Genomic DNA, 139,404 nt, shown 5'->3' on the forward strand with positions numbered 1-139,404 from the left:
ATTGCAAATTGGCAATGGAAAAGACCGAGCCAATTATGAAGATTGGTTCTTTCTTAGCCTAGGGTGAACATTTGGAGTATATGGACGGAAGGTTGGGATCCAATCACTCTTTTTGTAGTCCCTCGTAAGTGAGTCACCATCTATAGAACTACTCAACCCCGACCATGTAATGTGAAACATCGTTGGTCGACAATGAACTATGAAACATGCATTGGTCGATAATGAGCTCGAGGGTTGGGACCACGACTTGGAGAGGGACCTTTCAAAGAGGTTGGACTACTAAAGCATGGTAAGTGATACATACTGGATAATTTCTTCTAGGAAAGAGCCGATCTCTTATAGCCTTTTGGCTAGGATTGGCTACACTAACATTTTTTTTTTCATATCTTGATTAGTTGTCTACCCTCCATGAGTGGTCGACATTAAAGTTAGCGTAAGAGTTTTGAACTTACTCATGATCACACTTGAAACTATCGTCTTCATATTGTAGTTTTGTTTGCTTCCTTTAATCGCACGATTCTTTTTGGTGCATGAGGAAGTGCTTTGATTCTGTAGTTACTTCGCCCGACAACTATACATGTATATGTTTCTTCAATTTTCGGAGACGACGGTCGACTTGAGTTATTAGATCTGCAATATGAATACTCACTCTCCCGGTCGCGAGATGGTGAGAACCATCGGACTTGGAAGGGAATTCTCATTCGGCCGAAGTTAAGTGTTGAACTTGAGCGGCAAGAGGAGAGCCTTCACAGTTGTTTGTTCTTTGTGAAGCTATTGACGCAACTTTTTTGTGGTTGAGAGTATCCCCACAGACGGCGCCAAATATGTTTCAGCAAGATTTGCCAAAACACACCAGTTGAGGGTTGGAAGTAATGTTTTTTGGAGATGGTGATTGGGGAAAGATGAGACTGGACTTCGGTTTTGAAGTTGCCTACGTACCCAAAGATATTGCTTGGGATCAAGTCTCGATTGCGTAGTTCTGGAAAAATGACGAAGGTTGGATTTTATAGGTAGCATTGGTGATAGTTACTTCCTCGTTCTCCAATATTCCAATCGTGGGAAGAAGTTGGAGAACTGGGCGGAGAATCGGCCCAATCATGGGATGAAGTTGGAGGTATTTGTCGGCTCGTGGGATGAACCGCTTCGCGGGACATATGGGATGAAGTTGGAGAACTCGGGGGAGATATGTCATTTCGTGGAATGAAGTCGAGAACTAAGCGTGGGATGGGAGAACTGTCCCGGGACATCTGTCGGAATTTCGTGGAATGAAGTTGAGGCGGGGGGAATCTATTTCGTGGGATGAAGTTGAGAATGGCGGGACATCTGTCGGCTCGTGGGATGAAGTTGGAGAACCTGGCGGAGAACGCCCAATCATGGGATGAAGTTGGAGAGGCATGGCGGGGGATGAAGTGTCAGTCTTCGTGGGATGTCATTTCGTGGAATAGATCTTGGAGGGACATAGAGAATTTCGTGGAATGAAGTTCGAGAACTGGCGGGAGAACTGGTCATTTCGTGGGATGAAGTTGGAGAATCGGGCGGGAGAATATGTCGCCCAATCGTGGGATGAAGTTGGAGAACTCGGCTCGGGATGGGATGAAGTCAACTCGCGGGAATGTAGGCTTTGGAATGAAGTTGGGGCTTTTCATAGATAAGCTCGTGGGATGAATGGGCTCTGGCGTGGAACTTTTGTTTATAGGATGAAGTTGGAGAACTCGGACATCCACCAACTCGTGGAATGTAGGCTTCGGCATGGGCTTTTATAGATAAGCTCGAGCATGGAATATGGCGTGGGCTTGTTTATAGTTGGGCTCGGCGTGGGCTTGTTTATAGTTAAGCTCTGAACATGGGCTCTGAGCGTGGGCTTGTTTATAGTTGGGCTCTGAGCGTGGGCTTGTTTATAGTTGGGCTCTGAGCGTGGACTTGTTTATAGTTGGGCTCTGAGCATGGGCTTGTATTGAATTGGGCTTTTATTGGACCACATTTGTGGGAGCCGGAACAGTATTCTCCGAATATGCGTGATGAACCAGGTTATATCAATTAGACTTAAATGTCTTAAATGAGGTTTGGTTATGAATGCAAAATTTGATTGACAGAGATAAATCATTTTATTGTGATGTCTAACTCTGTTTTGCAGGAGGGTAAGATCTATTAATCTTTTCTGCAGGGACGTAAATATCCTACTCTAAGACGACGTGTTGGCTTAAAGGTAAGGTATACCAAACTTATATTTAATTAGGTTATCATATGTGCATTTAATAAATGGAATGTAAGTGATATTTATGTTGTGAGTTATTTTGAAAAGTGGGAATGATGAGTACTGTTATATGAGATTCTTGAAATTTGCATATTGGGGGTGAAATCTTACTTGGGAAGAAACTACACGCCGTTTTGGAAAACGGAACTATATTGTCTTCCAAGTTGAAATGGTTGGTAATGTTATATTTATTAATTTGAAAGATTATTATATATATTTTTGTTGTTAGTATCTTTCATACCAAAGAAATTCAATTTTTGACGACCAATGTTTGTTTTGTTTTTGGCGTGGGTGTTCTTAAAACATAGATGGTGAATCATGATGGATAAGGACACGTGATTCGGGAAGGAATGCGGTTTTGTTTTGAGGCATATGTAATAAAGTTAGTTAGTTTCTTTGTAGTTTAATAATGTGATTTAAGAATTGTTCCTTTTAGTTTTCTTTTGATTTCAGTTTTGTATATATCGTGCTTGATAACGGGGTTTTGGGTTTTGTTTCACTTCGAGTTTTCAGATAATTAAATATAATATAATTGTTTTAAATACTGTTTGGAAATTTGGAGGGTGACAATACTTCTATTGGAAACCTCACCAAATTGTACTTGCTCACACTGCAACAAAATAACTTACAAGGACGCATTCCTTCCAAATTGTCAAGAATTGCAAACGCTGGACCTTTCACAGAACAAGCTTAGTGGAAATATAAGTGAACATGTTACTAGTCTTTTATCCTATTGAATCTTGACTTGTCTCGAAACCCCTTCACTGATTCCACCCCGAGTCGTGCTAGCGTGACAGCTACTGTGTTGAATATATAGGACAGCCCAATAGTATGTTGCCACGTTACACATGGAAAACTGGATACTTTTCAAACTAGTTTTTGCTTTTTACTGGAAATTTCGAAAAACTAAAAATAATTAAACAAAAATAAACAATAAAAAGGGAACTTGGTTTCCTGTTTATTCTTCTCCCCTAAAAGTATAGAATCCATGGATGAGTTTTGTAACTTGACGTAAAACACAAGTACTCACAAAAAAAAAAAATCATCAAAGAAGATTAAGAGAAATTAGTTCCTTGTAGTAGTAAAAAATTATAAATCGTGAAATTTATTCATTTCTTTGTGTTTTAAATCTTTTTTCTCTTGAGTCTAAATATTTTTGCATTCAATTTTAATTTTCAAAGAGTAGAAAGGGTGTTTTTGCTTGGAGAGAGGAAGAAGGGATGTGGGAGAAGAGAATGAAGTGAATTTAAAACTTCTTTTATGTCATCGGTTTTTTTTTTTTTCCCTTTTACAAATTGAGTCAATCGGTTTCCAAAATATCCAGTTTCAACCTGGCAATACACCATTGGGCTGTCATCTATGTACAGCACAGTAACTGTCACGCTAGCATTTTTGTTCCACCCCACTTGAAGTTGGTAACATGAGAAATCTTGAGTTACTAGATGTCTCTAATAACAACTTATCTGGTGGAATTCCAACAACTCTTGGTAACTGTTTGAGCTTGGAATACCTTTCCATGTAAAATAACTCCCTTCAAGGAGAAATTCCTAGGTCTTTAGATACTTTGAAGGTGCTTAAAGTTCTAAATCTTTCGTGCAATAAGTTGAACGGAGGGATTCCACAATATCTAGTACAACTTCCCTATTTAGAAAGCTTAAATTTGTCATTTAATGAGCTTGAGGGGGAAGTCCCACTAGAGGGGATCTTCAAAAATGCAAGTGAGGTTTCAGTAGTTAGAAATACAAAAGTTTGTGGTGGCATGCATACCTGAATTGAAGCTCGGCCAGTGTAAGCGAAATAGAAAGACTATTTCAATCAAAGTCGTAGTTCCAGTGACTGGCGATCCTTTGCATAATTTTGTTGTCAAGTCTCTATGTTAAGCGTCACTGGAAAAATATTTCAAGAAGGAAACCTCTACGTCTCCACATGATCATCACTATCTGAGAGTTTCTTATGCAGAACTCCACAAAATTACTAATGGATTTTCTGAAGACAATTTGATCGGTGTTGGAAATTATGGATCCGTGTACGAGGGAATTCTAGATGAAAAAAAGGTTGTAGCAGTGAAGGTACTGAAGTTAGAACGCCGAGGGGCTACAAAAAGTTTCATGTCTGAATGCAATGCCTTGAGGAAGGTCCGACATAGAAAACTTGTAAAGATCTTGACGTCCTGTTCTAGTCTAGTCTAGATAAAACCGAGTACATAGTTTTATCCTTTTTGAGATAAAACTAGTCTAGACAGCAGAGGCAAGGATAACCAATATATAACCGAGTCGCCGCGTCTGAGCAGAGGAATTCTAAGATAGCATTATCAGTTACCACTTTTATGAGGTTTTCAATCTGGTTGTGTCATGCTACAGAAGCCTCACTACATAACCCAATAGTTAGGCTTTCTATCAAGATGAAATCAGATCTCAAATAACTGAGTCTATAATGGTGAGACCCTAATCTGGCATTGCGATCTTTTGCATTATACCAAGGAGCGCGAAGAAGCATAGTTATGTGTGTTAATGGATAATAACGTACATAAATATATTTCCCTGTTTACCTTCTAAAGCATTGTACATATTTCTGCAGAGTATGGCATGGGTGGCGAGGTCACCACCCTTGGCGACGTATACAGTTATGGGATACTTGTCCTAGGAATGTTCACAGGAAAAAGACCGCCGACTCATGACATGTTTAGCAATGGTTTTAGTCTTCATAGCTATGTTAAGATGGCCTTGCCAGATCAGGTGATGGAGATCATAGACAAAAGAATGCTAGTACAAAATGGGAATAATGAAGTTATCAACAATATAAGCGATAGAATAAGGGAAAACCTTATTTTAGTGCTGAGAATTGGTGTTGCCTGTTCGATGGAATTGCCTAATGCTCGAATGAAGATTGAGGATGTTGTCAAGGAATTGCATATAATCATGGAGGCTTATTAGGGATGGTGAAGAAACACGGAACTTTTGAGTCAAAGTTTACTTCAGGTGAAAATTTCATTGTTACTAACTGTCGTGGGCAAATATCGCTAGCTGATATTTCAGCCCATATGTTTAGTTAAATATTGAGATTTCGACATATGGGTCGATATTTCTCAATAAGTTGAATGTTGCATGTATGAGCAGGAAAAAAAAGTGGAGAAGAAGATGATGGACATATGTATAGAGCGGCTCTGAGATTGTGGAGGCCCTAGACGAACTTTTTCATTGGGTCTATAGACATTGCCATAACAAAAAAAACACATTTTTTTTTCTGGACCATTTTATATATCTTGTGATATATATAATTTTCGAAAATCATAACATAAGAATTGTGTGGTGTAGTGGTTGTGTATTCAGTTTTGGTGGTTGTAATGAGAGTTTCAGTCATTGAATCAATGTTTTCAAAAGAATTATTATGCATTTTATTGTCAAAAATTGATTTTGGGCCTAACTAAAAGCAAACTGACCAAGCCCATACAAAACAAAATCATACTAGTTGTGGTCTGGATGGGGATCCTTTAGTTGGGCTGAAGCTTGGAGGCCTTAGACTGTCGCCTAGTTGGCTCGAGAGAGAAATTAGAGAGAGTTGTAACCACCATTAATGAAATAAAATTACTTTCTTTAAGCTTTCATCTCAAACTTCAATTCATCATAAATCTTTAGAGAATCTTCCTTGATCACTACACTAACTGCAATCCCTGTCACTAGTTAAAATCAGTGAATAAGAATACAAAATGTCAATTCATAGCGGATATATGTAATCAGATCGATTGAGTTCGTATGAAAGTTAGATGGTACCATTAGAAATTGAAATTGTAGAGTACTAGACATGTAATTGTGGGAATAAATCGTAGATTAGTTAAATATCATCACTTCCAAATTTTCTTTAGGATTTGGATTGAGATGCCATGAATAAAGTTATTCCAGGACAATCAAGCACATTTATTATATACCGAATAACGACATACTACCATATATATATATATATATATATATATATATATATAATGCTAAATACACTTTATAAATAAGAAATTACTTCAACAGCAGTCTTTCATCGTTCTCCCATCCACAATTGGTCTAGACAACAATCTTCCTAATCCACTAAGTTTTTGGTACCTTGGCGGCAACAAGTTAATTGGAAGGAGCAATAACCAAGACACTTTAGAATCATTGTTTCAATCATCATGCACATTGTATACTTAGTCAGGATTAGCAATAAAAACATACAAATAAAAACCTTCAAGATAGTGTTATTTATCGATCTATTGGTGTTATTTATTTGTGTTATTATGTTTGGTTATAACTTAGAAAAATATAAACAAAAATTGGTTGAAAAATAACATAACTAATAGGAACAATACTAAAAGCAGAGGGAAGAGAACAACCTATCGATCTCCTACAAAAATGCTCTAAGAGGTTACAATCTATCAAATCTAGATATAATTGCCTCTAGAAGTTGGGACATCTCTTATAAAATTCTCTCTAGACAAGCATCACTCTGTACACCATGTGCGACTGTTACACAAAGAAAAGTAAATATTAAATAGATTAAAAAATAAACAAATAAATAACTAATATACACTAGATTTTTTTTTAAATAAATAATCCTTACAGGATAGTGGGTACCATGGACAAAGTAGTGCCTCGCCATTATCAGACTATCAATAAATCCTGTTTTCTGCAAACAGAGTGCTTGTTGTGCAACATTGAACACATCTCCAATAAAATCAGTTCGATCTATATACTTGAAGAGTTCCCCTTTCTCACCAAGTTTGTCATTAATTGTTGCAACGAAACTCTCCTACATCCTTTGGATCATTAACTTTTTATATTGTCTAGACATTAAAAAATAATGGGTTTTTACAACCACATCGTTCTTCCTATAACATTGTATCGAATAAATGAAATTAAAAGCAATATAATCCTAATTCAACTTGAAACCTTCAACATTGTTGAATGTCTGGCCATGTTAGATGATAAGAATGCTACCTATTATAGGTTCATTCAGTGACATAGTAACATACTTGTTGATGTACTTTATCCTTATTCTTTTTTTCCTCTTAGTAACGGTGCCACGTGATCATAAAGTATGTTGGTGCCACATTTTTGTTGGTGCCGCATTTTTATGCATGCCCATGTTTTATAGGTTAAAAACCTTGTATATCATGTTTGTGGCATGTGTGTATATATATATAGGGAGGGATATAACTACATTTATTATATCCACATTTACAACATACAGATGAGTTACGACCAAAGTTTTTGTTAATACAATTTTCCTACATTGAAGATCATTCTAACAAATATGTTTAATTAGCCTTGTAAAACATTCAATTTTTAACTTTTATCTAACTATCTAGAATTTTTTTATATTCATAACAACTTTTGGTAATGTTAGACTTTTTTGAACGAGTTGAATTTTGTGGGCATGTTCGATCTCCATGATGGGGAGATCATATATATCTTAAAGAAATAGCCATTTATTCAACTTTTAAGTCCCCATTTTCTTAATTTTCATCATTGATTAAAAAATAAAGATGAACAAAACTTTCTACCCCGAGAGAAAATGAGTATCATTTGTCAATTTATTTTCTTAGGCTAAGTCCAATGGTTTCGGGTGCCATCGCACCAAACCACAATAGAACAGTGTATAAGGTTAGTGGGATACCGTTTGAAGACCGAATGGTTTTCTCCAATGGCGTAAAAAAAAACAAAAGAAACCACAATCACACCTCCCTAGCAAAAAAAAAACTCTAGCCACCACTCTCAAAGGCGTATGGGAAATAAAATTTTCTTTCCTTCCCATTTTGTCCTTTCTCTTTAGTGTATAAATACAAAATAATAGGGATACAAAAGTAATTCACCAAAATTAAAGATTTTGAAAGTAAATTTGGTCAAACAAATTTTCTAGCCGCGGTTTCTACTAGCGTGCAGACCATACACTATGTCGTTAAAACTGGTAGTATAGATAGGTAAACTTATACCGATAGTATTGGCATGTTAGCGTTTTGACGCAACATTGTATTACAATTTCCGTCATATATTTGCCGCACCATTTGAGTTAGTACTTGCATTATTTTTTTTGCTGTAGACCAGAGAGAACGTCCCATATTTGATTGTCCCTCTTCTTTTTCTAACACTAGTTTAGTTGTGCAACACACACACACTTTGAGAAACAGAAGTACACTTTCTATCTCTCCCCTCAATTGAAGTCGAAGAATCATCATCTGAATTACCAGTCCCATCAGAAACAGGAACGTCAATTTCTCCTTCGGCAAAGAAAAGAGTTTGTATTCGTATTCTTGATTTTTATTCTTTATATTGATTGAATTTTTAGAATTTGGATTAGTTTGAAGTTAAAGATTGTTCCTTTATTGTGTTTTTAGGTTTATATGGTTTATGCCTATAGAGTTAAAGTTTGAATTAGAAGCTAATATCCTTCTTAGAATGCACATCTTTCACCTTATTGTACATTCGTGCATGTGGAATGTGGGTGGGGTCCCCTGTTACTAAGATATTTGGAGCTTCAAATTGACTATTTTCTAGATGTTTCATTTTCTGAGGCATCTATCCCTTATTGCATAGCTTTTGCAGCCTTAATATGATTATAAACTAAAAACAAAAGGAAAACCCGAAAAGTGTTTTTAGATTTAGTAATATGATGGTTGTAGTGTTGTACCAAACTGTTGTCTTTTGAATAAAAATGGCCTTGCACACGTTGGTTTCCATTAGCTAGAATTATGCTTAAGGGAAAGAGAAGAATAAAGCCACAGGTAGGGGGTAGAAGTTATAAGTAGGAAGCCAACTAGGATTTAAGAGGAAAATGTGCATCCTTCAACAACATTGTTGCTTAATATGGTTGTCGAGAGGTAGCATTGAAGTAAGTAATGTACCTTTAGTAAGACTACTAATAACTCTGTTTTAGCTCTTTGACAGTTTTTATTTAATGTTTCACTTGGTCTGACATCACCTATTTAAACTCATACCATTTGGATCATACATAACTACACAACTACTAACACCCATGTCTTGATATTAAAATGGTGGCCTAGTATAAATTTGGGGGGTTCAATTAGGGATGGGCCAAATGATTTGTCTATAGGGCTTATGGTTGTGAATTTTGGAGTGGCATTTGAAAGGGCCTGGAGCTTGTCAGGCATATGAAATATAGTTTCTGGAGGAGAGGATTAAAGTTTGGGAAGATAAGTAAGCTAGATGCCTATATGAAAGAACATGTACTTGCTTTTCATAAGATTACATGCCATCTCCGTGTTTGGAATGGTAATTGTGCTTTCATGAAGATAGATACTGGTAACCTGGATTGTGATGTGGGCAACTATAATTTATTTTCAGGAGGTATACTGCGAGTCTTGCTGCACTCACAGTAGGATTGGAGACAATTTGCTTTCGGATGCCTCGTTGAAATAGTGTAAGTATTGACTATTGGTCAGAATGAGAGATTTTCGTCCTTGGCCTATGCTATTTATAACCGTCTCCTAAAAGCCTCATCATATTAGTTTACGAAAAGCTATATTTCAATTATTAAGGTGTCTTTTATCATTTGGTGGAATGTGCAAGGACCGCTAAAAATTAATTAGGAATATAAAGCTGATCGTGAGTTTGTGTCTTCTATGTATGTCAGCTGGGGAGTCATTCTGTCATACTCGCAATAGTTCTCCATGTTTCTGGTAGGTTTTGGTGTTTTCTTTCCCAGCATTCAAGGTGGTTTGGGTCCATTTGGTGAAGTATGCCCAAGCCTCCTGATTCTAGAGAGGAGGAGGTTGTGGAGCCTTGTGTCATTTGCCATCATTTGGGTTTTTTGGTTGGAGAGGAACATGAGAGAATTTTGTGTTTGGAGGAGATTCTCATTTCATTAAAAATCTTCCTTGTGGTTGAAACGTTGGGAGGAATTGATGACACGTTTGAGGTATTATGTGTTCAGATAGGAAATTTTGATTGTCAGCCATTGGGGCTTAGACCTATATCTGCACGAGAGGTGGTTTGTGGTTGTATATTAGGTTTCTTTCTTTTCTTAGGAAATCTTGTCCTACAACCATTTTGTTTGGTTATTTAGTATTGTTTTATGTTGTCTGAGGCTAGACATGGCGACTAGTATCCCAAGTGTATTTGTATTGTCGTATCTTAAAACATTCCCTAGGTCGCCTTCGCAATGCATTTGACCACAACCTCCAACAATTTCCCTGAAGATCACCATGGCCGGTCGGCACCGTTGGCTTTGAGTGCTTAGTTTGTTGGTTGGCAAGGACTAAAAGCATATTGGTTAGGACTAATTAAGAGTTGGTTGATGTGTTAAGACTCATATGATGTTGTGTTTGAACTTAGATGCCATGATGGAACGGATCAACAAAATGAATGTGTCCGAAATAAGTGATTGCCACTGGGTTTGTGGGTTAGTTCAATGAACAAAGGAAGGTGTATACACTGGCGATTGTTGACAATAGTCAGAAATTGACTATTTACTATGGAATACACAATGTCTATGTAAGAGACTTTCTCTGTCTTACTGTTTCATTAATATTCGTTTGTGACCGGTGGAGCTTATGGAAAAGGGGAATGGGGAGTCTTGAGAGGTTTTCTTATTGGCAATTGAGGTTCCTTTGTACTTGTAGTCTGGGTCGAATATGTAACCTTTAGATGGGGCCAACGGGGATATTATTTTTGTTAGGCAAGTGCTATCCTGGGGATTGTTTTGTCTTTTTGTCTTTTTTTTTGGAATAAATTATCATGTCGCGCATTTAGCCTTTCATTTTGTAACTGTATCACACCTGATTTTTCAATTTTGGATTAAAGACTTCGTTTGATTGAGGTTAAAACTGAATCTAGGGCTTATGATTCTTCACTTTGGTAATGCACATTTTATATTACTGAGCCTAAGGTATACGAAACTATTTCTCAGTGTGGCTATTTTGTCATTTCTGGATAGGACTGACCTTGGAGGTCAGGACTAGTTAAGTTCAGGCAGCAGGCCTGTTTACAACGCTTGACTTGATCCATTAGCTTTTCAATAATCTTGCCATGGTGAAGGATTAGATGCATTGTTTTATAGTAGAAGAGTGATTAGTTATCCTTCCAATTGTTACAGTTTATTGATCGTTGGTGGCTCTTGTGCCTTGATTATTCCTGGTTTTGATATCTGGAAAAGAAGAGCCGGAGGCACAAATATCCCTTGCAATGAATGCTGTCTTAAGAGAATTCAAGCGTATCATTGGTCTGTCCAAGACTGAAGGTGAGGATACTGGTTCTTCAGCTACTACCTGCTCAATTCAGTTATTGCTGGCTTCATCACAAGCCATTAACTTAATTGGAAAGCAGGGATCTCAGATTAAAGCTATACAAGAGACCTCTGGTGCTTCTGTTAGAGTTCTTTCTGGAGGTACGCTTCATTCTGATGTGTATGCTGTTTTTTATAAACATAGTCATACATAATGGTTAATGATAGCCCTGTATATATTCTTGGATGTTACTTGACTATCGCTGTTGAATTATGTTAAATTACTAACCCACTTCTTGTTTACTGTGTGATCTCAAACATGTTAATATACATGCGTGTTACTAATAAGTCGTACATATTAGTATGTTTCAGTTCTTGACTATGATTTGATGTTGAAAAAGAATGTTTAACTCTCGAACTCTGTCAAATTTAATAGTTGGATCGAGTACCCAACAATTGCAATGTGTGATATCAAACCTAAAGAAACAATTGCACAAAGTGTGCACTCGATTTTACTTCTATCAAGTATCTCTGAATCCATTTTTGTAGATCTCCATCTTTCTTCCGCCTTAAAATGTTATAGACTATGCTTCTTCTTTTGTTTTTTTGATAGTTACTTGGTTACAACCTAAGTTATGTTGACATGGATATGTGTGCGTATCCGACACGGATTCGGAGTGTCTGACACAACGGAATATAAAAATTGAGGTATATCGCATATGTGTCCGACATGGACATGTGGAATACATATCCAACACGGATTGTTTTTAAAATATGCCGTGTCCATGCAACATACTTAGAACTTTTTCCCATGATCCTTTAAATTCCCCTTTGTAGGTAAGAATCGAACTAAAGACCTTGGGCCCAACCACCCAAGTCTTGACCAATATATTCTTTTGTTGTCCGTCTGTGTGTGTTTGATATGTCATGAGAAAATAAATCGGCATTGACAAGAAATCCTACACTGACAAATATCTTTAAGGTTGCCCCAAATTTGTGTTTGTATTCCTTAGTCGACAATGGATAAATCAACCATACCATATTCTCTCCGTGTAATAAAGATCATCGTAACAAATAAGTGCAAAACAAATCCGACTGTAAATTCCCTCCCCTTTAAAAGTTTTACTGAAAACTGAAAAGTATAGACTGGATTTGGATGGTCACTTTCATCTGAACTTCAAATTGTTGGGAGTTCCAGATTGAATTCATTTTCAGTGAGCATAATCTTACCGACATGGAGAAAATATTGTACAGTTGGATTTACCAAATAAACTTCACGGGATCCTACTATAGGGATAGAATAGGGATATTCATATTATCAAACCTCACAATGCACTCGCACAAATTGAGTGCTCTTGAAACTGTTAACGCCTGTAACTAACAATTGTGACAGCCCTTGTTGTAATTAGGATTTCCTTTAAGATGTAAGGTTTGTGTATACCCGTGTTGGATATGATACACAGACATACTGAAGGTTATATACCTCTATGTTTTGGTATTTCACTGTGTCGGATACCGATACACCTAACTTTGTCGATGCCACCTAGCATAACAGATATAATCACTATATATGATATGTAAGTTTTTTTTCTACATATTGAACCTTTTTCATGTGTTGTTCTGCTTGTTTATAAGATACTTTTATTTGTCAGACAAAAATATCCATCTAAACTCTAACAAAACCAATTTTCATGAGATATAAGAAGGAAGCATATCAAATGAGATGACAGAATCCAACATTACCACTTACTTAAAATTTAATTGGGACATTGCGCAAACTTTGAAAACTGAAAAGAAGAAGCAATGTAAACTAATCAAACCTCACCATGATACAATTTGATAAGTTCGGGAACCTCGTCTCCATACTTTTCAACGAATTTCTCCATGAATTTTTCATCACTTATAAGTAATGAGGTAACAACATGTACGTCTTTCTCAATCAAGCTTTTTGATATCAGAAATTCAATGACTGTCAATCTTGGAATAACCCTCTTCTTCAGGCTAAGAGAAAGTACATTTGGTGCTTTGGCAAGCTAGCTGTAGGTGCAGGTTCCCAATTCTTTATGTTCATGAAGAAGTTCAATCCAGTCCTCAGCTTTTCCTCCGATATATCTAGGCAAGTGGGTTGATTTCTGATCGCCAAATGAATTTGATCATCCAACCAACCAAAACTCCAAATTTCTTTCTTAGCCTTACTCATTCCCGACAGTATACAAAGTGCATATGCAAACATATTTTTTGAAGGGTCAAAACCCCTTCCAAGAACTTCCTTAACTGTCTCCTTAAACCAAGTGTTATCAAGAGCAAACCCTCGAAATCCATAGAAAAACAAATTGGAGATATTTGGCTCCGGTGCACCAACATCTTGCAAGAATTTAATCTTGGGTATCAAAAACTTTTCAGGGTTCCAACCTAGAATGCATATACAAAAGCAATTTTTTATTGCTAAATGGACATTCTCATCGGTCTTGAGAAAATGTAAACATGGGATGATTTTGTCTTGTAAACTAATACGGACATAGAAAGGGTCATGCAAAAGGAGTTTACCTATTTCCTGTCCCGAAAAACCAACTTGTTTGAGAATTTGAAGCTTGGGTTCAAGGGTTTTGTGTGGATTGGAGAATATGAGATTAGGCCGTTTAATGATGAGATTTGTGATTTGGGTTTTGGTGAATCCATAATCATGAAAAAGCTTCAAAACTGAGTCAGGCCTAGATGTGCTCTTGAAATGGAGTCTCTTTGCTGCTTTAGTAACTGCTTCATGGGAAAGACCACATGAGTCTACAAGGTAAGAAAGTGTGTTGAGTTGTGAACTAGACGATTCTTTTGTTGAGTTAGTGAATGAGTTTTGAAGTAAAATGAAATGGGTACTGAGATTTCTACGACTTGTACTGCCTTGAAACAGTAGTTTCTTACAATGAGCAAGATAAGACATTGCATAATAATAGGTAAGAACAAACAAACAAAGAAACTACTAAGGGTTTAAGGAAAACACATGAGGGTTTATATATGTCTAGCTACTCAAGTAGAGTCTTAAAAGAAAGTAGAACGTTGCATCCAAAATAAAAAAGTACATAAAATTGTATACTGGACGGACTATCATAAGGAGGTTGTGAGAAATTGCAAATCATAAGGAGCTCCCCATGTCTGCTGAATGCCTGAATTACAATTTTTTTGAGTGATATACAGAAAAACTTAGCTGCAAATACTCGCACTTTGGTGTCAACGTGTCTTTGAGTCTGTTTGAATCGAGAATGAAAATATGAAATGCAAATATTTGGCTTCGTAACATGCTAGAATGGGTGTGTTAGCGTGTACGTGTACGTGTACGGTGTACCCCTTCGTTTTCCCGTGATCTGGTGGGTTCGTAACCAAGTAAAGTGCACGTGACACAGGAGTTGACCAAAACGAGCAGAATAATTCTGAAAACTTCTGCATTCCATGTATAACAGGAATTATGAATGACTAAAAAAATTTTGTAAGAATTTTTGGTCAAGGCTTTTCAGTGGGGGAGTGTTGAATCGAAAGAAACCCTTGCAATATTTCAGAAATATGCACATCTAATTACTATTATTGCAGTTGCACCATCTCTCGTTATAGGTGTAAATTTTTGGAAATCCAACTAAACTTAAGTCAGGAAGTCCATGTCGGGGCCATCTTGTTAGGAGACAGACAAACTGGACTTTTCATCTGTCACTCAGTTGCAGTCCATCCCTTCCATGTACACCTAGGCTATATATATGGTAACATGGAGACCCCTCAATTCACAATATACGCCTGACATCTTAAAAATTCTCTGCTGCTATACATACGGAGACTCCTATATCTTGTTGTTTTTAGTAGCGTTTTTCCATGTTAGTTAAAATGCTTTCTCCAACTTTGGGTTCAGCGCAGTTTTGAGCCATGTTGTGTTTGCAGATTTCTTATGTGATCCGGGGAATAACAACCACCTGAACACATATTTCTTCATCGTTTTGTGCATTACCCATCCGGAAACCTTGTTGGAGATGCTCTGAGATGCTTATGCATATAGTAATTGTAATTCTTGTTCATTTTGCACACAGGACTCAAGTACTCGGTTACTGCATGTTGTGTTTGAGGGCGAGCAAATGGTTCAGTGTTATGTTCACCTGTAAGTTTGTTATGTCCTAAGCGAACCGGGTAGTTCTCCTGGGATCCTTTTCACGCAACTGAAGCTGCATAGCTAAAATTATTGCTAAGGATGCATTTGACGGTATGATACAGAGCGTGTGAAGCTGCGGCTTATTCAAGTCTAGTACAATAAAAGCCATTGGCGTTGGACCCAGGATTTAATTTCATCGTGGGTGGCCATACATGTTATGTAATAATGACTTGGACGATTCTACAAGATCTTCTAAGGACAATTCTACAATTCTAAGGGCATGTCGGCATCTCTAGAGGGTTGCAAGTTGCAACCCATACCCTTCTTTACTTGTTTGTGCCAAGTTGTCAATGATCAATTAAATGATTGGTTGATGAATAATTATATTGATAACTAGAAATGCCGTGCCTTAAAAGTCATTCATATGTGGCATCCTGTAAGTAATACTGTACGTGGCAGAATTGTTGAGGTGTGTCATGTTAAGTCTTCAACCTTGGGATCTCGTGTTTGAAGCTGCAACCACATTCAGGCAACCAGGAAACCGGAATCTCTAATGGTCGAGAGCTTATTGACCATATCTAACACCCAACTAGAGGGGTGAAACTCGATCACAGATGGTCTTTGTCTCAGTTCACGTGTTCAATTCATGTATTTGTTGGAGCTCTCAAAATGCACTCTCTATCTCTCCTCTCTCTCTAGGTCTAGCCTCTCTAGTTTTGCCAAAAAGCCCTCTTTCTCTCTCTCCCACTGTTCTTTTTATATACCCTAGTCTCCTATCGTAGTCATCCACCTGTCCTCCCATTCTTCGCTCTCCTTTCTTCCACGTGTAGGGTTACTGCCGGGTACATATGTGACTGTGGACTGATACTATGCACCTAAGTTCTCCGTATATCTTGCCTCGGGCCTATCTTAATGTCGATCTCCTACTCTTTGGCTTGCACTCCCATAGCTTGCTTCGGGTCGCATCACCCTTCATCCCCTATACCGCAAATCCTACCACTACAGATGTCCCTTCTCGATTCCGCAGACCTATATGGGCCGGGGTCGAATAATAGTTATTTCAAAATGTGACACCCCACCCACCCCTTTCCTCGACCCTTCATCGATATGTGTGCATTGCAGTGAGTAATCATCACGCGCGTCTTTTCACTGACCCTTCGAGCTCTGCGCCTCTACGTGCCACCCATCTGCTGGATTGTCTACCGACTCTTCGGTTTCTTCACCCCAAGGATTTTACCTTCCTACCCTTCCCCCTTTTAAAATCCCGCTTGTTCCTTTTCGTTCCCTCACTTCACTTCATTTTTCTTCAAACACCCACACTTCTCTCACCAGCAACTCCTCCTCTTCCCACTCACTCCAAACTGCTTGTTCCGTCGGTATTTGCTTCGGTCTGGCTTTTATATTATGGGATTCCGATTTAGGTGTATTTTCTTGGTCCTTCTTCCCTTTATCTTATCGATTTTCTTTGCCTCTTTCTTTCCCTTTGCATAGCAACTGTTGGTGTCTTCTTCTTCCTTCAAATCTGTTCATCTTCCCCTCTCGATATCAACAATGGCCTCCAAGAACTCCTCCTCTTCCCGATCTACTGAGGTGGCCTCTCCACCTCCTGTGGCTGCTGCTGCGGCCCTGTCCATATCCGGACGATTCATTCCTCCTCTGCCGCCCCCATCCCGCTATCGTAGACCTAATTTGGATGCGATTAGGGCTGCATATGGTATCCCCTATAATATTATTTTAGAGCACGTGCCATCGGTCACCCACTACCTACACCTAGTTTCCCTGCGGCCGGGGTATTTGGTAGTTTCTGTAGGTCAGATTGTTGTCGGACTGCGGCTTGCGCTCACCGTATTAGACGTTGAAGTGTGTAATCACTTCAATATCCCTCCATGCCAAGGTATTGAAAATTTCTGGAGGCTGATGTATGCCGCGAACTACTATAATAGATCCGGTAGTCCCAAATTGACATACCGCGATATTGTCTCCCACTACTTCATAAAGACGAGTACCAAGGATGTCAGTGTGAGGCCAATCCTTTTGTGTCTGCCCTAAAAAGAAATCCTTTGTACTTCGCATCACCACCTCTGATAAACAATGACATCACTATCCGCTGTATGTACCTGGGAATTTTTTGACTGCGGACCTCCCATCCGGTTTGACACTTAACCACCTTGCCTTTCAATCCAGCGGTGAGTCTCACTATAACCTATTTTCTTTAGCATTTAATGCGCAATACTAACATTTTCTTGGTTGTCTTTCCTTGCAAGTTGGTAGCCCGATTCAAAATCTCGCCTATACTCAGAGACCGTTTGTCCCGTTTTCGACAGACTCCGCACTCTCGGTTCAGCTCAAGCTAACCATCTGAACCTCCATCCCACCACAGGCACACCTCTGTTAGAGGCTCTGTCCCTCCACACTTCCGCGGGCTTTTCCTCTCCCTTTTATTGTCCTCCTCCCCCCAAGGAAAGAAAACCTCGAGCTTCGTCTCCTTCCCGGAAACGTTCCAGACACCATACCTCCCATCGCCGTTCACGCCGCAGCTCCTCTCATTCCCACACCACCCTCGCATCCAGTGAAGCCCCTTTCCCCAGTGCTCCAGAAGACCCTCCCTCCTACAAGTCCATTTCCACCTGGGAAGACCAGTATACCCTTCCCATCTCTCCCTATGCAAATATGGATGTCACCAAAATGAAGCTGTTTGACAGTGATGATGAAGTAATGGAGATTTCTCCCACCGTGATGGGCAATCCGATCGATGGGCCGCCTAGTAAGCGGCCGAGGACCAATGTGTCCAAGGAACCCGCTCCCATTGTCAGGGTCACTGCACCTGAGGTCCCCATTGAGCTTGCCCGTCGACCATGCAAGGAAACGACACTCCCCGCTGACCAAGATATTGCCCCCGCTGTGTTTGCCCCAACTTTTAAGGTGCGCAACCGTCAAGTAAATGTCGCAGACTCGTCTCTCTACAACCATGTTGTGGCTTCCTCTCTCTTCTACGGTTCCCATTTGCCGAAAGATATGGCCCATGCGGAAGGCGACACCTTTGATCTCCACAGCACTTCGCTGTACACTAACTGGGAGAAGGTACCCTCCTTTACCCCCGCCCTTGTTCCTTCCTCTTTCCTTCCTGATATGTTATCCTTATTGCTTTTAGGTGAGCCTCGACATCTCCTACATGATCCGCGGTCTCTTCAGTGCTTGGGACAAGGTGGATTCTCTTGAGAAAGAATCCGGCGGCCCTCATGGTTTGCGAGCCACTTGTGCCTGACTTCAGCAGGAGTTAGAAGCTTCGGACCTAGCCAAAACCCAGGCCCAGGACGAACTGAGGACTATGGAGGTCAACCATCAGTCATACATGGATAAGGTCAATGAACGCTTAAGTCACCAGCGCACCACTCTACTCCAGCAACACCAGTCTGCACTGGACGCTCTTGCTCTGCAGCATCAGGCCAATACGACAGCCCTTTTAGAGCAACACACAACAGATATGGTCACTCTCCAAAGCCGCTTCAAAGCTCTGGCCGACAAGCGTGGTTTGGTGGTAACTCTCACCGCGGTCCCTCTGGTGACCCGGTTGGGAGCAACATCTAGCCCTTAAGCTTGTTTTGGACTCGTGGTCTGCGAAGGGCTCCCGCCTATATCTCTTTGAGGCTAATGAGCCCGTTGTGGAGCAACTATCTTTACCCCTAAGTTTGATTCAGACCTTCTGTCCGCGAAGGGCTCCTTCCCCCCGTTGTCTCTCTGAGGCCGATGAGCCTACTGGGGCAGCACCTTGCCCCCAAGTTTGATTCGGACCCTCGGTCCGTGAAGGGCTCCTCCCCCACGCTATCTCTCTGAGGCTGTTGAGCCTGCCGGGGCAGCACTTTGCCCCTAAGTTTGATTTGCCTTGTTAATTTCTCAAAAGTACCATTGTATTATATATATGCAAACAACCCCAGTCCTTTGCCCTGGACCGGTGTTACATTTAAACATAAAACTTTTTTAACATTCTTATATTCCAAGGCCTCTCTATCAGCTTCCCTTCCATGGTTCACAACTTGTATGTGCCCGCCCCTCCGACATCCACCACCGTGTAGGGTCCCTCCCAATTTGGTCCCAGCTTTCCGTCGTTTACTTTCTTGGTGCTTGGAGTCACTCTGCGGAGTACCAGGTCTCCCACTTGAAATTGTCGCGGCTTCAACCTTTTGTTGTACTGCCTTTTGTAAGAACCGGTGATACTCCTCTAATATGACACGCGCTATGTCCCTCCTTTCCTCAGCCAAGTTCAAATCTCTAGACAGTATGCCCCAGTTCAATCCCCTTTCCATAGTCTTAGTGCGGGTTGTGGATGCCACCATCTCTGATGGGATCACTGCCTCCATGCCGTATGCTAACGAGAATGAAATCTCTCTAGTTGAGGTTCGCGGTGTAGTCCGATAAGCCCAGAGCACATGACTCAGTTCATCGGCCCAAGCCCCCTTTCTATCTTCTAAATTTCGTTTGAGATTGTTCATTATGGTCTTGTTAGATGACTCGGCCTGTCCATTCCCCTCAGGGTTGTAGGGAGCCAAGAATCCCTGTTTCACATTATAAGCATGCAGGAACCCTGGTACTTTTAACCCCGTGAACTGTGTTCTATTGTTTGCTATGATGGAGTGCGGTAATCCAAACCTACATATGATGTTTTCCCATAGAAACTTGATCACTTGCTCCTCCTTGACATGTTGCAAGGCCACTACCTCTATCCATTTGGTAAAATAGTCTGTAGCGGCTAGCATGAATCTTATCTTTCCGCTGGCCATATGTAATGGTCCTACAATGTCCATGGCCCATATAGCGAACGACCACGGACTTGACACATTGTGCAGCAGCTCCGTTGGTGCAAATATTAACTGAGAAAACCTCTGACACTTTCACACTTCTTAGCAAATTCCACTGCGTCCCTTTTCATATGAGGCCAGAAATATCCTTGCGTTAGCAGCTGATGTGCCGTAGTTCTTCCTGCAGAGTGACTCCCACAGTCTCCCACATGCAATTCCGCCAGTACCTCCTGTGCCAGGTCTGGTCCCAAGCATCTCAACAGCGGTCCATCGAAATTCTTTCGGTACAACTCCCCTTCTATCATCGTGTACCTCCGCGAAGTCTGCTCCAATCTTCTCCTTTCTTTCTTATCAACCATTTCTCCTCCAGATAGAAAATGTTTGATTGAATTCATCCATCCCCCCGCCCCCTCCGTGGTCTGGCTTATATCTTCCCCCTTCTCGATACTCGATTTCTCTAGCCTCCTTACCCTTATGGTTCTCTCTTCTGACCCCGGTATTGCGGCCGCCGCATAAGCCAGGGCATCGGCGTGTCTGTTCTCACCACGACCCAAATGAATGAACCTGATCTTTTCGAACTTCGCCGCTCTGCTGTGTACAATTTCCAAATATCTCGACATTCGCGCACATCTAGCAACAAAACCTCCGTTTACCTGGCACACCACCAAATTTGAATATGAGTATACCGTCAATTTGTGCACCCCCAAATCCACTGCCATTCCTAACCCCGCTATCACCACCTCATATTCTGATTCATTGTTGGTTGCCGCAAACCCTAGCTACATTGACAACTCAATCCTGTCGTTATCGGGAGTGACCACTACTACGCTGCATGCGTCGGTGTCCGAACCGTCTGCGAATACTCTCCATCCATTCCGCTTATCCCAGGGATCTAACAAGTCTGGCTCCCCCTCACACTCAGGCTCCATGACCATCTCCTCTCCCCACGTAGGATCCTCTGCTAGGAACTCTACCAAAAACTCAGCCACTGCTTGTACTTTCTCCGCAGTCCTTATTTGATATTGCACTTCATAAAAACTTAGCATCATTGCCCATTTTAGTATTCTTCCGGACTTCTTTGTTTTCAGCGCCTGTTTGAGGGGTAGATTTGTCACCACCACTATCGAATGCGCTTCAAAGTAAGGTTTTAACTTTAATGCTAAGAATAACAATGCCAACTCGTACTTTTCCACTCTACTATACTAGGTCTCCGCATCCAACAAGGTTTTACTCTTGAAATATACGGGGTTTTTCAACTTTATCCACCACTCGGACTAGGACTGAACTTACCGCGTACTTTGTAACCCCTAAGTATAGGTACAACCTCTCTCCCTGTTTTGGCCGCGATAGTAAAAGTGCCTTGCCTAAATAATCTTTCAAATCTTGAAACGCTTCCTCACATTCTGTGGTCCAGACAAAGTCCGGCATACTCCTTAATAGTCGATAAAGCGGTCTACACTTATCTGAAGACTTAGAAATGGTTCAGTTGAAGCGACTCGTCCCGGCCTTAGTCCGTTAATTTCTTTTTGACATTTTGCGGCAATGACATCTCTATCAGCGCTCGTATTTGCTCGGGATTGGCTTCTATTCCTCGATGATTCACTATGTATCCCAGAAACTTCTCTGTGGTTATCCCAAACGCGCACTTATCTGGATTGAGCTTTAAATTGTGTGCTCGAAGTATGCTAAATGTCTACCTCAGGCCTTCCAGGTGCTCTTCCTCCGACATACTCTTTTCCACTATGTCATCTATATATATTTCGATTTCCTTCTGGATCTTGCTCTCGAACATTTTCTCTCCTCAGCCGCTGAAAAGTGGCCCCAACATTCTTCAAGCCGAACGACATCCTGGTATAACAATAGGTACCTCCTTCCACTAGTTATGAATGACGTCTTCTCCTGATCCGGCCCATACATCGCGACCTGGTTATACCCCATCGATGCATCCATGAATGAGAATATTTTGAACACCGCCATTCGATCCACTAGCTCGTCCACCCGCGGCATGGGATAACAGTCTTTAGGGCACTCTGAGTTGACATCCATGTAATCGACACACATACGCACCTTGCCATTCTTTTTTGGTACCGCGACTATGTTTGACAACCAATCCATGAACTCCACTTCCCGTATTATTCCTCCTCCTTTTAACCTAGCTTGCAACCTCCTCGCGGATTCCCTCTGCGTACTTCGGTCTCACGCCTCTCAATTTTTGTCTTACTAGCTTCGCATCTTCTCTCATGTGCAAACGATGACATGCAAAATCTGGATCCAGCCTGGTGACATCCTCTATTGTCCAAGCAAAGACCTCCTTGTTGTCAGAGAGGAATTGTATCAGTTTGTTCTTCCACTCCTCGAGTAAACTGGTCCCTAATGAAGTAAACTTCTCTTCCTCCCCCACCCCCAAATTCACTATCTCAACCTCATCAAGAGTTTTCGGTGTTGCCATCGTCTCCGCCTCCCCCTCCGCAGAGGCACACTGTAATAGCTATGTCTGCCTCTTCCTAGGGTTCGATGTCTCTCCCTCATCCCCTCGGATCAACCTCTTCATTGTCCCCTGATGACTATTTCTCGCCATCACTTGATCACCGCGAACCTCGTACATCCCCATCGGGGTGGGAAATCGGATCACCTGGTAGTAAGTGGATGTTACTGCTTTCATATCGTGAATCTACCGCCTCCCTAGTATGGCATTGTATTGCGAATTGGCATCCACCACTTTGAATCGAGAGAACACTGTCACTGGGAGCAAGAGTTCTCCTAGCGGTTCAGTCATGCTTCCATTGAAACCGTACAAATTAGTCTGCGATGGTCTCAACTGCTTTCTGTCGATCTTCATCTCCTCCATTGTCCCCCTGAACAACAAATCCATAGCGCTGCCACAATCCACTAACACCCTTTTCACCATGTAGTTACCCATTGCCACTGTGATTACCAACGCGTCCTCGTGCGGGGAGTCCACCGCCTTTAGGTCCGCCTCAGTAAACACTATGCTCCCCCTTTCCACCGTAGACCATGGGGCTGGCCGCGAATGTCTTGATGTTTCATGAACTTGCTGTATGCTCGCCGTTCGTCTTATCCTATCTCGATGGGTGTTGTGACTCAATATCTCCCCACTGAAAATGACATTGATTGTTCCCAGTATCCCTCCCTGATCGGGTACCTGCTCCTCTTTCCCTTTCCCTGTGGTAAACTCCTTCAGCAACCCCTTCCCTATCATCCTCTGCACTAACCACTTAAGCGCGTAGTATTCATTCGTCTTATGGTTCTGTATCTGATGGTAAGCACAATAAGGCTTACCTAGTATTTCCTCTAGTTTGTTCTGCCGCCCTTCATAGCCCTGCACCCTCTGAATCAACGACAGTATTTTACTCAGTGGCCGGTTCAGCGGTGTCTATTCCGTTTCCGGATAAGGTTTCCTCTCCCTATACTCTTTCCTAACTTCGCTTCTCCCCCTCTCAGGACGGGAAGGGTATCCTCGATACCCACTGCTTCCCTTGTCTGATGCTTCATATCTTTCGTGATCCTCACCCATTTCCAATGACAACACGGCCTTCCCCGACCTCTTCCCCTCTTTCTACATAGTATCCTCATACCTTATATATTTCTCCACCTTGGGATACAAATCTTGTAACGTCACGATCTCATTCTTAGCCATGGACTCCTGTACCCTAATCCTTGGGCGCAACCCTCTTTCGAACGCAATCACCGTGGTTCTTTCATCCAATTTTCCACCTTCAGTGTCTCCGCCTTGAATCTACATAAGAAGTCTCTCACCGATTTATCGGATCTCTATCTCACGTTGAACAGAGCCGCGATGTCATCTACCCTCTTTTATATGAAATGGTCCACAAAGGCTTGCTCTAACTCTTGAAAATTGCTTAAAATACTCTTCGACGGCAACCGGTAATATCAGTCGGAAGCTCCCCCTTTAAACTTGCGGGGAACATCATACACCGCAGTCCATCATATCTAGGTTCTTGCCACAGTGGCATCTGTTGTCGAAAGTGGTGGATATGATCTGCTGGATCTCCCTTCCCATCATACCTCTCAAATTTGGGCTGGTTGAACCGCTTTGGAACCTCAGACTTCCAGATTGCGTCCGCAAATGGGTTGCGGTTCAGCCCTGCCACCACCTGGTTCACCGCTCCACTTATACCCTTAGCTTGCCCCAGATTTGCTTTCAGGTCACTGGCTATCATTTCCTTCACTTGCTCCCTTGTGAGTCCCGGCAACACGTTGTCCGCCAAGTTGGGCCTCCCCTCCTCCTTTTCCGATTCAAATGCCTCTCCCTCCGACTCTTCTATGTTTTCTTTCTCCCTTCGGAGCCCTTCGTTTTCTTCCCTCAACCTCGCTATTTCCTCGTGTAACAGTCGTGTTCCCTCCAACACGGACGCGGTGATCTCCTCTCTGCCTTGCTCTCCCCTTTTGTTCCTCACTGATTCCACCTCCTCCTCTGCAACCGCCACCTTCCTTGGCCTTCCTACTCCTCTCTTCACTCTTGTAGCCATTTCTCCAGTTTGTTTAGATCTCGGTCCTCACAAACGGCGCCAAATGTTGGAGCTTTCAAAATGCATTCCCTATCTCTCATCTCTCTCTAGGTCTAACCTCTCTAGTTTTGCCAAAAAGCCCCCTTTCTGTCTCTCCCACTGTTCTTTTTATACACGGCATAGTCTCCCATCCCAGTCGTCCACCTGTCCCCCATCCCTCGTTCCCCCTTCTTCTACGTGTAGGGTTACTGCCGGGTACATACGTGACCGCGGACTGATATTGTGCACCTAAATTCTCCGCATATCTTGCCTCTGGCCCATCTCAATATCGATCCCCTACTCCTTGGCTCGCACTCCCCTAGCTTGCTTCGGGTCGCATCACCCTTCATCCCATACCGCAAATCCTACCACTACAGTATTAATTTGCTCTTTACTACCAGAAAAAGAAACGTACGTATCTTGTTTATATACATTTATAGTGCAGTTAAGTGTATCTTGATAATCGCATTATTGCGTCACTGTTGTTCTGCGTACAGCCATGCCCAATATAATTCACAGTGGATATAAATACCTGACACCTCTGAGCAAACTTCTCTATCTGCTGCATATGGATATCTTTTTGCTGTTATTTATGTTTGTTACAATGCCTTCTCCAACTTTGGGTTCATCGCAAATTCCAGCCATGTTTGTGTTTGGAGACTCTTTAGTTGATCCAGGGAATAACAACCAACTCAAGACTCTTGCAAAGGCAAACTACCCTCCTAACGGTATTGATTTTCCACTTGGTGCAACAGGGAGGTTCTGTAATGGTGCAACCATAGCAGACCATTTAGGTATACTTTTGTTTTTTTTCCTTTTGTTTCTTCAGATAATTCAGTAAACACACTTTATATCCATCATGTTGATTTGTCTTTGAGTTCTTTCACGCAATTCCCATGTTGTTGGTCTCACAAACATCAATATACGTCCAAAATCTGCAGGTAACCTCCTTGGGCTTGACTTAATTCCTGCATTTAACAATCCAAGCACAATAGGGTCAAATATAATGCAAGGAGTAAATTTTGCTTCTTCTTCAGCTGGAATACTCAATGACACCGGTAATCATATTGTGAGTGATCATTGTTCAGTAGTTTTGGCTTAAGTTTCCCCGATATATATAATTTATTTATGACTACACATATTGACATATTAATGGCAGTGCCAGCAATTAGATCACGGTTTAACAATAATTTAATAAAAATGAGTTACTACCACAGAACAGAACACCAATGCGTTTCGTTAAACACGTTGTAGTTTCTTGACACCAAAATATGGCCCACCTTGCTTTCAGTGACCATGGAATTCTCTCTGTCTCGCCATCAAATCAGTTCCAATCCATTGTCCCTGGAGTGCTACTTGTGCTGAAAATGATAATCCTGAGTTCGTGACACCTGTTGTTATTATTATTAGTGTTTATGCTTTGTATTTTCGCTAGTGATAATTTGGTTGTTTGAATTTGTTCAGGGACAGAATTTTCCATTGTTTCAACAAGTACAGAATTTCGGCGAAAATATACTACCAGAATTGAAGTCACCAACATTGAATAGTGATACCACATTTAAGGATTACTTAGCTGAATCTCTCTTTTTTTCCAACATTGGCAACAATGACTTCCTCAACAGACATTTACTTCCCCCTAATTATCCACTAAACAGGGATATTCCACCAGAATTTTACGATATGCTCGTCAATGAATACAGCATCCTACTCGAGGTACTGTATCTTTTCTTTTCAACCGCTGTTATGGTGCATTACAAAACTGTACTTATATTGAAAGGACTAGTATTTTAGTCCTTCGTTCCTTCTGTTGTTGAGTGCAGAAGCTATATAGTTATGGGGCGAGGAAGTTTCTAGTGACTGGATTAGCACCTCTAGGTTGCCTACCGATTGTTATAGCACTCTACAGTAAAGATACAAATCAGTGCTACGAGCATCATAACGAAGTTTCACGAAAGTTCAGTGCCATGATCAATATTATGGTTCAACATTTAAACCAAGATCTTCCGGGAGCTTCTTTATTATACTGGGACATATATACTGCTACGAGGCAAATTATCGACAACCCTTCACAATATGGTAGAGAAGCTAATGTTAAATTTGCTAAAGTTTAAGTTGGTTAACACTTAACAGTACATGCAACAGCAATTTACCATTATGCAACCAAATTTATGTCGAGTGGTAGAATCTGCTTAGGCTGCACGCACATTTTTCTTTATCATTGTATTCATCACCATTGCACTAGCCCGGATTCATCCATGGCTTGAAAATCAGCTAACCCTGTGCGAGATGCACTAAGATGCACACAGTACATGCATTTGTAGTAATTCTGGTTCATTTGCACACAGGATTCAAGTATATGCACACTGCATGTTGTGGAGGAGGGCGAGCAAACGGCCTAGATTTATGTCAACCTCTAAGTATCTTATGTCAAGATCGATCCGAGTATATCTTTTGGGATGCTTTTCACCCATCAGGTGCTACAAATGAAATTTGTGCTAAGCAAGCATACGAAGGTATGATACAGAGCATGTGAAGCAGCTTCTTCAACTCTAGTACACTACAGCCGCTAGCATTGCAATTTGCGCCCTGTCTTGATCCAGGAACAACAAAAACTGCATAACATTTGCAAAGGCCAATCGTCTTCCAACTAGAATCGGATAAAAAAACATGTGCATTGTCTTCAAACACAAAATCGGCAGGAAGTTGAACCTGAGGTTGTAGTTAGCAACTTAGCACTTTAACTAAGGCCCATTGGTGTTACTGCAATTCTAAAGGTTTCTTTTCTTAGATTTCGTAGCTTTATTGAATTTTAATTCTTGTATATTTGCATCTTTATCAAAAGAGATATTCGGAGGTACTTGATTGCAACTTCGTTCCACGAGATTTCAGTGGAGGTCCACCTAGCAATACAGTGTATAGATTTACCCTAAAATTGTTTTGCAGTTCTCATTTCTTGTGTTGAAATAACGTGGTGTTTAATAATCTTAGAAAATTGTAAATTTAAAAGAGCAATTGAAATCCTAGAATAATTTGTTGAATTTCATATGGATATAGGAATGCATTAGGGGGACTTGTTTATCAGGGAAATGGCTGGGCAGGTAAACCATTTCCTCATTAAATTGAACATATAACGACTAGTTGCCCAAGATTTAGGTCTTGCAAATCGTACATTGAACTTTGATTGCTTTTTGGTGCTATGTGGTAATCAATTAGCATTTCGGAATTTTTTAATAAATAAACTGTTGTTGTACTATGATGTTAGTACAAAAGCTCCTACATGTCAGGCACTAGAGCTTTTCTGCCTAGGAGGATTATTAGGCAGAGCATTTCGATCAGTTACAATTGCTTTTGAATTTTGCAATCATGGACTTATTTATAAAGCCTCCAAGGTATTCAAGGAAGGGGACTAGAATGTCTGCAAACCAAATGTGATAACTCATCGCCATTTCGCATGAAGCGGGATTAAAGGATGAATCCTTGATGACATGAGAGTTGGGGATGGTACAGACAATTACAACAATTGTTGATCTGCACAATTGCTAGAATCGACTCTCATAGTAGTTGAATTGTTTGCAAATTACGAGTGATGTGGACTTGTGGAGCATGTGAAGAACATGTTTCTGAGCTCAAGCAAGCGAGCTGGTATGCTAGGGTAGACCATCAATGCATAAGACCTTGATAAAGCTCATGCCAAGGCCAGAGCTCTTGAAGAAAATTGTACTGGGAGGAGTCAGGTCATTTGCTGAGACTTACATTCTCATGTAACTTGCAGAGAATGTCGACTTGACTTTTGTTTTGGGATTTACAAAAATCGGGTTTCCGACATGCCCACGATAGAGATTGAAAAAGCCTAGCAAGGCATGAAAATTGAATATATTAGTTTTCTGTAATTTGTTGCACATTGTCCCTGATTTTAACATGCTTTTTCAAGCATTATATGATTCCAGGGTCACCGTATGATGAACCTGAGGGACACATTTTAACGGTTGGCTTCATGTAGACCAAGTATCTCCAAGTGATTTGAAGATGTTGTGACCATCTTCTGTTTAGTAGATCTCTAAGAGATTGTTGACCATAAGTGATATACCTTGTTTGTGGACATGAAAGATATCCAGCATCTATATAACGAACCGACTAATTGTGGAAAGCCTATATCTGATGAGTAGGGTAAAATAATCCCATATCAATAGTTCCTTGGAGATATCTAAGCACATGCTTGATTCCCTTCCAGTGGTGCTCAGTAGCCAACAAGTCAACTGCGAATGATATGTCTAGTGGGTGCAGTTTGTAGGTACATTAATTAGAGCACCAATTGCACTATGGTATATATGGTACTTCAAGACCAAGAACCTCTTCATCATTTTCACTAGAACTAGGTACATTAATTAGAGCACCATTTTCATCATTCCGACATTAGTACTGCTTTCTTTGGGAGTTTTTTTTAGGCTAGAAGATGTTGTACTTGATTTTATAAATTCAAATGCCAATTGGATCTTGGTCGTGTCACTGTACTCATATAAGCAGTACATTTCTTGAGGAATTTTCAATACATCCGTCGCTCTTATTAGAAAACCATATTAGAGACAACATTGTAACTTACGATCAACATGCCTTGAACCCTGACACGCTTATGAGAATTATATTGATGGGGGGTTTTATCTTTGTTGCTAAAGATGTAGTACTAAATTGAAATGTTATTTATATACTCACGTTGTGTGCAGGGTAATGGGCGAAAATCCATCTTTATACCAATTTTAAAGGAAGTTCAGTTCTTGATGGAGGAGACGAGCTACTGCAATCCTTACAAACATTGCTTCCTTCCTCACAAAGGTCAATGTCAAGGACATAGAGATGTGTCGTCAGAAGTTTCTTTCTTGGCAATTGTCTCCAAGGGCCAAAGTAGATGTGTTTCAGCACTCGAGGGATCAGAGTTTATTGCATCCAACACACTCTACGCTATGCTGCGCCGTTTGTCTACTAAACAGAAACTTACAGCATTGAGTTCATAGATGATAGTCAGTTTCCCATGGTTATATCAGGACAGGCCTCTTAAACGGACTGTCCGTTTACGGACATGTTAATAGTTACTTGAGAAGTTTATATAGTGTCTTGCACATCCCGTAAATTAAAAAATTGTTTAAGACACTATATAAGCTGTTCAAGACACTATACAGAGAAAGAGAGAAAGATTGATGGTTATACACCAATAAGAAACAACATACTGTAATAAGTCTGTAAACGTACTTAAGTTACAAATGTCATGGCAAATGATAGACGACATCCAAATGATAATACAAAATTCTTTGATCATTACCAGCCTTCATTAAATAGTAATTCCATTTCCAATTGCAACTTAGCGCGTGTTTGATTTAAGAAATGCTAGAGATACTTTTTATATTTAATTAAGTTTAAGGATTGCATGACAAGGATAAAGGAAGGTGGCAAGCATGAAGGAACGCCGCCAAAAGGACATTATCATTCAGGTTGCTTTTGATTTAAGGAAAATGAGACACCAGAAATTCAAGGTCACCAAGTTTAACAAATTCAACGACTCTTAAGAGTGTTCATTTAACTTAAACAAGTGTGCTAGGTGAGTAACTTTGTACTCTCCCCCTTCCTCTTCTTCCCTCTTCTTGCTCATTTTCCAGTCCTGGAATCAAACACAGACTTCAATGCTTTCTACCACTGTATTGATGCCAGAATTGTTGGAACAATAGGCATCAGAGATAGAATTTACTTTGCCACAGATAGTCTAATCCTACGTATCAGCGTGACCATAGCGCACATAAGAAATTTTCGTAGGTATTGACTATTTTGTAATGCCAAAGATCAGTTTCAGGAATCACACACATTCCCTTGGTCTCACAGATAAATTGGATTCTGACTTCTGATCAACACTGAAGTCAGCAATAAAAAAACCTATTCATTTAAACTCTAGTTAGATTAACGGCTGACCTTATGCAAACTCCATAACTGATCAATCAGACTCAGTAGGGTTCTCAAATAGAAGAATGCTGGTCTCTACAGTACAAAACCAAAACATAAGGCCATGAAGTCATGAACCAACCAAGTATAATCATAACAGAATTGTGCAAGCAACGAACAAGCAGTTCACAATTCACGATCCAACCAACAGTTAGCCTAGAGTGGAACATAGGGAAACTACCCATATTCTTGAAAGTTGAAACCACTCAAGATACACATTTGAATTCTAAAAAGAACACACAAGCTTAGGTCAACTACTACATGAAAGGGTATCCACACTTCAAAGCATCAGGAACGAAACTAGAGCTCAAGATAGATTTTAGACAAACACTGTATACTAGCAATCTAGCATATAAAATTGTCAGAGTAGCAAAATAACCATCCAAAAAAACCTAGAACCGACATGATGAAACAACTTCAGTCACTAAGCAGACCATCCAAAATCACTGCCATTGAGACTATTGTTTCAACACTCCAACAGAAAGAAAAAAAACTACCAAATACCCAAAATATACTAAATGTCAAGTACAAGAATGAGATAGGTGAAGACTTAATCAACTTCCTCCATCTTGCTTCCCTCGGCATCAACATCCTCCAATGGTGGCATGTCAGTGTCAGCTTCAGCATCAGCGCTGTCCTCGTCAATGCTCAGACCCAACTTAAGCATCCTGTGAATCCGGTTGCCGAAAGTATTGGGCTCATCAAGACTGAACCCAGAAGTGAGAAGGGCAGTTTCAAACAGCAACAGAACCAAATCTTTAACTGACTTGTCATTCTTATCAGCATCAGCCCTCTTCCTCAGCTCTTCCATGATAGAGTTTTCAGGGTTGATCTCCATGGTCTTCTTACTAGACATGTAGCCAGCCATGCTTGAATCCCTGAGTGCCTGAGCCTTCATGATCCTCTCCATGTTAGCTGTCCAGCCATACTCACCAGTGACCAAACAGCAGGGAGAATCCACAACACGGTCAGAGACAATCACCTTCTCGACCTTGTCACCTAGAACATCCTTGATCACCTTGCAGAGACCCTCAAACTTTTCCTTCAGTTCCTCTTTCTTCTTTTTCTCGTCCTCACTCTCATCTAGCTTCAGACCCTCCTTTGTGGCAGAGACAAGCTTTTTGCCTTCAAATTCCTTCAACTGACCCACAGCATACTCATCAATAGCATCAACCATGTACAAGACCTCAATACCCTTCTTCTTGAGCTTCTCAAGGAAAGGAGAGTTCTCCACAGCCTTCTTGGTTTCACCAGTGATGTAATAGATGTCATTCTGGCCTTCCTTCATCCTAGTCACATAATCCTTCAAACTAGTCAACTCATCACCACTCTTGGTCGAGTGATACCTGAGCAATTCAGCAAGCTTGGTTCTGTTCTGGGAGTCCTCATGGATGCCAAGTTTCAGGTTCTTGGAGAAAGCCTCATAGAACTTGTTGTAGTCCTCCTTGTTCTCAGCAATCTCAAAGAAGAGCTCAACGCACTTCTTCACCAGGTTCTTGCGAACAACCTTAAGAATCTTGTTTTGCTGCAACGTCTCCCTGGAAATGTTGAGGGGAAGATCCTCAGAATCAACAATACCCTTGACAAAGCTAAGGTATTCAGGAATCAACTCCTCACAGTTATCCATGATAAAGACACGTCGGACATAGAGCTTGATGTTGTTAGGCTTCTTCTTGGTGTCAAAGAGATCAAAGGGTGCTCTCTTGGGCACAAAAAGAACAGCCTTGAATTCGAGCTGTCCTTCGACAGAGAAATGCTTCACAGCAAGGTGTTCTTCCCAGTCATTAGTCAAACTCTTGTAGAAAGCAGCATATTCTTCCTTGGTAATCTCTTCTGGCTTCCTCATCCAGATTGGCTTTTGTTTGTTAACAACAGCCCACTCATGTGACACTTGCTTGATTTTCTTCTTTTTCTTCTCTTCCTTTTCTTTCTCCTCGTCAACTTCTTCTACCTTACCTTCCTCATCTTCCTCATCCTCGTCATCAGAAACTTCCTTCTCAGTGGTTTTTTCAGTCCACAGAGAAATTGGGTAGCTAATGAATTCAGAGTGCTTCTTAACCAAATCCTTGAGCCTTCTCTCCTCCAAGTATTCCAACTGGTCTTCCTTAAGATAGAGAGTGATCTTTGTACCCCTTCCAATGCTCTCACCAGAATCTCTAGTGATTGTGAACGAACCACCAGCTTGGGATTCCCAGATGTATTGTTCATCATCGTTGTGTTTTGAGACAACAATCACCTTCTCGGCAACAAGGTAGGCAGAGTAAAACCCAACACCAAACTGTCCAATCATACTCACATCAGCACCAGCAGCTAAGGCTTCCATGAACTCCTTGGTACCAGACCTTGCAATGGTACCCAAATTGTTTACCAAATCTGTAAACGCCAGTTAGCAATGCAGCTTAACGAGTAACTAACAACCAAAATGAAGATACTACTCACCAGACTTGGTCATGCCAACACCACTATCAATGATGGAAAGGGTATTGTTGGTCTTGTCAGGGACAATGTGGATGAAGAGCTCAGGTTGAGATTCAAGCTTGCTTTTGTCAGTCAAGCTCTCGAATCTGATCTTGTCCAATGCCTTTAAACATAAAACCACATAAGTATATTGATGCAAAGATTACAATCTAAAAATACAAGAAAACTTACATCGGAAGAGTTACTGATGAGTTCACGAAGAAAGATCTCCTTATTAGAGTAGAAAGTATTGATAATCAAACTCAAAAGCTGGTTGATCTCTGCTTGGAACGCAAACGTCTCTGTATCCGCCATCGCTATTGACGTTTTTTGAGTATTAAGAATGAGAGCTGTGTGTTATATATAGGACAAGGTCACAAGTGTTTCTAGATCCTTCTTCTAGTGAAGACTCTAGAAGGCATTCGATGCATATCAACCGTTGATTTTCTACGGTCGTGATGCGTTTATTAATTTTGTTCACTTAGTTGCAGTCAAAGCCCAACTAAGTTTTCTATATTTCTAGATCCAGCCCGAGATTAAGCCGAGGATGTCAACATATGTGAATATATGCTATGTTCCTATGTTATTTTAACTTAAAAGTATGAAATTATGGTGTAACTCATAAAATTATGAGTAGTAGTTGTAACTCATGAAATTATGGTGTCTAGTTAGAAATTGCTACGTCTATTTTTCCACTTCATTCGTGATATGTAGTGGGGCTTGGGCTAGTCTTTATAGGTGGCTTTATGAAAGAGCAAAAGTGATTTCAAAACCGTTGTGGTTCTTTGTCATTTGCTATATATACGTAACATTTTTAATGCCCGGAAGAAATGGCTAGCTTATATTTGTTTGTTAGTTTAATCTTTTGTATTTTTAGTTTCTTCCATCATGTTAATGGAAAAAGATTTTTTGCATTTTTAATCTAATTAGCGTTGCTATGGGTTTGTTTGATATTTGTTTGCTTTATAAACATTTAAGTGGGATTGAATTATTAATTGAAGATATTTTGTTTGTTTATTTGATTGGATTTATAAGAGATGAATTATTCAAAATAAATAAATCATTAAATCAAGCAATGAAGTTATGAACTTATTGTCTCTCTTGTTGATATTACTAGATTTTTATTTGAGGCCATATCGACTCGAGTACTGCTTGCTTTCCTTAGCACAGAGAAAGAAAAGAAACTGTTCTAAGTTGTTGGCGTCTTTGAAACTATACTACTTATATAGCTCTGTTTCAGGTAATTGTTCTATCTTTCTATTTTTTTTTATATATATAATGTTATGTTTGATTCAATTCTTTTGAATTCTAGACACCCATTTTGTACATACAAATCATAGTAGGAGTGTGACGCTTAACTAAACTAATTAAGGTCCCGACTACCTACCGTCCTACCCTGGTATTCTCATGCATGGTCGTAAGGCTTCTTTCCAGCTAAGAATTTGCCATGAAGATCATGCAAGTACAAAAGATTAAAAGTTTTTGACATTTTAGTTTATGTTGGACGTCCCAAACTAGCAAGAGAGACGCCAAAATTCATTAATGTGTATCGCCGACACTGTACTTGCCTCAAACTCAAGACCACGTGGCTGCATTTAACTTGCATCTATGCCATATGCTCGAATCCAACTTAATAACTGATAACAATTTTTCTATAATGCCTTCTGCTATATATATATGTGCAAAGTAGATGCATTCGACTCTACAATTTTCTCTGGCTTCTTGATCTTGATGTGCTATGTATACAACTGTGACTTTAATAGCTTCTACACTCGGTTCATATTCATTAGTTTTTAGTTAGAGACTTAAGATCGAGTATCGACAGTTGTTCCCCTTTGATGTTGGTCTTTCTTCGTTCCTTCACTCGTGAGATTATGGCCCTTTCATTTTCCCCATTGAGCTTCAGCTCTTATATTGTCTTTCTCTTATGCCGCGTCGACTATTTTCGTTTTACAAATGTGCTTCTTTTTTCGATGTTCATTATCTCCATGGCGGCTTTAAAGTTTTATATGAGTCGTTCTCGCAAAGTTTTCCTAGTTGATTTCGCATGCTACAAACCTAGAGATGCATTGAAATGTAGCTACGAGACCTTCATGAATCAATTAAAACTGTTTGGGGTATTTTCAGAAGAAAGTTTGCGGTTTAAGAAGAATATCTTGAATAAATCTGGGTTGGGATAGTCAACATACTTACCTTAGGCATTCATGAGGTCACCACCAAATCCATATCCATGCATGGAGGAGGCAAGAAAAGAAGCAAAAACTGTTTTATTTGGAGTCATAGATGATATTTTGACAAAAACAAGAGTGAAGGCTAGCGAAATTGGGATTCTAGTAGTGAATAGCAGCCTATTTACTCCTACTCCTTCCCTGTGTTCTATGATAATAAATCACTACAATTTTAGGATTAATGTTTTGAGCTATAATCTTGGTGGGATGGGCTGTAGTACTGCTCTTATATCTGTAGTAGACCTTGCCAAGAATCTCCTAAAAGTAGGTTCCCTTTGAAATTTTCTTTTTGTTTAAGAATTCCTCTTAATCGTGAAGCCATCATCATGCATGCATGCATGAGAGGGATATTGTTGTCACAGTTGTGCTTCCATGCTTGGTGCCGGCTTACCGGCTATATGAAATTATGGAACAAATAAGTATAGTGAACAAACACTTATATTGGTTGAATTAGATTGGGTTTTTTTTTCTTAGTGTGTGGAGGGGGGATTTAATAGAGGAGTATAGTTTGCCTAGATAGCATGCACACCTTAGATATAGATTGGCATGCACACCGCCTTATTTCGTTCTTTGTTTTTTCACGTTGGTATTGCAACAATTTGAATTAGTTGAATGTCTTATTTTTAACTCCTATTTATTTTGTAGCAATGCCTCGAACAAAGAATGTGAATGTGAAGAATGTAGCAAGAAGTGTTTTCACAGGTGCTAAGAAGTTGTTAGGTGGGGGGAGTAGTAGTTCGGGTCGCAAGGAGCCTGAGAAAAAGAGAGAAAGGGCAACAACCACCTCGGCATCAGTCCATAGAGGGGATCGGAAAGCGGATGATCCTAGTAATGTAGTAAGTGGTGTAGAGTTAGGAAATCAAAATAGAAGAAAGCGGACAGTTCTGAGTGATGTAGATGTAGATGTAGATGTAGATGTAGATGTAGATGTAGATTTATTTAGATTTAGATTTAGATGAAGATGTTGATGTTGATGTAGATGTAGATGATGTAAATATGGATTGTGGAAAGAGTGTAGCTGCAGGTGATGGTGAAGAAGATGATAGTGAAGAAGATGACAAAGAGGGTGTTGATGATGCAGAAGAGGAAGACGCGGAGGATGAGGAGGAGGAGGATGACGAGGAAGTCCCTCTACCTGTACCTCCAGTGAATATTGTGAGAAAGTCCAACAATGACTTGGAGTTTCAGAGAGGTGTTTATAGAGGTGGCCCTCGTGTGTCACATCTATTGTATGACTATGCGGTGCACGTGTCTCGCGATATTTGGGAGGGGCAGGTAATATTATTATATATTGTCTATTAGTATTTAAATTTTTTATTACAAAACCTTGTGCATACATTAATACTGAGTTTTTGTTGTTTTAGGCGGAGCGAGGGGTGTTGAAGTGTCATGGGCACCTAAACAAGTTGGTACAATGGGATATCGTCGGAGAGTGTTCAGACTGTTCTAATTTTCATGTGGAGCTTCAAAGGACCGGCTTATGTGCTTTGGTCTTGGGTGTATATAGGCATCAGGATCCTGTGTTGGTCTCTGCGTTTGTGGAGAGGTGGCATCCAGAGACCAACACGTTTCATATGCCGTGGGGCGAGATGACAATCACGTTGGACGATGTTTCCCAACTCTTAGGAGTTCGATCGAGGCAAAGCGGTGATCGGGGACACCGATTGACCACGAACGAACAAAAAGACTCCTCCACCAAGGTCTTGGCATACCCATGGACAAGATATATGCGGAGATGAAATCCAATAAGTTCACTTCCAAAGTTATGATGCATTTCTTGATGAAGCAGTTTGCTGGGAAGGTAACGGATGAAGATTTCTGGGATGAAAATGGGGTTGTTGTGAAGAAGGCGTCAACCTAAAAAGAGTTGTGGTTTTCTTTGTGAGAGCTTATTTGTTGTTTTTTTCTTTGGATGTACGCCTTCACCGACACGCGCCACGGAACTGCAGTTCCGTTTGTTATCCGAGGCGCTTATGAAATTTGCCGAGATCGAGACTACTGGCGTGGGGTGCGACCTTTACCGGCTTACTTGTATGGGGTCTTGGGACTGCCACAAGTGCCAAGGTGAAGGGTGTTTCGGGCTATTTCACTCTCCTACAGGTATTAGTTTTTGTTTTTCTTTTCAATGTCAATTTTATCTATCTATTACAATATTAGCGGGTGTCTATATTAATCTAGGCATGGATTTATGAGTACTTCCCGATGTTCAGGCCATTCCCAAACGAGGACTATTAGTTGAGCATGTCGGCGTAGTCATATGTACTCGCCATTCTTTCGATCTTTTTATGCTAGCAACAAATGCATTGAAGCATACCGGCGATGATTGATAATATGTCTTGTACCGATGTAAGCATTTTTGTATGTAAATAGTTTTATTTATTAATTGATATTATTAGTATGTGGTTAATGATTAATTTTCTCGATCATATGCTATTTGACAGGTTGAATGGTATCCCTATGCTAAAGTCCGAGCTATACGGGCGGTGGATGAAATAGCATTTTTCGAGGGATTTATATGCTTTCTTGATAATGTCGAGCAGTACAATGTTTCAAGGGTTGTGCGTCAGTTGGGTCATATGCAGTTTGTAACTTCAGATCCTCCAAGACCAAAGACCTCGACGCGAACTACTTCCGGACGCGGGTACGATGTGAAATTTAATATTGTGTCTTCCTACTAGAGTAAATGGCAGAATCACTTGATACAACTTGAACATCGAGGACCCATTCCGTCTTATCCATGGGAGTGTGTTAGTAGATACATGAGTTGGTACGAAAACAATAGTCATATTAGAATGATAAACCCTAATCATCTTAATCACTACTCCCTACAGAGTCTTCCATATCATAATCTGGTGAGTTATACTTTACAACTTAACGTTAGTTAGTTTTTTTTTTTTTTTTTTGGTATTTTATAAATGTAAATGTATATACTAATGTAGTTTTTCATTTTAATTTTGATAGCACCCCGTCGTCGATGAAATTTCTCATTTGCTCAATCAAGGCCTGCAATTGGGTGGGACTGCGATTCCAGACGATGCATGGAACGAGTTCATGGAGGCATACAATTTGACCCGGTGCAAGTTCATTGGCGGATGATATCGTTAAGGAGCATTGGATTTAGCAATGTTGAGTTTGGTTAGTTTAGGGTTTAGTGTGTTGAGCATTGGCAGTCTTGTTGGAAGTCTTGTTGGAAATATGTTATAGAGCCAATCTTTTATATTCTGTAGCTTACCTCCTTTTATCTTGTGTTGGAAGAGAATGATGTAACTTACTCTTGCTGGTTATGTTAAACTAAGTTCTAATTATTTACTGGTTATTTATGTGAATGGTTTGTTTGTCAGTTCTCAATCTTATGTGTGCATGCTAGTGTTTAGTTTTCTCATAGAGTTCTGAAAACTTCTTCAAGGATGGTAGTGATTTGTTCATCACTGAATTGAACTCTTGGGTTTACAGAGATTACCAGAGATGACATTTCTTTTGTGTTGAGTCCTCCGTCTTTGTTCTTGTCAAACTTTTGGAATATCTTCTTCACTTTCTCCACTCTCATTTCTCTTATGCCATGTATACAACATTGATAAATTGCCAAAACACGAAACATCTGTTTTTTTGCCAAAACACGAAACATCTGTTTTTTTGCCAAAACAAGAAACATCTGTTTTTTTTACCTCTTGAACGTTCAAGAGGCAAAAAAACAGAGAAGTCATTTTTTCCAAGTTTTAGTCTCAAACGACATGGCCACACCGTTCAAGACCTAGTCCAAACGATGTGGCCATGTCGTTTGAGACTAAGTCCAAACGGTGTGGTCACACCGTTCAAGTGGCAAAAAAACAGACAAATCTTTTTTCCAAGTTCAAATCTCAAACGACATGTCCACACCGTTTGGGACCTAGTCCAAACGGTGTGGCCATGTCGTTTCAGATTAACTCCAAACGGTGTGGCCACACCGTTCAAGTGGCAAAAAAGCAGACAAGTCATTTTTTCCAAGTTCAAATCCCAAATGACATGGCCACACCGTTCAAGTGGCAAAAAAACAGACAAGTCGTTTTTTCCAAGTTCAAATCCCAAAAGTCATTTTTTCCAAAATCAAAAAACAAACATACATATATCCATACAATTAATTTGACAAAAAAATACCATCAAATTTAAGAAAATTGTATCAAAAACCAAATTACAATTCCAACCACATGAACATTAATTACATAGACTTATTCCTAGTCAACATCTATTATTGCTATTTCGAACTCATCATTAGTGTGTTCGTCTTCCAATACTAAATTGGGAATGTTCAATGCCATAAATTGCGTTTGTCTTGCTTGTAATGCAGTATCCCAACTATCTGCAATTAAGTGTCGAGCTTTACGCCATCTTCGCATCGGTTTTGGAACCGGACAATCATCAACAAGTTCAACATGGACAAAATGACATCCCTGTACGTAAGCGGTACCCAACACTTTCTTTACTCTCTCAGGATTTGTTTGGGTTCTCAGTGGCAAAATAAGATGGAAGTACATACTTCCTAAATGTACGAGGACGACATTAAATCTCGAAGCAAATAGATATCCAGCAAAGGGCATGCTCATCCACTTACCAGAGGGTGCCCAACAGCATTCATGGGAAATTGTAGGTTTCACGTACCTAATCTCACTGTGAGTGTACAATCTACAGTATAGGGGGAGGTTGTCATTAAGTTCTTGTAACAATTCATTTCTCATCCACGACCACTCTTCTTGACTTCTTCCTAGTGCAATGCACATTGCTCTATATATACCCGCAATTTCCATCACCCACAGGGTCATCCACTTTAACAATATATTTGTGCAGTTCTTTTGGAATGTCTAAACCGTAATGTCTTGGCCCCCTCAGGATGCCAATGTCTAACTTTTGAGGTGATTTTTAAGAAGAGTTATTCCGTGGTGTGGTTTTTTTTTTGTGGCAAAGGTGGTTTCGGAGAAGACTTCTCTGCAGGTGGGTTTGGAGTAGCGTATTTTGATGGTGTGGGTGTTTTATGAGAAGGCTTGGAATTTGGCATACATTCCGATTGTTGCGACGAGACCCACTCTTCATGCTCACGTTGGGAATGTTCAAAACCAGATGAATCTCGCTTTGAAGAGTTCTCATCCTCAGTTGGAAGCTTTCTTTTGCAGCTACCCTTAGGCCGACCTTTGGTTTTCGCCTCTTCATGAGGTGGTTCTAGCCATGTACTTTCTGGCACAGCAATCTCCATAAGTTTTCTAACCATAACCCTCTGCTCTTCTTCAGAAGCCATTTCATACCTTTTCATAACATATCCATCGAAGGTCTACATAATCGGGACTAACACACCACCCGACACATTTGGAAAAAGCATGTGAGTTTTCCAAAAGGGATCGATAGCACTCAAAGATATAGAAACGTTCTTGCTTTTGAAGTTCAATGATTTCGTGAGCACATGACAATCCATGGAGTGCGCCAAATAACACCCACAAATGAACTTCGAGTCCTTAGCAAAGACGGCTTACACGGGTATCTAGTTCTTCATAAAGCAAGTCCAAACATTTTCTTGAGACCGGGTTTTCGAAGTTCACAAAATAAAGGAATCGGTGGTGGTCTTTGAGTTACAATTATACTCTTCTCGAGCGTACCTCTAATCTCGGGCAATTTGGATCTCTAAAATCGGTGGATCAAGTAAAACATACTTAGAAAATAATGTCCATTTGTGTTTCCTAGAACATGTTTCACCGAGCATGAGACCGCTTCGACTCTATTGGTCGTTGTACTCCCAAAGTGAATGTGTTGATCGTCCAACAACATACGAATCGATCCTTGTAAGGCAACCAAGTCTCGCAGATAACTAATAAAATTGGAGTACTCAACCTTATAGTGTTTTTCCAAAGCAACAATTCTATGGTTGAAGATATCCTCGGCCCCTCGATTTCACTTCTGTTGTTCCACGAGGCGGCCTTTATCTACAAGTTACGTGGTAGGAAAAAAATCATTGCATTTCGAAGGGGCGACATAGAGATATGCCATCTAGAGATGCTTTGCGGCGTCAAGAAACACAATATCGCACTCATCAAGGCCAAGTCCCTGTGAGACACGATTACAGATGACCTTTCTTCACCCAGCAAACCGTTAAACTGACGCAAAGCCCACTCATAGTCTATCGCTGTTTCGGACTGGAGCAACACTTGACAGACCGTGAAAGACTTCCAGGTTGAAGTCACCCCCCACAAACTGTACAAAAGGCCACCGATACTTATTGGTTTTATAGGTTGTGTCTATGATGAAAACTTTTGGAAAAGTCCGAGCCATTTTAACACCGTCCGGATGGGCCCATAACAATCCCGTTATGTCATCCATATTCATATCCTCTCTCACCTCCTCGAAATAATGGTTTTCTGCTAACAACTCACGCAATCTCTGCATTTGCGAGCGATCGTTCATATCCAATGTCCTCACTTTGTGCCTGTCATTGTAGACTTGATATATGCTACATAGGTTATCAGGAAACCTATGTCTGATGGACTTCAAAACTTCTTTAGGCTTAACTCCATTTTGAGTCATCTCTGACAAGAACTCGAATTGTGGAACAATCAGTCGAGTAGCAAATGCATGTCCTTCAAGGATCTTCGCCAATAGATGGTTGTGAACACCATTAAGAATGATAATTTTCCAACTATCGACAGTGCTGCGTTAGAAAATACATCTTAACTTAAATAGACATCCACGTTTCTTGGTTCCCGTATTTCTCTTATTAGCTTTCTCTGCTTTTTTGTGTGAACGATACAAGCCCGAACTCTCGCAATCTAAATCCAGCCTTGGTACTTGGTTCCCGTTAGCATTCTGCAACTTCCCAATTACTACAACCACATTACATTGTTTTCCCCGAGCAATTGCCTAACCAATTATGTCACTACCTGTATGAAATACCTAAAGATATGAAAGAAAACAACAATCAATAAACTAATATAATTTCATTTAGAAAATAAAAAACAAGTGAAAACAATGCATACTATGTACCTCTTCCGTAGTAAATATTTCTGTTGTATCCATTGAAAGCGGTTGAACATCATCCACGTCATTCGAGTTTCCAGAGTTCTCGAAACACACCGAGGATCCTAAATAAAAAACAATTGTTAATTGATGTTTGGCTTAAGTACCAAATGCCATAAACACACCGTTTACCACTGTTTGTGTTTTTCTATGTTCAAATCCTAAAACAACATGGCCACACCGTTAGAGATTCCAAAAAACAGAACTTCATATTTTTTCCAAGTTCAAATCCCAAATGACATGGCCACACCATTTGGGACTAAGTCCAAACGGTGTGGCCACACCGTTCAAGTGGCAAAAAAATAGATAAATCTTTTTTCCAAGTTCAAATCTCAAACGACATGGCCACACCGTTTGGGACCTAGTCCAAACGGTGTGGCCACACCATTCAAATGGCAAAAAAACAGACAAGTCATTTTTTCAAATCCCAAACGACATGGTCACACCGTTTGGGACCTAGTCTAAACGGTGTGGTCATGCCGCCATTTGGGACTAAGTTCAAACGGTGTGGACACACCGGCAAGTTTTTTTTAGTCCATATGCCAAACGATATGGCCACATCGTTTTGGACACAATCCAGACGGTGTGACCAGACCGTTTGGTGTGAAATACAAACGACCTAGCCGGGTCGTTTAATTACTACATGCATAATTATTACATGTATAATTACTACATGCATAATTATTACATGTATAATTACTGTACACATCAATAATTACTACATGCATAATTATTACATGTATAATTACTACATGCATAATTACGTTTAATTTAGATTTATCTTATTCTTATTAAATGCATCATCATCCATTCATCTATTTTCTTCACTTTGAACTTGTTCTACATTTTCTTCTTGAATGGGGTCACTTGGAACTTGTTCTATATTTTCTTCTTGAATGGGGTCATGATGCATTACATTTTCTTCGTCATCTTCATGTTCTAAAATGGGGTTGGGCTCTTCCATTAGTGTTTAGTGTTAGGGTTTAAAGGTTTAAGGGTTTATGGTTTTTGATGGTGGAAGAGAAGAGAATAGAAGAGAAGGCCTGAAAAGGTTGCAACAAGTCAAATTCACTTTGGTTTGGGGTCTGCCCAACACAAAACAACTTTTGGGACCAATGACACATTTGTAATAAGTGTTTTAGTTTTTGGAGTCTGCCCAACACAATATGGGGTCCGGCAGTAACAAACACCAATAAATTTGATAGGTTTTATTATGTTGGAGAGTATATATAAAGAGGAGGTTGGTATACTAATATTCTAGTACTAGAGGCTAAAATGAGGAAAATACTATAGAGAGCGACTCTAGAGACGAGGACAAATGGGCCAAAAAAAACTCTAGAGGACACCTTTTTCTTTTAATCACTCACAAGGACTGGGTGGTTGAAAGTTTAAGTTTACCCTTGACGCGAAATAACAACGGCTCGGGTAGATGAAAGGTCAAGTATACCCATGAAGAAAAAAAATAAACGGCCCGACCCAATCGAAACAATCCGGTTATGAACATTGATTGTTCATACCTACCCATGTTGAACATCAACTATGAATATTGATTGTGGCTATGAAAATATAAACCTAAAATCATTGTTTATCCAATTATGAACATTAGCTATGAACAATGAGTGTTCATACATATTAAATTATGAATAAAACAGATATGAACAATAAATATTCATACCCAAAACAGATATAGACATTAATTGTTTGTACCTTCTTTAGGTATGAACAATCCGTGTTCATATCCAAAAAAAAACATAAACCCAAAATAGATATAAACATTGATTGTTCATACTTACTTTAGGTATGAACAATACGTGTTCATACCAACAAAAAAACATAAACCCAAAGCAGATATGAACAATAAATGTTTATACCCAAAATAGATATGAATAATATGTATTCATACTTAAATATAATGTATGATCAATAAGAACACTTATTGGAGTATGAACAATAATTGTTCATATATGAAAAATAATTGATTGTTCATACATCAACATGAGCTATGAACAATCATTGTTCATACATATATTAGGGTATGAACACAATCAATGTTCATATGAACAATTATTGTTCATACCTATTTGGGGTATGAACAATTAATGTTCATACCTAAATATAATGTATGATCCATAAGAACACTTATTGAAGTATGAACAATCAATGTTTATACCTCAACATAATGTATGATCAGTAAGAATACCTATTGAAGTATGAACAATCACTGTTTATACCTCAGCATGATCTATGAATAATCATTGTTCATACATTAATATATTGTATGAGGTATGTTCACCTATTTGGGTATGAGCAATCATTGTTCATAGTAAAATGACAAAAATGGTAAAATCGAAAAATATTTATTTCAAATCCAGGTCATTTGTCCTTCAGGATTATTTTCACGCGGAAATTGGTTTTCAGGGTTATTTTCACCCGGAATTTATTATTGTAAGTGATTATATAAAAAAACTTTGTCTTCTAGAGTTGTTTTGAATTGAAATTGGGCTTTGGGACCAATGTCTTGAAAACACTATGGGTTAAGTCACGACACATTGTTACTTGGAATGGGTGGTATCGGAAAAGTTTTCGTTTGTCATGCGTACGAGTACCCTCGAGATATGCTAAATGAATAGTTTTAGTACGATGAACACATCTCTAGTCACGTAAAGACATCAAGGTTATAATATTGGCTGGGTTCTGCATCACTCAAAGATGCACTGAATCTCACCAACCATGAACTCAAAGATTGTAACTCCAAAGTAAGTACACTTATTGTAAATGGATCTGTCCAAATACCAAGTAACTTTCGGGCCTTGATAACCACTCTTTGGACTCACAACCGATGGCATTCTAAAATGGAACGATGGTGATAGAGACACACTTATTTGGTGCCCCGACCTCAAAGGGAAATTCAGTGTTGCCTCGGCATTTCAAGAAATCCGCAGGAAAAGAAATGTGAATAGTTGGCACAAGCATATTTGGAACTCACACACTCATCCTAGAATCGCATCTATAGCATGGAGAATTTGTCAAAGGGGCATATCAACTGATGAAGCAGTCAAAAGAAGGGGCATCAAGCTAGTTTCTTACTGCTGACTTTGTGGAAATAATGAAGAAACAAATTCTCACCTTATATGGGAATGTTCCTTCTCATTACAAATATGGAGGTGGCTCAGACAAAAGTTTAAGATGAAGGAAATTTCAACAAGTTAAATGATGCCATCAAACTCTCTCAGTTCAGAAGTCCATTAATCAAACAACTATGGACCTTGGCAGTGGTGGGCACTATGACCATCATTTGGAAACATAGGAACATGGTTGTGTTTGAAGACAAGAAGCCAGACATCTTAAAATGCCTTAGACAAGTCAGAAGACAAATTCATTGTTCTTCTCACTTATCCAAGGCATCATGTACTCGAAGACACTCAAATTCTCGATTGATTGGGGCATTCAAGGGAAACTAATAACTGCTCCCCGAATAGAGAGTGTTAAATGGGTTGCACCAAATGCTCCAACCATCAAAGTCAACACCGATGGGGCATCTAGGGGTAATCCGGGACTTCTTAGGGATTGGATCTACTTTTCGGAGATCATAACGGAGATTTTCTCTTAACTTACTGCAGAGGCGTGGGAGTGACTACGAAGTTCTTGCCGAAAGTGTTTGGCAATCATTGAAGCCCTTGAACTGGGCACCACTAAGGGATGGTCCGACATTTGGGTTGAACAGCACTCTGAAATGCTAAGCAACAGATCCGGGCTTTTGGATCGTCCAAACTGCCATGGGCCTTGATGCCTGAGATGGAAACATGTCCAAAATATGCTACAAAAGTTTGTCATCACTTCAATTTGGAGAGAAGCAAACTTCTCTGGCGATCTTCTTTGCCGAGGAAAGGGAGTCACACTTACAGACAACATGGGCAGAACATATCTTGGTAGACCTTCATGGATTACAAGATGGGAGCATCCTGCGAGTACCTACTATAGATTTAGATAGTGCTTTGCACTTTTTTGAATCTTTGTAAAGACCTAGTGTTGATTCTGAGTGAGATGTGAACTTGTCACAATCCACTCACACCATTCTTTTGTTCTTTTTTCCTTTTAATACAATCGAACGAGCTTACCCAGCAAAAAAAAAGGTTATAATATCGTAAGTCATAATGAAGTAGGGATGATGAATGGGTGTTGTAGGATTGTACATGTAATAAGTTGTATTCCTAGGATGGTACCTAACCATAAAAAACAATCCTAATATTGCCCAAGGGTTTGGGATAAAAATGGTGGAACTGCCTCGATCTACCCAATTGTCCAAATTATGATTCTCTTAAAGATCAACTGGATATGGATCACAGATTTTGACTAGGTGCACTATTCCCTTCATAAAGAATAAGTGCCATTCCCAGGAAGAGAGTTGTGTTCGCATGTTATCAGCTGTTGGCATTGGCATTATTTGAGCTGTAATTGGATTACCAATATAAATTAGTACACTGAAATACTTCAAAGGAATGGTGCCCACTCTCACATCAAGAACAGAGATAATTGAGTCTTTACGATGCCAAGCTGCTTTACCCATGAACACTTGGCATTTTTTGTCACTAAGGATTTGCCCAGATTCATCTCCATATAGTTGAAATTTGAAAAAGATTCATAAAATCTTTTAAGAGTAGAACAATTCCCATACCAAATACTAACACAACATTCACATAGAGCCTTTGAGTAGGAGAATTAGCACCAGGTGAATATTTTATTTGAGTAATAAGTGGGTCTTTGATTCTTGAGTGAGTCTGGAAATTCCTTTACGGGAACAAAACATAAAAGAAGCGAAGGTAAAGGGTCACTACGGTTGAATCCAAGGAACAAAAGTATCACATAACTCAAAAGCTAGTAGTGTCCTGATAAAAAAAAGACCAATCCGAAGTACCAAAAGCTTTACGAATGTGGAAGTTTATAGTTTATACCTATATTACCTCCATAAGAATTCTGATTTAAAGCGTCAATGCAGCACACAAAACTTGTCTAACTGTTCCGACACCTTCAGCTAGAAACATATTCATATTCTCAGAAACATAACATTTCCCTTTAATTCACAAAACTTCCAAACCGAATCTAAAACAACACCCCCATTTAAATTCTTACAAATTTTCCAGCACTTTCCATCAAATAAAACCGGGAGTCCACAGTTATAGGTCAATGCAAAATCGCCTAGAATCATATTTCTTCTCATCATTTTGATCTTTAGAAACAAGTTTAAGTAAACCACCCACCCCATTTGTTTCTAGCAATACCAATTCCATTATTCACAGAAAAACTGGCATATGAATCTGCCAAAGTTAAAGCATATGATGATTTACCTTTGCTGACTAGTTCAATTGATGGTGTTATCATTCCACTAGTTGTATTTTGGTGCTTTTTCTGAGTGGACTCGGTGAATAGTAAACTAAAAATGAACAATAAAATTAAAAACGAATGCATAGCCTAATCTCTGTTTCACTGAAAACTAGAGCATGAGTTCTTAACTATTTTCTCCTTAGCTTTCTCTATCATTTTTTCATTACATATAGCAATTGCTTTCTCTCTCTTCTACAACCTGATGATATCTAGGCCATAGACGTGCATCTAGTATCACCTAACTCTACAAAGACTGAAATACTAAACTACTCTCGTACATTTAAACTAACACACACATAACCTTTGCCATGTCTTGGGAGTTGGTACATGACAGATTGTTTGTGTGGTTAATCTTGAGAGTAAGCCATTGGCTTCGATTGGGTTTTGTAAGAATGGGAAATGGTTGGGTATTGCGAAGGAGTTTTATGCTGGTATTTTCCAGTGGGAGAGAGAGAATGGGAGTCTGCTATATTTCCACATGTTTTGTTAAAGAATGTTGTGGTTGAGATGCAGTTTGGTGTTGAAGATGGTTTGGGACTGTGCATTTGAGCATGGGAATGCTGTTATGGGACCTGCTTTTGGCAATACTAAGGATTGCGAATTGATGATGATGGTCGGATTGCCGGCTTCTGGAAAGACGATGTGGGCTGAGAAATGGGTGAAGGAGCATCCTGAAAAGCAGCATCTTTTACTTGGAACGAACCTTGCTCTTGATCAAATGAAGGTACGCAGTATACATTTATTGCTTAAAAGTAAATAACAAAACTTAAGTGGACATGTGGCAGATATTAGTATTTCGTGTAACACTACTGAATGATTGGTGGTGCTTAATGCAGGTACAAGGGCTCCTAAGAAAGCAGAACTATGGTGAACGTTTTGACCGTTTAATGGACCGAGCAACAGAGATTTTCAATGCGCTGTTAGCTAGGGTTGCTAAGATACCACGAAATAGCATTATTGATCAAACGAATGTTTACAAGAGTGCCCATAAACGTAAGCTGAGACCATTTTTTCAATATCGCAAGGTAGCTTTACTGCTTTAATAGTTCCTTTATAACCGAATTAAATGAAGAAGTCTCTGCTAATTGTTTATATTGTTATATGGAAAAAATTAGATTGCAGTTGTCGTATTTCCAAGACCAGATGTGGTGAAGCTCCGTGCTGAAATCGGTTTAAAGAAATGGGGAAGGAGGTACCTGCAGAAGCAGTAAATGAAATGTTAGGTATTTATCAACCACAAACATCATTTGAAGTAGTGTAGTAATTGCCTATTGTGATGTCTCTGATTTTAGATGATTACTAATGGTTGTTTCCTGTCCCTTTTTTTGTCATTGCCAGCCAATTATGTCTTGCCTACAAGCAAGGACATGCCTGCGTCAGATGAATTTTTCGACCAGGTAGTAACATTGGAGAGGCCTCGAATTTTATTATTGTATTATAGCAGTTAGTGATGTCCATATCTGTCATTTTCAAGGTGTGGTTTCCCGAGCTGAACAGGGAAGACTCACAGAGGTATTTGGAGGAGATGAAGCTCACACTACAGTCTGCATCTAGTTTGCCTTATTCTAGCAAAAGTTCTGTCCAGTCATTTGCCAGCCCTTTAATACAAAAAGGTGAGGCTTCCCATATTTAGCTACTAGGCTGTGTTAAAAGTTGTTTAGAGGATATATAAGTGATGCTTAGTCCTTGTATGACCTTGCTACAGTCCGTGCATATTTATATTCTGATAGTATTGTCCTCCTCATGTTACAGCCAATGTTGGACTGCAGCAGAATCCTAATTCACCTGCTCTGCAAGCGGCCTATGGTTATTTGAGACCACAACTTGTAAGTGTTATTTGAGCTCATCTTATCTTTTCACCAGTATCATTAGGATGAGCTAGGTACGTTGTTTGCTTCGTATACTTGCTCCCTTTATAGCATTTTCAAGTGTCGAACACCATTGTGGTTCCAGGGTCCTTGGTTGGATTTAAATCTGTATATATAGGCATTTATATTGCAGACATTGGTAATTATTCTCTTCCATGAGTTGTGCAAAAACTTGGTAAATTTCCATAGAACAATATGGAATATCATTAACTGTTGAGATTACCTGAATGAATCATTTGCTTCTCATTCAAATTTTGTCTCAAGCCATGCAACTCAATAAGACACAGTTTCCTCTGTTCAATCAATCCTCTTTGCTTTTCATCTTACTCTTCTGTATTCTCAATATGCATCTTCCTTTCATAGAGATACAGTATATTTTAAGTGGAGGGAATTCGGAGATAGTTGTACTTTTATATTAGTAGATGTACCATTTTGAGTATTGTCCACCTCAATAGTCCTAACTCCCAATAATAAATTTTAAAATTTGTCATTGTATGACACTTTTGTGTGTTCTAGTTGGGTGTTGTACTTGACAGAATAAATGGAGGGAAGTGAAAACTTAACGGCATTTTTGACATTGCAGGTCATGGGCTTAGCATATCCAGGTGGTGGATTACCAGGGCAACCACAATATGCATCTGGACAGTACCATTCTGGAGCAGTCCCTGCATCTTATGGCAATTATGGCGTGAATAATCAAAATATTAAAATTAGTTCAGATGGCAGGAGTCCTTTTCCTGGAGGTACCACTGGCTTGTATCCAAACTCTGGAGTGGTTTATCCCTATGGTGGACCTTATCAGACCCATGGAATTGTTAGTTCTGAGAGACCAAACTATGAAAGTAGGATTCCCTCTACTGGAAGCAGCACTGGTTGGAACAATGGAGTGGTTCACTCGTACTATAACACACCCAAGACATCAAGTTCCTATGTATCTAGTTTTGGTAGCCCAAGTACTCCCTTGTCATGCAGTAATCCTGTAGATCCTTGTTATGCTGTACAAGTCCCAGGAAATCCTGCCATTAACATACACCCTCAGCCGTCAAGTGCCTTCAGTTCTAACTACAGTATCCCAAGGGCTCCCTTCCCATATGGCAACCCTGTGCATCCTCCAGTTGCTCTGCAAGTACCAAGAGAATCTGCTTACAACCCACATGGTCACCTGTCAAGCACTTCCGGTACGATATTCTAGCCTCCATCCATACGTTTTATTTTATATCAAATTTTCCTGTTAGTTTGTTAGGTTTATACACTTCAGATTATTCCTGTGGTATGTGTGTGTTTCAAAACATGAACCAACAAAGTCAATCTTAGAGCATATTTTTGCTAGGTATCTTTTAAATATGTGATATTCATCAAATGTGATTTCACATTTTGAAGATGTTAAATGTACATTATACTTATCCTCTGACCCTAGTAGGGTGTTAATTTTTCTCTATGTAGCTATGTGGAGATAGTATCTTCAACCATATATTCTCTATTTGTTCATATGTGTGTGTGCGTGTGTGTGTGTGTTTCCCCACCTCTTTCTCTGTTTCTTTCATTGTGTTTGATGATATCGCATCACTCATGTCAAAATCGTCTCACCAGACTCATATTGTGGAACTCCATATCCCACACTTCTGCCTGGAAATGTTCCACCAACTGGAACACAACAATCTGGAGGATTCTTCACTCCTCCTGGTCCGAGGTACCACTGAGAGTAGACTAGAATCTTGGCATGCCTGTGCTGAGAATGTAAATGTCACTCTCTGAAGCAGCTATACCTTAATGTTTGGTCGCAAGCAAATCTGGTTCACATGGACATGCCAAGATCTCTATATAAACGAGGGCATTTGGTTTTAATACGCTTGGAGTTTGAGATGTTTATTGGACTAACTAACAATGGAACCTTGTATGTTTCTGTTGGATGTAACAACAAACTGAAGTTTCTTATATCATCTTTAGATACTTGATGTACTCTTCTCAAGTTTTTCTTTATATTTTTTTGTTTGTTTAATTTCCTTTTGTTTTGTTTTCGTAATGTTGATGAACATCACCTGATGTTTACTGTAGCTTTTGATCCACTGTGTTCGATGCATTTGTCCCTTGTGTATTTAGTTGAGGAATGCTAGCAAGCAACTCATTTGAGTGTTTTTAGCGAGTGGCATGTAGGCAACTTAGAAGCTAGCATTCCTCTTACTTGGTTACAGAAGACTCCACAAGTCCAGACCTTTCCAAGTTAGCCATTTAACTTCGGAATTATCAGATGCAGTGTAACAAACTCACAGTATCTTGTTCTCGCCTGACTGATTTTCAAAAGGAGTCGAGAAGGTTTTGTTTTTCCTGTGGAAAGGCAGTGTCTAATTGAGAATGCACTTGAGAACGCTCTTTGTGGGTATTACAGTACGGCTACATGTGCTGCTATATGAATTGGGGAAGATTCTCCACAAAAAAGTTGATTAACAAGGACAAATTTCCTCGTACAGGCGAACAAGTACGCTTCAAATTTACTCTTCCAATCAGTTCTTTGTGGTGATTGTCTTCCATAATGATTGTGTTGTAATACGCAGAAGATATTAATTCTTTCACGTGTATGCGTTTATATTATCAGTTCTACCTGAATGATCAGGGAAGTCCAAATAAAACACGGTATGTAGTTCAAGTTTTGATTTTAATGGTGCCTTAGAAGTACCAGCTCGCTGAAGCTGGAGCGCTTCAAAGTTACATTTGTCCACTAGTTCGATGAGACCTAGTAGCAGGCTACTATTTGGCCTTCAAAGACAAATTAATATTGCGGAGAGATATTAAAGTTGAAAATTATTTTCAAACACGTTGATATTACAACAGAACCAACACAACAAAATAAATCAGCGATTTAGGTAACCAAAGATTCCTGGTATAGTAGATGCTATCACACATACAATCATACTCAATTCGATGGAATTGTTTGATCTTAAAGGAGATCTTCTATAATTTCGCAGGTGAGGGGTTATTTCTTGGCTTCGTCCAGTCATTAATAACTTGATTATTTTTAGATAATAGTAGATAGAAACAACGCTCGTAAGGAGTCCTATTGAAACCAAGAAATATAGGCCTGTCTGCCATGCACACCAGAATAGATGGAGTACAAGTAAGGTGGGTAGAAATACTTTATTAGATACCATTGATTGTGGTATCTAATAAGTTCTACCTACTATTGGATTTGAACCAATGACTCCACCGTATGAAAGCAATACTCTAACCACTGAGTTAAGTAGGTCATTTATCATCATAAAGAGAAACAAAAAGGAACCCAGCACACCACATCGATAGATTATAGATGGAATTTTACTTCTAAGCAATACCCGTCTTTGGTAGGAAACAGATCAGAGAGCTATCGTGTCGGATCATGCAATATGCACCTTGACAACAAATTATATACATATTAAAATATTTATCACAAACACAAGGGCTATAGCTCAGTTAGGTAGAGCACCTCGTTTACACGCGCGCCAATGCTTTTTCAGAGGAGTCCATCATGCAATCAACAGAATTTATCTTAGTAAAAAATTGATGTCTTACTCCATGGATTTGAGGGAACAAGAGAACAATAGCCTGACAAATGGTTGGTTGTAATATTATTTTATAAGAAAATAATACAGAACATATTATAATCAAGAATTTTCCAAAGATCTATTCTATTTTCTTATTTTTACTAAAAAAAAAACAAAAATGCAGGAGTAATAACAAAATTCTTGTTTTGTCAAGAATTTTGTTATTACTCTTGCAACTTCAACAACCAGGAATTCGAACCCTCGGTAAACAAAAGCCTACATAGCAGTTCCAATGCTACACCTTGAACCACTCGGCCATCTCTCCTGCAGAATCTTATGATTATGACCCAGAAATCGAGTGAATAGCGAGCCATTCCTAGTATTTTGCAGTATTCATATTATTTCAATATAGGTATGGCCGATCAATAAAGAAAATAGAAAACTTTTCATCAAAGAAAGATCTTTCTCCAGGGGGATAAAAATATCTATTTATCTTGTGAAAAGCCATTAAAAACAAACATGACATGAATAGAGATATCTTTTGTTTATTTTGTCAAGAAGTCGTCTTTTTCGATATTTATACGGATTAAACCAATGAATTGGAACAAATCGAATCGTCGATGTATCCATATTTTATACTACATTTAGACCATGATTATATTTATATTATGGTTACGTGGGAATTAAAAGTAACCTTCCGTTTCAGATTTCTCAACAACAACTCCCTACCCTGTGGATCTATTACAAATTCGGGGAATCATACCAGGTATTTTTATATTTCAATTATTAGTGTATACACGGTATGCGCACAAAATTGATGGTTATTCTATTTTTATCATAGAATGGTTATTTGATTCTTTTTTCCTTTTGGATCATAATTCAATCAAAACTAACTCCTCGAGTTATACTAACTGTGGGAAAAATTTTCGATTCTTCCACTTAGATGAAATGAAATATAGTAATAGTTACGTTCATTGGTATACTACTACATTGTACATTATTTGGCTTAAATCCAATCGGATTCAAATATTTCTTCCCATCGATTCCTATCAAAAGGAACAATTTGAGTGGAAGATCCACATCTTTTTAGAATGAGTCTGTTTTTATGTTATTTCGTCTTGTACAATTCTTTTTTTTTGTGGGATCATTTTCCCTCTGAGAGGTAATGAGAAGAATTATCGAATGGATTGTTAACTATGCCCAGATCGCGGATAAATGGAAATTTTATTGATAAGACCTTTTCAATTGTAGCCAATATCTTATTACGAATAATTTTGACAACTTCAGGAGAAAAAGAGGCCCATACATAAAAAAGGTATCCTTTTTTAATGAATATCATATGTATAGGGTTTGACCCTTGGATTACGGTTTATACGCATAAAAATACAAATGTGGATCAATAGTAGTATCCACATTTGTATTTTTATTCATCTTGTTATCATTAAAAATGATAAAAGTTTGGCTTTTCGTGAACGAATACCAAGATCCTCGGTTGACTCTTCTTCAGTTTCCAGTTCTTCAAAAAAATCAACCAATTTGTATGACCATCGGGGGACCCTTTTATTTATTCCAATATATTTTTTTCTAATTGGTTGACCGATTGGTTGACCATTGGAATAGTTTGTAATTGCATCAAATAAATATTAAATTTTTTTTTTGAAAAAAATCTTCCTTGTTCTGAAAAATAAAAAAAAGCCCTTTTAAATTAGAATTAGGAGTTGATTCCTCATCAAATTCACTTATTGAGTTCAATAAATGTTCAATGCTTGGTAATAATGACTCTACATCAAATGTATCAATTTTTTTTTCAAATTCTCGATAATCAGTAGGAAGGATATCATAAAGTTGATTTATACAAAGAGTTTTTATGGAATCTTTTATTGAGCTTATTAAAGAATCATTTATGCTTGGGTGTGAATCCAATTTTTTTTATTGTTCCATGAAGGGGTCCATTCAAAAGAGGATCATACTTTTTAGGTAAGCATTCTTGTTCAGTTTCATCATTGCACAATCTAGTTCTTTTTTCTAGTACATTCGCTTCAATTCGGTTGATAAATTCGTTGCTCAGGTTTTTTTGTTTTTGTTCATTGGTATAAACCCAATGATTATACAGCTCTTCTGAGGATAGTTTTTGTGCACGGATAGCTTTGAGGAAGTGCATAAATAAACCAAATACATTGAGTAGACATGATGGTTACTCTTCTACAAATAGGCAGATTCGAGGAGTATTTATTATTTCAGTTATCGCACATTCAACCACTCTAAAAATGAAAAAGAGAGTTTACATGGTTGAAGAGAAAATATAGAAATAGTGTCATCCGTGTTTCAATCTTGTATTTTCAAGCTGAAAATAAGTAGCAGTAATGAAAAAAAGAAATTAAAAAAACAACGAACATTCGATTGGATTATGATGGTAAGACTTTATACGTGCCATTAATAACGCGACCGAAATACATCACTCGAAATAATGTGTAAAAAATGAAGAAATAGATGAACTGAAAGGAATGGAAAGAAACATACCTGACCTCTATTGATCTTTTTCTTATGAAGACGATGACTTCTGTGTGCCTTCTCTTAAAAATCGTACATATAGAGAATGCATGTTAGAGTAATACTGATCACTATTACGTCATTGACATGACATACCTCTAGACTATACAACTATTATACCAACCAAGACGGTGCTATGTTATTTGAAAGAATCATTGAAAGTATCAAAACATCCTCCATAAATAAAGCAATACTTGAGATCTCTTTGGATGACTTGATGTCCTCTTTCATGTGCCTATGAGACTATGACAGCCCCTCCAGAACTAAATCAAGGCAAATAAATTACACTAAGAATAAGAATAATCTAACAATAAAAAAAAACAATAATCTTCGCAATAAATAATCAAGGGGAGATATTCTCATTGCAAAAGTTGTTTATGCACTCTAAGCTTGAGGTGGGTTGCTGACAACCACTTAACAACTTCGAATTCTCATTCTCAACTGAAGATCCACATTCATACATAGCTTCATTTGCTCACCGGTTCTCAGGCCACTCTAGTACTTTCCATCTCGGCCTTAAGCTAAAGAAGCATTATTTTTTCTCATTAAGAGTGAGTAAACTTAACCGGATCACCATAGACAAAGAACACAAACAAAACAGCTTTATGTGAAATCCATGCATCAATTGGATAGTTCATGTCCAATGCTAAATGTGGTCAATTCCCAAGTTGATCAGATTGATAACTAACCAAGAAGCATATTAACGTAACCATATATTAGTTTGACATTGATAACTAACCAAGAAGCATTAAGTTCACCATCTAAGTTTGTTCATTCCCTAAATTACTTGAGACTTTAGAGATATCCATACTTATAAAATGAACCAATAGATAAAAAGGAACATACAAAAATCAAATCGTAGAAATGAGTTTTTACTAACCTTCTTTAAGTACCATCCAACGTCGACGAATTAAACCTCTGACTTTATATTGATGAATTTATCAAACCTGTGTTTTCCCCTTTTTAGATGGTTATTCCTACTAATTATGCTAATCAAAGAAGTAACATCATTCGATAAGAATTACAAAAAATATATATAAAAACATATAATAATAATAATCCTAAAGGTGATGTTCTAATAACTTGACTTTGCAAAGTATCGTAAGTAAAATATAGGCAGGTCGAAGAACCTTTATGTTCCTTCTTGAACTCCATTACAAACTCTGGTGTGTTCATGTGATTCAATCTCCCGACATAGTTCTGGAATTTATAAGATCAGTAACTCGATAAGTAGGATTAAACATATGCAAAACACAACCTAAATGAAATATTAAGTAGCAGACCCAAGTTAACCAAGCAATTGTCAATTTGGTTTCTGTTAAACCGGCCTCTCCACTCAAACAGAGAGTTTTTATATTCGCATCCTTTTGGTGTCGAAATAAAATCAGGAGACCAAACAAATATTTGGTCTTCATGACTAATATGGTTACTTGGAAGCTGGAACTTACCATAACAATGAAATGAGTTTCATATTCAAAAAGTGTGCTCTTGTCTAAAGAACTGCAAGAAAACAGAAGCAATAGTAATAAAATCAGTATGCAGACAAATAAATGTTATTGTTACTTTGAGAGGCAACAATACAGATTTGCAAAGGAAAAAAGGCAAAGAAAACCGTAGGGCATTTATGATGAACAGAGCAATAATGCCTATTATTTTGGTTTACAAAAAATGGTTACTGATCGAAAATCTGCTAAGTCTAAGCATTGGTGAAGAATGATGCTTTCATAAATTAAAATTTATTTCATTTAGGAAATTTATCATGTTTATGAATATCTTTGAAAGGAATTCAAAACTTTCCTTGCACAGTTGGTAAAAATATGAAATCAAACCCAAAATTTGGGTTATGAGCATTATACAATTGAACAAATATACCCAATCCAACAAATTCAATTATAAAAAGATAGTCAACATACCTGTAGAATCCAATAGTTCGGTTAAAAGTCATGAGTTTTTTTTTTTTTTTTTTTTTTCCATTAGTCCAACTTCCAAACACCTTGGACGTAGCTAAATTACTCCGGAAGGCATATACAAAGGATTGTTTAGGTGTTACCTTCTACTTGGTATTGTTGTCAATAAATAGGTAAATGATCTTCCATCTTTGTAAAAATATGTATGGGACATGGACTAAATATAATAGCCAAGGACCATGTCTTATGTCCGAAAATAGAGAAACTTCATTGTCAACAAAATTGATTATGTGTTGGACCATCACATACCATTTAAAAACATCTAATCGGAAGATGAAATAAAATGAAGAAAGAAAGCACAAAAACAATGAGAACCAAAAAACAATGGAGATGTGGAGTCGAGGAAGCTCATTTGGTTGGGTATGCATCTACCCCAACGGCTCGAGATCATTTAAGAACTCATGCTTAGGAAGAGTATATGGAAGATGGACTTGCTGGCGAGTTCCCCCACTACGGCGGCATAGCAATGCAGCGGATTTCCTTGACTTGAGGGTTGTCTGGGGGACTTATTCCATACAGGTATCCTGCAATTTGGGTCCGCAGATAAACTTCTTCAAAATGTTTTTGGGCATAATGTAGATGGAGCCTGTTTCCTGTACACACAATTTGTACTTGCAAATTAGTAAATTTCAACAGATATTGTCACCAAGATCCGAGAAAGACAAAAAAAATCTATGTTCGGCAATTCAATACAAATATATCACCACCAAGTTACCTTGATGTCTTCGGAGTTCACATAAATGTGGTTCATTCGGAGATACAGGTTCGTGGTTGAGATTGCTCTCACACACCAATTTGTTTTAGAGCCAAAAACATTTTGCTCATATGGACTTGTCGTGGAGACAATGGGTTCCTCACCATGCACATTTGTTGTCCTGGTCATCACTGCTGTCAGCTGATTTGCTTCTTTTGCCTACATCGGGTAGAAAGGAACACAATCCGTTGTGAGTAAGAAGGACGAAATTAAGGTTCATGAAAACAGCTCAACAATGTGATCTCACATTTTTACATTTGTTCTCATATTTTCAATGGATTTATGTCCTACCTAAATCTTGATTCATAATATAATTAAACAAAACAGCTTATGCACGTCTCTTGATAAGCAATTTTGAACTTTTGTAGAAAAGAAACCCATGCTCAGAAAAAGAATTTATTGATGGCCGGCCAACATTATTCTCACGGTCTCACCTAAATGGCAACAATTTAGATGGCTTAAAGCCTTTTAACATATCGATACACTCATACTTATGACTACTCTATCTTCATATGATGTCAAATTTTGAGCTTAAAGGCTCATATAGCCTTATTCGGCAAGAAAGAAACATTGGGTTACCTCTATAATATAAGGTTTTGACCACTGCTCCCACATATTAGGAGGTAATTGTCCACCCCATGAATCAAATATTTGTATGCAGTGAGCCCCAGAATTCACTTGAAAGACTATATATTTAGTTATTGCCTGCGATAGATGAGAGAGAAGAGCATTCAATACATGCGGTGCAGTATGGCACATTCTCTTAATAGTTGTATATGTGCGAGTCGTACCCCCCTCCACTATGTATGTTGCAATCGTCCATGGCGCTCCCACAAAACCCAGCACCGCTGCTTGTTCTCCAACCTACATATAGTAAAGTTTAATCAGAGTATGCTAATAAGGAATAATTGACTATCAGAAAAGAAAGAGCTATCACCAAGTTATACATAAACTTCCTAGGAGAACAGAACTTCTCTTCAAAATGGAAAAAACAAAAACAAAATGTATACCTCCTGGTGCAATATTCGCAGGGACTCCCCCACAAAATGGAGTCTGCATGTCTAAGTCAATGGGATGCAATGCTTTCAGTCCCTCTTCAGAACGAATTGGAGACTGAATAACAGGACCCTCACTTCTTCAATGTCGAATGGCACACCGAATGCCGGAAGAGGAGTAAGTATGTCAGAGAAAATAATAACTCCATCGGGACGGAAAGCTTTCCAAGGCTGCAAAGAAATTTCCACAATGACATCAGTTGTCTCTGACCTTTCCCTGAAGGATGGGTGTTTCTTTGCAAGCTTTCTGTAAACAGCCATATACCTTCCTGCTTGACGCATCATGCATCCATGTTGGTGGCTGTTATTGACGAAAAGTGGGGTTGGGGTTTTGTTCAAGAAGATAAGAAGTGGCCGTTAGGTTGGCTTAACGAAGAAGGGTTGTTTTCTTTTTTATTTTATCTATCTAATAAAAAAGTGGGGTTGGGGTTTTGTTTCTGTCAAGAAAATTCAAGAAGACTAAGTTAATAGCGTTCTATGATATCTCTTCTTCTCTAATTTAGGGTAAAAAAGAAATAATCATTTCCTTCCAACACGCCCTTAACGCCGCCATCACTCCCACCCATTTTCTCATCTTGTCGGTTGTATCGCCTTTTCAGCGTTGAACAATTATTTTCATCATGGTTTTTTTTCCACAAAGAACCACAAGCCCCGGTGAGTAACGAAGAACTTTGCAGATGTTTAGCGAGATCGGAGCATTTAGATAAAACCACACCAGATCTTACCTATCAATACGCACTACTTTAGTTGTTCATTTGTATATTATATGATGTTACGTGATCTTTAGCACTACTTTGCTTCAAAAGAAATGCTAAAACATCTTCCCATTTTCGCCATGTACCCCACTATAATAGCCATGTTCTACGTGATCTTTAGCACTATTTCGATTTTTTCCCACTTCTATATCAAGTTTGTTTGACGCGTGGTTATCGCGATTTGTTGAGGTTTGTACGATATTTAATCTGCTTTTTTCAAGCTGTTTTTTTTCCCACTTCCATATCAAAATTTGTTTGGAAACACATGTGATGATTGATCTAGAAATGTTATGAAATTAAATAAACCCACATGTACATCAGTGGAAGACCAATTATCTTCGAAGATTTCAAACCTTATTAAAGTTGGATTAGTAGTTTTCAATCAAGACTTAAACCGTTACCTTGAATACTCGGCTTCAGCAACAGCGGCTGTAGCCGAGCCAGTGACAATAATGAATAATAATAATAATAATAAAGGTGGGAAAATAACGGATGAGTTTACAGGTGCGGGTGCGATTGGGAGTGTGTGTCAAGTTATTGGTGTTGTGGTTGATGTTAGATTTAATGAAGGGTTGCCACCTATTTCGACTGCTTTAGAAGTTTTGGATAATTCGATTCTGTTAGTTTTGGAACTGGCTCAACATTTTAGGACTATTGCTATGGATGGTACTGAAGGTCTTGTTAGAGGTCAAAGGCTTCTTAATACTGGTTCTCCCATCACTGTAAGTATGACCCATTTATTAACTTTAGTTATTTGTTGCTAATGAGAGGTAATGTAAGGAAAATGTTGTATAAATTCATTTGGGATTGTTTCAAACATTGAGATTAGTTTTCCACTGCATATCATGGTATTCTCGATGGGTGGTTAAGATGTATGGATAATTTTTATCTGTTTTGGTTGTGGTATTATTGATGGTAATTACCCTTCCTTATCTGTGGGTTGTTGGTGTTTCATTAGGCAGGGCTACTCTTGGTCGTATTATTAACATCATTGGTGAACCCATTGACCACAGGGGAGATATCAGTAAGAATTTTTGAGACAGTGCTCATTTGCTCATCATAGTTTTGTCTTGGTACATATGTTTTGGTTTGTTCACTGTTTTGACATGTTATTTCCTTTTTCACCAGAAACCGATCATATCTTGCCCAACCATCGTGGAGGCCTGACCTTTGTTGAAAGAAAGCTACCGAGCAAGAAATCCTTTGGCGGTATTAAGGTATGAAGAGCTTCATGTGCTTATGTAAATATTGTTTATTATCGGTTAATGCTTGAATTTTGAATAAAAAAGTAGCACGCAAAGGTTCCGTTTTCTTAATGTTACAAGAGTTTGAGAGGAGGAAAGATTATGTCTCAACTAAACGTGTATTATTCTTTGCATTGTACAGGTTGTGGACCCGCTTGCACCATACCGAGAGGAGGAAAGATTGGGTTATTTGGTGGTGCCGGTGTCGGAAAGATCGCGGCTTATTATGGAGCTGATCAAAACGATAACTCGGGTCGTTTGTTCGCACTATGCGGCCAACACGCTTCTTGAATGCATCCTTCTTATCTCTCCATTCTATCTGCAAAGTATGTATATAATGATATGTCAGGAACTAACTCTGTAAAACCAAACTCATATAGTTAGCATATTCTAACAAAGCTTAGATATTTCAACAGGCACACCGTGCAGCACACAGATATTTAAGCCCAATTATTATAAATAGTAGTGGGGACATGCCAGTTTACCTCAAGAATAACTCTTCGAGCGTCGAGGTAGGTAGCACCGCAGGCGTGTCGACGCATTGCGGGCCGTAGGCACGGGCATACCCTAGTAATTACTAAAATAGCTCATGCGCAATAACGGGCGTAGAATTGAAATAACGGATCGTAGTTTTATTTTATTTTTTTCCAACACACATGAAAAGACAATTTTGACTTATGTTAAATTAGAGAGGACACCAAATTTAGGGTTATTTTGGTAAGAAGGTAAGTAATTACTTTTTAAGTAAGGACTATTTTAAAAACGTTTCTGATGTGGCTCACTGTGAGCATCCTGGAAAAACCGATATTAATGTAGGTAGGATGGCACATCAACATCAATAAAACAAGAATTTTATTATTATCAAATGTTTATGATCATCCAAACAACCACCACAGGCAGAAAGTACGAGATCTAAACAGCTTTCAGAAACTTTATTCAGTGGCTATATGCCAGAACATAATTACTAGAAACCACAAATGCGTAACCAGACAGGACTGAATCCATTGTGCCCAATGTAAAAGGACGATACTAAAATGTAACCAAGTATATCACTGAGTAGATACTCCTGCGACGCTACAACATAGTAGCTAATATATTACCAGTGGTGGCGTGGTGTGCTCGAGATATTGCCAACTGCATTCGTCTTGGACAATATGAGTAGCAAGCTTATCTTCCTTAAGCACAAGGAAGACATTCCTGGTCTTCATTCATAAACTTTTTTCCGTGGGAAATCGACAAACCCATCCTTAATACGCTGCTCTGTTCACAAGATAAAAGAAAGAAAATAATAATAGATTAGATTAGATTAGCTGTAACAGAAAAGGCTCACACTCAGATACAAGAACACCAACACACCCACACAAAGGACAAGTAAACGTACCCTAATTAATTCTTCCTCGAACTGTTCATGCAGCACCTCTCGGGCAGCACAAGCAGCACGACCCTGTGCTTCAGCAGTGCAGGATTCTTCCCTCTCCTGCACCGGCACTGAGAAAATATTGGTTGATTGCTATTCAGAGTCCTCATAAACATCTTCATCAGAGAGCTCATCAAACGACCTCATATCAAGCTGGTAGCGGAGGATACCTCCAATTCCGCCAAACCCTCTGCAAAACTGGGAGCCCTCTTGGGACTTGTTGGTGACAAACTCAAGACTGCACCCAAATTTGCGGTACTCGTTAGCAAACCACTCCAGAAGAGAAGTCTTCTCCTGAATTTCCAAGTCCGCGGAGGTGTCAGAATCATGAAAGTTGCTCTGATTCGCCTCCTGCTCTTTGTTAAAGTGTTTTATGACCGTCTCACCTGTTACATTATTCTTCAATAAGTACCGGTTGATATCCAGATTTTCCCAGACAATAAGTATCTCCACAGCTCCCATTTCCAGCGCTTTCAGAGTATCGTCTATGCCAAACACATACTTCCCTGTGTCCTGACTAATTTCCTCAAAGTACTTCCCAATCAAACGCTTCTCCTGAACAAACTTCACATTGGATAAAATCTCAGCGGACAGCTCAATGGCCTGATTGAAACCATTCTCACCTCCACAAGAAACGTCAGCAACATTAAGTATTTTAGCTTGGAGACGAGGGTCAAACATATCAGATTGGCTTAACTCAGTCTTAAAGTCGGCAGATCCAGCAAGAATCAATCCCGAGACATTGGGCCGGCTGGTGGTAGCATTGATGTAAAACTGTGTCGCCAGCTCAGCTGTCTTCCTCACATAGTTGTGACGCTTCTCCATCCGAAGCCTAGCAAACCTCAGAGCGGACTGTCCTCCTCTTCCATGTTTCTTAGGGAGATCTACACTGAACTTATGGAGGATTTCACGAGTGTTGCCACTTAACGTCCCAAAAAGAGTTCCGTTCCCGTCCATGATTATGAAGCCAAATATATCGTCAGATTCCAGTAGTTCATTCAAGGCCTCTGTATGGAACTTGTTATCACAGAGGTATAGTGACACATTAATAGGCCTGAAAGGATCAAAGTCAATCGTAACCTTCTTCTCCTTTCCATCATCAGTCAAAATGGTTCCGGTGTATAGAACCAAACCATTGGGAGGAACCTTATTGTAAAGCTTCAGCCTCTGCTGAGCTGATGTAATGGCACCCAACACAGATTGACGATTAACTCTACTTTTGATATTTGAAGCAGTACCAAATTCGTCGCCCAGCATCTTAGTGACTCGAGCTATCTGATCACGTGGAGGCATGATAAGAGAAATCATGCTAGTACCATTGCCTCTGGCAGCTTCCAGAGCTTTGATCAATTTCTTGATCTTCCATATTTCAATGTTCTTGTCGGTTTCGTGAGCGTCTGACATTGTGAGAGACACAGGAAAAAGCACAAGAAGAAAAACAATTCACCAACCTGCAAAAAGGACTCACAAACTATGATCACGGCAGTAGTCACATTTTTAACAGCGATAAATAAATTCTGAAAACACTACATGCTGCCATTTTTAGCACATAATTGAAAACAGAATAATAACAGTGAACATAAAAAATAATGAACATAACTTGTGAAATAATGATCTTAGTCGGCCTATTATCGAAAGAGCAAACATGTATTGATAAGAAGAATAAATTATGAGCAGAGGAAAGAGAATGAACATCGTTGGTGATGAAATATTCGAAAAAGCTGAACTATAATGAGCTATGGCTTGGGAATATCTTAACTGTAACACAGAATTATTGACCCTAGACGTTTAGGTGAAAGTGATAGAATTGCATTTCTAATATAAACAAGAGGATGGGGATGGACCAATGGACTATATGATTTAGTGGTTCTGTAAAAAAATAAAATAAAAAATAACTGGCGTCTTTAAGGTTGAGCAGATTTTGACGCCTTCAAATTCATTTCTCTGTCATACATTGGACAAGCCTTTGGAAATACACATGACTAACTGCTGGCGAATGATGTTAGGTCTCCTGACTTGTTCAGCTCTTTGTGTTCACCTGACTTGCACATTGTAAGCTTTTATACTGACATATAAGAGAAGAAAACTCTTTGGCTCTTTCCTACTCTTTTCAAGAACTCCTTTTGTTGTCATAAGTTGATGTCATTTCTGTGTACAGAGCAATTTCTGCTCGGTATGATAGTCGGCCGGGAGTGGTTTAATTCATTATGCAAGCAAGTGATGGAGCAAGACTGGTCTTCAAACCAACAAGCACAGGATTAAATGGAACTCTACTACACCGCTCACGAATTAGGCCAATAAGCAAGTATAATCTGGAAAAACAATCAAGATAGACATGGATCCCATCCCACTATGTCCAGGCTTAGAGCTATAATTCTTTGCTTATATATCCATAGGTTCAAATCTGTACGTGTAATATGCACTATTCCAAATAATGATTGATATTAAGGTTCAGTTGAAATGATTAATCCAATTTGTGTAATCAGAATGGGTTGAGGTTTTGGTGATTGTTTACACATTATTAGAAAAACTGTCAAATGTACTTGACATAAGATGGCTACATCAGCGGACTTTGAACTGCTCTGAGAGCTGGCGTTTCTTGGTGCAACATCAGTGAGCAGTTAATAACAGGATCAAATCTATTAGAACTTGGGACTGTGATCAAATCAGCTAACAGATCATGTTCCCTAGACAGATCGAGAATTGTGGTGCCTATAAACTGGTAAGTATTTTCTAAGGTAAGTTCACCAAGCATCGACTCTATAAAACATAATCCACCAGAAACCATGAATATCAGTAAAGGGTAGCCAATAACATCACTGTTCAGCTATATATATATATAAGTTAGTTGATTTACAAAATAAATTATGGGAACAAAACATTCTATGAAAATTTGCAATATTAGAACAGACCCATTCAATAACAAACTAATATAATATATATTGAGTATCCAGAATTTAAACCATAGAAGCATGGAACAATAAAGAAAAGTGGAAACTTACAGGTTCGAGGAAAAATCCTCGGTGCAAGCTCGATGGCAGTTAATGAGATGTAGAGACCAGGTTTATAGGTGTGTATAACAGTTTTCTTTAGGTGTGCCAAGTGGAGCATTTCTAGGAAACCAATTCTAATAATATATACCGACTTGCAGGACAAAATATCGTCCCGGGTAATATACCGGATTGCTGAAAAATCCGATATGTTTGGCAGATATATATTTTAAATGCATTGGCATTGGGCAAGGTGAGATTTTGTCAATTGATATCTTGATAAATTGTTGAAAGTGTCGTTATATGGCGGAATGTTTCAGCGACAACGTGAGATTTAGAAGTGCAACGAGAAATTGAGGATCACGAAGTTACTTGAACAAGTTGATAACTCAAATTTAAGAGAATGAAATCTGGTCAAATACGTTTAGACTTTAGACTTTTCACCAAGGAAAAAATTTAGTATAAGAGCATCATCAACGCATTGTTATTTTCCATTGTGACACATCAGCGTTTTTAGGGGATCAAAATAGTCAAAAACGAATCAAGTACCAACGCGAAACAAGAAAAATTGTTTGTTTTTATTTCTCACGGCTAAAGTTGTCCCGTGCAGACATGATTCTTTTATAAACGGCACAAGTTGTCCGTCCATCAATTCCCTCCATTTTTATAGCGCCAACCCATTTTCGCGCCCATTGTTTCCCTCCACTTTCTATGCTATATATCACAAATGAATCACAGTTGAAGCATTCATCATTTCTTCATCTCCTCTCATCAATCAAACTTTTTATATTTTGTCATGGGTTCTAGTAGTCATGATAGCAATTGGTGCGAAAGAGTAAGTGAACTAATTTTTGACGACGATGATGAAAATACCACAATCGTTCAACAAATACAAAGTGATGCAGTTGTAGTAGTGTCAATGATTCCGGCTTTCAACGCTTTATCTGTACCAAAATGGGGTGGATCTGTTGATGGTAGAGAATACACTAATCGCAATCGTGTTGGTGCGCATGAACGGTTGGTGGTTGATTATTTTGCTGATAGACCAACTTATAAAGCAGGTAAATTTCGTCGTAGGTTTCATATGAGAAGACCACTTTTTAACAATATATTGGAAGTTATCACTAATTTTGATCCATATTTTAAGCCTTTTTGTGATGCTCTTGGTTTGCCTAGGGTTTCGGGTTTGATAAAAATGACAGCTGCAATACAGATGCTTGCTTATGGTTGTCCAACTGATTCAATGGATCACTGGATAAAACTTGTTGAGAGTACGGCCCGAGAATCACTTCATCATTTCGCCTTGCGGTTGTTAACTGTTTTTGAAGAACAATACCTAAGAAGCCCAACGGAAGAAGATGTAACACGCTTTGCTTGTAATGAGGTGAAGAACGCAGATTGGCGGTATGTTGGGTAGTTTAGACTGTATGCACTGGGTATGGAAAAATTGTCTAACTGCGTGGCATGGAACTCATTTGGGCCATGCTAGAAAAGCGACTGTGATTTTGGAAGCAGTTGTAGACCAATAGCTATGGTTTTGGCACGCATACTTTGGAATGGCTGGATCGTGTAATGATCTTAATGTGTTAGATAATTCTCATTTATTTGATAATTTAGTTAGAGGAACAGCTCCAGCTTGTGTTTATCAAGTTAATAACAATCCTTACAATATGGGCTACTACCTTGCTGATGGAATATATCGACCATGGGCTACACTGATTCAAACAATCCCATCTCCTGCTACTCCTATGGATACTAATTTTGCAAAAGCGCAAGAAGCAGCTCGTAAAGATGTGGAACGTGGTTTTGGTGTTTTACAAGCTAGATTTGCAATTGTTAGCAGGCCTGCTCATCAGTGGGACAGAGGAGCTCTATCCCGTATAATGAAGACATGTATTATACTTCACAACATGATTGTTGAGAATGAACGTAATGTACAACTTCCAAAGTGGAAACCACCTTCAGATGAACGGTTGCGGCATGAAGTTGAGATGCAGAGTAATGACCATCTATTTGTGCAAAATATGGTAGCCAGGACATTAAGTATTCGTTGTGGAGCTACTAATAAACAATTGAAGAATGATCTGGTTGAACATCATTGGGCACGTTATGGTGCACGCCACAACCAAAAGAATAACTAATAAGTTTAATTTGTTTAAGTTTGATTTGTCTTAGTTGAATTTTCTGTTAACTGTACTTTCATCAAGTTTGTTTAAGTTTGATTTGTCTTAGTTGAATTTTCTGTTAACTGTACTTTCATCAAGTTTTGGTGCTTTCTGTATTTTATGTTAAGTGTACTTTTATCAAGTTTGTTTTGTTTAAATAAGATTGTGATTTGTTGAATAAGATTTGCACATACTTGAAATTAAAAACGTTACAACATACTTAAAATTAAAAACGTTACAACATACTTGAAATTAAAAATGTTACAACATACTTAAAATTAAAAACGTTACAACATACTTGAAATTAAAAACGTTACAACATACTTAGAATTAAAAACGTTACAACATACTTGGAATTAAAAACGTTATAACTAAAAATCATCACCTTCATATTCTTCATTTTCATCCCTCAGAAATGGATTGGGAGAGCGTGGTCGCGTACCATGAGACTGAGTAGCACTGTTTGTTGATCCAGAAGAAGAAAAAGACCCAAACTGTTGAGAATAATGGGTTTGAATGTATGGACTAGGAGGGGTTGGAATGTATGGAGTAGAAGAGGTTGGATAATTAGGAATAGAAGGAGCAGCAGGAATACCTTGTTCTTTTTCAACCCACTTACGATAGATAGCTGCTTGCTTAGTTTCCCAAAATGTCAGTTGAATACCGCTAAACTTGCTTAGATCAAGCATCATAATATCTTGTTCTTTTTGTGCTTCAAGCCTCAATATTTCGGCTTCTTTTTCCTTTTTCATTGAGAGGAACATTTGTCGTTTTAACTCTGTTTGTTCTTGCAGATATTTTACAGTTGTAAGTTGATTGTCTCTGACCTCCTCCAGAGTTTGTGCCATTTGGTGCGCAACTTCATCAGCATCTCTTTTCTTAAACTTTCTTCCCTTTGGCCGTTTTTCTGATCTAGGCACTTCCCTCGATGGTTGACTTTCTTCATCTAACGAAATATTGGCTATTCCAATATTGTTAGCGGTTGATCCACCACTGATGCCACCACTAACATCACTACTAGAAGTGGTTCTCTGTTTTTTTGAACTACTATCACTTATAGCTTGATATAAATGATTTCATTTTGGACTTAAAATTAAAATCCAATAACAATGCTCAAATTTAAAATGTTCCTTTTGAACAGTTAAAAAAATAATACAAGCTCGTGACATTGTATCATCCGCATTAGTACCACTAGCATTCATTCTCAATTGTTGATCATAATAACCTTGAAATAAACTTATCGCATGTTGGATGATGTGAAAACACGCTTGAACCGATCCACCAGTTTGTGGTTGCCCTGCATGACCAAGCTGGCTCATACGCTTGTTCATTTCATTAGCAATTTTCTCAAAAAAAAACATGCCTATTTTGGCCCGTTCCAACAACTGCATCTTCTGAAATAAAAATCCAACTATGACATAAAATTTCATCTTTAACAGTTGTGAAATTTTTTAAACGACCTTGAACATAGGTATGTTGGCTGTTTTCTTAGTTTTCATTTTCACTATTTCTACCACCTCTATTTCCTCTACCTCTAGATCTTTGTGAAAACATTTTGTGATTTTGGTGAAGAATAAAAGAAGAAAGAAGAAGATGAAGTGAATTGGTGAAAAATGAGTTAAGCATATATGCAATATATATAGGCCCAGTCCAACGGAACTAAATATAGCCGTTAATTCCAACAGTACAAAATCGAACCGTTTTAATTTTTTTATTAAAAAAAAAAAAAATCTTTGGATGGGTAAAGTTGACCTGTCCCACTCTTGGGTGGCTAAAGTAGACCCGTGCACACCATTTCTACTCTTGGACGGGTCAAGTTTTCCCGTGCGAACCATTTCTATTTTCTTAACCAATTTGACTCCAGTTTTGACAATTCTTAAAATAGAAACGATCATTTGACAACGCGTTGGTGACGGAAATTGCTATAAAAATTGTCAACTGTCACATTGAAAATAAAAAATAACAACGCATTGATGATGCTCTAAACTAGTCAAATTCAATTTCAGCTATTGAAAAAAGGTGTATAATAAGTTCACAGTGAATCAAGTTAAACACCCAAATTAAAGTGACAATTAGAATTTAGAATGGTAAAGCTTGGAGCTGGTAGTCCTGGACCGGATGTTATTTCGATGGTATTCACCTTGAAGTTGTGAATTGGTCAATTGGAGAAATCACTCTCTTAGGTTGGTAATCATCTCTATTATTTTGGTACGGTTGATTCAAATCAAAAGTGGGTTTAGTACTGGGTCCTTAATAGTCCCACGATGTATATATTCTAATAAATGAATTGATTGTCTTAGGTACGCCTAATAAAAAAAAAATGTAATTTAGAAATGTAAATGTGTCTAAAACAAGTTTATTTATTTATTTATTTAAAAGTTGGAGTATGAGAGTGTTTTTATAGGTGTGTCCAAGATCACCCCATATAAAGTCGTGGCCTTTTGGTTATGATCAAGAGTAGTATATGTTCTTATGATCAGTTTAATATCCTAAAACCACGTAAGATAGAACATTAGAAGGCTTTTAAATATAGAGGACGTCTAGTATGCGCAGGGTGCACCTGTACGCAAGCATGAGAGACATTGATTAGAGTATTTTTTGGTGCAATACACTTTCACTCCTGCTTGATGAGTGGCCTGAATTCTCTACCACACTCTCTCTCTCTCCTATGCACACTAGTTTTAATCTTTATTATAAGAGAAAAGAAATACAAACTATTAAATTTCGGTTTCTGGAAAAATTGGGTCCATCTTAACTCTTAAGAATAGGCTAAAAGAATATGGCATTGAGTCTCAGTTTTTTTTGTTAATCAGGTATTAAGTCTTATTCGTGGGAGCTCAACAAACCACGCCCACCTATTCAATATAGGTACAGGAGGTTCGAACCCTCGCATCCCCAAACCAAACATTTTTATTTTATAAATTAGTTTTTTTACTATTTGTAAGTTTTTAGCTGTGTAAGAGCATCATCAACACATTGTTATAATTGGTTGTGACACGTCAGCGTTTTTCAGCGAATAAAATTGCCAAATCAAAGTTAAGTACCAACACAAAAAATCTGAAAATTTGATTTCGTTTTCTCGACAACACAACTTGTCCTATGCGAAACTTTTTTTATTTGGCACCGGTAAACTTGTCCCGTGCTAGTCGAATTCATTTCAATCCAATTCGTACAAAAACCCAATGGTACAAAATCGAAAAGTTTTAATTTTTTATTAAAAAAAAAGGAAAAAATGTTGGATGGCAAAACTTGTCCCGTCCCACTCTTGGACGGGACAACTTGTCCCGTGCGAGTCATTTCTATATTTTTGACTAATTTGATTTCGGATTTGACAATTATTAAAATAAAAATGGTGTTTTCACAGCGCGTTGGGGACGAAAATTGCCAATTTTTTGTCAACTGTCACATTAGAAATCAATTTTAGAAATACGTTGATGATGCTCTAAGAAATGCATCTTTCTTAAATCTGAAGTGAGAATATAAGTTGTAGGGTATATACATACATTTAACAACTTGGAATGGTTTCAGAAAAGACCTTGTAAAAAGTAGCAGTGTGTCAATAGCTAGTTAAAAATCGGAGGCATTGAAAAAACAATGCCAGGACATGGATTACCAAGAGAAGAACAAAGTGCATTTACTTTGGTTTGTATCATAGCAGTGGCGGATTTAGGATTTTAAATTAGTTAATGGTTAGCACAATGCACAAAGACAGACTCATGACCGCACTTTTAACTCTTCTTTTTCTGTCATGGTTAGTTATACACTTGCACCTTCACACTCTTCAGAATAATATTCAACAGATATTATATGATCAAGCTTGTTCCATTGGGTTATCTTGACCATCTTTCAGCTGTGCTCTGCGATGGATTACCGAGACAAGTCAAATGCTATACATTGTAGAGTTGTACTCTGCGATGGATTTATAGTAACCCATAATGTCAATATGTTCCCAAGTAGTAACCACTCTTCAATTTTGACTTTTCAACCTCACTTTTGACACTTTTGCCCTTCTCCTTATTTTCAAACAATGCCCACGTGGACTTGCAACACTCTCTCTCCCCTCTTTACCTACTGCGCATAACTTTGTCATATTGTACCTGATGAGTTTAACTTTACAGTGATGGACAACCGTTGGATCTTGATCAAGAAAACACGTTAATCAAAACATGTTGTAGTATCTGTGGTTGCTATAATGAAGAAGCAACTGACTAATAAACTATCAGCAACTCTCAGTGATTTTGGTTGTCAGTACCTTTACAACTTTTACCTCGTATTTTGAGCCAACCTAAAAAATAAGGACAAAAGCTCAAAGTTTCTGTTTTTTTCTTGGTTGTTTCTTCTTCTTCCTCGTCATTGTCCCTCTGCTTTTTGTATTTTTTAAGGTTTGACATGGAAAACATGACACATTCACATGATAAAGGTATAGTTTGTTGTTTTTTAAGCTATCTAGGGCCTTGGGTCTACGGTTTTGTTCCACGTAGTTTAGTGTTTTGTTTGTTTGATGTTTCATCTTTCAAGGAAGAGGGTTTTGAAGACAGCTATGACGTCTCCATGCATAAATGCATGTTGATTATATAGTTGTGGTAGAATGTTGGTGGTTTCCATGTTGATTATATATTTAATGTTGGGTTTAATATTAAGGCATTTAAGATAGATTCTGTCATAAATGTCCTAAAAGTGTTAGTTTAACTAGTTTAACTAGTTTGTGCTTAAATGTTTGAATTTTCTTTTCAGTTTTTATGGTTTATGGTTAGGTACTTCTTTGTAACCATCGCTTTTTGGTTGTTTTTTTTATACTTACTGGTTAGGTACTTCTTTGGATGTTCTTATTCACTACAATGGGGAGATGAAAGCGCACAAGTATGGCGGATGAAGTATGTTGGTGGCGAGGTGAAATTGAGAGTTTGTGATGGGGTATTTCATTTGAAGGATTCATGAGTACCGTGGAAGGTGTGTTGTCGAGAAAGAGATCTACTTTTTCTATAAGATACTTGACGAAGAAGTCCCCGCGGTCGAATTGATGAAGAAACAGATTATTTGAACATGATTATGAAACAAAGAAAGTCTCCAAGAAAAACAATGATGGTTTGGGTTATCAACGAAATAGAAGTGGTAAGCAATGGATGACTAATGTTAAGAAGAAAGAAGTTGCATTGAAGTTGTTTAAGAAAGACGCGACTCCAAGCATTGTTTCTCCCTGTGGAAACACTCTTTTTCAAAACAGAAGGAGCTAGCTTCGTCGAAGCGTCCTATTAACCAATTTAAACTTGTCAATGAAGCAATTGGGTAAGTAATGCGGTTCCATTTGGTTAGGTCATTATTAGTGAGGGTGGGTACATGCTTTATTTCCCGATAGTTATGAATCTTTGTTTTCCGAAAGCCCCTTGACCAACCCCTCGAGTGGGAGAGTGGGGACTCATCAATGGGAAGATGTGGAGATTCACGGCGCCAAAGAACACATTCAACCTCACGGCTTGTCAACGTTGAAAAAGGTGATGGGAGGTAAGTCTTCGATATCAATGGGATATGTTGATAGATGATAGCTTACATGTCACCGATAGTGGTGTGGAACTTCTTGAGTGTTCATTGAAATATAGATATTTGGCCGAGGGTGTTTCCTCCGAAGTTACACTGAACCTTCAAGATTTAAAAGAGAAACGGTCACACCACCTTCTCTGTTTTGTGGAAGGTACACACTATAGCCTTGCAAGGTAACATATAGTTCGATTGCCGATAGTAGGGAGCTAATTACTGATATAATACTGAGGGGACGGTCAATGATGGTGATGAGCAAGATGGTGTACGGATCTTGATCAACCCGATTATGATGACTTTGATTCCCAAAATCCATATGGTGATACGTGAGGACGCCCCCGAGGAATATAGAATTTCCATGAATCAAAATATTGACAATAATGAGGGTGATGATGATGAAGTTGAAATACTACATGAAGTTAATTTTGAAGAAGAAGAAGTAGTACAAGTAAAGGATGGAGCTGATGATGAAAAAGTTAGAGTAGTAAATGGTGGTAATCAAGATGATGATGATGAAGTTCAATTATTGGATGATGATTGTGATGTATGGTCTACTCCTAACCGTAGTCAAGAGTTTTTTTGGGGAGGCACGCCTATGACTGTTAATGATGAGGAAGGCCAAAGTGAACCTGATATGATTGTTAATGATGAGGAAGGCCAAAGTGAACCTGATATTAAAACAAATGGAATGGTTGATGCTACGCTATTCGGTGCAGAAGATCTCAATTCAGAAGACTTACATCAAGGATATGATCCTCTTCGCTCTCCCCATAGTCCAGAAACACCAGCTAAAGTGGATGTAACTCCTCCTCATGTGAACCTGAAGTTTGTTCCTCCTAAAGTAGGACAACACTATCCTACTCGGGATGATCTTATAAAAGACATGAAGTCATACGCAATATCAAACATGTTTGATTTGCGTCGTGTGAGCACTTCTCCTGAGAGGATTTATATGAAGTGTAAGTCTCCTGGTTGCACATTTCATTTGTTTGCAAAGCCGACCACTGGTTCTGATATATGGGTTATTATAACCTTCAGAGAAGCACATACATGTTCACAAGATAAAGCAATTGCAACTAATCCACAAGCCGATGCAAAATGGGTTTCAGAAGTTGTGAAATCAAAACTTAGGGACAATATTGATATGGCTCCGAAACAGTTGCAGTTGGAGGTTAAGGGCGCACACCAAAAAAATGTGTCGTATAAAGTTGCTTGGAAAGCAAAAGAAATTGCAATGCAGAAGGTAACTACCTTAGCTATATCAGCAACTGATGAACTCAACAGTAGCAACAACTAACCTATGTTTGTTTGGCTTTTTTGCTTGCAGATAAGGGGAAGCTTCAATCAGTCGTACCAAATGTTGCCAAATTATTGTAAAAAACTTAAAAGAGTGGATTCAGATTGTTTCACCTAGCTGCAAATGTCATCAGCCCCTGAGCACAAGTTTGAACGTTTGTTTGTGAGTTACGGTGTCACTGTTCGAGCTTACAAAAGATGTCTTCGTCCATTGATTATGATTGATGGCACTTTCATGACAGGTAGGTACAAGTCAATCATACTAACTGCTATCGCGGCTGATGGCGATAGCCATGTGTTTCCAATTGCATTTGCCATAGTCCCAAAGGAAAAAATAATGACCATTGGGATTGGTTTCTGGAAAAGTTAAGATACCTTGTTGTTGGGACGGAGCAAAACTTTGTTCTTCTCTCTGATAGGCATGTAAGCATTCTTCAAGCCGTGCCTAAAATACTTCCTAATGCGGTCCATTGCTTTTGTGCACAACACATTTCAAATTGTATGACTAAGCAAGAGACAAAGGGAAGGTGAAGAGAAGCTTGAAACTTATGAACAGCAGAATTTGTAAGACTTATGAGCCAAATTTATTCAGGCCGACAAAACAAAGGTTATGCAAAGATTGTAAAGATTCGAAAAGAGTCGTGGTGTTGTGTTTTTGCTCAATGAGAAGGTATGTCATTTGCTACACAAATCACATAGAGAGTTGGAACAAGATGATACTTCCAGAGAGAGCTATGCCAGTGACATCTCTTGTCAATGGTATCAGGTTGAACATAATGAAACATTTTTATGACTATCGGGTGATGGCATCAGAGCTGAAGACAAAACTGACCAAATCAGCTGAGGAAGTGCTCATCTCGTCGAGATATTCAAGTAGACGTTTCACAGCAACAAAGGCAAGTGAGCACATTTACTCTGTGCAATCACTAGACCGTACTGACACCGTAGACCTTTTGGAGAGGATTTGCACATGCGGTTTCTTTCAACAGGTTGGTCTTCCTTGTAGCCATGCTATGAAGGCAATCGATCACTGTAAGCTATGTGCATATGACTTTTGCTTGCATTGGTACACAAAAGAAACGATGATGGATACATATAGAGAGAACTAGACACCATTAAGAGGAAAAGAACAGTGGGTTTGGGTTTATGATGGCATCATCGTCCGTCCACCCGTTGATGAGGTGATGCCCGGAAGACCACAAAAAAAGAGAAAGCGCTCTAAAGGAGAGGGAGTCCCAGTGCAAAGAAGAAGGTGTACGCGTTATGGTGGTCTTGGACACAATAAGGCAACTTGCACGGTTGCCAGTGATAATGCTGAGTGGATTGATTTTTCAACTGGGATTCCACCAGATTTTGAATATGAAGAGTACATATGATCTTTCTTTTAACCAATCACCAATAGTGGCAGCTTTGGTTTGTTTGTTTGAAATTGGCACTTGCAGTTGCATATATGTTAGTGGTAAATTGTTACCCTATGGCTTTACTTCGGGGTTGATATTTTGGATAGTTTTGGTTGGCAATTTTGGTTTCATAATTAATTTGGTTTGAACGGACATCTTCTTGTACTATTAGTATCGGTAACTATAACAATGACATGACATGGGAGTCTCTAATGGATAGTTTCTTTACAAGTAGGCTAACATCATCAACAACGCCTCTATTTTCATTTTAATAGGACCATCAATGGTGATTTGCAACCTGGTTTTCCTTTGTCACCTTTGCTTCACTAGCGGTGCTTTAGCTTTATGTGTCCCTTCACCTTCTAGATCTATCCATTTAAAACCCTTGCATGGATCGCCCCTGCATGAGAGAAACCTTCTTCCTGGACTATGTGGCTTTGTACTTACACCATACCTCATATTCGTACTTGAGCATAGCGGACGGTCGCGTAGTTGCCCATGGGCGGTTGATCTTCCGATTGCCCGATTTCCCCACACTCAAAACATTTGCTATAGTTGGTTGATGATGAACCAACATTTGTATTATTCTTGGTAGAATCCTCACCCCCACCCATTTTGAATGAGAAAAAAAAAAAAAAAGAGAAATGGGATGGACCAAGAAAGGCAACCCAGGTTTGTACTTATAAAGGAAACACACTATTTTCCCCGCTTCAAGTGGTGTTGGCCAAACTATTCCGCCCAAAACATTTCCGCCTAAACTATACACAAATGTTTGATGAAACAAAATATTCCAATAACCATATTGCATTGCAGGACCTATCAGCAACTAATTCCATAAAAAATGCTTCACTAAAAACTTAACTCATCACTCCATGAAAGCATGGAGCAATGAATGACAAATTCCATCATCACAAATTCGTAGCTGATGATATTAACGACACCACAAAATGATATTACCATATTAAAATTAGACAACTAAACACAAAATAGAAGAAGTTATTTGTTTCACTAAACACAAAATAGAAGAAGTAGCATCCACCAAGCTGTTTCATAGTGATTCCCCTGCTCACGTACCGACTTCTTTAGCATCCTCCAAACTCTTCTCCAATTGCTCTTGTCTACTTTTTGAAACAGTATCTGGATTCAACCCACAATTAATTATATCCATTCCAATCCTCTTCCTCATTCGATGGGGTTGCATATCTATTTTGTTTACTTCCTCAGGTACACCCCTCAGAAGGCAGTCTAGATAGGCTAGGCAAAATAGGCCACAACTATTTGTATTTGGTTGTTGAGTAACATGCACAAACTCACGAGCCCAAGGGGCTCCCAAATCATGAGGTGACGATGGATCAGCACACCTCATGACATAAGTAAGACAAGTCTCTATAGCAAGTTGCTCATCAGAAACTTTCTTCAGACCAAGAGAATCATAGTTGTAGATTTTTCTCTTTCCAAAATTGTAGACTTCAAGAACCCAGTTGGCTACCTTCAACTTGAAGAGGAATGATAAGACCCATTACTTACGGATGGGTGTGCTTGATCTCTAATTCTTCCTTCATAAGGGTCTAAGTACTCTTTAACAACTTCATGTGGATGATACGCACCACTATCTACTCTGTCATCGGGGAGTTGCACCTTGAAGGTTTGGTCTTCCATCTTCTTCTTAAAGTTTGTATACTCTGCGTTCATGAATTTCTACATCAACAAAATCATAAAGTACTTCATCACTAAGGTGAACTATACAAAACAAATTCCATCAACCAATGAGATACAACTTACGAGAAAAGTATACATCCTCAATGATAGTATATGTTTTTCTACGGAATGTCATTTTCCTTACAATGTTGGATGTACCACCTGATCAACAGCTTCACATATATGGTGATCACCTAAGTCATAGAATTTTAAACATTATTATGCAGAAGTTGCTGATGGTTAATATATTAGTTGCTGCTGGTTAATATGTAAGATAATATGTTAGTTGTGTACTGACCTCCCCATCTACCCACTCTCTTCCATGCAATGAATGGAAACTGTGCACTGAAATAGACTGGTTGTATCCAAACACTCTAGCATCTAAACAGTTTTGTGAACTGTACAACCTTGTGAACATCTTCCAATAGTACTGTAGTACGAGGAGGTCACCTTTGGTGGTGGTTTTCTTGATAAATGTTTTGGCCAAAGCATACTTGATCAGCTCATCACATTCCTGTCCAATGTTTTCTTCCCATGACTGACCTTTCATCCCTTCCCTTCTCTTCTTTCTTCTTTGGTGTGTTTCTTCAGTTTTCTTTTCCATTTCACTTGCCATTTGACTCTGTATGCGCACCACATCAGGGACCACCATTTCCCCCTCCACAGCATCATCATCATCTACATCATTATCACGTTCTCCCAACATCACATTATCATTTTTAGATTTCATAACAACAATAGATTTGAGCTGACTATCTACCTCAAAGGTTTGAGCGGTTGTGGGTGACAATACAGGCAAGTCAGTTATGTCAGTACTGCAAGAAAGTAAAGCAGAAAATGTGACCTTCTCCATTTCTGAGTTCAGGACTTCTTCCCCATCAATATCAACATCATCATTGGAGGGAACATCAACATTAGGTGTAGGCAAGGGACCATCACCAGGAGTAATGTCTAAGGGACTAATAAATGGCACATGCTCAACAACATCCATATTATAGACTTCCACTAGGGGACTTTGGCCAACCACATTCTCATCACAGGCTCTTTCACACCCTCTTCCCCTGACTTCATTGCTCAAAGACTCTTGAACCACATTCTCTTGACATTTGTAGGTATTTACAACCCTCTTCAACCTCCTCAACAAAAACTCTGGAGCACCCTCATCATTATCATAAGGGCCTTCATGTTCATGTTCGGGTTCTTGGAAAAAACCATGTACATGGTCTTCCCCATCACTGGTGGTCATCATGAGGAGTCTTGGGTAACTCTTCACTAATATCTCTCAAAAACATCACCGATGCAACAAGATCGTTTCACTACCCTCTCCCTCTCCCTCTTCTTTTTTCCTCACCTAAAACTAATCAAATTTCTTCTTCTTTTTGGTTTGTTAGCTTCCTTGCTCTTAGCCTCCATGTCTTTTCTTTTCTCAATCGACTTGACTTCTTTTCAAAATTGTTTGCCTTTTGCTAGCCTTTTTGACTTCTACTTTACTTAACCTTGGTGGCTGGACTCTCACTTACTACATACTATGTTTCTCTTCACCCCTCCTCCTTACCATTTTAAACCCTGCATTCACTCCTCTTTTTCTATTTTTTTCAACCTCATGTGAAAGATCAAATGTAACTTTCTTAGAGGATGATGACTTCCTCTTAGAAGGTGGGGATGATGACTTCCTCTTAGGAGACTTCCTCTTAGAAGGTGGGGATGACGACTTCCTCTTAGGAGGTGGGGATGATGACTTCCTCTTAGAAGGTGGGGTAGACACAGCTTCTTCCACAACAGCTTTAACCTTATTCTTAACAAACCGTGTAGTAGGTTTTTTGACAACAACATCAGCATTGGTGTAGACACAGCTTCTTCCCCTTGTTTTCTTTGTTCTTGGTCCCTTCACACCCCCGGGATGATGATGGTTCACCCAATCCACTTTTCTTCCCACCTGTAAAACCCTTTGCGTATTGTCTCCATACTGTCCTAATTTCAGACTTGATGTCATTCCGAGCCACCCCTAAACTCAGTATTCAAAAGTTAGTTGAAGTAAGCATTGCGGTGTATCATAGAGTCCTATCTTATGAGTCATATCTACCTTATGAGCACTAACATAAAGTTCCTGATATATCCAGTTTACGAACATATCTTATCAGTTAACATAAAACTACCATAGAGTTTATGATATATTAAGTTTAAGAACCTATCCTGTGAGTCAACACAAATGTAATATATACTTCCTGATATTTTCAGTTTAAGAACCTTTCTTATAAATGCAACAGATGTCAAATAATTAAAAATGCAATGCTGATGTATCCAGTTGCAGAATATAATTAACAATGCAGAGTTTATAATCAATAATGCAATGCAGAGTTTATAATCAACAATGTAGAGTTTATAATCAACAATGCAGAGTTTCAATAATATGCTTACAAGGCCTTTCAGTAGATGTGCCTGTCTCTAAAGCATCTCCTCCTGAAATCGGCGGCTTTGTGTGGCCTTGTTGGTTGAAAGCCACCTTCATTACATCTTCATTCATTTCTTCTTCTTCAATATCCAAAGTGTCAAAGGCAACAACCTTACCCTTAAGAGGCTCGAGCTTCTTCTTCCAGGTTTGGAGATGTAAGTTCTTGGGAGGCAACTGAACCCAATCTAGTATTCTTGGGAATTTACCATTCAATGCCCTACGAGCCCCAAGAGAGCGGATGTGAAGGTATGCCCAAATATCAAAACAAATAACACAACCATAAACTGCAAAGGAGTCCTTCTCAGCTAACACATTTTTGTAAATACCATCCAAACAGTATTCCAACATCTCAAAGCAAGGTGTGCCCCCTGGAAACTGATCAAAAGCAGTTAGGTCCTCTGCAAGATCAACATACCTTCCATCTACAGTCCTAGAAGATCCAGGAAGCACAACTTGGAGCAGCACATACAACCTATTGAGCCTAAATATATCACTTTTATCTTCACTACCATTGGATTTTGCCACCACTAAAGCATCTAATATTTCTGTCTCACTAACTTGATTGCTTTCCTTTAAAAACCTAGCACAAAAAAATTGATGTATTGTTCTTCACGTCAGTGGTGTAGAATGAGTTAGCAATAGAGTTTACACTAAGACCCATAATCAATGCAACATCACTCTTCTTGAATACCAAATCTTTGTTACCAATCCGATAGCAAAGTCTACCAACTTTATGGCTAACTATGGCACAAACTAGTGTAGTTGTTGCGTGCATATTTTTTTGGATTTGCAAAAAGCTTCGAAAACAGGAATTCTCAAAATCCTCCCTTTCTTCCTTACTAAATCCACCAAATAATTTCTGCATTTTATCTAATGACATTCTACATGTTAGGTTAAGCTTCCTCATTTCTCCACCAATAATTCGAACCGTAAAGATAAAATGAGGGTTATAATATGGAGATTGAAGTGAAACTAAAAATTAGGGTTTCCAAATTTAATTGAGGTTCACTAGGACAGTTTTTCCCCCTAATTCCCAATTGATTTCTTTAAGTTTCGGTTACTGTGACACGTACGTTCCAAGGTCATTTCCCTCCACGTGTCAAACTTCATTGGGTACCCAACTTCATTTCCCGCCAAAATACTGATGTCCATGTTGATTCCTCTATCAAATGAATAAACATATTCCTACCCTAGAACTATCAGCAACTTTACTATACATTGTCTAAATAATTAATTCTAATAAGGTTAAAAAAAAATTCAGTAAATTCAGTATAAAGATTAACATTCTACATGAAGCTTTTTAACATGCCGAAGCATGCTTGCCACTAGATATCATGAAATAAACATGGGTATTTGAAAAAAGAAAAAAAGGGTTTGATTGCCTTTAAATAAATAAAAGGTCTTCTACAAATTGGGGACACATGTCAATCCTCAAATTTCCGCCAAAATAATGATATTCATATTCGTCTATCCAATTAATAACTATATTGTGGCCTTAAGACTATCAGTAACTTTCTTATACATTGATAATTATTTATGGGTACCCAAATTATTCATTCAATCCATTTAGGGTCCATTTATGGGTTAATTTCGGGGTAATTTAGTCGAGTTGCATACTTGCATGTCTTCTAATATGGCAACAAACGAATTACATTGGGTTTGACAAAGGGTCAAAATTCACTTCATTTTCTAAATTAATTTGGTCTTGCCTGTCCCTTCATTGTTTGTGTGTCATGATGACCATTTATGGTACATTAAGAAGGGTGAAAAGAAAACTAACCACCCCACATAATTACAACGCCTCGTTTCCCGCAAACATTTATCTTTGAAATCACTTCGAAATAACAGTGGAAATAGTCATCTAAAATTTGATCTCTCTCACATTCTAATATTCTTTCTGTTAGCAACAATCTACCAAAGTTAAAACTTTTCTCTCCATCATTTTTTATCAACATGCCTCTTCTTGGATGTTCAAGCGGTGAAACCACTGATTACTCAAGTGACGAGTACGAGAAAATGTGGGATAGTTATTCTACTGATGACTACACTGATGAAGAAGAAGACGATGAAGAGATGTATGATCCTTATTTTGTTGAAGACCCTACTGATTACATGTGGGAAGACCAACATGATGATGATAGTTCCAGTTTTGGGGATGATGGCGATGATGAAGACGAGGAAGATGAAGACGATGAAGATTAAGGGTTGTTATGTTCTGTATTTATGTTGGGGTTTATGTTTTGTCTTAGTTTCTGGTGCTTTTGCAATTTTTGTTGATGATAGTTGTAGAACCAGAACATGTCATGTGAATGCTGTGTAGATTTTGCTTAGTTTTAATCCTTTGTTGATGGTTTAAGGGTTTAATATTAAGGGTTTAATACATGGGTTGGTTTAATTCATGATTTTTATCTTGTTATTTTTACAAGAATCTTATTATTTTTTACCATTATTCATGTTTTTGTTGGTTCTTGTAATATCTCTACATTTTTCTTATTAAAAATAATTTTTTTATAATAAAAATAGTATATGAACAGTGTTAATGTAAATAACCGTCCATCTTAATGTTTACGAATCTCGAGGCTTTTAAACCACAGATGCGTTCGTGACCGTTCATTTGCATCTCTTCATCTCTAAGATAATATGTGGTATCTATCCACACACCCATCAAATCACTTCAAATAAAGAGAGAGAGTGTTGCAGGTCCACGTGGGCATTGTTTGAAAATAAGGAGAAGGGCAAAAGTGAGGTTGAAAAGTCAAAATTGGAGAGTGGTTACTACTTGGGAACACATTGACATTATGGGTTACTAATTGGGAAATTACCCTTTATAATCTTGTACACTATAATGACCCGGAATTTTATCTAAGGGTATTGGTTCAGTGCCACTGTAAAAAAAAATGTGTAGATTGATCTTGGTGACGAGTATTGGTATCTATTTGTTGTGAAAAATAGCATTTGACTTGTCTCGTTGAATGAAATTATTGGTTCCGTTGAAATGAGTTGAAATGAATTTATTGTTTGTACCCATTAAATTGGAACCGCCCAATTACTTGATATATGGCAGGGGTTTTAACGTTTATCATTGGCAAAGTATTAACATTTATTATCGGCGGCCATGATGGTTATTTGGTATAGGCTTTAATGATTACTAGCTAACTGGCACGTGTCTACGCCACATATGCGGTCAGTTAGTTTGGCTGGGCAGCACAAAAATACAATTTTCAATTACTAGCAATTTTGTAATTATTTGTAAAATTGAGGGCAATGTGATAAATTAACAGAGAAATGTTTGAATTTTACTGTACAAATAGACAGTTTTGCCCCTCCGTCACATATGTTATTATAAACCTCAGCTCTAACATAAATAATCGAAACCGAATAGGAATATAATCGGAAACAGTTACTGTTCACCGAATCATTCTCTTTAAAGTAGTTAGATTTGATATGGGCTTTGTTATTGATGATTATTTTTTATTTTAAGCCGGTGTATTGGGCCACATTTTAAATTATTGGGCTTTATTATAAATATTATTTGGCCACTTGTTTAGGTAATTAGGCCCATTCTATTTTTAATATAATATATAGAAAAATGTGGGATTGAGTAACAGTGTTTTGGTGTATGTTCCAGAAACAATTTGGTAATTCCCAGTTTTTTTTTTTTTTGTTTTTTTAAGAGAAATAATAATTTAACGTTTATAATTTAAAAAAAAAAAAAAAAAAACCTCAATAGAGCCCACGTGGGTACCTTGTGCTGTTCTTTATTCTATTGGGCCTATTGTATTTTAAGCTTGCTCTGATATTATTTGGACGCGTGAATTTTCAATATTGTGAAAAAGATGATCGTGGAGAACACGCCTCCTGCTTGGACAAAAACACGAGTTAGCTAGTTACTACTTGCTCGGAACCAACGAATGGGAAGGGAGATTAGCTTGAGTTAGAGGAGGGGCATTAACAGAGAGAAATGGACGCCTCATTGAATTGCCTCATCACTTACCTTAGATTAATTACCATATCATAATTTTTCAATAGGATAGTTATAAGGGTAATTTTGACTTAACCCCCCACAGATGAGTAGCGGTTTGACTAAACCCCCCATTTTTAAAATCATTTGAGTTTGCCCCCCACTCCGTCAATTTTGTGTGTAACAGACGTTGGTATTTTAGCTATTGACTATTTTACCCTTATGAAATATTGCCCCCCACATTAACACGTTAAACCTAGCTTTGCGAAAACCCCCCAAACGTTGCCATTATTTAATTCTTGCACTCTCTCTCTCTCGTATTTTACATAATACCCATTTTGCCCTTATGAAATAGCCGTTGAGTTTTATATAAATCTCATCACCTCCTCGACGGCTCGACCCTTTAGTCTGCAATCAACACAAATCTCATCTCATTTTTATGGGCGGTGGCACTTACGAGGTTAGCAACACAAATCAACCATCTCAGGTTCTATTATTACACTTAATCTTCTTCCTGACCTTCTTCTTCTTCTGCTTCTTCTTCTTCTTCTTCGTTGACTGTTTACTTAAACATTGGGGGGTTTATGCAAATAACATATTGACGTTTTGTTCTGTTTTCAGATTGCAATGTCATCATCAAAAGCAATCAACTATGGGTCTTGTTTTGTTTGTGGGGATGCAGGGCACTAGAAGGTTGATTGTCGTTGGCTTGATTATCCCTGTGTTTTAGGATGTCCAGATACTATGAGGGTTCGCTGGAGTGGGCAAGAACACACTAAAGGATTGAGATTCCTCAGATGTAATAGTGCACCAAGATGCAACGGTACAAATGGATAGATGTACCAACTAAAGCAAAAGGGAAGGCTGTGGAAGTGGAAGTGGAAAGGAATGAAGTGAAGAACAAAGAGAAGTCTAAAGAGGAGGGGAAACTTAAGTTGTGTATTGATGGTGTTATTAAGATGAATATTGAAGGCAATGTGTATGCGATGTAACTGAACTTGTGAGGAAATTAGCATTTTAATGTAATGGACATATTCAAGTCTATATTTAATTCTGACATAGTGTTCAAGTCTACATTTAAGTCTGACATGTTAATATGATAAAAAATGCATAACAGCAAACATGCCTTAAAATGATCAAAACACAGCACTTAAGTCATTGAAGTCTTACAACAAATCCATAACACAACACTTAAGCATACATAACACTTCTAACACTTAATAGAATAACAAATCAAGTACATTTTACATAGCACTTGACTCAGGTCTGACACAACAAATCAAGTACATTTTACACAAATCATTAAGTCTTACAGCAAATCATTGAAGTCTTACACATAACACTTAACTTAACCTCAGTCTTACAACAAATCCATAACACAACACTTACAAAACCCCATAAAAAACATAGCATTAATGTAGTCAAGACTCTGCCTGGGAAGAAGCTTGAGAGGATGTTGTACCCTTCCTGGACCTCTTTCTTGGAGGTGGCATTGCAGGTATGTTCAGGGCTGGCCTCAATGGAGCAACACTTTCTTGAGTTTGAATAGGTTCAGACTGGCTAGGTTGTGGACCTTATGAACTTCCAAATAAAAGTTCAGATGGATGATCTTGATTAGAAACATTTCCCCCTCCTCCTACCCCCTAGCAGCACCTCCTGCGCCCTCGCCTCTTCCACCCCCATCCTCACTTGCAGTCCCCTCTTGGCTCCCATCTGTAGCATTTCTCCCCCTACCCCTACTCCTGCTTCTACCACCTCTACTTCCTCTCCTACTTGCAGGCAGTTGACTCCCATCTTCACTTGCAGTCACTTGGCTCTCATCCTCACCACACTTGTACCCCTACCCCTACCTCTAACACCTCTGCCTCTACCTCTTTGGCGGCAAATCACCTTCAACAACTTGACTCCCATATTCACTTGTAGGCAGTTGGCTCTCATCCTCACCACTTGTACCCCTACCCCCTACCACCTCTGCCTCTACCTCTTACCTCAAAGGCAAATCACCTTCAAAGAACTTGACTCCCATCTTGTGCATTGATTGGTCTGAGAAGAAAGGGGTTTGGGAGTGGCCTTGTTCTTGGTCTCCCAGGCCTTCCTCTTCCTCTATGAGATTCTCTGGCAGCAGCTGCAATGGCAGTGGTTTCTGCATTGACATTATCTCCCACCGACCTCCTTGACAACCTCGGCATTATGCCCATAAACTTGGCACCTTGAACACCTTACTTCGTTAGATTCATCTGCACCTCTTCTTCTATTCACCCTTGGCCTGCCAGGTTGTCTTTGTCTGATTGGTGGATAGATATACTCTTCTTGAGTAGGCTGTTACAAACACACTACTATCAGATAACATACTACAACTATAATACCAAACATGAAATGGAGTGCAACTATACTTACAATAGGCCATTCATCTTCATGCAAGTAAGGTACAATGTGACCAGCACAAGCTCTTTTGTAAGTTGCTGCAGAGAAATAAGGGCTACAATACCTAAAACAACACAAATGGAGGTATAATGATTCACAGAAAGACAGAAATGATTCACATAAATGACTCACAGAAAGAAGAATATAGAAATGACCCCTTCACAGAAAGACAGACATAAATGATTCACAAAAAAGACATAAATGATTCCACAGTATAGCAGAAATTATTCACAAAAATGATTCATAGAAAGACATGACATAAATGATTTTTAAAATGGGGGGTTTAGTCAAAACGCTATCCAACTTTGGGGGGTTTAGTCAAAACGCTACCAAACTTTGGGGGGTTAAGTCAAAATTCCCTTTAACAAAAAGACAGAAAGACAGGACAGAAAGGATTCACAGAAAGACAGAAATGATTCACAGAGAGACAGACATAAATGATTCACAGAAATGATTCAATGATCTTACTCAATCCATTGTTACCTCCTTGGTTTAATGACAGCTACAGCATGAAGGCAAGGAATGCCAGTGACTTGCCATTCATGACAATCACATGTGTGTCTCTTTAAGTCCACATTCCACCATTTTCCAGTAAAGACATTAGTCACTAAAAATGTGCCTTCAATTGCTGAACCACTCACATTCAAATTTCCAATTTTGCTGCTAAGGTCAATAATAATATCCTTAACCCTTGGCACTAAATCATTATCATTCCATAGCTCACATTTCTCTTTCCTGTCATATAATAACTTCATTTGCAAGATCATCACTTGTGAAATCATTTTGACAATGGGTTTGTCCCTAGCCATCAATATATGACTATTCCATGCTTCTGAAAAGTTGTTAGACAAATGATCAGACTTACACACTTCATCAAAGTATGATCTTGCCCACAACCTTGGGTCTTCACCCATCAGATAGTCTTTTGCTCCACTGTCAAGCTTTTCCAGCTCATCCATCAGTTTTGTAAACTCTGACTCTGAATATGTTTTGGCAGCACTCCAGGCTTCAAGCTCAACTCCTCTGTACTTAGTTTTCATGTTCTTGACCATGTGTCTGAAACAATACCTCTGGTTACAACCAGGGAAAACAGTTGTAAATGCAGAACACAGTCCTTTCTGCCTGTCAGAGATAATAGTCAACTTCTGAGGGTGCCTATTTAAGTGTGGTGCCATCTTCTCTAGAAAATCAGTCCATGTCTCTGTATTTTCAGCAATACACAAATAAAAAGCAACAGGGAACAATCCATTGTTACCATCCAATGCAATAATAGATAGGCAGACACCTCCATGCTTCCCCTTCAAGAAACAACCATCGAGTCCTATCATAGGCCTACAGCCTTGAACAAAACCATCTAGACTAGCCTTGAATGCAATATCCACAGTCATAAAACTATGGAAATTTTCATGTCTAGAATGCTTTGCAACACTTCCTGGGTTAGCTTGCAAAAGCTGCCTACACAACTCAGGTAATTTTGCATAAGAAGTATCATAACAACCATGGATCTTCTCCATTGCCATGTTCTTTGCATGCCAAGCTTGCCAATACTTAATCCTAACCTGATACTTATCCATCATTTCCACCATAACATCATTAGGTGTGTATACCCTATAATGAAGCCTCATTTCTTTCTCAAGTCCGGTTTGCTATCCAATTTTGCATTTTGCCGATTCTTGTCTTCCCTATCAGACTCACATGTATGTGTGTTCACCAACTTCCTACACTTCATTGTATGTTTATTTGGTAACACCCTCACATAAATCATCCAGGGACAGCCATCAGCCTTGCATTTCCATTCAATCTTATTACTATCATTTCTTGTGTATTCAGCAACAAACTTATTACTAATAGCATAAAGTCTGACATAATCCCTACACTCATACCTATCCTTCCAGCACTGCCCAACCTCCAACTTCAAAGATTGTGGAACCCCAACCACTCCTTCATCAGTTGGTATGTTGTATGTTTTCTCCAAGACCTCATTTATCCTACCAACATCCCTTTCATCTACAACATTATCATTTCCTCTCAAGTTTTCTTCAACCAACTGTTCTTCTTCACTATCACTCTCTACTGCATCAGGTATGTATTCTTCATCTGATGAGAACTCACTATGGTAAGCCTCTTCTGCATCAATTTGATCCACATTTAATCTACCCCCTTCTGTATGTGCTCCACCAGTTTGGGTTTCATCTACATATGAAATTAAAACCAATGTAATTAGACACTGTAATAGAAAAAGGTTACATATGAAATTAAAACCAATCTAATTAATATACCATTATCAGTGGTCACATTAGCAGTACCAGCAGCATGGTCATCCACTCCAAAGTTTAGAAAATCCAAGTTGAAGTAGTCATCAACAACTTCATCTAATGAATAAGGGGTAATGAGATATGTAAGAAGAATAAATGAAAAATAAGCTCAGAAGTAAACCCAATAAATGAAGATGTACCTGCAACTTGAGAAGAAGAGGCTTGGGAAGTATAGTTTGCCTTACTTTTCTTTTGACTCTATTTAGAGCTGCTTTGGGACTTAGAGCTTTCTGGTCTTCCTTCAGTAGACCAACTAGTTTGGGTTTCCACCTCACCCAAATGGTCCCCTCCAAGTGATTCACCACTTAAAGTCTCAATGAGACCCACTACCATCAATATTGTACTCTAAAAGTTTTCTACCCTTACATGAACCACTTGTTAAGTCCACAATCCTATTAACTTCTTCCACAGTTGGCCACTCATCGAGATCAAATTCAATCCCCTTCTTGTATTGTTTCCCTCTTACAATTATAACATCATCATCACTTACTTCTTCCTCATCGTCACTTACTTCTTCCTCATCAGCACTACTACTCGACAATTCCTCAACCTCAGTAATTTTCACATACAAATTAGTATATCCACTTCTATCGGCTTTTGCATAAACCCACATATACTTCAAATCATCATCGAAACTAGTCGCCTTTAGATTTCCTCGTTCATTCCAATTAATCTCCAATATAGGATTACATTCTTGTGGTCAACTTTTTTGTGATCCACTCAACTAATTCTGCCATGTTTGCCTTCTCGCCATCAACTAACTCTGTATTTAGTTCATGCCCACCCATATACACATTACGCCTAACACCATCCCTAGTAGCTTCTCTCCATTCACCATTAATATGCAATTTAAGAACTCGATACCTTAAAGCAGCCATTTTCTCTGAAACTACAACATACAACAAAATGAGAATTCCTCTTACAAGTAATCAACCTAAACCCTAAAACAAAAGGGTAGAAACACACAACAGAGAGAGAGAGAGAGAGACTGTGAGTACAAAAAATGAAACAAAAATGTAATCTCCACATACAGAGATCGAGAGAATCAAGAGAGACTTACCAACAATCTCCACATACAGAGATCGAGAGAATCAAGAGAGAGAATAGAGAGAGAGAGAGAGAGAGAGAGTTAGATTAGGGCAATATTTGGGTGGTTTTCCCAAATGGGTATTACGTTTTAATGTGGCGGGAAACCCAACATAAGGGCAAAATGGGTATTATGTAAAATACGAGAGAGAGAGAGTGCAAGAATTAAATAATGGCAACGTTTGGGGGGTTTTCGCAAAGCTAGGTTTAACGTGTTAATGTGGGGGGCAATATTTCATAAGGGTAAAATGGTCAATAGCTAAAATACCAACGTCTGTTACACACAAAATTGACGGAGTGGGGGGCAAACTCAAATGATTTTAAAAATGGGGGGTTTAGTCAAACCGCTACTCATCTGTGGGGGGTTAAGTCAAAATTACCCTAGTTATAACCATACAATCAAACACCTCTAGCTTACATACATGCGGCAGGAGTTGTTGGCTAGCTCAAGCTAGTGCTACCACATGCAGGAGCTTAAGAGAAAGGAATGGGACGAAATGCTTATGAGGTACGGTCTTCTTTGAAAATCCCAGATATGATTTCACAAAGTAATCTCAATGAATTCAATGTACCCAATTAGATTTAATCATGCACAAGCAAACAATAATTATCTATGACAATCAAACTGAAAAAAATAAAACGAGACAAGACACAGAGAATTTTTTAACGTGGTAAACCCAATCACTGGGAAACATCCACGTCACTACCTATCTCAGGTAGTGAGATAAAAATCCACTATATAAATGAATCAGTTACAAAATAAGAATACTCACAACGGGGATCAAGTCCCATAATTACCCGAATATCGTACTCCTCAATATTGTAACCTTTCGCCTCCTTTCGCAGGAAAAAGATTCACTCCCTTCGCAAGAGCTACCAACAATTAACAAGTATGGAAGAACTCAATTTAGTGATCTCATGTAGTCGCAACAATAAGATCACTGGATTGACATGATGAAGAAATCCACTTCAATATCTCCAGCAAACTTTCTGGTGAAAAAGCTCATCTTTACCATGTGAGTTTTTCTCTTTTTAAAGGCAACCTCGAACTCACTCGATCAACCCTGTTACGACTCTCTCAACAAGATTGCATATCTGAGAATCTCTCATCTGTTTTAATCTCTCAATCGATATCTGATTTTGTTGATGTCGATCTTTTTACTTCCATGGTTATCACCGTATTTCCCTGACTGATAGACTCAAAACATAGTTTAGGCACGAAATGGGCCAAACACACTATGGGCTTTTCAATCTCCCCTTTTGGCCAATTTTCGCGGACAAAACCTTACAGAGCTTACAAACAATTCAATCGAAAATACATCAAAAGACTTCCCGCTAATGACATAATGATAATTACAAAGGACTCAAGAAAACTCAAAACACAAAGTTCCAGGTTCCACACATAATTCTCCCCTTACTTCAAAGATCAGCCGGCTCTCTTCTTATTTGACTTCATCCAGTAGCATAAACATTTCGAAACACTCACCAGTCTCCACAAGGTTTTCAACACCTCGTATCATCCAAGTCAAAACTAAACCAAAGATCTTTATGCTTTTCAAAAATCCTGCATTCTCTTTGGAATAAGACCATCCGCTGCACATAGAGCAAACCAGTGAAACATCTCCCCCTTTTTGTCACGAAAGGACAAAAGTGAAGATGGGTAACGAGCAACAGAAATTTAAGCAACAGAAATTTAAGCAATGAGAAACGTAGCCAACAAAAGACGAATCCCCCTAAATGAAAATCCCCCTAAATGAAAACAAGTAGGGGTGCATGTGGAACTCCCCCTCACTTAGAGATCACCATACAAAACATAGAACTTCAGGAGATAGCTTATTGATGGAAAGGAAATCTACAAACCAGGCCATGAGACATCAAATATGGACACATAAGAAATGAAGGCAGAGCAAAAGAACACTGATAATATATGAAAAATAAAATGGTGCAGAGTAACCACAAGCAACAAACAAGCAAGTAACCCATGTGACAACAGGTTCTGACCTTGACAAAGAGAGCAATCACACATTAAGATGTAAAAATAAAATAAATAAATAAATAAATAAATAAATAGGGCTACTGCAGGACTCAAAACAAGTATCCACTAATGACACGCTCTTTAAAAAAAACAAGAAAGCATGGAAATGTCAGAAGGAATCGGTCAATAAATGTTGCAGTAAAACTTCCATTAAGCATTTTCAAAGATTACACACACTTGAAAGAGACTCCCTTACATCATCCCAGAGTAAGAGAGTTGAGACATTAATCATGCTGAAACTGTACCAAAATCGCAAGGACAAAAAACACTCCCGCCAATATACGCAACTTCCATTTGAACGCTGACAGCATAAGGAGTGACACATAAAGAGAGGCTAGCAGAGCAACAAGTAAAAATGTTACTTGTTATGAAGAAACAGAAAAGAAGAAGATACCACCAGCAGAGAAGATGAAGTGAAGGAGTAACACGCTCTGCAAGAAGTGGCAGGACAACTGTGTACCCAAACACAATGAAAGAGGAGAACATGAAATGCAAACATGCATAAGAAGAAGTTAAGCACATTCATAAAGAACCATTCATAAAATGGCATTGGCAAGACTAAACTTGTAACTTTCGACCACATGACATGAGTTGCCAAAAAAAAACAAGTCATATAACACATTGAAAACAAAATCACAATGCGTATTAGGACCATAATGCAAGACTTATAGTGCAGACTTCTGTTTGTGCAAGAGATCAATGCTCAACACACATATGTGAAGCATAGTGTCCATCGGGAATGCTATGACAGCAACTAACTATATGAAAATGAAAAGCGGCAACTTAAGAAAATACAAGAAGAAGCATTAGTATTATTCGTTCTTCCTTTCTTTCTTCCTTTCTTTTTCTTTTTCTTTTGCTTTTTCTTTTTCTTTTCCTTAATACATATAGATATATTGGAGAGGAACCATCCCTTATAACAGGCTTTCGATTGGTAAGTCCAGACCAGTTGGTCTTAGATTACCAGGTGGAAACCCCTACGAATCTACCGACCCGGGTGGTTACATGCCTGTGCCCCAAGAGAGAGAGAGAGTTTATATACTGGCCTGGAGAGGAATCATCCCTTGTAACAAAGTTGTCGACAGTAAGTCCGCACCAGTTGGTCTTAGATTACCGAAAGGCTTAAACCCCTACTTAATCGACCAACCCACGGGTGATTACATGCCTCGTGCTCCATAAATTAAAAATATAATATTGAGTTGCAATGATTTCACAAACGATAGAAAAATATATATGTCATAGAAGTCCGGTGAAAACTATAAAACTCAAATAGTAGTGTGAGTGTGTAAGATGTGTGTGACAACATAAAATCCAATATAAGAGAAGCATTATGAAGCAATGCACAACTGGATTAAGATTGCAACGAACGACATGAACTGCAATTTAAAACCTGACATCTCACACACATGGAAACAAATAGCAAAACAGTCAACACATGCCAGTAAATGAATGCTACTTCATCAATATACTTAACACCCCCAAGGATGCAGAAAACCACTTCGAACCCAATTTTTTTTTCAATATAGAAATCATGAACATAAAATCCAAAAGAGAAACTAAAACCTAGGAAATAAAAAAATAAAAAATAAAAAAAAATAAAAACTAAGAAAACTTCAGAACAAACGACACTAGCTAGTCAAAAGCACAAATACCAATAGATTTCCTAAGGAATTCAAACCTAAGGGAATCTAAAGATTTAGTGAACAGATCAACTAATTGACTATCTGTATGAACATACTCAACACAAACCACTTTACTCTCGACTTGGTCCTTGCTAGTGATTTTGTCAAGGTCCTTAAAATTAATGTTACCTAATCTTTGATGCCACAACTGAATCTCATCAAGTTTAGCCAATTTGCAACTAGTAACCAAGGGCTCCACGATGGATTCGCGTAACAATTATCGAAGTTCTTGTACCAGTTATCACAATAATCGCCCTTACCATTAAGAACCTTACAAATATCTTTTTGAAAACTGACAGTGTGGTGTTTGTCGCATAATTGACTAATACTAATTAGATTAGCCTGTAAATATTTAACCAAAATAACAAACTCACCATTAGGAATACCAAGACCATCTATAGTGCCTTTACCAATAACCTGTGATTGGCTACCATCGCCAAAAGTGACATTACCTCCTTTGAATGGAGTAAAGTTGCTAAACTTGGTAGCATCACCAGTCATGTGGTGAGAACACCCACTATCCAAATACCACTGGGCAGTTTGACGGGAGGCATGAAGAGCAGTAACAACCACCTTGCACGTGAGCTGTGGACAAAGGTCGTCTTTCCTTACCCAAATAGTCTTTAGCTTCCTCGCTGAAGTATGAGAATTAGCCGGAGATGAAACTGATTGAGTGTGACGAGAGGTTTTGTACACTTTCCTATCATTAGCCTTCATATGTTTCTTTTGCTGCATACTCATGAAACGGTTAGGAGTCCAAGTGTGATAATATGATTTTTGTCGAAAGGGCACATAAGAATTCCGAAATCCATTTCCATGAAAAGAAGAATACCGATTGTACCAACAAAAAGGCGCAAGATGTCCTATTCTGCCACAAGCATAACATGTAAACACTTTATGTTTGACAATAGACTTTGACTCAAACCGAACCTTTTGAACAAGAAGTTTCTTATGAGCTCTTACTTTGTTTCTGCTAACACTAGGAGAGGCCATAGTTGCAGGATGTTCTTTAGCTTTCACAAAAGTAATAGCACGAGAGGTATTAGAAGATGATGCATTGGCATCATTATAACCCAGACCTCTCTTGTCAGAATGAGATTTACCCACCCCAAGCATTTTGTCAAGTTGTTGAGCACCATTAGTGAAGGCTTGAAGTTGATATTGAGTAAACACCTCTTGGTCTGCTCAAGTTCAGCCAAGACAGATTTGCATTTTTCTTCGCTATCAAAATTCTTTCTCTCTAGAACATCAATTTTGCTTAAAAAAGTTTGTTTTTCCTGTTCAAACAATTCAGCCTGAATATTGTACTCCTCAACTCTAGATAAAACTTGAGCATTAAGTGCGTCAAACTTGACTATAAGATTTTTATTTGTCTCGTCAAGCTTGATACACTTGGCAACAGAGTTAGAGTACATCTCAGCCCAATCGTCATCAATAACACTCGACTCAAAATTATTCAACTTGCTACTTGCAAAACTATCTTTGTCATATTCCTCAAGATCTCCACAAAGACTAGCACCATACACAACATAGTTAACAATTTCATCAACTTGGGAATCATCAAGTTCAATCTCATCATCACTATCATCCCAAGTTACAGAAATGTTGGCATTCCTTTTCTCTAAAGGTTTTTTATTCAATTTCGTAGGACAATTGTGAGCATAGTGACCGAACCTATTACACTTATAACATTGGACTTTTGAGAAATCAGTAAAAGCCTTGTCTGGTTTATTTTTAGTTTTGAACCTTTCATGAGGTCTTGACACTTGATTATTAAATTTGCCTTTATCAGTAAATTCTCTTCGATGTTTCATTTTCAATAGTTTTTGGAAATCTCTAGAAATAAGAGCAATCTCATGATCAATATCAAAAGACTCATCCTCGAGAGAGACATCATTTTCAGAGAAATCCTTAGAAGAATTAGAATAAGATGAACTCTTGAAAGCTAAATTCTTATTCTTTTGAGGATTTTCATACTCTAATTCCATCTCAAAAGTGCGCAATTTGCCCGCAAGAGTCTCAATGGACATTGTTTTTATATCATGTGCCTCTTGAATGGCATCTTTTTTCGAGATCTAAACCTCTTAGGTAATGACCTCAAGATCTTGTGAACAACTTGAACATCTGGATACTCTAAACCAAAAGCGTGCTAGAGTTAATCACATCTTGGAGATGGATAAAGAATTCATCAAATGTCTCACTATCTTCCATCTTCATGGTCTCAAATTGAGTAGTAAGCAACTCAAGCTTACTCTCTTTGACAGCATTATCACCTTCATGAAATAACAAGCTTATCCCAAGCCTCTTTGACGTGGTACAAGTGGAAATGCGCCTCGAATTCGTTAAGATTCATGGCCATGAAGATAGCACTACGACCCTTATTATTATGACGAGACAATGTCTTCTCAACATCAGTCCATTGGTTTCTAGGTTTTAAGGAATTCACAGTAGTGTCAGTAGTGTCACCGGACCGATAGTTTGAGTAGGATTGAACCCAACCATCTTCTGACTATCCAAACATCATCACCTAAGGCTTGTAGGTAAGCTGTCATTCTAGCTTTCCAATAGGGAAAGTTTTTCCCATCAAATTGAGGAGGTCGATTAGAAGTACCAAACTTATCAACTTCCATCTAACTAATATTTTGAGGAACAAAAAAAATCACGCCTAGGCTTTTAAACCTTTAAGAGCGTAACCGCTCTGATACCAATTGAAAATCTCATATATGATTTCACAAAGTAATCTCGATGAATTCAATGTACCCAATTAGATTTAATCATGCACAAGCAAACAATAATTATCTATGACAATCAAACTGAAAAAAATAAAACAAGACAAGACACAGAGAATTTTTTAACGTGGTAAACCCAATCACTGGGAAACATCCACGTCACTACCTATCTCAGGTAGTGAGATAAAAATCTACTATGTAAATGAATCAGTTACAAAATAAGAATACTCACAACGGGGATCAAGTCCCATAATTACCCGAATATCGTACTCCTCAATATTGTAACCTTTCGCCTCTTTTCGCAGGAAAAAGATTCACTCCCTTCGCAAGAGCTACCAACAATTAACAAGTATGGAAGAACTCAATTTAGTGATCTCATGTAGTCGCAACAATAAGATCACTGGATTGACATGATGAAGAAATCCACTTCAATATCTCCAGCAAACTTTCTGGTGAAAAAGCTCATCTTTACCGTGTGAGTTTTTCTCTTTTTAAAGGCAACCTCGAACTCACTCGATCAACCCTGTTACGACTCTCTCAACAAGATTGCATATCCGAGAATCTCGCATCTGTTTTAATCTCTCAATCGATATCCGATTTTGTTGATGTCGATCTTTTTACTTCCATGGTTATCACCGTATTTCCCTGACTGATAGACTCAAAACATAGTTTAGGCACGAAATGGGCCAAACACACTATGGGCTTTTCATTCTTCACCACCAATTTTCAATTAATATATATATATATATATATATATATATATATATATATATATTAGTTATGTTAGTTATATATATCTACTAGCTTGTAGGCCCGTGCACAGGTTCTTTTGAAAATATTTATATATTTTTTAGAAAATTGGGACTACTGTTTTAGTCGCTAGTCGCTAGCCAGTTTTAATTTTCTAATCCGTTTTAATTTTCTAACAAATTGTTTTAAATTAAGTTTTAAAAACCCGTTTTTTCAATTAGGAGAGAGATTTTATTTTAATATGTGAATGATTCCCATTTTAATTAGATACGCTAGATTTTCGCTTAATTTTCAATAGGAGAGGAATTCTCATTTTAATAGGAGAAAGATTCCCGTTTTAATTAAAAGTTTTAGAATTTGTTTTAATATGAAAAGAAAATAGAAGAAAAATTTCCGTTTTTTAAATAGGAGAGAAATTTTTATTTTAATAAGAGATGCTGTGGAATTTTAATAGAACTTAAAAAGTACCCCTTGTAAGAACTTTAATATTAAGATATAGATTGCTGTTGGAGTCCGGTTTTTGCTGAACTTACTGGTTATCACATAGATTTATTGACTTTTAATAAAGGGAGGGTGAGAGATGGACTCTTCCATTCTCTGGTTGGCAAGACATTTTGTATTGCTTCAATTCATAAACCATGTATGTAATGATGGGAAAAAGTGCCAACAGATTAAAAGAGAGGAGGTTTGAAATAGAGAAACTTCTCCATTAATTTGTACTCACGTAACTTTTGGGTTCTATTTAGTAAGCAAGCTCACCTAGATTAACTAAAAGGAGGAATTACCTCCTTTGAGGGAGAACAACTAAGGGACGGGGAAATTTCACCTGCTCTCTGTCATCTTTCGGTTTTTGAATTATTTATACCAATGTATCTTATCAAAGTATTGATAGCTTCAATAACATATTAACATGGTTACGTTTATATGTGGTGATTGATTATTAGTAATGGAGAAGAGAGGAGGACGTCCAAAAGAGGAGATACTCCTTTGTCTAAATTCCTTGAATTCCTTAGGAAACACTTAATGAATATTCTCAACATGAAGTTTTTGATTTCTTGAGGGAGATAATTAGTGGCGGGTTAATTTGAATGAAGCGGGCTTTGGTTGGGTAAATGCAAATTTTGATAGGAGCTGTGGCAAATGCAAATTTTTTTACCATTTGCCACTGACAAATTTGCTATGTGACAATTGCAAATAATTTGTGATAAATTTAAATTGCCACTATTTGATGATACTGTGGTAAATATCATTTGCTCTTATTTGCAATCATTTGTTGTTGTTTGATTGTCCAAATTTGCCGCGGCAAATATTTCATTTTTTCATTTTTTGTGCTTTTAAAATATTTAGGATGTGTTTGTTTACTGGCAAACCTCTAGTGAGAAAATTTGAGATTTGCCAGTATTTTCTCACTCGCAAGTAATACTTCTCCATAATTATTTGTGTTTTGAAATTCCACCAATGATAATGAGGTATGAAAAGATGCATATTGATGTAAATGCTAAACCTTTTTCATAAACAAAATTGCATTATTAAAACAATTTTTGCATAGTGAAAAAAATAACTAGATTAGTCCAAAAGCTAATGGTCGCGAGAATGTGACATATTTTTTTGAGTTGTTACTGCATTATCCAATTTAAGTGCAACTGTGCAAGAGGGATGTAGTTCCAGAAAACATTTGTAACGAAAATAATGTAAAATGACATATGTTCTCTAAGTGAGTCAATAGATGCTTGCAAAAGCTCGGGATGTTACAATAGAAATGAATTTTAAATAACTTTGATCAGTGTTCTCTACTTGAATAATCTCAAGAAGATTGACAAATGGGTTTAGCACCTTCTGTACTATATTGAATTACAAATGGAAATTAATAAGACTTCCAAGAATTCTATGATCTCAAAATTATTAGACCAAAATATTAAAGGTAGCTATCTTGCACTCAGTTTATGCTGGAGCCAGAGGAAGAAGCTGATACTTGCAAGAAATCTGGATCAGCCGTAGCAGCAGCAGAAGCACCTGGAACCATCATCACCAGCAGAAGCAACAACAACAACAACAATCCACTGCACTACCGGTCACACCATACACACCACCAGTCCATCCGCGCCTACCAGTCACACCACTTTGCACACCAGTCCACACACACTAGTCATTACACCACTAAACCACCTGCCACCACCAGCACGCACTCACCACATTACCACCGCACTCACACACACACAACACCACAAATTCACACTCACCACACTACCACCACCAGCACAGTCAAATCTCACATGAGTTGAAGGCCTATGGCCATTCAATGGCAGTGAGCACCTTATGTTTGTCAGCGATGCCAAAGTTCCGAACTAGAATGGTTTCAACTTTCAAGCGAAAGAATTCAGCCTTGTATAGTTTCTCATCTCTAGATTTCAGCACATTATACAAATAGTGATTGTAAAATATCTCCAGCTTCAGTTTTCCATGTATTGTAGATTTGTAGTACAATCCACTCAATCCAGATGAATGGTCTGATTACTGATTGACTAGCAACTCACAAAACATTGCATATTAATAACGATTAGAAAACAACCACCTAGACATGAAGTATCAATCAATTGTACAATGACTAGAATCAATAAAATTATTTCTTTTATTTCTTTCTGAATTCAGAGAGTTGATGAACAAGAATAATAACCAATTCTTAAAACAATTTACACAATTAAGGGATTAACGATTAACAAGAGTTCTACAAACAAAACGTCTAAACAGAGATAAAGAACCACATACTAGTAGCAATACTCCATTCACACTACGAAGGTTGCTTGCAATTGCCAACTTCTAAGTAGCCTAGCACTCAAGAACAGCAACTCGGGCAACGAAGCAATCCGTTTTCATTGCAATTCAAGCATCTCGTCAATTGTCCGTCTTCCTCGACAAACACCTTTCGACTTCCACTACAACTCGAACATGGAACAAACCTTGCATCACCACAGTTTTCACAAACAAAACCAGGTTCCTGAACTGGAAAATCTTGTACAAGTTTAGCCAACTCTTGATCTTCATGAAGTTGCTTAACTTCCTCCACTCAACCCAAATATCCCCCCTTGATAAAAACTTGAGGCAAACTGACACTACTCTTATCCAATGCAGTCTGCAATTCTTTCCTATAAGCTGAATCCATTATATTGTCGCGTTCATCAACCGGAACTCTAAGACCCTTAAAAATAGTCCTAACAATGCAACAATCTCATAAGTCCTTCGTATACCTCTCAAACTAGTGTAATAAATCACAATTCTATCTTCAGTACCTGGTAACTAAACCTTATTATCAACCAAATGCATAACTTTATCCTCACAAACTGGAGATCTCATAATTTTATTATGATTAAACCCCATTTTTTTCGCCAACTCGGCTTTTCTAAAACTAGACACAACATTTGAATCCATTTCAGCTAATATCAACTCTTTAGACAAATATTGCCACAATGGTTTTGTAGAATTCTCTAATGGAACTTCATGAACATCACTAATATCAAAATAATTCATTTTCATTGACTAATACAAATCTCGATAATTCTTCTGCACTTTCCCATTAACTAAACTAGTCTTACTTTTATCAAGTTGAGATCTTTTCACCTTATCCAATGAAGGGCTCGCCTCAAAATGGTTTAAACCTTCATCTAGACCAGCCAACACATTCTCAATACAAAAAATATATATATATATATATTTATATATACAATTCGTTTTGACACCTACCTAAACCGAATAGAGAAAGAGAGGAAGAAGAGAGAAGAACGAACGAACCTGTTAAGGAGAGGAAGTGAAGAAGTTGGGTTGGAGAGATGTTATCGGGTTTTTTTATTTTGGTGTGGCAAATTTGTTTTTTTCGGTGGCAAATTCAAGTGTTATTTTGGCGTGGCAAAATTTACTCATCTCTCCCAATGTAAAGTTTGTCACAAAAACAGTGGCAAATCAAAAAGTGTGACAAATCTTTAGAAAATTTACTACCGGGTTAAAAAGTATCAAACAGTGGCAAATAGGAGTGTTTTGCCATTATTTGCCATGGCAAATAGAACTATCAACCACAGCCTTAGTTTGTATGGGCAGTAACACCGCTTTTCAAGCTACAAACCGCACCGGGCCGCTTGCCTTACTTGAAAACCATTTAAATTGATATTTTGTTGAGTAAATTGATAATTCCTAACTATTAATTATATGATTATTTGATTTCTTGCGTAACCAAATTTTAGTTGAAGTAACGAAATGTACGTATTTATGTCATGCAATTATCACAGTTTTAACTATAAGTTTACTGCGTTATTTGTCGCTTGAGAAATCCATATCGGTTTTATTAGTAACTAAGTATTATCGTGTCTCAGACAAACCCAACTGCTACAAGGATTGTCAATGCTCCAAGTACACAAAGGCAGACTGATCAAAGAAATAATCAATGGGTTAGAAGACCAACTACAGTACGTGGTCATTAACCCAACTGTCAGACCTGAACTTCAAAGTAGTAATGGTGTTAATGAGATTGTTCCATACGTAGCAACTGTGAGCGCTCCTATGGATCAGACATATGAGAGCGAGGTGAAGTTAATGAGCTAGTTACTGAAGCTAGCTATTACTACTTTTAGAGAACGAGATCGAAAGCTAGCTATGGACATACACCGAAAGCTTGTCCAAGGGACATCATAGTCTAATTGGTCTACGTGGGCAAAGCAAGCTAGCCGACCAACAACTCAGAACACCATCAGTTTTCATTTTCTTTTTTATTTTCTCAACAATGAAACAAAAAAGAAAAAGAAATTAAACATAGGTTTTAACATTGAGCTCCTCCCGCGAGCTAAGAACGAAGTTCGAATTGAAGTCACTATCATCCTTAAATTTGCTGACGACAACAACTAAAATTATATCATTGAGACGATTTAGAGAAATACCAACGAATTCACTATTTCTTTCTAAGAAATTGGTTTTGGTATGAATGGGTACAACAATATTTCATGGAACTGAGATGATGGGCGAGGCTTCTGAAACTTGGGTTGCGTTTCCAAGAAAGATTTGACCTTGCCAGATTTGGATTAAACATCATTGAAGTGTTATATATTTCTTAACATAAATCCTAAGATCGTGAACTGCATAATAATTACATGTAGGATTAATCAAAAAACAATTTAAATGTTATCTCCAGACATCCAGATGCAGAGAGCTTGTCGATCCTGCTGTCTGATGTTGTTATTGATTGAATGCTTTAATCACCAGATAATAGATATGTTTCTCTCTCTTTGCCTACAAATCTTAATGTGTTGAATTTTGTGAAGTAAAGTTTTTGTGATGAACAAAAGCTTTTACTTATAGGTGGAGAGGGGACCGATTCTACCAATTAGGATTTTCTTAATTTCAGCCGTCCATCAAGGCAGAGGATATTGCACAAGATTGTGCAAGATAGAAACCAATATTTAGCATATATCCTAAAATATTGGATTTCCTATAATGACCATATTTAGGGGAAGAAAATAAAATATAATTTCCTTAAAGTCTCCCACTTGGTCGATAGGAAGATCCATCAGTGATTTCATTTTAGGAATCATAAGGCGCGCATTATATGCTAAACACTTCTTTAGTTGGTTATCATAATTGTCGTGGCTAATTCGGTTGTCAATGGGAGTCATGGCATGCACACATTATTTTGTAACATGCTTACTTCCATGTACTACGTCATTTACAACTTTCATAGTTAGACCGTAATAGGAGATTTACGTAATGGTCTCATAATGCCTTTGTTTAAAGACTATTTCTGTTATCATTCATCCACAACGTAAATGTGTGCACAATGGAAAACAGAAATAGCAGATGTAGAATTGCTTTAAGAGCTTAATAAATGTCAAATACAAGTACAGAAATAAAAGCAGAAAATGTTAATTAAGAACTATCTTCAAGACCCATGCTTTCAGTATGTCCCTGAAATGTCTTTGGAGGTAGTCCTTTCATGAATATATTTGCGACCATGTAATCTGTACATATAGATTCAATGGCAATTTTCTTTAATTTAACATCTTGCTTCAGTGATAGATATTTAAGGTCCATGTGTTTGGCTCCCTTAGATATCCTGTCATGCTTGGAGAAGAAGGTTGCAACTTCATTGTCACAATAGAGTGTTAATGGCTTAGAGATGAAACTCAAAGCATCGAATTGAGAGACAAAATTGCGCAACCATGTTCCCTAAATTGTAGCCTCATAACATGCCACGTATTCATCCATCATGGTGGATGTGTAAAGCAACTCAGATTTTTGGCTTTTCCATGATATTGCACCTCCACATAAGAGATACACATAGGCAAGAGTGCAGAGTCTAGTGTCAGGACATCCAGCAAAATCTGAATCTGAATAACCAATCACCTGTTGGTGATTTGATTTTTTGTATGTGAGCATATAATTTCTTGTTCCCTTGAGGTATCTCAGCACTTTCTTTGCAGCTTTCCAATGAGCAATTCCTTGATTACTCACGAAATCTACCCAAAGATGCCAACAAAGATGACTAATGTCGAGTCTTGTATGGACTTGTGCATACATCAAACTCCCCTACAAGAGAAGCATAAGGATATTTTCCCATTTCTTTACGTTCCAAAGGGTTTTGTGGACACTGCTCAAGATCAAGCTTGTCTCCTTTATGCAGTGGAACAGGGCTAGAAGGGTTTTGTGGACACTGCTCAAGATCAAGCTTGTCTCCTTTATGCAGTGGAATAGGGCTAGAGGAACATATCATCATGCCAAATCACTGTAGAACTTTGTCAATATATGCTTTCTGAGACAATCCCAAAATACCAAGTGACCTGTCACAGAATATTTCTATTCCTATCACATAAGAAGCCTCACCCATATCTTTCATTTCAAAGTTCTCAAAGAGATAATCTTTTGTAGCATGTAATAGACCAAGGTCGCTACTAGCCAGTAATATGTTATCCACATACAGAACCAAAAATATAAACTTACTCCCACTGATCTTGAGATATATGCAAGAGTCAACTATGTTTTCTTTGAAATCGAATTGAGTAATGATTTCATGAAACTTTAGATACCACTGCCTCGAAGTTTGTTTCAGTCCATATATTTATTTTTTAAGTTTGCAGACCATGTCATCCTGACCTTCAATTTTGAAGCCTTCAAGTTGACTCATGTAGACTTCTTCGTCTAAGTTTCTATTAAGAAAGGCGGGTTTCACATCCATTTGATGTAACTCGAGGTCATAGTGAGCTACTAATGCCATGATGATTCTAAGAGAATCCTTCCTGGACACAGGGGAAAATGTCTCAGTATAATCAATGCTTTCTTTCTGATTGAAACCTTTGGCAACAAGTCTAGCTTTATATCGTTCAATATTGCCTTTACAGTCGCGTTTGGTTTTGAAGACCCATTTATTGCCAACTGGTTTGTGTCCTGGAGGCAATTGAACAACGTTCCATATATACTTTATTTTCATCCATAGATTTCAGTTCATCTTTCATGGCATCAATCCATTTGCTAGAATTAACATCCTTAATGGCTTGTGAATAAGAAATCGGGTCTTTAATTGTCCATTCTTCAGATTCAACTTGGTAAAGCATGTAATCATTGGAAATAGCGGATCTCTTTTCTCTTTGAGACCTTCTTAATGCTGGTTCCTCTGGTGCTTCATCCATGTGTTGGTTGGCAATAATATCATTATGGAGTTGTTGATCATTTATTGGGTTTTCCTCATTGTGAAAAGGTTCAACAACAGGAGGGTTTCCAACATCTTTCGGAATAGAGGGGAAAATAATAGGTACCCTTATTTCCTGAATGATCACATCTTGAGTTTACTCCTACTAATTTTGCCATTCTCAAAGAATTTGGCATTATTGGTTTCAACAATTCTCGTACTATGGTTAGGACAGTAGAACCTAAATCCTTTGGACTTTTCTGGGTAACCTATAAAGTAACCACTAATTGTTTTAAAGTCCAATTTCTTTTCATGTGGATTGTAGATTCTAGCCTCAACTGGACAACCCCATACTTGGAGATGTCTTAAACTAGGTTTCCATCCTTTCCATAGTTCAAAAGGTGTTTTTGGAACTACCTTACTGGGAACCCTGTTCAAGATATAAACAGCTGTGCGTAGAGCATCCATCCACAAGGATATAGGTAAATTAGCATGACTCATCATGGATCTAACCATTTCCATATATGTACGATTTTGCCTTTCAGCTACACCATTCTGCCATGGGGAACCAGGCGTTGTGTATTGGGCAACAATTCTAAGCTTTTGGAGTAGTTTTGCAAAAGGTCCAGGATGTTGTCTTGTTTTGTCATACCTTCCATAAAACTCACCACCTCTATCATACCTTATGATTTTCACTTTTCTGTCTAGTTGTCGTTCGACTTCAGTAATGAACACTTGTACATCATTTACAGACTGAGATTTGTCATGCAACAAGTATAGATAACAGTAACGTGAGTAATCATCAATAAAGGTAATGAAATACTTTTCTCTCCCAAAGGTTGGAACATCAAAAGGTCCGCAAATATCTGTATGAATTATTTCAAGAAGTTGGGCACTTCTTGTGGCTCCTTTCTTTGTGTGTTTTGTTGTTTTTTCTTTAATACAATCTACACATACTTTAATATTAGTAAAATTTAGCTCCAGAAGGACACCATCTTTTACTAATCATTTGATTCTTTTCATTTGGATATGTGACCCAATCTTTTATGCCACAAGAAATAAGAGTCATTTGAAGATGACTCTCGTTTTGTTTCCTTAGAATGCAGGGTAAGATGGGTTTCAGCAATTTGATTATCAAGATGAAACTTGTATAGACCTTCAATCAAAATTCCAGAACCGATTCGACTAGAATTTTTAAATAAGCTGAAAATACCATTTCCTACTTCAAACGAATAACGAACTTTATCAAGTGCACTTACTAAAACCAAATTACGGAAAATAGATGGAACATAAAGAGTTTGACATAAGTGTAACTGATAACCGCTATCTAAAACAAGACGAAAGGTTCCAATAGCTTCAACTGGAGCTTTGTCTTTATTTCCCATGAAGAGGAAGTTCTTGCTTGGGTTTGTGGTTTGGATCGTAAGGAATCCCTGTATTGAGTTAGAAACATGAACATTAGCACCGGTGTCAATCCACCAAGTATCAGAAGAAGCATAAGTAAGATTTGATTCGAAATAACTTATGAAACCCATGGGGTTGCCTTTCTTTTCGAACCATTCTTTGCATTTAGTGCAGTCTGCCTGAAAGTGTCTAGGTTTCTTACAAAATTTGCATACGTCTTCCTTCTTTGTCTTCTTGGGGTTTTGACTAGCCTCATTAGATTTGGGTGGTGCTCTTTTATGGCCTGAATTATGCTTTCTCCCAGCTTTGTGTCCAGCTCCGTGAACGAGATGAGCTACTTTTATACCTTGTTGATTAAGCCTGGCCTCCTCTTGAACTAGTTTGTTAGACAATTCATTCATTGTCCACTTGTCTGTAATATTGTTGTAATGAATTTGGAAAGGCCCGTACTGAGGAGGTAAACTATTTAGGATAAATTGGACGAGAAAAGCCTCATCCACTGATAGTCCCAAATTCTTTAGTTTTGCTGCAAGGTTGGTCATCTCAATGACATGCTCATGCATTGAGCGAGTGCCATCAAACTTCATGGTTGTAAGATCTGCCATTAGTTTCCCAACAAGGGATTTGTCTGCAGTCTTAAACCTATCTTGAATGGACTGCATGTAGTCCTTAGCATTCTCAGATTTAAGAAGGGATGTTTTGATGTTGGTAGCAATAGTCATTTGCAAAAACATAATGCTTAGTCTGTCAGACCTCTCCCAAGTATTAAGGAGATTCTCTTCCTCAGCAGTACTTTCGGCAGTAAGTGGAGGCTTATCATTAAGAAGAGCCATATCCAGTTCAAGTACCCCCAATGTGAACTCAACTTGCTCTTTCCATTCTAAGAAGTTGGTTGCATTGAGCTTAGTGACAGAGCATGCGAATTTAGATTGGTAGGTATGATAACTGCAAATAGAAATACAATAAGGCTTTTAATTAAAACAACACGTGTATGAATATATACGACATAAAATTTAGGTGCTCCTGTGGGTAGTCACCATAATTTCTACACATTATACCATATAAGGTCGTCATATTCAAGGTGATAAAAAAAAAATTGAGTGATGTTTCTCCTAATTAATATCTGTGGATATCCTTGGTCTACGTGCGAACAAAACACTCATTAATTATTGTTTGGACGTATGAATATAATCCGCCTATGGGCTATTAAAAGCTTCATGCGTTTGAACAATATGTAGTTTAAACATCATGATGGTACTACTGGGGCCAAAATTCAGTGTTTAATAGTTAGGGTCCCGGTTAACATGGCGAGACTGGACCCGGTCATTATGGGTCAAATCTATCCCTATTTAATCAATTCAGGTTCGCTCTAGTGCGTAAGGGTCAAACCATACCCAATTCATTAATGGGCTGGGCTTTGGGTTAAAAACAATTTTACATCATAACAATAATTTCATTCCTTAAAAGGTAGATGATGTCATGAAACATCATGTCTTCTTCCTCAACTATAAGAAACTAATAAAAAATCATAGTGGGTCAAAATTGCAAATGTTGAAACCCAAAGGAATCTTAATGAGTTGATGATATCTTAATGATATCAACACCTTCTTCCATTCAATAAAGGGAACGAAAGTAGACCACAACGCCCATTAGTAGGATTTTAATCTTCAACCCAAAATATAATGCACATGAACCTCCCAAAAACAGATAGTAACCAAACTTTAATCCGTACGAAAGAATACTACAACTTTCAACTTTGCAAAATATATGATCATCATCAAAACGGAAGACTTTAATATGCATGTGTGATAACGTAAAATTGAAATAGTTTTACTCATGAATAAACGATGAAACTTAAACGCAAGTAAAACTAAAATTGAATTCATGTGTGTTTATTTATCAAAGATTATTCTACTATCGATTCTATCGAAATAGAGTAGAGTAAAAGATTCGTCTAGTTCGTTAGTATTCAATATTTTCTACGACTATCGGTCTATCCAAAGTTAATGAGAGTTTTACAAAGGGAATTATACTACGATGTGAATTCAAATAACAAGATACGCTAATTCAAACTACGAATTTTCTAAATTGACTATATGATAAGGAATTAGGGGGAGTTGATTCCACCTTAACTCGACTTAATCAACTAACAAAGATTCGTCGTGATCCAAATTTCCATGCTTTTGCATATCAAAATGGTAATTCTAATCCCTAATTATACATGACAATCTTTACCAATTAATAACTAGCATGTGAAGCAACCAAACCCATTCTCATGGTGAACTAATTACTTTTTAGAATTGAATAGATTATCACGACGATTTCTAAGTTAACAAAGATCAAGCTTCATCAAGGCTTCTTCAACCCCCTCTAATAGAGGTTTAGCCTAGAATCATTATGCTATCATTTCCAATCAAAATTGAACAAGACATAATATAAATATTCTAACTTTATTAATATAAAAAATTTAATCAATCCATTCAAAACTAAATCAACAACCACTAAAATGATTTAACAACTAAAACTGAATTTAGATCTAAGTAATTTAATAACAAAAACCGAAATTATGAAGAACTCACTATTTTTATTAATCTAATTAAGAATTAACAATCATTCAATAATCTAAATTAAAACAAGGTAATAGAAAACTAATTAATTTAATGTAAAAACTAGATCTAAAATTATTCTCTAATGGCTACTTGCTACCTAACCTAATTGATACTTAAGAGTTAAGTCTTGTATCTTGAAAAGGAGAAGACCAGATCCACAATTTCGTGCATAGGCTGAGGAGCCATGTTTCGGGCTAGAAAATCGAGCCCAAAACCCAATTTATTCAGTCCACAGACCCCTTTCTAGCCGAATTTAACTTCATCAGACTTTTCATTTACTTATGCTCCTCTGATTGGGTCAAGGCTTGGACCATTGGAAAGCTCTTTCCGAGCCGGTCGTTTTGACATAAGGTAGGCCCAATTTCGAGGTCTGAGTTCAAAGATATGGCCTTTGAAAATTCTCTGTCGACTTTTTGTCGCGTTGTTTATGCCGCGTTGACTTTGACTTTTCAGCTTTGGACGGGATTTAAAAGGCTTTTTTTTTGAATCTTGGCCTTTAATCACAGAACTTCTTAGCAACCAACCCTTGCTCTTTTATCTCGCCAAAGTGACACATTTCTGCATTAATTGACTCCAATGCTCGAAATACATAAAAACACGCATCAAAGATTAACTTCTTATATATTACTCCATAATTGGTCTAAAAGTATTATTGTTAGGGAGTTAAAACTACAGTTTTGGGCTCTTATCAAACCACCCCCAAACAGCATTTTGCTTATTGATAAGAGCCTAAAACTGTAGTTTTAACCCTATAACAGTCATACTTTTAGACCAATTATGTGAGTAATAATTAAGAGTTAATACTGATTACGTGTTTTTATGCATTTCAGGCTTCAAAGTCCATTATGTGCAGAAATGTGCCACTTTAGCGAGATAAAGGAGCAAAGATCGGTTACTAAGGATTTCCGTGACTAAAGGCCAAGATTCAAGAAGACAAAGCCTTTCTAAAGCCCGATCAAAAGCTGAAAAGTCGACGCGTAAACATCACACAAGTCAACAAAACTTCCAAGGCCGTATCTTTGGACTCGCACTCGAATGGGGCCTACCTTATGTCAAAACGACCGCTCGAAAGAGCTTTCCAATGGTCCAAGCTTTGACCCAATCAGAGGAGCAAAAGTGGACGAAAAGTCTGTTGAAGCCAACTGCATTTGAAGAGGCCTTTTTTTCGAAGAATTGGGTTTTGGGCCCGATTCTCTGGCCCAAAACATGGCTCCAAGCCCATGCACGATTTTTGGATCTGAAAGTATAAAAACAAAAGCTTAGCTCTTTGTTAATGGTAGATAGTTAATGGTAGCTAGTTAGACCTAAAAATATATAGAATTCTAGATCTAGTTTTCAGTAGATTAATTAAGTTTAGTTCCATTTCAATTCTTGTTTTAGATTAAACTCTTAGAATCATTATTCTTAATTAGTTTGATTAATAAATTAGCTAGTTTGTCAATTTCGATTCTTGTCATTTACAACTGTGTAGATCTAATTTCCCTTATTACGTAGATAGCTAGACTTAGATTAGTTAGATTATTAATTTAGTATTTGAATTATTGTTTTATTATTCATTAGATTAATAAAATAGTGTCACTACTAAAAGGTGAGATATTAGAGTTTTTACTTCGGTTTTCTAGGAAAAAACAACCGAGGTAAAATCCACTGAGGTAATAGAGTTCTATAAAACCGAGATAATAAGCTACAAAATTATCTCAGAAATCTGACATCTTATTTAAATATATTATCTGGGTTTTCTAAATAAAACCGATATAATATAGAATAAAACCGAGATAAATTGTTGATTGAAACCAATTAGTATAGAAGAAAACTGAGATGTTTTTTTATTAAAACTGAGATAATATCAAAAAATAACCGTGATAAATTCTTTTGGAAAAAGAGATTGTTGGACAACCTTTTATCTCACCCTTTGTCATTTTTTATCATTTTTTGCTGGTATTGCTCATGACAATTAACCAGAAAATAAAAACCTGTCCCAAACCACCACATTCCCTTTTATATTCATAAACATCAACACCAATTAACAATTCCCTTTCATATTCATAAACAACACCAACACCAATTAACAAAAGCAACCCAACATAAGTAAATTATTTGAAAAACTTATTTCATTAAGATAAGAAAGAACAATGTCGAACATGATCTTAACTTTCAAAGAGTACTAGTGATCAGTCATTTATTTATAGAAACTCAAATATTGTATCAACTACTATTCTTCGAACTATAATAAGACATTTTTTTAACCTTTCTCTATATAGTTAAGAACTGAGACAAATGGTTCCTGCTGAATTTCCTTCTTACAGATGGTTCCTGCTGAATTTCCTACTAAAAAAAAATTTGAGAATCCAAAGAATATCTCCACGCTCTGGAGCAGAACGCTTGGCAACCGAGGACTCAACTTGAAGTGCATCTTTAGTGGAGGCCCCTACCTTAACAGAATTATTTGATTGCTCAAGGACATCATTACTATGTGTGTCATTGGAAACTATCTCACCCTAATGAAGCTCTGGTAGGATAGATGCAGGGTCCTCACATTGCTTAATCGCACAATCTGTAATCAATTCAGAGATTTTTATACTTACCCAGATACCGAAGGTGCTATAGGAGAATGTTCGTCCTCTATATATGGGTTGTCGGGTCCAACAAGGCCCTAGCTTCCTCTTCGTCCCAACCGAAAAACAACATATGAAGCCCCCGCTTCCTCCCAACTAGTACTAGGCTTAGCATCGAGCCATGAGTCTCTTCAAGAGAGAAGCCCATGTCCGTGTCGTAAGAAGGGTAAATTCAGCTCCAACCGCGATGCTTCGTTAAAGAACTCAGCGAAGCATCGCCGTTTGAAGTTAACTTCGTCTGTTCGGGTTTGGCGTTCTTCCTTCTTGGATTCTTTGAAGGAATCATCGCTTTTTTTACTACTCGAACTTCGTTTCGAGGAGGAGGAGCGGTTGAGTAGGAGGCATGGATTGTGTTTCTTTGTTTGATGTAGTTCATCAATCTATATAATTAAGTAAATATGTAACGATCAAGTAAAAATGTAGTTGCTCCAGTTCAATAGTCAATGATGTGGAACAATTCATAAGACTAAGAAATCCAAGACGAAGAGTGAAGGTAAACTCACGCCTTGCATTTCGTGCATATCTACTAGTTATCTCTCTCGTGAATTGTGCCAACACCGCTATCTTGAGAACAAATGTGAGAATGAACTTATCTATACAGGATAGAAGGAGTGCCTACAAAAAAAAAATTTAACCTCTCTATACTCGGTTTCAAACTTGGATAGTTCCACCCTTTTAGTCAAGATTCGAGCTTCCACAAACTTTGAAGTTTATCATTTTTTCTTCCGAAAAGGTCCAAAGACAAAGAACTTCTATTACGTAGCTTGCACTTTTAAAGAAGTTGTCACCGCATACAAAGTAATAAGGACCGAAGATTTCAGATACCATTCCAAAAGATTAAGAAAAACGGCCGAAGGCTAAGAATACGCATTACAACGCTTCAATCCAAAAGTACCATTTCCCAAAGATCAAGTAAGCGTAACCGACCATAAACGAAAAATACATGGGTGCCTCGCTTTTTTAGCTCGGATATTTCACATGGCTGAAATCCGTCCAATTTTTTAAGGAAAGCAAGATCGGGATCTTTGTTGCTTCCACCGAATTGATTTGCTTGATCCAACCGTAAACAGAAAACCAAGAAAATACATCCCACCGGTGAGGTACATTTTCCTATTTTTGCGCTCCTCCTCCCTGCAATGCCAGGGCTTAATCCACCGTTATCCTCCAGTTCAAAATACAATAGCTTAAACTTGCTCTTGTCCGATGATTGGACTCGGCTGACAAGGCCTTCTTTGTGCTTTTGTTCGGTTATGTCGATTGAGAATAAAAGTGAGCACACTGTTTCTCAACCTTCTTAGAACAAGATTGTCCCAAATTCAGGAAGTGGATGAACAGCATGTCTTGTGACTCAAAATTAGCAAGGAATACCAAATGACTTGAGTAAATAAAGAAAGTAAGGTAAAGACTAGAACACAGTATAAGATGGGTTGCGAAAATTTGAAAACATGCAACTTAACACAACATATGACCTTCAATAGACTGGAACGGTGGAAGATGTCTTGTAAAGTAAAACTTAGATAGGTGGAATATACTGAATTAAAGACCACATGAGGAGAAATCACATCATTCAAACATAGAGAAATTTGATAACAAGTAAAACTTGCCTTTTTCTCAAGTTCCGACAAATAGTTTTCAAAAAGATCCTCGCGATCTCTAGGACGTTCAATAGCCTTGAATCGCTCGTCATCCTCAAACATGGATATTGCTTTGCTAGATAATAATGAAACAATTCATATAGAGCGTTAGAAGTGACATTACATTTAAATAGTACTGCTTATACCGCCTCAAAATACTTAATAACAAAGATGAAATACGTTGAAAGGTTTCAATTTTATAGCAAACTTTACTATTAACACGAAAAATCAGTGCTACTTAAGAGAGAAGACAAACCTCCATCTTGTAGACGATGTTAGTTCTTTGGACTCCTGTCAAGCAAAAGTATCAATTAGTTTCCCATCTTATTGTTGAAAATAATAGATTTGAGAGTACTATCCGTCTTACTTCTAGCATTTTCGTGAATTCTTCTCGAGACTTTTTTTGTTTAATGCGTCTTTCCTCGGCTTCCTGTTTTTTCCTTTGACCCAAGTACTAAAATACAAAAAGTACAAGTAATTACGATATCACTGATGATGAGAAACAAAGAGAAGCGTAGAAGAAAAAGAAAATGAAGAACCATCATTGTGAAGGCTTACCTCATTAAATGCTTGCTTTTTTTCTCCAAGTGTTCTCAAAGCTGCATATCTTTTGTCATTAAATATTTTTTTTACAAAATCTTTGAACAACAAAGATCATTTTAATTTGGTGGACAAAATTTGATTACCCGGGCCATAATTTTCGTGATGAAGTTCTCTTGCTACAATGTAATATGATCCGTAAGTGCAGGTGCAAGTCATCTCAACTGCAGTTTTCCCGATGGCGACCACCGATTACCTCTTTGGCGAAACACAATAAGAATCTCTCGTGGTAACTTCACTTCAAGAAACACGAATCATACCATAAGCCCTTGTGGGGCTGCTGCTGCAGATGCCTGGCGCTTGGGCTTCTCAACCACAATGGCTTGTGTAGTCGAACCATCCCCCGCCACGAAGTTGCATTCGCAAAGCACACCTTGTCACCTTTTTTCGGGTCAATTACCCTGTGAATGAATTAAGTTCTCGTGACTTATCCGTCATTGCATTATATCCAATCTCCCATTCTCCCGCTTTTATTTTCTCAACAACTACCTCTCCTTCAACACCGGCATTGTGGGCTATTAAAGATGCGGGGAGCTACAAGTGCCTTTTGCACAATGTCCGCACCTAGCCATTCATCGGCATCATCAAATTTTTCCTTAATTGCAGGAACAAACATTGATAGGTGAACCAATGCAAAGACAACCACCGTGAACGATCCCTTCCTCTATGGCAGCAAAAGTTGCATTCTTTGCATCCTCAATCCGGAGCTTACGATCCTCAAGCTCGGTTCAGAAGTAAAGCACCCACCTTTATAACTGCAACTCCACCGACAACTTGGCAATTCTCGGCCGACTTCGAGAATCATACACGAATCCGTCTCGGACAACTCCCTATTTATCCGACCTATTCTAGCGTGGATCTCATCTTTTGACGCAAAGATCTCGCAATTATTGTGGTTGAATCCTTGCCGATGGTCACCTTTCTCGCAATTCCAAGCTGCTCAACTTCAGTATTTTCTATCATCAAGCCCGGATCACCGGCTTGGAACTCAGCTCTGTTAGAATGGCAATATCTTGAAGAAGAGCCTTTCGCCTCACCAAAACACGGTGCTTTTATTGCAGCTACATTGATGATACCCTCGAAGCTTGTTCACAACAAGGGTAGTCAAAGCCTCCCGGTGACATCTTCAGCAATAATAAGTAGTGGAGATCGCGAATTGGGTTGTCTTCTCCAACAAAGGAATTATATCTTTTATCGATGAAATCTTTTGATCGTCACCAAAACCTTTGCATTTTCAAACTCAAAGAATCAACTTCTCCGGATTTGTCACAAATTGTGGGGAGATATACCCTCGGTCAATCTCCATTCCTTCTTCGACATCAACTGTTGTCTCAAAGGATAATGAAGACTCAATAGACAAAACACCATCAGCCCTAACCTTATCAATAGCATCGGCAATCATGATACCAATATCCTCATCATTTCCAGCAGAGATAGTGGCAGCAGCTTTTACGTCATCACGACCTTCGATGGACCTTGCTTTCTTCTCTAGCTCTGCCACTAGACCCTCAGATAGTCTTATCAATTCCTTTCTTAATCGAGACGGATTTGCACTCAGATGTAACACTCAACAACCCTAATTTAATGATTTCTCGTGCAAGAACAGATCTTTGTCGTTGTCCCATCACCGGTGAGTCATTTGTTTTACTTGCAACCTTTTGTCGAAGGAGTAGTCAGGTTACATACAATGCTAAAAAAAAACTACCAATAATACATATAGCATACATGTTGAACACAATAACTAAATTTTAAAGTTCGATCATCACGCGGACAAGCCAAACACCAAGCAAATCAAATCATTATTATGCTCATAATCGCTTATGCCTCATCGGCTCATCCTACTATAGTGAGAAACATGAACATTAGTTCAAAAATATATAGTGTTCAGTGATCATCGGTATTGCTTTCATGATCATAAACTATAATGAGTAGAAAAGTTAAAAAGGGCAACACACAAGAGCAGGATCTGCAGGAGCAAAGTTGGTATATATCCGAGATGTCCAACAAGATATTTAGAAAAATGTGAATCGTTATGATGACAAGTGCTCACCCTAAATAGAGGGTGACAACCGACAACCCGTGAAGACGGAAAATACAAATGTTACAGTGAGTCTCTCTCCCACAGAAATTCTAACTCCATCAAAGTAAGTACATAAAATTGGAATTACGTGGAACTTTTCAATAATTCCAAATTGTAAAACTCATTAAATATTAGTTTTAATCTCAATTCCTCAACAAAAACAAAAAAAAAAAAAAGTCCCGGAATTATAATTTCAGTTACTATTCATAGTAAAATCTCGAATGCGGACCTATATGTTTTTCTCTTAATCCTATATCTGCAAAAAAAAACACTTTCGGCTCTTAAACCAAGCACGCAAAACAAGCATTTTCTTCAACTTTTAAATGTGAAAAGAGCCATTTCTACTTTCGGATAGAATATTAATGATGGCTAATGATTTCAAGTTTCAGCAAGCAGGAGAGCATAATCAACTGTAAGATGGTTTTCTCGTTCATAAAAAACGAAGGGTGGTATCTTTGATGAAATCATTTGCCCAAAGCGTAAAACACTATATAATTTCTCTACAAATTTGATTACACACATCAATGCCTCCTGCATAAAACTCAAAAAAAAAAATCAAAAGAAAGGAGAAGGGCCAAAATATATGCTAATAATAACAACCAAGCGTCTTGTCAAAACAAAATAATTATGTGTACGTTTTTTGGGAAAAGGGGAAATATAGGAGAGAAGATTTTAACAAGACAACTAGAAAATCGAGGGTGATTTAGACATAACAAATCATGATGCCAACAAACGAAAGCATCTAAAGAAAGAATATCCTACCTCCCTTATGAGAGCCGCACGCCGGCATTTTCCATAGGATCGCAAGTTCAATTGCCGAGCAATTGTTACCCGATCATTCACCACTTTTGGGCTACCATATTCATCCAACACAACATTCCTTCCTTCAAAATATACAAGAAAGATAGCATAAACAAGAATTTTGAGACCAATGAATGGTATTACTAAAAGAAGATGTATATCTGTATAGAACCGAGTGGACATAAGCAAACCAAACTAAAACATTTTCTATAAGGTCATGTTCTCATTATATACCTCTTAAGCATATATCTATCACAAAACAGAACAATCGGATATAAATGATATACCTCTAGGACCAAGGGTAACACCAACGGCATCAGCAAGCTTATCAATTCCCAAACCAAGAGTTGTCCTTGAAGCCTAACCAAAAGCAATTTCCTTAGCATTTGCACGCATAACAAAACTGGGTTGCTTTTCTCATGAAAATAAATGGTCTACAATTGAGCTTACGCCTCGATTTGTCCTATTACTAAGGCTTCCCCGAAGTTAGGAATTGGAGGATGGATGAAGTGGTGAGGGCATTAGCGAGGCGCCATCTTCTTTTTTTTAACAAAAAAGCAAATCAAGTTGAGGCAGGATGACTAATTTAACCTCCTCGGATCCAATTTGTTTTAACAAGGAATGAATAGTCGATGGAAAACTGCAAATCGGTTTATAAAGGTTAGGCACTAACTTATTTATACATGAATTTTCAAAAATCTGACTAGTTTTGAACACTATATAATCTCCTAGCTTAATCTAAGATAATTTTAGTACTTGAAAACCCAGAAGAGTTGTTAAACTGCTGTGGAGTTGAAATGGGTAGTGGAACTTGAATTGTTTCTAAGTCGTTGGTGCGAGAGGTGAAGAGGGCAAAATACACGGATAGTGGAGAGCGAGATAGCTGGATTAAAAATACACGAAGAGATATATAGTGGAGATCGAGCGAGATCTTTAGCGAGATAGTTGGGATTAAAAATAAATGAAGAGATAGTAGAGAGCGAGATACTTGGGATTAGAATGGCAGTTGCCATTATGGTGAGTTCGTGAATGATATTCCTGATCGAGATAGAGAGTACTGTAGAGCGGGAGTTCAATTTTTTTTGGACTTCTATTTTTTTTGGGATTTCTGTTTTCTTTAATTTATTCCGAGATATTTGGTATAATAGCTATTATATCATTTTAGTGCCGAGATATTTGATATAATAGCTATTATATCATTTTAGTGCCGAGATATTTGGTTTAATATCAATTATATCAGTTCAATGTGAGATAAATTAAATTTCCTATTATATCAGTTTTAGAATGGTGAGATAAATGAAATTTCCTATTATATCCGTTCCACAATGGTGAGATAAATGAAATTTCCTATTATATCAGTTCCTATCCACCAGTGGTAAAATCCATATATTTTATCTCGGTTAAGTAAGAGGCGAGATAACAGATTTATACTCAGAGTTAGCACCTAAATTACAGGACATATTATCTCATTTACAGGACATATTATCTCTCTTATCAGCAGAACCGAGATAAGGCTAATTTTAGAACCGAGATAAAGACCCTTTTTTTTAGTAGTGTGTTCTCCATAATCTAGTTTCATTTCCATTAATTGTTTAATTTCAATTCGTAGATTTAATTATTTGTCATTATTAGTTTAATCCAAATTATTGCATTAGTAGTTTTGAATTGGGTTTAAACAAGCAAAGTTTCAATCTTTATATCATGTCTTGTTTGAATTCCATTGGGAATGATAGCGTGATGATTCTCGGCTAAACCTCCATTGAGGGGGTTGAGAAACCTTGATGAAAGCTTGATTCCGATTATCGTAGAGTCGTCGTAATTTCATTTCCACTCTAGAAATGATTAGTTCACCATGAGAATGGGTTTAATCGTTCACATACTAATTATGAATTGGTAGAAATGCCATGTGTAATTAGGGATTAGGAGTAATCATATTGTTCTCGCTCGGCGATTCAATTCGATTACTGACGATTAAATCGTTAGTAGGATTAAGTCGAAGTTAAAGGTGGAATCAATCCCCCTCTAACTCCTTATCATAGAATCAACATAGCATTCCCATAGTTGTTCAAATAGTCGACTAGTTGCATCTTGTGGGTAGTTGCATCGTAGTCTAGTTGCCATTTCGTAAATCTCTCATTAGACTTTAGTTAAGTTTACTTATACGTAGAGAGCACAGGATGCGGAAGGATTAGGAGTGGAATGAATCACTCTACTCCACTATATCTCAGAGGATTGAGAGTAGAAATCTTTGATAAACTAGGAACATAACATAGTTTTAGTTTACTTACGTTTTGAGTTTCATTGTTCATTTCGTAGGTAAACTTATATCAATTTTATATTTTATCACTTATCCTCAAACAAATATGAGAAATTAGCATAAGTGACCAAATGGAGTTCTATCTAATCTCGTTTTGCCGAGTGCGATTGCATTGACCATATGCAACTTAACAAGGCCTTAAACCACTAGGAATTCCCTAGTGGACGAGTTATAGTCTCATAAGAGTTTTCCAGTGAAGGTACTCACAAACTTTATCTATACTACAACGACTAAGAAATAAACTATTGTTTCCTTATCTATGTCTCAATTATCTATACATCTCACTAGCAATGAATACAGAATAATCAAGTCGAAACTTAAGCTAATATATGCATAATAATTAATCATCTATGAATAAACATATATACAATGAGTAATACTATGAAATGCACTAGCAGGTCTGTTTCTGAAAACTCGGAATAACGTCCTTAAGTAGGTCCTGACATAAATGTCAAGACAAAAACCACTCTGATTAAGCCCACAACTCATCTGAAACTGTGAACCCTTCATGGGATTTGCATATTGATAAGCTAATATTAAACTGTGAACCCTTATGTGAACTAAAATGTGTTTTTCGGCATGGAGACCACTATTAATAAAATGTGTTTTTTTTTTGTAGCACTAACAATATTGAAAGCCAATAAGTTATTGTACAACATATATCAACATATGAAACCATTGAAACCCACACTAACACATACACACCTACGTACACACATGAACCTTTAAATTCAGTCCATGTACTGACTTCATATACCATGCATTTAGAAAAGAAAAAAATAATCTCAGGCAATAACGATACTTGCACACAAAAGAAAGTTAAGCAAGGAAAATTGGTATAGGTGAGAACGAAATTGATAAAACAAATAATACCTAGATTGAAAAGTCAGGTTTGCACTTGAACCCTCCATTCAGCAGAACGAAAAATGACTTTGATGGTATTGTTCCAGAGAGCTCATTGTGTGAAAGAACCAGACACAGTAATTGTGCAAGCTCACCTAGTCCCTCTGGAATTAAACCATTCATATGATTATTTCCAAGGTCCAGTGTGTCAACACAATGTAATCAGTAAGCTCAGCTTGTATCACCAAATCCCTTTGAAAGAATTCGAACTCAACGACAATCCGAAAGTGAAGTGAGCTTCCCAATCTCCTTGGGAAAGGTCCCATATAACTGATTGTTACGAAGAATAAGCCACCGCAGGTTTACTGCATTACCAATATCAACTGGAAGAGTACAATCGAAACGATTATTAGCAGTGGAATATTCCATCAAATCAGTAGAACTCCATAGACTAAAGTTATTCGAATCTATATCAAGCACCATGAGAGAAATCTTAGAGATGTATGCTCAAGTTATTTAGCACCATTACAACACAAAGTCACAAATTGCAAAACTTGGATTCTATTCCAAGAACCTAAAACTCGTAAGAAAAAGTTGTTCCTGGCAATAGTGTTTGATCTACCTATAACACCAGGCCAAGTCTCCTTGATATATGTAACAAAATCAGTAGGTTAGAGTCCTCCATGCCATCAAAGTCGCATCACTTTTAGTTTCTTGGAAACATCGTTCTGAAAGCAGACGATGTAGTAGATGAATTAACAATAGCCATTTCAATGGCCTAGATTATGTGCACTTTGCCATGAAATTATAAGCAATAGTCAATCCATGAACCTGCACAGCTGTAACCTCAGTGCAATGATTATTGAATATATGCTACAATTAAAAGAATATGGAATAAATCAACCATGGATAACTAATCATAATATAACTTCCCACGAACATGCGTTGATTAACACATTACGATGCACAAATTATGCTTGCAGTGTTACTTGGAGTTCCTAACAGCGATGTTGACACCAGTAATTAAAATAAACAATTCCAAGCAGCCATCACTAACTACTCTGCTACATAAATGTTCAATTAAGTAACTCAATCCAATTGAGATTATACTATATATAGCACTTTTCTTGTCCATTGATTTTCGAATCTAAGGAGTTTTGGGCAAAGTTGACTGGGGATTGTCAAATTCATATCTAACAACAAATCTCCGCGAAAACTTCAGATACACTAATGGTTAGTGGCCCTCTTTATATGATGTTAACTCTAAGTGCAACACCTTTGTTAGCAAAACTTGATAAATTCCATAGACAACCAGTTCCATATTTTGCAATGGGAATATGTACTGATGGAAAAAAATATTGAGAATTGCATTTCCATAATGTTAAAGAAAAATGTAATAGTGCTAATTATAGTCTCGTAGAGGATATAAAACAACATTAACATTGGACTGGATTGAAGGAAAATAAAACCTAATGATAAAAAGCTTCATAAATGATAATCGTACTTTTGCACATGTAAAGAACTTATTTCTTACACACACTCAAATACAACCATTAAAATACCTTGCTCACGTACATATTGCAATTTACTTCGAGCAAGAGTTTCATCCCAAACCTAAGGTTTTCCAAATGAAAATTTCTCTATGAGGAACTTATGTGAGCAAGATTTTCCAAATTTTATTTAAACCACTTTCCTAGGAGACTTAATATGCAAGTTACTCAAAGTTGTTTTCCTAATCAAGAAATCTAAATGTTGTTAAATGAAGTAGCAACAATATAAAAACATATAAAGACATAGAAAAGATTTATTGATTAGTAGACATAAAGATTGATTTTATTGGAAAACATCTATATAACAAAGAATGGTGGAGTGGGTTGACAAATTCCACCTCATAAGGTGATACATGGTTGTGCCACCCTCGAATCATAGCCACTGAAATGTTTTTCTGAGGTGAGTTAACTAGTTTTTTTGGGGTGAGTTTAAAAGTTTTTCTCACCTCACCCACCCCACACAAAAAAGGCATGGATTGGTTTTGGGCTAAACTTTTATGGGCTGTTGGGCTCAGGAAACATGAGTAGGGGAGAGGGGGATGACGTCGGGCCAAAGCGTATATCTGATATGTGTGTTAAAAGGCGGATGCTTTCGAGGGGGAGGGGTGCGATATCGTGCCCGTGAGGGGGCAGATCGTGTCGAGAGGAACGAAAGCGTGTATATATGTCGTCGATGCGATACGACATAAATACTAGTATAAAGACATAGAAAAGATTTTATTAACAACTAAACATAAAACAAATTACAAACTAAAAACCTTACATAGAAACTTTCTACTCCGGATTAAAACTTAACTAATTGAGCAAAAGTTGTTTCTTGCTACTAAAGCCTCTTTTTTATAGCAAGAGATTGCTTTCATTTTCTTTACATCCATATGAATTTCTACCATCCAACTGCATCTTTAAATGAGAAACCTTGATTTTTTTCATGCCACCACATCATTTGCCAACCAATTAAGACTTTGTTACCAAAGCTTAATCATTTTCCACCTAATCAAGCCCAAAGCTTAATTTGCATCCACCTAATGAAACCACCTCATCAAGACTTTGTCGCCAAAATCATCCAAAACTTTGTGGCAACCAAATAAGACTTTGTGTGCCAAAATTATGCACAAAAGTCTTTCCTAGTTTTTAATGCAACTTGACTTGTGCTGAAGCTTAACGTGTGAGCTTGATCACCAGATTATTTGAGTCCGCATAGTGGGTCCCTCATGCTTTGACCAATGGCGGGTCAAAAGTTGACTTTTTACAAAGTCACGCCTATGTGTAGAGCTCGTCGCACTGATCATTCTGATAGTTCACTTGCCACCATTGGAGTCCAGGTTCAGAAGATATGGGTTTCTAGAATTTGAAGCTTTTCTACACGTTCATCCTGTACTGACTTGAATTTCTCTTTTTTGCTTCCTTTGGCTTTAGCTGGGCTTCATGTGGGCTAAATTGGAAACTTCATGTAAACACCCTACTCCGTGCTTAAATTCTGACTTTTATACTCATTTTCACATTGATTGCTCAAACCTGCAAAAGCACGAAAGTACGATTATTTCATGATTATTAAACATATAATTAACCATTCTACGGGGTTTTGTATTACAGTTTTTGGTGTTTATCAATAAACAACATTAGAAAAACTGAGAATGAGTTATAATCTTCAGAGGCATTTCATCAAATAATATGTGACTAAAAAAAACCAAACACTAATTAAAATCACATACTTTAAGAAGAGAAGATTACACATCTCCTAAAAATCATAAAACTGTGAGGATTCTCTTGACATTAGAAATAAGATAATAGAACTGACCGACGGTGGAATTGAAGCATATATTTTTCAACTTTCCATGAAGTCCAACGCTGTTTTTCTCTCTTTCTACGAATTGAAGAAATTAATTCAATGTTTCAATGACCAGAGTTATCAAAATTTAACTTAAACAAAAAACTGGAAATAATGCTATCAAACCACACTATCAACAATCTGACAAAAACACCTTTTGGTGAGAGAGGATGGAGAAAAGTGGCAATCAAATTGGTTAAAAACGTCTTGAAAGTGATGACTCGATACGTTTCTGAATTGTTTGTTGAGGTTAAGAGACCGGAGGTTAAGTGATTAGATGTTTTTTTAATTTAAGATACAGAGAAGAGAAAGCTCTTGATCCCGAGTATTTCAAGAGGCATGAGATAATATGATTTTTTTTTTTTCATTTTTACAATGGGATACAAAAAGGGAACTGTAAGGGAGTAATATTCACATCCAATGAATATCAAGCACGTGTCCATCACATACGTGAATGCAGATCGACCCTCGATCCTCGTCTTCGTAGCACGCTTCAGAGCGACTCAACTATGGCAATCGATTTGATTGAACAATAGTCAACCAACCTGAAGTCTTCGTCACGCAAGCTCACTCCATAGTGACTCACTACCCATGAACGACCTCTATCGAACAACGATCTCCAAGATTCTCGCCCGCACCAACGGATAGTAACGTAAGTCTTAAATACCATCATCAAGACCGGAGCTTCAGGCACGCTTCACCATAAATGTCCCTAACTCGTCATCATGGCGTGCGAGTGACCTGAAGACCTGGATATGACCTAATGCGCGCGAGTCGGAGGCGTGAACCCCTTGCCTATATAAAGAGGATGAGGAACTACGTCTGACCTGATTTAAGTCCCCCCCCAGAGAGAGAACTTGATACGTAGGTAGTTCGTCTATACAAACTCGGTCAATACCATATTTACACATCATCTCCCCACTTTCTTGAATTTGTAAGGTAAAACCAAATATAGCCTTTACATTGGCGCCTTCTGTGGATCGAATTTCTTGAAAATTCATCTACTCATAATTTACATCACTTCCAACAATCTTCTTAGATTCCCAAATTTTCAAGCCCACAAAGCATGGAAAGCCTTCAAGAACAAGTACATAATATGGCTACCCAGATGGAAGCTATGATCGGTAGCATTGCCCAGCTCTGACAAGAGAATGCCACTCTCAAAACCCAGGTTGATTCTCAAAACCCGAATGGAGTTACCGCTGAGGGTGGGATTAATGAGGTCAACCAGCAGATCAATAGCCTCTCCTAGCAGATCAAACAGAGTAATGGAAAGAAGGACGCCACCCAGGTCGTCCATAAGATGCTAAAGACGTACCGGGCATCACCTTTCACACTCGAGGTACTCAGTAAAGCCTCCCCTTAAGATTTCATTCAGCTTAGGTTCGCAATGTATGACGGCAGTACATGCCCTGGTCAGTACGTAGCTCGCTATATTCAGAGCCTCGCACTCTACAGTGAGCAGGAGTTCGATCGACCACCTACAGTGCCACTTATTCCTAACAAGTTTAAAGGATGGAGCTCTTGATTGGTTTTACTTGTTAGGACCAAACTTCATCGCGACCGAAAAACTTCGGCGACGGTTAAGCGGTCGATGCGTCCATAACAGACGTAAAACTACCGACCTGAATTCACATTTCCAACTGTCTCAGAAGAGTGATGAGCCAATTTGCACCTTCCTCAGATGTTTCAAGATAGAGTTATTGTCCATGGAAAGCGGCCTCAAGGAGTCGTTCGCCATAGTAGCTTTCTCCAATGCAATCAGGAAAAACACTGAGTTATCTAGGTCGCTCATGAAAGAACACCCTGAAACACTTGTCGAGTTGTATGCGTGAGTGGAGAAATACATCAAGCTTGTCGAAGGCCTCGAAAAAAGAGGTTGAAGACAGTAGGCGAGGTCGCTGCGATCTCAGATAACGCCCCATCCTCCAACAAGCGACCCAGGCAGCAGGGCCAACAGACCAGCACCAGGAACCAAAGCAAAAGAGAGTTCATTGTGCTTACAAGATCTCCAAGTCACATACTGGAGAAGATAAAAAATACGGCTTATTACCGACCTGAGGTAAAACGCCCAGGGGACACACCAGGAAAGTCGTACTGTGCTTTTCATAAAGCAAAGTGTCACAAGACTAACGAATGCCAGGGGCTCAAGAGCTACTTTCAGGACCTTATTGAGGCAGGGCATATCAAACACTACACTGATATACCTGATGGCGACATGTGCCACAAACTCATGGCTCGTAGGGAGCGAAGCCGAACTCCACCACGACCAACCAATAAACCTCGTTCTCATGCTAGAGGATGTTCAAATGAGCGATCGCGTCATGAGCGTCGCCAGCACTCCTCTGACAGAGACACCGATAGAACAATCAACATGATCATCTTTCAGGACGACTCTGTCACGTCCTCCAGAGAAAAAATGAGACGAGTAGGTGCCCTCCAGGAAGTCTACTAGTTCTCTTTACAAGTAGCCCCCATCCAACACACAAGTGGCTGCAGCTCAGGAGACATCACCTTCACCGAGGCCGGCCTCTACAAGGTGTGCCTCCCTCATAATAATGCCTTAGTAGTCCACATCAAAATCAGCGACTGGACCGTCAAACACATCTTCATCGATCCAGGTAGTTCATGTGATATCCTATTCTATCAAACTCAGAAGGAGATGAACATGCCCAAGTCAGTCATGGTTAATCCAATAGCCACCCTTTATGGCTTTAACATATCACGAGCTGATCCAATAGGTGATATCATTCTACCTATCTCAGTGGGATCACATGAAGATAAGGTCAGCATTAATACACGCTTTAGCGTCCTGGATGTCAACTCGTCCTACACGGCTATACTAGGACGCTGTTGGATCCACAAGATGTAAGTTGTCCCATCAACACTTCATCAAGTGTTGCATTTCCCTGGCCCCAGAGGCATGATGGAGCTCCAAAGTAACCAGCTCGATGCTCACAACTGTAATCAGATCCACTCAGTTAGCAAACCCACTGGGGCTTCCCTTAGTAATAAGGGAGATATTGCCAAAGCCAAGCTGGCAAAAGACTTCATCTCTGAGGTCAAGACATTGATCAATACCCCCCATATTGAGGTCGCTAAAGAAAACACAAGGGGCTCGATAGAAAATGTCCTACCAGGACTCTAGCCCCTAGAAGTCGCTCCTCCCATACAAGCGGAGGAGACATCATATAAGACCAAGATACCAGAGGTCGCCCAACCTACCGAAGCGGTTACCCAGACCGAGATGAAGGAAAAGGTCAACCTAGGAACGGAGGATGACCCCAAGTTTGTTTATGTAGGAGTCAACCTTGATCCTACTCTCAAGGCACAACTTGTAAGCTTTTTATCATTGAATAAAGATATTTTCGCTTGGTCGTATATTGATGTGCCCGAAATCGATCCTAATATTGCATGCCATAAGTTAAATGTGAACCCCAATGCTAAGCCAGTTCGCCAACAACCTAGAAAACTATCTCTTAGATTTAGAAAAGCAATAAATGATGAGATCGACAATCTCAAAAAGGTAGGCTTCATTAGAGAGGTAGAATACCCCGAATGGGTTGCTAACATAGTAGCAGTCCTAAAAAAGAACTACATAGTTCGCCTATGTGTCGACTTCACCAACGTCAATCAAAATACCCCCAAAGACAACTTTCCTTTACCAAGAATCGACTAGCTCATAGACCAAACCGTTGTCCACGAACTCATGTCATTCATGGACGCCTACAGTGGCTATAACCAGATTCCTCTAGCCGAAGAAAACCAAGAGAAAACATTATTCATCATAGAACAGGGCATCTACTGCTACAACATCCTCCCATTCGGCCTAAAGAATGCTGGAGCGACCTACCAAAGATTGGTAACCGAAATGTTCTAGGATATGTTAGGAGACACCATGGAAGTCTACATAGACGACATGGTTGTAAAAAGTAAGAAATCTGGAGATCACTTAGACCATCTTGAAAAAACGTTCTCCAGACTCAGATAAACTAAGATGAAGCTCAACCCAAAGAAATGTGACTTCGGCGTGGCCTCTAGGAAATTTATGGGGTATCAAGTATCCCAACGAGGGATAGAAGTGAACCCAGACCAGATTCGAGCATTCTTGGATATGCCCGATCCAAAAACAAAACAACAAATACATAAATTGTCAGGAATGGTGGCCGCCCTAAACCGATTCATATCGATAGCGTCAGACAAGTCCCGACCTTTCCTGCAAATTATCAAGAAAGGGGAACAATTCTCCTGGAATGATCAATGCCACCGAGCATTCTCTACTCTCAAGGAATATTTGACAACACTACCTGTGATGGCAAAGCCGATTGATGATGAAATCTTTGAAAACGTACCTAAGCGTGTCGACTTAAGCTATCGATTCGGTTCTCTTCAAAGAGGACACGACAGCGAGAAACCGATTTACTTCACAAGCAAGACTTTGTTGCCAGCTGAAAAGAACTACTCCCACATTGAAAAGGCAGTACTGGCACTACTTTATTAAGCAAAAAAGTTCAGTCCCTACTTCCAAGCACATCTAATCAAAGTGCTCACCAATCTGCCATTTAAGAAGATCATTTTTAAAGCCAATAAGACAACTCGCATGGCAGTATGGGCAGAAGAACTCGGTGAACACCACATTGAGTTTGCCCCAAGAACATCTCAGAAAGGTTAAGTCGTTGTTGATTTCTTAGCGGATTTCCCAATAGACGACCTGAACTGGGAACCAGAGGAGAAAGTCCCTACTTCTAAAAAACAGGACCCATCGGTATGGTCACTATTCGTAGATGGAGCTAGCAATCCAGGGGGTGCGGTAGTGGAGTTGGCATAGTCTTGGTATCACTAGATGGCTCCATGGTGGAAAAGTCAGTTTGCATCGATTTTGCGACCTCCAACAATGAAGCGGAGTACGAAACCCTCATTATGGGACTCCAGATGGCTTTAAAGCTCGATGTTAAGGAGGTTAAGGTCTTTAGCGATTCACAACTGGTCGTTCGCTAGGTCGCTCATGAGTATACCACCAGTGAAGGTAACCTTTCTAAGTACCTTCCAGTTGTCGATCAATTATTACCATTTTTCAAAAAGGTAACTATACAACACTTTCTACGAGACGAGAATCGCCACGCTGATAGCTTGGCGTACCTCGCAACCCAAACACTGAACTGTGACCTTAAAAAACTACTAATTGAAGTAGTAGACCGACCTGCTTACCAAAATGAGCACGTCCTAAAAGTTACCGACCTATGCCCACTCTCTGACAGTCAGATGAGTCAAACATGGATGCAACCTATCGTAGATTCAAGTCCCCTTCCCAGAGAGAGAACTTGATATGTAAGCAGTTCGTCCATACGAACTCGGTCAATACCATATTTACACATCATCTCTCTCATTTTTTTGAATCTGTAAGATAAAACCAAATATAACATTTACATAAACTGATTAGTGTATTTATGGTAATTTAAGTCTTAATTTATTACTAATAAATATAGGCGTACAATTCATATATTTATTAGTGTATTTATGGTAATTTAAGTCTTAATTTATAATTAATAAATATAGGCTTACAATTTATATATTGTGTGCATTTGGTTTTCGATTTGAATTTATGTAAAACTCCTTGTAAATGTGTTATGACTTAAGAGTATAAATAGAAATAAAAACTGAAATTACGTAATAGTCTATTTGGAATATTTTAAAAATATTGAATATTTTATTTTATATGGGTATTGAGTGGTAGATAAAAAAGTGGTCCAATTTAAAAGGTCGTGTTAATTAGGGTGTACTTTACTGATCGAGATAAATAATAGATAAAGAAGTACGTTCTACCAGACATTTTGAATATGCACTGGTGTGCATGTGTGTACTGTGTACTATAAAAGCATGTGATAACTGTTAATCTGTTATGTCGGGTTTCAAGTTCTAGAAAATTTAAGTCCTCAATTCTAGCATTAGCATGAGAGGATATTTTGGGGCTGGTGGAAATAATGAAATTCCTGATAGTGACATTTTGACCTTGCAATGGTCCTTCTTTAATTACTGTGGTACATTAAATAGTTTAGCGGCCCACCGCCCACCAATGTTGAAATGATGATTAATGATAACAAAATTAGAATCTCAAAAACAGCATAAAAAGTTGATGGCCTTGCGCATACTAAACTATCAATTAACATATTCTTTCAAGTAATTAGAGATCAAAGTGTACCTTTCGCAAAAGAGAACTGTACAAAAAAGAAGAAAGTGATTTATATATTTAATTAATTAACTTGTGTCACTGTGCTAATATACTTATCTTCTCTTCCTCAAATGAAATGCAAGAGAGAAAAACGTACTCAATCGTCACTAGTTAATTTGGGTGTATTAGTTGGCGGGAGAAAGTGATCGGAGTTAAGAAAAAGCTATACTATGTACTGGATTTTAAGGATAGGTAATGTAGTGACGCAAATTATGACAGCTGAAAGATCAACGGCAGATGGGCTTGGTAGTGAGATAGAAAATAAAACAGGGAGCACCTTAGCAGGGTTGCGACTATGGAAATATAGAGGAGAGGGGAAACACATGAGGCACGAGGTCGACGGATGAAGGCCGCGAGTAAAAGGTTGGATTAGTCTGGAGTCAGATAAGCACAATCTCCGCGGGGCACAGGATAGAGTATCAGACCCATTGGTACGTATGGAAACCCTACACGTGGCGATATGGAGACCGAGAAATTGATGGACAAATGGACGATCGGGGTGAACAGAAGAGGGTATAAAGAGAACAGTGAAAGGAAGGAGGAAAAAGGAAAAGAAGAGGGAAGAGAGAGAGGAGAGAGAAAAGAGGGTACTACATTTGGCGCCGTCTGTGGAGAGAGATCAAAGCACATAAAGAAATAGCGACAAGGGTGAAGCAAGGAGTAGGAAGACCGAGAAAAGCAGTGGTCACTGAGGAAGAGGTGGAGTCGATAAGGAGTGATGGGAAGGAGCAAGGCGGGGAAGAGACAATAGTGTCAGATTCAGAGGAAACAAGGTTGTTGCATGAGGAGATAGCGATATTGAGGAAAGAAAATGAAGAGCTTCGAAGTTGGAAGATTCGTCGATCTTGCCTTCTTTTTTTCAGAGAGATAGATTTGAGAGATTTTGTCACTATGTTTTTTTTGTGAGAGAGTTTGGAGTATTTCACATTTTCACGAATCAATTGGGGTTTGTTTATGTTTTTGGTGGTTAATTACTCAATTACTCTGGCGTATAATTAAAAAAAAAAATGTGTATTTGGTTTTTTTAATTCCTAAACATTTGAAATGACCAAAACGTTTTTTCCAAAATTATAAAATATACGTTAAATTGGTAATCAATCAATTAATTATTTTTCAAATAGAGACCTTTTTAAAAAAAATATGCTGAATGGATATTAATGTAGGTAGGATCTCAAACTCGCATGGGCATCTCCAGTGACCAAAAAAAATATGAAGTATTTCTAGACCCAAGCCCGTTGAAAGCCCATGCTAACCTGCGCTAGAGGAGGAGGAGGAGCGAATCTGTTAACCTCCAGGAGGACTACGAGAGGGCAAATTCGAAGCTTCCATTACATGATGGAAAAGAAAGTTTATTTACACTACAGCCACACTGACTCGTGCAATTCCGCTAGGTGGAACGGAAGGTAAATTCATACTTAATAAACTTCCAAATTTTATATTCCTCAATTTGACTCTTGGTGTTTGGGCAGGGAATGTCACGAGTTTATGTACTCAAGTAGGCCGTGGCAAAAAGTTGTTGATTTCTATTCAAATGTAGTCAACGGAAAAGTGCCATTGTCATCACTGTTTCAAAATGAAGACACGAAGACATGCATTGATGAAGTTGTAGAAGAAGAAACTAAAGGTAGAAGTACTGGAAGATGGGAAAGAGTGACGTTCAAGATTCTTCTTTCATATCATGGGACTTGTTTCGATGGGTGGCAGAAGCAACCTGGGTTGAACACAGTTCAAGGGTAAGCTCTTGTTTTACTCTTATTTAATTACTACTAGTCTCAACTGTTAATTGTTTATCCATAGCATAGTGGAGAGGTCTCTTGGGAGATTTGTCGATGACAAGAAAGCTGAAAAGTTGAAAGATAAATGTTTGCCTCTTGAAGGCTGCACTACAGTTGCAGGGCGTACAGACAAAGGAGTCACAGCTCTTAAGCAAGCTTGTTCTTTTTGTGAGTCACAAACATTTTCTCATCATCTCTATGTTTGTGTTTGATAGAACAAAACGTGTCTCAAACTATTAGGTCTTACCAGTAGTGTGCTTCTTCTATAATTCTTCAAGGAAATAGCTTTTTTTAGTAAACAAAACTATGATTAATATAAATATTAGCCGTGTCCACAAATCTTACTTTTTAGACCATACCGTGTCTGTGTCTGAATCTCCGGACTGTTGTCTAAATCGGACACTCGTACCCGGTACCCATACAATTTAATTTTCAACAGTGCCAAGTGTGTCCTATCTGTTTTTAAATGACTAAAATCAGCACTCAATTTCATAAACCATCATTGTGCCTTAGCTGTCTATGAATGATTTGATTTAGATACTTGGCGTAAAGATATAAGAGTTCAAGATGTTGAGGACGCTATTAACGAAGCAGCACCAGGAAAGCTCAGGGTCATTTCAGTATCAAAGGTGATGTTTGGTTAGTTATGCTAATGTTCTGTTGTCATCTCTGTTTTGGGGAGATAACCCAATAATACATATTAATTGATCTACAGTCTTGTTGGAAGTATAATTATTACTATTACTTTTGGTTTTTCTTGATCACGTTATATTTTTGGTTTTCCAATCTGTTATACTTGAGATGAATATGTAACTGCCAATGGAGGGTATTGATTGTTTCCAGTCTGATTTATGTTGGAACTATTAGGTGTCTCGTGAGTTTCATCCCAATTTTTCTGCTAAATGGAGGCGGTATTTCTATATATTTCCCTTGAATGATGAAGGGGAGGAACTAGGCAGCGAATTGGGAGTCGAAGGTGAGAACTATATCATTGAGGAACACAATCGGAAGTTGATAAATGGTTATGGTGCACATTTCGGAGAGGAAAGAGGACATTTAGGAGAGGAAGGAGGTGGACACTTAGCTCGTGATGATTTAGCTGAATCTGAAAGGGGAAGGAAACCCGTAAGCTTCAGCATAGACAAAGTGAACCAGCTTCTACTTCAACTACAAGGACGGTCTTTATCCTACAAGATGTTTGCACGGGATACCAAAGCTTCGAGAAGCACGTAAGGATAATGAAATTTGCTAGTATTCTGATTGGTGATTTTTCCTAGTGTATATATTAAGTACAATCGCACAAATGTCGTATATCTCCTCACTTCTCTATTAGCTTGATATACAACACACATTGTCGCAATTCATCTTGGTGTGTCCCTTGCTCAATATAACAACTCAGTATCTGACAAATCATGTCCATATGCTTTCAGTATGACAAAATATCTACTGTTAGGAACAATGTTTAAAGAAACGCCTTTAAGCCTTGAGGCGGAAGGCCTCCTTGATGCTCAAGGCTAGCCTCAGAGGTGTACAAGGCATAAGCCTCGATTTCTGCCCCCTTGAGGCTTGAGGCTAACCTCAGAGGTGTAAGCCTTGATTTTAAAGGAGAAAAATGCTTCAATAATTGTAGAAAAAATATAGTTAAATCAAGAAAAATGGAAAACCTCATTTAACATGAACAATATCACTTAAATATGCGTATAGTTTACTGAGGCTTTAAGTTTTACTTTGTGACACTGTCGAGCTGCATTGAGAAGGTTTGAGCAAAGCAAGCATTATAAGGAACAACAGAAATTACATAGGCCTTAGATACTCAATAAGTAATATCCTATGTTCAAGTAGCATAGATACTATAGCCTTGTTGTGTTTTTTCTCTATGAGACTTGAGGCGCGCCCTGAGGCATAAGCCTTGTTGCATCTTATCAAACCACTGTTAGGAATGTGAACTTTGATTTAATTGTAACTGACCGGGAAGCTATTGTGCTGCTTTGATGTAACTACTGGTGTATAGTATGAACCTGTCACAGTATGATATTCTAATGAATTCTTGTTTTATCGACCAAAAAAAAAAGCATGATAATATATCTAGACTGTATTACTTGCATAGATGTTCCCATTAAGGGCCTGACATAAATGAGCCAAGTCTAGGTTAGATACTGTTGAGAATTATAATCCCACGCCGGGAGTCTAAAACCTTGCAGTTAAGTACATAGATGTATAAATCCTGTGGCCTCCCTATTCATTGCCAATTGGTTTTGAGTTGGTTGTTCAAATTTAATAGAAGAAAGGCAAAGTAGACTACTTTTATTTTTTTTCATGTCATGATACTTTCTTGTTTCTGGGTTATTCTGTCATATCTGTGGTTATGGTTTGTGCTGTAGAATTTGTGTGTGTGTGTGGGGTGGGGGTGGTGGGTAGGGGTCTGAAGGTGATGAAAAATTGAATAGGGATATAGAGACCTATATACTTGCATATAATTTATGTGTTACTTTGTGCTCAGTGCTCAATACTGCTGGGCATATGCAAACAGAGATACAGCTTGACAACTGAGTTATAATGATCAGTGTTTGGTTTAGCATAAGAATAAAGCTTTTAGAGTTTGGATACTTGCTAACTATGATACGTTGTATACGTCAGGGGTCCACCAACCGAGTGCATTATCTACCATGTTCGAGCGACTGAAGCCACACTACCCTGTGACAATAAGGTTTCTTTTCTTTTGCGTATTGCAACTTTACCGTTCCTTTTTATGGCCCGAGTTTCTCTTTGATCTGCAATTATTGAGTATTGCCTTTATCTTTCTCATACTTCTGTTGAAAGTTTTGTTCAGCCGATTCAAGACATTTGGATAAGGTTGTGGTCATGTTGTAGGCCTGATCTAGTGTTGTGCTATTGCTACAGTACAGAATTGCCTCAGTTAGTATTTATCCACACACACATCAGCACACCAACACCAAAAAAAAGGAAAAGAAAAGAAATATCAGTTCACTTCTGATTGAGTTAACGGACGTAAATTGGTTTGTCTTTTTTCTGATAAATTTCTTGATATGTGTTTTGATCACTGGTTTAGGTACCTGGGAAAGGTGGAGAAAGAGTGAAGGTCATGTGTGTGGAGCTAGTTGGCAACCGCTTCCTGCGCAGGGTAATTGTTAATTCATTTGGGGAGCATAGCTCACAAAATGTAGCATTTCACCGTGACGTTAGGATAGTCTTTTTTGATACTGGTCATTTTTATTACTATTATTGGAATTGTTGTTGATGATTTTTTGTTATTATAATTGTGTACTGTAAATACTGATCAGATGGTCCGAGTGCTTGTGTCAACATCGATAAGAGAGGCAGCAGCTGGTGCAGATAATGACGCACTACTAAAATTGATGGACGCTACATGTAGACGTGCCACAGCTCCTCCAGCTCCCCCTGATGGCCTTTGCCTTCTGGATGTTGGTTATGCGGAATTCAACCCCGAGAATTGCCTAATACCATAGGTAATTCTACAATCTCAGTGGTACGATTGTGATTATTATAAATGAAACATGCATACACATGATGCAATAGGAGAGTTAGGAACCAACCACATTGAGTGAGTCCAATGTCCTCTTTTTACAAGTAACTTTGTTAAATTGGATAATGGAGGATCTAGCTTCTTTCTTGATTTCTTTTTTTTTTGATCAGCAAGCGGGGTTGTTAACGGGGTCCCCTACCACCCCAGTTTAAAGTTAAAACTAACCACTGTGGCAAATCTGATAACCCAATTCGCTTTCACTGAACTTTTCTGTATGCAGCTTTAGTTCATCAGCCTTGCAGTTTAGCTGGCGGTTCATTTCCCCATTGAAAGTTTGAGTGTGTGGGCCATCTTCAAGCCATCCCTTTGTTGATTCAAGATAACTGTATTAATAGAATCGTTTTTGTAGATTTATTATTTTAACTTGAGTGTATTCTTCCTTTGATTAGTTGCAATGCTATTTTTTATCTTGTTTCAAATATTTAACTTGCTAGTAGTGAGAACATTTAGACAACAGTGGTCCGAACCTTTTCCAATCGATTCGATCTGTTTTCTTATTTGAGTTGATCTTTTGCATAGCTGAAAAGATTTCATTAAGGGATTTTTGGTTTAGCCTAGAAACTCCAGGCTGTGTAACCCTTTTGTATTTACTTTTTATATTTTATTTTTTGTTTTAGTTAAATATATAGCAAATATATGGAAAGGGGTTCTTATAGTTCAGTTTCAGTTGCCCCACTTAGGAATTATTTGCCTTGGTTACTAATTTGATCTGACGATACTAATCAAATAGTTGGTTATGACCAATTTGGTTGGCCAAGTTCGAACCCTGGGATATCTCCTAGGAGTCCTAGGTGAACATGCCGATTGTTCTGACCCTGGGATGTAGTAATCACTTTGAGAAGAGTGGGGAGAGTAGGGTAGCACAATGTGTTGATCCATCGGCTGCAGGGACATATGCATAACCGCTTCACTTCAGCGCCGATATTTCGTGAAATATATTACTAGTTCACCTCAAAATCTTAAATCATAACAGCGTGCCCACTTCAAGAAAAAATTCTGTTGAAAAACAAGGATGGAAACTAGGGCAGTACCCGATTCCGACCCGACCTGATTACCGAATATATCATGTTTGAGTGCATTTTCGTATCCGTTTATTTATTTGGGTTTGGATTCGGGTATAATTTTTGAGTGTTTTTTTGAATTTTTAGTGTTATCCGATCGGGTCGGTCGGATATTAAATTTTGGTTTTATTCGGATTCGGATATTGTCAAACTATTCGGGTTTGGATTTGGATATAACCATATCCGACCCGTTCCCTGCCCTAATGGAAACGAATTCTACAGAGTGCATATCCGAACCCGACCAACCCGATGGAAACGAATTCTCCTTTGAGGCCCAACAAGGGCCATTTTAATGTTCTAGACCCAAGCCCATTAGCCCAACGTCCGACGTTGAAAATAAATCTTAGAACAACGCCTTAAAAAAGAAAGAAAGCGCGGAATGCTAACCTGGGGTAGAGGAGGAAGAGTGAATCTGTTAACCGCCACGACTACCAGAGGGCAAATTTGAAGCTTCCATGCATGATGGAAAACCAGACATAAAAAAAAAAGGTTTATTTATACTACAACCACACACATGGATGTCAAGAATGTATTTTTGAATGGTGAACTCAAAAAAGTAGTTTACATGGCACCCCCTCTCGGTGTTTCTCATAACCCTAATGAGGTTTGCAGGCTCAAAAAGGTATTATATGGTCTCAAACAGGCTCTTCGGGCCTGGTTTTAAAAATTGTCTAGCGTGGTTGGCTATCTTAGGTTTACTCTCTAGCGACCATGACTCGGCTTTGTTTGTTCGCTCCACATGTGTTGGTCGTATCCTCTTGTTTCTATATGTTGATGACATAATCATCACCGGTCGTATCCCCCACTATTGTACATTGGGCACTACTGCAACAGTCCTGCATATCCTTTAATTTGATACATTCGAGGTACTCTCTATTAAAGTCTTTTGTATCCTTCCATCTCATCCTTAGAGTTTTGTGCCTATTCTGATGCTGATTGGGTGAGTGATCTCACTGATCAGAAGTCCACCACTGGTTTATGTGTCTTTTTGCATCAACTAATTGTGTAAAACACTTAACAATTTATTCGTGTCAAATTCAACCACACAAGTCCACATCAAAAATCAATTATAACAAGATGTACAAGTCGAACACTATTACACAACTAAATAAATACCGTCAACCCGAAATTACCTATAGTAGCACTGAATTAACATGTAAAATGATAAGATTACCCTTAGATAAAATTCTTGGTCATTATAGGTTTTTAGCTAAAAGATATGGTGGGATCGTTTGGGTAGTCTCCAAGACGACATGGCTGAGTCGTTTGGAGACTCTCTTGGGTGACATAGCTAGGTCATTTGGACTAAAAAATTGAGAAGTTCATTTTGTTTTTTTGTCACTTTCATATACTCGATCGATCAAGATTCAAAAGCATAATTGTAAAGTTGAAACACAAAACTGAAATTCATAGGTAGAAGAACCGATACAATACAACAATGCATGATGGGAATTGTTCATTAATGGGAATTGTTCATTAAGGAACAACAATTGGTTATCATGAAAGTGATGGGAGACAAAATACCTCCAAATTGAAAAAGTGCGGATTCAGCTATCACTCAATTTCATTTGGAGCGTTTAATTTGAGCGTCATTTCTACCCAAGACTTGAGAGAATTCATTAAAAGTGTTTTCAACCATAAAAAAAATAAATGCTTCCATGAACTTGAGTACATTTAAAACCTATCGTTTCTGATGGCTAAATCTCACAAAAATCATGCCATAGAACTGACAGTGATATTTTTCTTTTATATGCTTGATATTTCGGTTATAGAAGTTCGCACGCCAAGTAAACAAGCTTCAAAATGTATGGAAAATCTGACTGTAAACAAGACCGATGGTTATTGAAAATCGAGACTCGAGACTGCTGGAGACGATGATCCTCGGGTAACTGGTTCGAAAAGGTTGTAACCGTTTTCCGGTTTTTCTTTTGGGTCCTATTACTGCCGGACCCCAATTTGTGTTGGGCGGACTCCAAAAAAAAAAATTATTACAAATATGCTACTGGTTTCAAAAAATCCAAAAAAAAAAAAACAATTATTACAAATTTGTCATTGATTCTCAAAAAATTGAATTCGAAACCCCAAACTTAAACGACCAAATTTGGGTCGTTTTGGGACTTAATCCAAACGACCGTGAGTCATTTAGACTAAGTCAAAACTTTCACAATTACCGTTTGGGACTTAACCCAAACGACTTCCGCCACACCGGTCAAGAGCCAAAAAACGTAACTTTGAATTTTTTCAAAGTTCAAATCTTAACGACGTGGCCACATCGTTTTAACTAAGTCCAAACGGTGTGACCACATCGTTGGAGACTTAGTCCAAACGGTGTGGCCATATCGTTGAGGATTTTTCTAAGTCCAAACGGTGTGACCATTTTTTTATAAGTCCAAATCCCAAATGATATGGCCACATCGTTTTGGATTGATCCGAACGCGTGTGGCCGTACGTCGTTTGGGATTTGAACTTTGAAAAAAAATTTAAAGTTTTATTTTTTGGGCTCTTAATCGGTGTGGCCGGATCGTTTGGACTAAGTCCCAAACGGTGTGGCCAAGTCATTTGGGACTTAGTCCAAACGACTCCAAAGTCGTTTAAGTTTGGGGTTTCAAATTCAATTTTTGGGAATCAATGACATACTTGTAATAATTGTTTTTTTTGGATTTTTGAAACCAATGGCACACTTGTAATAATCGCTTTTTTGGAGTCCTACCAACATAAATTGGGTCCCAAGAGCAAGAATGATACCTTTCTTTTTAGAGTTAGTCTTCGGTCTTGATGAGATGATGATGATACGGGGTAATGTGGGCCTTTGGATCAGTACTTTTGCCATGCAATACACACGCACCCCTTAGTATGAGTGTCCCAGATTTGTTAGCATACCATACGACCTGCGCACCATAGATTTAGCCTTCTTTTTAAGTGGGGGGTGTATTGGACTATTGCTAATAGACTTGGTTGTTGGGCTTGGGCGTGCATGATACATGACCCATAATAAAGGTGGTCCAGTTTTTCTCGGTTTTTAACTGAACCAGTTCGCCGGTTCAACCCTAGTTTAGGTTAGACCGTGGGTCCAACCAAAAGTCCCGGTGTCCTGTGCCAATTAACAGATTGCCAAAAGAATTTGGAGGCTACCACGCAAATATAAAATTAGATTTTAAAGATCTTGAGCTAAACCTGATAGGCTCCATAGTATAAAA

General features: G+C 38.2%; 10 protein-coding genes, 2 long non-coding RNA genes and 7 pseudogenes across 19 annotated transcripts; 6 read left to right on the forward strand and 13 right to left on the reverse strand.

Annotated features, from left to right (window-relative positions):
* The first annotated feature begins 8,239 nt into the window (after nt 1-8,239).
* On the forward strand, nt 8,240-16,003 carry LOC147509385 (RNA-binding KH domain-containing protein PEPPER-like). Of its 3 annotated transcripts, none has more exons than XR_015218482.1 (4): nt 8,240-8,515; nt 11,333-11,476; nt 11,563-11,623; nt 15,526-16,003. XR_015218482.1 is itself a non-coding variant. In XM_086601702.1 (4 exons), exons 3-4 carry the CDS (start codon nt 11,422-11,424, stop codon nt 15,558-15,560), a joined length of 237 nt encoding a protein of 78 aa, XP_086457828.1. In that variant the 5' UTR covers nt 8,305-8,515; nt 9,583-9,658; nt 11,333-11,421; the 3' UTR covers nt 15,561-16,003. The 3 variants fall into 3 exon arrangements, 2 of the variants coding, with proteins under 2 accessions (XP_086457827.1, XP_086457828.1); XM_086601702.1 differs by adding an exon at nt 9,583-9,658 and having other exon boundaries at nt 8,305-8,515; nt 11,333-11,623; XM_086601701.1 differs by having other exon boundaries at nt 8,265-8,515; nt 11,333-11,623.
* Nucleotides 13,183-14,547, reverse strand: LOC147509386 (uncharacterized; annotated as a pseudogene).
* Nucleotides 16,004-20,448: 4,445 nt separating the features above from the next.
* Nucleotides 20,449-21,000, reverse strand: LOC147509387 (uncharacterized). The gene has a single exon (XM_086597794.1). The coding sequence runs from the start codon at nt 20,998-21,000 to the stop codon at nt 20,449-20,451; it is 552 nt and encodes a 183-aa protein (XP_086453920.1).
* Nucleotides 21,001-23,051: 2,051 nt separating this feature from the next.
* LOC147509388 (uncharacterized) lies at nt 23,052-23,915 on the reverse strand. Its single transcript, XM_086597796.1, has 2 exons — nt 23,823-23,915; nt 23,052-23,729 (listed from the first exon to the last, which is right to left on the reverse strand). Exons 1-2 carry the CDS (start codon nt 23,913-23,915, stop codon nt 23,052-23,054), a joined length of 771 nt encoding a protein of 256 aa, XP_086453922.1.
* A 1,385-nt stretch (nt 23,916-25,300) lies between these two features.
* LOC147509389 (GDSL esterase/lipase At1g71250-like) lies at nt 25,301-27,858 on the forward strand. Its single transcript, XM_086599213.1, has 5 exons — nt 25,301-25,703; nt 25,851-25,978; nt 26,374-26,622; nt 26,730-26,985; nt 27,255-27,858. Exons 1-5 carry the CDS (start codon nt 25,409-25,411, stop codon nt 27,440-27,442), a joined length of 1,116 nt encoding a protein of 371 aa, XP_086455339.1. The 5' UTR covers nt 25,301-25,408; the 3' UTR covers nt 27,443-27,858.
* A 3,327-nt stretch (nt 27,859-31,185) lies between these two features.
* On the reverse strand, nt 31,186-33,878 carry LOC147509390 (heat shock protein 90-2-like). Its single transcript, XM_086601703.1, has 3 exons — nt 33,544-33,878; nt 33,334-33,475; nt 31,186-33,267 (listed from the first exon to the last, which is right to left on the reverse strand). The coding sequence occupies exons 1-3, from the start codon at nt 33,664-33,666 to the stop codon at nt 31,445-31,447; spliced, it is 2,088 nt and encodes a 695-aa protein (XP_086457829.1). The 5' UTR covers nt 33,667-33,878; the 3' UTR covers nt 31,186-31,444.
* Nucleotides 33,879-47,623: 13,745 nt separating this feature from the next.
* On the forward strand, nt 47,624-51,841 carry LOC147509391 (uncharacterized; annotated as a pseudogene). The gene is made up of 8 exons (XR_015216548.1): nt 47,624-48,717; nt 48,830-49,018; nt 49,109-49,216; nt 49,332-49,390; nt 49,468-49,606; nt 49,746-49,819; nt 50,445-51,039; nt 51,452-51,841. The product of XR_015216548.1 is annotated as an uncharacterized LOC147509391 (transcript).
* Nucleotides 51,842-55,356: 3,515 nt separating this feature from the next.
* LOC147509392 (uncharacterized) lies at nt 55,357-57,977 on the reverse strand. 2 transcript variants are annotated; one of them, XR_015216550.1, is made up of 3 exons: nt 57,375-57,977; nt 56,807-57,126; nt 55,357-56,189 (listed from the first exon to the last, which is right to left on the reverse strand). It is a non-coding gene; the product is annotated as an uncharacterized LOC147509392 (long non-coding RNA). The 2 variants fall into 2 exon arrangements; XR_015216549.1 differs by lacking the exon at nt 55,357-56,189 and having other exon boundaries at nt 56,267-57,126.
* A 262-nt stretch (nt 57,978-58,239) lies between these two features.
* On the reverse strand, nt 58,240-60,030 carry LOC147509393 (uroporphyrinogen decarboxylase 1, chloroplastic-like; annotated as a pseudogene). The gene is made up of 5 exons (XR_015216551.1): nt 59,658-60,030; nt 59,439-59,511; nt 59,227-59,352; nt 58,609-58,806; nt 58,240-58,486 (listed from the first exon to the last, which is right to left on the reverse strand). The product of XR_015216551.1 is annotated as a uroporphyrinogen decarboxylase 1, chloroplastic-like (transcript).
* A 661-nt stretch (nt 60,031-60,691) lies between these two features.
* On the forward strand, nt 60,692-61,624 carry LOC147509394 (ATP synthase subunit beta, mitochondrial-like). Its single transcript, XM_086597797.1, has 3 exons — nt 60,692-61,179; nt 61,416-61,481; nt 61,586-61,624. Exons 1-3 carry the CDS (start codon nt 60,748-60,750, stop codon nt 61,622-61,624), a joined length of 537 nt encoding a protein of 178 aa, XP_086453923.1. The 5' UTR covers nt 60,692-60,747.
* A 912-nt stretch (nt 61,625-62,536) lies between these two features.
* LOC147509395 (eukaryotic peptide chain release factor subunit 1-3 pseudogene) lies at nt 62,537-66,271 on the reverse strand (annotated as a pseudogene). 2 transcript variants are annotated; one of them, XR_015218483.1, is made up of 3 exons: nt 66,121-66,271; nt 63,083-64,569; nt 62,537-62,961 (listed from the first exon to the last, which is right to left on the reverse strand). The product of XR_015218483.1 is annotated as a eukaryotic peptide chain release factor subunit 1-3 pseudogene, transcript variant X1 (transcript). The 2 variants fall into 2 exon arrangements; XR_015218484.1 differs by having other exon boundaries at nt 63,083-64,589; nt 66,121-66,209.
* A 633-nt stretch (nt 66,272-66,904) lies between these two features.
* LOC147509396 (uncharacterized) lies at nt 66,905-68,249 on the forward strand. Its single transcript, XM_086597798.1, has 2 exons — nt 66,905-67,492; nt 67,638-68,249. Exons 1-2 carry the CDS (start codon nt 66,905-66,907, stop codon nt 68,247-68,249), a joined length of 1,200 nt encoding a protein of 399 aa, XP_086453924.1.
* An 18,002-nt stretch (nt 68,250-86,251) lies between these two features.
* On the reverse strand, nt 86,252-88,664 carry LOC147509397 (uncharacterized). Its single transcript, XM_086597799.1, has 5 exons — nt 87,523-88,664; nt 87,013-87,103; nt 86,785-86,934; nt 86,604-86,740; nt 86,252-86,384 (listed from the first exon to the last, which is right to left on the reverse strand). The coding sequence occupies exons 1-5, from the start codon at nt 88,662-88,664 to the stop codon at nt 86,252-86,254; spliced, it is 1,653 nt and encodes a 550-aa protein (XP_086453925.1).
* An 11,805-nt stretch (nt 88,665-100,469) lies between these two features.
* Nucleotides 100,470-101,245, reverse strand: LOC147509398 (uncharacterized protein At5g39865-like; annotated as a pseudogene).
* Nucleotides 101,246-106,670: 5,425 nt separating this feature from the next.
* Nucleotides 106,671-107,422, reverse strand: LOC147509399 (uncharacterized). The gene is made up of 2 exons (XM_086597800.1): nt 106,840-107,422; nt 106,671-106,729 (listed from the first exon to the last, which is right to left on the reverse strand). The coding sequence occupies exons 1-2, from the start codon at nt 107,420-107,422 to the stop codon at nt 106,671-106,673; spliced, it is 642 nt and encodes a 213-aa protein (XP_086453926.1).
* Nucleotides 107,423-112,055: 4,633 nt separating this feature from the next.
* On the reverse strand, nt 112,056-113,262 carry LOC147509400 (chaperone protein dnaJ 16-like; annotated as a pseudogene).
* A 10-nt stretch (nt 113,263-113,272) lies between these two features.
* LOC147509401 (uncharacterized) lies at nt 113,273-114,023 on the reverse strand. Its single transcript, XR_015216552.1, has 3 exons — nt 113,926-114,023; nt 113,815-113,849; nt 113,273-113,634 (listed from the first exon to the last, which is right to left on the reverse strand). It is a non-coding gene; the product is annotated as an uncharacterized LOC147509401 (long non-coding RNA).
* Nucleotides 114,024-114,366: 343 nt separating this feature from the next.
* On the reverse strand, nt 114,367-120,682 carry LOC147509402 (ruBisCO large subunit-binding protein subunit alpha-like; annotated as a pseudogene).
* A 10,296-nt stretch (nt 120,683-130,978) lies between these two features.
* LOC147509403 (Pseudouridine synthase family protein) lies at nt 130,979-135,643 on the forward strand. Its single transcript, XM_086601705.1, has 9 exons — nt 130,979-131,209; nt 131,276-131,539; nt 131,604-131,749; nt 132,119-132,210; nt 132,449-132,810; nt 134,219-134,288; nt 134,652-134,723; nt 134,884-135,069; nt 135,367-135,643. The coding sequence occupies exons 1-8, from the start codon at nt 131,052-131,054 to the stop codon at nt 135,067-135,069; spliced, it is 1,350 nt and encodes a 449-aa protein (XP_086457831.1). The 5' UTR covers nt 130,979-131,051; the 3' UTR covers nt 135,367-135,643.
* Nucleotides 135,644-139,404: the final 3,761 nt, after the last annotated feature.

The sequence above is a fragment of the Coptis chinensis genome, chromosome 3 (genome assembly GCF_015680905.1).
Source record: "Coptis chinensis isolate HL-2020 chromosome 3, ASM1568090v1, whole genome shotgun sequence".
Classification (NCBI taxonomy): Eukaryota; Viridiplantae; Streptophyta; class Magnoliopsida; order Ranunculales; family Ranunculaceae; genus Coptis; species Coptis chinensis.

What these genes read in the sequence shown, in the direction of transcription:
- LOC147509394 (XM_086597797.1), top strand. Translation starts at nt 60,748, where the DNA reads ATGAAATTAAATAAACCCACATGTACATCAGTGGAAGACCAATTATCT. An exon ending in ATACTGGTTCTCCCATCACT is followed by an intron (nt 61,180 to 61,415) that starts GTAAGTATGACC and finishes GTGTTTCATTAG; the next exon opens with GCAGGGCTACTCTTGGTCGT. An exon ending in TGACCACAGGGGAGATATCA is followed by an intron (nt 61,482 to 61,585) that starts GTAAGAATTTTT and finishes CTTTTTCACCAG; the next exon opens with AAACCGATCATATCTTGCCC.
- LOC147509397 (XM_086597799.1), bottom strand. Translation starts at nt 88,664, where the DNA reads ATGAGGCTTCATTATAGGGTATACACACCTAATGATGTTATGGTGGAA. An exon ending in GCTGTCATTAAACCAAGGAG is followed by an intron (nt 87,104 to 87,522) that starts GTAACAATGGAT and finishes GTGTTGTTTTAG; the next exon opens with GTATTGTAGCCCTTATTTCT. An exon ending in GAAGGTGATTTGCCTTTGAG is followed by an intron (nt 86,385 to 86,603) that starts GTAAGAGGTAGA and finishes GCCTGCAAGTAG; the next exon opens with GAGAGGAAGTAGAGGTGGTA.
- LOC147509399 (XM_086597800.1), bottom strand. Translation starts at nt 107,422, where the DNA reads ATGACTATTGCTACCAACATCAAAACATCCCTTCTTAAATCTGAGAAT. An exon ending in AGAATGGTTCGAAAAGAAAG is followed by an intron (nt 106,730 to 106,839) that starts GCAACCCCATGG and finishes AACTCAATACAG; the next exon opens with GGATTCCTTACGATCCAAAC.
- LOC147509387 (XM_086597794.1), bottom strand. Translation starts at nt 21,000, where the DNA reads ATGTCGAGATATTTGGAAATTGTACACAGCAGAGCGGCGAAGTTCGAA.
- LOC147509403 (XM_086601705.1), top strand. Translation starts at nt 131,052, where the DNA reads ATGCTAACCTGCGCTAGAGGAGGAGGAGGAGCGAATCTGTTAACCTCC. An exon ending in TAAGCAAGCTTGTTCTTTTT is followed by an intron (nt 131,750 to 132,118) that starts GTGAGTCACAAA and finishes GATTTGATTTAG; the next exon opens with ATACTTGGCGTAAAGATATA. An exon ending in ACCAAAGCTTCGAGAAGCAC is followed by an intron (nt 132,811 to 134,218) that starts GTAAGGATAATG and finishes TGTATACGTCAG; the next exon opens with GGGTCCACCAACCGAGTGCA.
- LOC147509396 (XM_086597798.1), top strand. Translation starts at nt 66,905, where the DNA reads ATGGGTTCTAGTAGTCATGATAGCAATTGGTGCGAAAGAGTAAGTGAA. An exon ending in CACGCTTTGCTTGTAATGAG is followed by an intron (nt 67,493 to 67,637) that starts GTGAAGAACGCA and finishes GTAGACCAATAG; the next exon opens with CTATGGTTTTGGCACGCATA.
- LOC147509385 (XM_086601701.1), top strand. Translation starts at nt 11,422, where the DNA reads ATGAATGCTGTCTTAAGAGAATTCAAGCGTATCATTGGTCTGTCCAAG. An exon ending in TGTTAGAGTTCTTTCTGGAG is followed by an intron (nt 11,624 to 15,525) that starts GTACGCTTCATT and finishes TTTTGCACACAG; the next exon opens with GACTCAAGTACTCGGTTACT.
- LOC147509389 (XM_086599213.1), top strand. Translation starts at nt 25,409, where the DNA reads ATGCCCAATATAATTCACAGTGGATATAAATACCTGACACCTCTGAGC. An exon ending in AACCATAGCAGACCATTTAG is followed by an intron (nt 25,704 to 25,850) that starts GTATACTTTTGT and finishes CAAAATCTGCAG; the next exon opens with GTAACCTCCTTGGGCTTGAC. An exon ending in CGACAACCCTTCACAATATG is followed by an intron (nt 26,986 to 27,254) that starts GTAGAGAAGCTA and finishes ATTTGCACACAG; the next exon opens with GATTCAAGTATATGCACACT.
- LOC147509388 (XM_086597796.1), bottom strand. Translation starts at nt 23,915, where the DNA reads ATGGGTGAGGATCACGAAAGATATGAAGCATCAGACAAGGGAAGCAGT. An exon ending in CTGAGAGGGGGAGAAGCGAA is followed by an intron (nt 23,730 to 23,822) that starts GTTAGGAAAGAG and finishes TCGTTGATTCAG; the next exon opens with AGGGTGCAGGGCTATGAAGG.
- LOC147509390 (XM_086601703.1), bottom strand. Translation starts at nt 33,666, where the DNA reads ATGGCGGATACAGAGACGTTTGCGTTCCAAGCAGAGATCAACCAGCTT. An exon ending in TCATCAGTAACTCTTCCGAT is followed by an intron (nt 33,476 to 33,543) that starts GTAAGTTTTCTT and finishes TTATGTTTAAAG; the next exon opens with GCATTGGACAAGATCAGATT. An exon ending in TGTTGGCATGACCAAGTCTG is followed by an intron (nt 33,268 to 33,333) that starts GTGAGTAGTATC and finishes TGGCGTTTACAG; the next exon opens with ATTTGGTAAACAATTTGGGT.